Source organism: Akebia trifoliata, chromosome 8, assembly GCF_017979445.1.
Source record: "Akebia trifoliata isolate Shusen 1 chromosome 8, ASM1797944v1, whole genome shotgun sequence".
Lineage (NCBI taxonomy): Eukaryota > Viridiplantae > Streptophyta > Magnoliopsida > Ranunculales > Lardizabalaceae > Akebia > Akebia trifoliata.
Genome location: NC_141382.1, coordinates 2,512,781 through 2,637,446, shown reverse-complemented (window position 1 = coordinate 2,637,446; position 124,666 = coordinate 2,512,781). Strand labels below are relative to the sequence as shown.

Below are 124,666 nucleotides of genomic sequence, written 5' to 3'. Positions count from 1 at the left end.
TCATTGGATTTAAACCCTTTTTCAAGAGTTTAGATATAATGGATACAATTATCAAACACTATGATTTTTTGTATGTAAGTTCATCAAGAGATGGACCACATATCCATATGGTCAATGAGTCTCCCCAAAAAATCATGTGGCATTAAATGGGGTGCCACATAACCCTGATTAGGAAAGAGACACTTCTCAATCCCTACTCATACTTTAAACTGAATAGAAGTATTTAATAACGTTATTATGAGATGTTGAGTTATTATGTGATATAAAGATAGTGAAATTCTTTCCTTACTAACACATGTTAGTAAGATTTTGAGTCTGACTGAGGGTCATTTTGCTCAAATGATTACCACATCAAAATTCAACACTTTTTAAGTTTCATTGAAAAAGTTTAATTAAAAAAATAAAAATCCAAGATTTGGAAAATTTTCACATAACTCTCAAACTTAAAAAATAAAATTCAATGGTAAAAATAACTTCTTTTTTTCAAAATTTGTAGAATTTCATCTTTTACGGCCTTGAAGCATCGGCTTGTGTTTTTGGATGCCCAGAGATGAGCCCAAGGATCCCTTGGTAAGAGTGAAATTCATATTAACTTAGAAAGACTAGAGGGGAATTAAAGATATTGCTAAAGTTGGACATAGACTGAGACAACTTAAAAAATAAAAAACTTCAATGTGGGGGATCATGACAATGATTTTTTAGGAATTTTCCTTGGTGCCATGGACTGAGGTGCCTAACCATGACAAAAGCCAACCATTGACTCTAGACTAAATAATAATATCAGTTCATGTTCCAGTAAACATTTGAGATATTCCCGGCATTTCTAATTTAAATTAATGACATACTAATACGGTTTTGAAATTTGTTTTGATATCTCATTCATGAACAAGACCGAGTCATCTCCGACAAAAAAATCTGATTTATTTGAGTTATCTCGAACAAGATTTTAAAAATGCCTTAGAATTAGAACAAATCATATCTTTGAGACTACGTGTCAACTCATCTCATTATTGGATCAGATTTAAAACCATACCAATGCCACTCTTGACTGTGGTCTTTGGATTTAAACTGATAAAAATGACCTTTCCAAATCCCCTGCTAGAACACCTTGATTATGAACCATCCAAAAACCCATCATCTTCAACCTTACGTTTTTGTTGAGATGATCACCCATGATTAATTGATTCTCTCTACCCATTTGTCTTCTTACTTCATGAGAAGAAAATAAATGAAAATTTTATCTAAAAATTATTTTGACAAAAAAACCAAGTGTTGGAAAAGATGAAAAATCATTTTTTTAGGGAGGGAGAGTGACAAAATCAAAGTTTTTATCAAGAGGTTGAAGGCAATAATTTTCTTTTTTAAACTTTATTTTATTTTATTTTTCTCAAAGGAGAGGTTTTGGCATGGTGTTGATGAAAAGATATTTCGGTCATTTTCCATTAGATTTTAAAAGAAGACCACGGTCAAAGAGGAAAGTCATCAATTTAAACTTTAAAAATACAGGGGGATATGTAGAATATTAATCAAAGCCCAAGGTGTGTCTCGAAACTATCCAAACTTATAAAATAGAGTGTTGAAAGTGATTTGGTTGACTAGTCGTATCTGCCGGCTTTTGTACGTTGCGTTGTTTGTACACACACACACTCTCCATCTCCAAGTCCGAAGTGGTTTGTGGTTTGGTTATCGAAGGAAATGAGGTGTGATCTCTCAAACTCTGTTACTGTTAGTAGAGAAGTGAAGGCAGAAGAAGAAGAAGATGAGGAGAAACACAGCTTCGATCGTTCTTCGTCAGCCCAACTTCACCATCACAAGCCTCTAGACGCTGGTGCTCTCTTCGTTCTCAAATCCAGAGGTAACGATTCTATACGATATTTCATTTGTGAGAGAGAGAGAGAGAGACAGAGAGAGAGACAGAGAGAGAGAGAGAGACAGAGGACTCGTATTCCTCTTCTTTTTATCAATATTAGAGATGCCCCCATGTTTTTGTTAAAAAAATATACTTTAGGTTTCCCTCGTATGTGGATAATACTTGGGCTTTTACAAGGCGTTGATTTGATCTTCAAAAGGATTTTTGATGGACAAAATGCCTGATAAGTGCTCTCTAAACATGTTCCAAAAAGGGCCGTACTAGTTGCACATCACATAGTACCAGTTGCACTCCATCACTTAAACAAAAAACCACTTGTATATGAGATTGCACTCTAAAAGTAAAAAAGTTGCACTGTTTTTCTTCATCTTGAAAAATCATAGAGCAACCACAACATCAAAGCTTCATAAACTATAGATTCAATTTTCAAAGCTTCATGATCTACTAGTAGAATAAAAATCTGCAAGAACTCCTGCTAATGATGGATTATTTATTATTTTATATTAGAGTGCAATTGGTTATAGGTCATGTGCAACTAGTTGGTCTCCATATACAGCCTAATAAATCATGATTAGCGGAAAATTGAAATGGATTAGTTGCGTGACTTAATGTGCAGGGTCATGGCTACATTGTGGGTATCATCTAACGACATCAATTGTAGCTCCAGCTCTTCTGAGTCTACCATTCGCGTTCGCATTGTTGGGTTGGGTGGGTGGAGTGTTTTGCCTAATCGTTGGAGCCTTGGTGACGTTTTACTCCTACAACCTTCTCTCCTTGGTCTTGGAACACCATGCAGAACTTGGGCAGCGCCAACTTCGTTTTAGGGACATGGCCCATGACATTCTTGGTACATAACTACTAAATCCATATCTCATAATCCTGAGAGTATTGTTATTAAAATAATTTTAGATCAACTTTTCATATGGTTAGTAATGTTGAAATACAATAAGATGTGACGATGACGAACAACTCATCCTATAATAGATTCACTTAAAATCATATACATTTGATTCTCATAGGGGAAGTACAGAATAAGGGTAAAGATCACTCCCAATCATCTCATTTGTACCCATTCACATTTTGGTAATTAAAATGAATAGTGAGCCGGAATCATAAATTAGTTAAAAGTTGATCATGTTTTCGTAAATATCTCTTTCTATTTTTTATATAAATCCTATCAGGGTTCTTGTAATTGATCATCAAAAAATAAATCATATTTTCTAATCTTTCACAATTTATGCTCTTCTTTCTTTAGGACCAAGATGGGGTCGATATTATATGGGCCCACTACAATTCTCCATATGCTATGGTGCAGTTATTGCTTGTATTCTAGTTGCAGGACAGAGCCTTAAGGTTAGTAAGTAATATTAAAATTATAGATAATTTTTCAAAACATGGAGTCATATATGTGTAATTGGCTAACTGGTAAAGAATTATATATTTTTCAGTTCATTTACTTGCTTTTAAGCCCATCTGGAACCATGAAGCTTTATGAATTTGTAGCATTTATTGGAGTCATGATGTTGGTTTTGGCACAAATTCCATCTTTTCACTCCTTGAGGCACATCAATCTTGTTTCTTTACTCCTTTGTCTTGCTTACAGTGCATGTTCTACAGCAGCCTCCATCTATATAGGTAATTATAATTACGGATCAATTAGAAGAAAATAAATTAAATAGATTTGCTTTTGTTTACTAAATTAAACAAATTTATCGTCGTGGGTGATGTGGTTCAGGAAATTCTAATAAGGCGCCACCCAAGGATTATTCTGTGGATACAAATAGAGCAAATCGTATTTTCGGTGTTTATAATGCTATTTCCATCATCGCTACCACGTATGGGAATGGAATCATTCCGGAAATTCAGGTATATGCCATCATCATTCACAACGTGAAAAAAACCCATATTTGATGAATCAAGGCGTCTTATTGGCGTCAATTTTTTTTTCGATGGCTCGAAACTGTCAAATTAATAGAGGATGGGAGAAATTTGACGGGTTCTAAGCCATTGAATCTAGGGAACATAAAAATTTTCCATGGCCTTGAGCCGTCGAAAATTGATGTTTAAAATTCATGGGCGGCCTGTCAAATTTTCCAATTTTCACGTTGTGATTGGCACACTATCTCTAAATGTTGAGCATGGCTATATAAATCTTGTTAATCTTTATATAATTCTTTGAACATAAAATGAGCATAACAGATATGAGAACACTGAGAATGCCACAACGGGTGATTAAATGGAGAATAAACCTTTATTAATTTCAATAAACTTAAATGTAAAATCTGTATTTGATCAAATCTCATAAACTTCTCATAGATCACAAGAAAATATGTAAATAAAATTGTTTTGAAGGAAAATTGCTACTTTTGAATCTATAACGGCTGAAACAAGAGGTTCTGATTGACACTAAAATAAATAATTAAGAGGCATAAGGATTGAAGAGGGTGTCTCTATGATCATCCATCCTATACACTATATTTAATTTAAATGCGATCTGTATGACAATAAAATGAGAGATTCTGTTAACAAACCAGCTTTTACTTATAGCACACCAATTCACTCCTAGTTGCTCATTTAATTTCTGCAATGATTGGTGTGCTAGAAGTAAATGCTGGTGTGGCAGTATAATTATTGTTATTTTTATATAGTTTTTAATAGTTATTTGATATGATTTGGTTGATGATGCATGGCATTGTTAACACAATCCTCCTTTTCTTTTCCAGGCAACCATAGCACCTCCAGTGAAGGGTAAAATGTTTAAAGGACTATGCTTGTGTTACGCAGTGGTAATTGCAACATTCTTTAGTGTCGCCATCTCGGGTTATTGGGCGTTTGGCAACAAAGCTGCCGGAACCATTCTCAGTAACTTCATGGTTGATGGGAAGCCTTTGGTGCCTAAATGGTTTCTTTTGATGACCAATTTCTTCACTCTCTTTCAAGGATCGGCCGTGGGATTGGTACGTATTATAGAGCTAGCTAGAAGTCTAGAGCAGCATATTATTTTCATAATCAAAGAGATATTATATTTCCACACCAACTTCTTCTTATAACACACCTAATGCTGAACTAACTTAAAGAGAGGAAAGGTGGGTGGGGAGTAGGAAGAGAGTGAATTAGAGAGGAACAGAGGTAAAAGACTTAATTGGTGTGTCGATATCGTTCTCTGATGTATTAAATATATATATGTGAGTTCATTGGTTGATGTTTTACAATAAAATGTTGGTGTGGTAATATAAAATATCTTGCTAAACACTTCTAACTAGGTAAACTTCCTAACTTGTCAATGGTTCTCAACATCTAATGCACTTCAAATCATGGAACTGCAGGTATACTTGCAGCTAACAAACGAGGTGCTCGAGCGTAATCTAGCTGATCCTAAGAGTGAACAGTTCTCTCTCCGCAATGTGGTGCCAAGATTGGTTTCACGATCATTGTCAGTGGTAATAGCGACTGTTATTGCTGCAATGTTTCCATTCTTTGGAGACATAAACTCGGTGATTGGAGCTTTTGGATGCATTCCTTTAGACTTTGTTTTGCCGATGATTTTTTATAACGTAACATTTAGGCCTTCTAGACGAAGTTTAATTTTCTGGGGAAATACTATCATCGCTGTGATCTTTTCGGTTTTAGGGGCCTTAGGGGCAATTGCTTCAGTACGACAAATAATTCTGGATGCCAAGGCCTATCGATTGTTTGCTAATATATGAACTCTTTGTTTGAAATAGTTATCGAAATTAGTTACCATTTCATCATTTATGCTTTTGTATTGAAGTATGCATGGTTATTTGAGACCTATGTACGTGAGAACTAATCATTAGTGTTACAAGAATGATAAAGGTATAAAGTCGAAGTCTTGAGACAATGTCTCAACTCAAAAAAAAATTGAGATTGTCTTAATCGAAACATTTCAAAATATTCTAAGAAAATTCGAAATGTTTGCAAAACATTTTGTTTTAATCTCAACATGAATCAGAGTGCCTTTGAAATAATATTCTGAAGAGTTGGGGTTCATAACAGTGTCCGGTTCGTAACCAAGCTTATGTGGCACCTCATTTATGCCACATGGCAATTTCGGTGACCCACTGACCAATAATTTATTTGTTAGTATTTTAGATAACAATATCCATCTAATAATATTTAAAAGATTTTTTATTTAATGCCGTACATGTGTCAGGTCTGGTGGGATGACACGTATGGCCCTACAAAGAAAAAAAAAAATCATCTAATAATGTCAATTTACAAGTGCTGAACTAAAAATCAAAAGTGATCTAAGCTAAGGAATAAGTCTTTGATAATTTTACAATAAAAATGACTTTGTGTAACATGTTGATTGCTTTGGTGGTCCCTGCACACAAACACGTGAGAACGGGTCACCTTCGATTCCACAAATAACTAGAATTGAAATCTAAATAATTTGTTCTTGGAGTCAAAGTTGACCCTACAAATACCCAATTACTGATGGTAAGATAAACAATTATTTTTTAATAGAAAAACAAACCTTTTAATTGATTCGTTTCTTAATAAGAGAGGACTTGCACCTACTCCCTATTTGTGTGGTGCTTGTGAGATATATATATATATATATATATATTTTGAAAGGTGATCCATATGGATTTTGTAGATGCAAAAAACTTGTATTATTTTAGGATCAACAATGATTTCAACGATCTTGATTTCTAGTGCTTCTAGCACTATATGAAAATTGAAAATTTTGACAAGAAAATTGAGGCCAAAATCCACAAATTTTAGAAAGTGAATTTTGACGGTCTATGATTGTTGAAATTTTTTATAACTCCAATCCAACGGTTTAGAGCTATCAAATTTCTCTCACCCTCCATTAATTTAACGGTTTCGGTCCGTCAAAAAAAAAATTGACACTAAAAAATTTGATGTCTTAGTCCATCAAATTTTATGTAATTCAACTGTCTTGGACCGTTAAATATAGGTTTTTTTCATGTTGTGTGAGTGTGCCTACAACAACACCTCTCTAATGTTCAAGTCAGATTGAAGTACAAAAATAATAGAACAATCGATCAAAGAGGAGAAAAAAATACCTTTTGGTGTCTTTGTCTATGTATTTATAGAAGTGAAACTCTAGAATCTTTGAAGATATCTTTCATACTTATTTACCAATTTCGTCTTGATTCTCCTTCGTAGTTGACTTTATTTTGGAATGTATCTAATCTAGATTCCACTTCTATTCCCTTGCTTTCCTTTTAGGTATTGTTCGTCATCTTTATCCTTGATGATAAGTTCCCTAACTTTGGAGGATCTTAGCTGATCTTCTGCTCCTGGATCTCTAATTATTCTGTATCTAGACTTAATTACCTGATTCATCTTTCCTAAGTAGAATAGGTTCAATCATTGCTTGAGGAATAATAGATTTATTCTCAAATTAAACTATAAGAGATCAATTCTGAAATCGAGATTTAGTGTGAATGACCGTAAATTCATATCTCGAAATGACATGTGTCAGATTATGGCTAATCAACAAAAAATGGCATCCACAAATATCAAATGGGACAAACCTACTATAGAGAGAAGTCATGCTCAACACACCGTTTAAATGTATATTTCAAAAAATTTAAATTCAAATCAAATTATATATATGCACCCATACGCTCCCTGATGTGGCATGTGTTAGAATTATAATTTTTCTCGGGATACACAATTGCACATATTTATGAAGATGTACAATTATGTATCGTGAAGAAATTCTATGATTCTAAGTCATGCCACATTAGGGAGCATATGTTAGAGGGGTCGTCAGAAAATCAGGATTGCATTAAAAATGACAACCATATAAGTCTTACAAGCGAAGACCGTGAGTGTCGCTAAAGCGACCAAGGTTCATAGCCCGTCTTCACATACTATTACTAATCACTAATCCAGTTGCCCATAAAAAATAAAAGTCCATATGAATAGAGAACGAAGACCAGACATGGTATTACTTCTATCATAATGAGTCATTTTTGCAAAGAGTCACACTAGGGTGACACAAAATTTCCTGTGATTCTCACAATTCTGAGATGGAGATGCGTATATAACCGTAGATGGTTTTTATTCGTATTGCGAAACAACACATCTATGGTTATGTGCACACCCCACGTCAAAATTGTGAGAATCACAGTAAATACGTTGTGTCACCTTAGCATTAGTGTTCTAGAAAAAATAATTTGTTGAAAATAATTCTATATTAGTTTTTCAAGAAAAAAATATGTTAAACAATGTTGACTTACATTCAAGGTTTTAAATCTCTTCTTGAGACAAGGACTTGGTCTAGAGAAAAATTGAGACAATCTTAGTCAAAGAATTTCAAAATATTCCCAGATATTGGAAATGTTTGCAGAATTAACATTCAATATTTTATTTTGACCTTGACCCAATAATATAGACAATTCTTTTTAAATAAATAAATTACTAATTAACCTTGAATTAATTTCTCTCTTACTGGTTGATTCACATATAATAATAGATTTCTCAAGTAAATCAAACTTTAAATAATAAAGTCTAAAAAAATTAAGGTCTTGAGTCTTTATCAAAAGTTGAGATTGAGAAGCAATGCCAAATATAATTATATATCTCTTTGATTTGGTATTTCCAAATTACGTGGTGTATATCTTTCTAAAAAGATACATCTTTCTAAGATACACTAAGTGAATTGGTCAAGATTCCTGAACAATTCTGAGGATATATATATATATGTATCGGGTAACCTGTACCCATTGACACCCTTAATTTATCTTTCTACAAAGATATTTGTGGGGCTCACAAATAATATACAGACTCGAATAACTTTAAATAAAAGAAAAAAAAAAATCTTATATGCTGGTAATGATGATTATGTTTTTGGGTTTTTTTTAGTGTCACGGGCTCTTAATTTTCATAAGTTAGGATTTGGAGCCCCATCTCTCTTAGATTGGCATTTTGCCTTCAAAGATTGTTACATCAAGAAAGAAAAGAAAAAGTGATTTTTAATACCCACAAAAAGCAACACAGATAATGTTGACTTGAGCATTTTTTTGCTAGAAAAACTAACATAAAACTGTAATCGCATCTCTGAGGTTTGAACTGAGATCAGAAGAAAAATGAAAATGTAAATTTAGACATAGAAGATGTAAAATTAATTTTTGAAAATGAGAACGAGCCTATTGTGTGTCTTTAAAGAATTGCATTTCTTATATACTGTAGTGTAATTTATTAGTAAAGAAGAGCAATATGTTATGAATTTTTCAAATTGTAATTCGACCCCCCTTAAATTTGAGTCAACATATGATAATCATGCTTATCAATCTTGATCAAGGGAAATAATATTGATATTAACCTTTGAATTTTCCATTAAATTGTAATTAATATTAATTTGCAATTAATTGGAGGAAGTTAAAGAAGTTACCAATTATTACTGATACACATTACCCATTACCTTATCACGTCGGTTAAAAAAATCAAAATTAATATAATTATTTCTCATTTGCTCATCTTGGTGGTTCTCTTTTCGCCTGAATTTATAGCCTTTTTTTATGTTGGTAAGCTTTGATTAAAATACACACTAAATGTTATTACCATGAGTTCTTTGGAGAAGCTATACTTTAAATAAGTTCAAACAAATACATAGAAATAATTCAAAATAATACAACGTGTAAACATAATCCTACGTAGGCGCCACATGGTGATAAAAACAGACAACGCTTTGAAAGCTAGTTTCTATTTTTTTTCTGATTAACTTATCAAATATAATCTATAAGAAATAATATTCACAAATGTTTTACCATATAAAAAAGGTTCATAAATATTTTCAAACATAAGAAATATATCGAAATAAAATCACACAATCTACATCTGTTTGGTTCAGCTAGGTCCTTCTTCATCAGCTGCATCTATGGACTCATTGTCCACCACACATGCACTCTTATCGTAAACAAGAATGTCATGCAACCTTCATATGTAAATTTATCAAAAACAAACCCAATCATTTAATTACCGTGTTAAAAAATTAAATCCGAACTTGACACATTTATTAAATAGTTAACTTGACCTGACCCATGTAACCTATTCAAAAAAATTATAATCTTAATTAAAAAAAAAAAAAAAAGTTTCATTTCCACCACCAAAATAAAATATCATTAATAAAAATAAAGTCGCACCATCATAAATAAAAAATGTATCACAACCAATTAAAGGGATGAAAAAATAAGAAAATGAAAATGAGTAATTATTTGAAAAATAAATAACTTCTATATTTTATAGAATGTAAAAAATGTATTATGAAAAAGTTCTCTAAAATTCTAGCAAAAAAATAGATAATTTAAAAACCCTTAAATAATTATTGACATTTGAGATACTTCTTATATTTCATGATTTAAAACGACACGTTGATGACAAAATAATTAAACTAATCAAAACGGGTTAAGGGGGTTGATATCCCCAACCCTAACCTGACCCATTTAATAATCATGTTAGACGGGTTGACACTAATATGATCCAAAATCAATTAGGCTTGATCCAAACCCACTAATTTCGTGTTGTTTTCGAGTCATGTTAAGATTGTCACCCCTTAATGGGGGATGAGCATGGATGCAAAATAAATCAAAGATTTAACCAAGAGTTTGAATAATGATATTTTGTTTTTTATTTTTTTCAAAGAGAGGATTTTTGGCAAGGGTTGAAGAAAAGGTGGGGCGCACAAACAATGTCGTTGGGTAGGGATGCGATTCAACAAGCTCGGGCAAACAATGCCGTCCGGCCCTACTGGATTAGGAATGCGAAGGCCTTTCCTTCAAAAGGAGACTTGCGAAAGAAAGACCTATGCCATTGACCGGCCTTTTTGTAGTGACTTCGAATCAATAGGCCTCCTTTTCTCAGGACTGCCTATATGCGGCTAGGAAGCGCACATTCTCACTTGACTTAACACATAAGCGCGAGAGGCTCAGCCTCCAGTGTTCGGGTACACCACTCAGTGCTTCAGCTGCCTCGACTGATGTGGATCTCAAAGCTCGCGTACGGAGTGACGTTCGATTTTGCGAAATGAGTGGCGATACTTTGCTTAACACATCCATTCCATTCTACACGACACCACGATGTGTGAACTCTCGTCTCTCAACACCGGTTTGACATGTGTTCCTGCTGACGTAAGTAATAAGAGAGAAATTTCTTCTCTCCTCCCCGTACATCCAATGCGTAGAAATCTTAATTTTTAGATATCAATCTTAAAAAGAATACTGGGATCTAGGTTATCATATTGGCAATTAAACAACCCCAGTCTTCTAGATTTTATTAAAAAACTCATGGTCAAAAAAAAACATGAAAGTTGTTGCTTGATGGAAGGTGTTGAAAATTGACTAGTCGTAATTGTTGGCCCTGGTACGTGGCTTTGTTTGTCCACATTCTCTTACTCTATATATATATATAATTCTACCATCTCTTGTCTGAAGAGTGATTTGGTTTGTAGTTTTGCACTTTTTTTGTGCCACCAAATTAAAAGAAAATGGTGACTGATATCTCAAATTGTGTTACTGTTAATGGACTGAAAGAAGAAGACGAGGAGAAACGACACAGCTTTGATCACAAGGCCCTCGATGCTGGTGCTCTCTTCGTTCTTAAGTCCAAAGGTAAATTAATATTGTTCTATATATATTAGATTTCATTTGAGAGAGAGAGAGAGAGAGAGAGAGAGAGGTTTTTGGGATAGCTTTCAGGATTAATCTTTCGATGTGTAAGCAATCAAAGCTCTTTGATGAGTGATCAAAGATCTTTTATTCCACTCCTCTAATTTAAGCTTTTAGCACAATTGATTATTGAGTCGTGCTGGGGTGACACAAACAGAGACACAAAGGTGACAAAAGGATGTGGTGTCGCATTACCGTAGATACTTTTCCGTAAGATACGAGTAAAAAGCATCTATGGTTACGTGCGTGCCACCAAATCATTTTTGTCACCTTTGTGTTTCTGTTTGTGTCATTCCAGCATTTTCCTTGATTATTTGGCACAATATTTTTAGGAAGTGTTCGTTTTTTAGAATATTTTTGAGAGCTTCTATTGCCACACCATTGTTTATGAAGAGCACCTCAGATATGATCTAATTCTTTGGTCATTTCATATGAGTTGGGTTGCTCTTATGTCGATGGGAACTTGGATGCTCTTGACCTCGCGAAGTGGATCCCCAAAGTTCAATGAATCAACTGAATCACAAAAGGACTTTTGTTCTTTGGCCACGGGCACACTTATCGAGTGAGAGAAGTACATGGCTTCATCAAGTGCAGAAGCTGATTCCATATGCTTATTTATTCTTTCTGAATTATATGGCAATAGGTTTGGTTGTTGCCTTAACTGATTTGGAAAAGGTGGAAAATACGTAAACAATGGGGCCTTGGGAGAATTTAGTGGTGTCAATGGATTAATTCTAATTCGATTCCTAATAAAATTAGAACCATAACTACTATATTTTTTTGATTTCAAGTCTGATTCTAAAATAAGTGAAATTGGAACCAAAACCACAAAGAATCACAGGTGTCTATTTCAGTTCTCAAGAATCAAATGTTTTTTTTTAATCATTATAAAAATAATTCTTCAAAAAAATAACATATTATCTACAAAGTATCTAGTTAATAAGATTTTAATGATTTTTTTCTTCAAAAGTTAAAATTCATCTTATTTTAGTAATAAACTTTAAGAAGAGATGACCCATTATAAACTCCAATATTTAATTTATATGAAAAATTGAAGAATTTTATATAATATATATTAATTTTAATATATAGATAGAAAAAAAATTTGTATAATGTAAAAACAAAATGACAAAATAAATCAATTCTCTGTATAGGTGGCAATGGGTTAGGTCGTGCCATATTGAGGTAAGACCATTATAAAAATTTACCAAACTCAAACCCGACCCATTTAATTATCGTGTCAAAAACTTAAACTCCAACCCAACCCATTTGTAAATAGGTGTACCTGACCCAACTCAAATATAACTTGTTTAATAAAATTCTAATCTTTATTGGAAAAAAAAAATTACATTTCCACCACTAATAACAAAGTCACGCAACTTGTAAACTAAGTTCAACGGTAAAAAGTAACTTTCTTTATAAATGTTTTTTTCAAAGTTAATAGAATTTTATCCTTTACAACCATGTTGCATCCGATCATGTTTTAGATACCATAAGATGATATGGTCAGAGAACTTTCCTTCTTCTTCTTCTTCTTCTTCTTCTTCTTCTCATTATTGGCTAAGCAAAGTATATTTCATTATCACATGAGACATGCTAAGTTCCTTAATAAGATCTTAAATCTTACTAAAGGTCGTTTTGCCTACATGGATCACCATATAAAGAATCATACACTACATGTAGATTTCAATAAATATAATATAAATATAAATAAATAAATAACTTAATAAGTTTAACTATTAATTATTTGAAAATATCTTAAAACACCCTTTATATTTTATAAAATTTGAAAAAAAAAATGTATTATGAAAAAATTCTAGGAAATTGTAGCAAAAAAATAGGTAATCTAAAAAATTTCTAAAATAAGTGATGATATATTTAAAACTGCATGTTAATGACAGAATAACTAAATATGTCAAAATGGGTTAAGTGGGTTGATGTCTTTAACCTAGACCCAACCCATTTAATAATCGCGTTAGATTGGTTGACACTATTATGACCCAAACCCAATTAGGCTTGACTCAAAATCAGTAATATCATGTTGTTTTCGAGTCATGTTAAGATTGCCACCCCTAGTGTCAAGTACCAATCAGATAGAACCTAATGGTTTCGGATCCTGTCGGTTGGGTTCCATATTAGACCCAGCTTTAACTGGTTCCAATAAAAAGTGGATCAAAATCGGGGTTTTCGATTTGGGTAAATGGGTACCCATTGACACCCAAGCGTGATCCCGATCTCCCTCAATGGAATTCTGCCCCAATGCGATGCTAATGTTGCCCAAAGCAATTCCATCACAATGTGATGCCCCCCCATCGGATGCTAATCTCGCTCAACGCAATTCTGCTCCAATTCAATTTAACCTTCGAGCGATCCCATGCTAGTGCGATTTCGCCTCCAGGCAATATCACCACAGTGCAATGCCAATGTTACTCAACTCGATTTCGCCTCAATGATTTTGCCTTTGGGTGCTATTGCCCCTAGTACTAATGTACGACTACACCTCAAGGTGCTAACCACCCTAATGCAATGCTGCTTGCTTTTTCAATTGCTAATGTTTGTATCATTTACTTGTGCGCCGCTATGATTTGCATCAAGGATTACCCACATAGAAGTTGTCATAACTTCTACGCCACGCAGGGGGAATAAATGTAGATGGATGAGGAGAGGGCATTTAAGTCATTACATTCTCCTTTTTGCCAATAAACAATAAATTAGGTCAATGTTGTTATTTTTAGCAAATTACATTCTCCTTTTTGCCAATAAACAATAAATTAAATTAGGTCAATGTTGTTATTTCTAGCAAATTACATTCTCCTTTTCGCCAATAAACAATAAATTAGGTCAATGTTGTTATTTTTAGCAATGTAATTTTCTATGAACTGTCGAAGAAGAGCTAGAGGATCGAAAACTGCTCAACTTGGAGTCCGATGTGTTCTAAACACCTATCAAAAGGTGCCACGTAGACACCGTTCCTATCATGTATGAACGGAACACCGTTCTCGATCCTAGTTCATATTCAATGGGGTGGGTTATTCTCATGCTTACATCAAATTAATTTAGTAAAAAAAGTCGAAACTGGTTCAGACTTCAGAGTTGCTTTATGTTGAAAGGGCTTCCTAGAACACGATCCAAAATCCAACCTAACAAATTGTAATTAATGGAAAATTGATGTGGATTGGTTGTTTGACTTTGCAGGGTCATGGCTACATTGTGGGTATCATTTAACGACCTCAATCGTAGCTCCAGCTCTTTTGAGTCTACCCTTTGCATTCTCATTGTTGGGTTGGGTGGGAGGAGTGTTTTGCCTCATTGTCGGAGCCTTGGTGACGTTTTATTCCTACAACCTTCTCTCCTTGGTCTTGGAACACCAAGCTGAGCTTGGGCAGCGCCAACTTCGTTTTAGGGACATGGCCAATGATATTCTTGGTGGGTAACTAATAAATCTATATCCCATTATCCTCAGAGCTAGTATTGATTTTCTGTTAACGTGATTATACTATTAGCGAATGGCAATATAATTTTTAGATCCACGCTTATACATGGTTTCAAAACTTGTCCGAGAATGAGACGTATTGTCCAAGTCATTTCGGTATCAGGCATGGACGAGACAGACAGACAAGTCAACTTTTCGGATGAGATTTAAAACCTCCCGTTCATTTTTCAAATTTTTGAATGAGATATTAGAAAACTTGTCCAAGATGACTAGGTGGTATCTAGAATGGACTGGACGAGAAAATGGTTAGTAATGTTGTTGTTATTTTTAAAAGCATGCTTTCATATGGTTAGAAATGTTGTTGTTGTTATTTATTTTTTATTTTTTTTATATTTTTAAAATTATTTTTGAAAGGTATAGTTAGTAATGTTGGAATAAGGTAAGTTGTGGGGATGATGAATTTCATCACTCTGATCTATGGATTAAGGCACTACTGAACCATGATATATCTCTTTATATTCTATATGTGTTTTGTATATTTTTTATTTTTTCCAAACAAACGAAAAACACACGTTCTTATGTTTTAAACGTGTTTTTTTAACGTTTTAAATATATATTTTAAAATAATAAAATCCCATTTTTTGTAGGCCTATGATTTATTTCTCTAGCCTTATGGTTGTTTGTGATTTGAATCATAAATATTATTTAATATAGGATTTGATGATAATGTGTCTTGATGTTATGATTTTTTAATTTTCTTTCAATAATGTCTTATTCTGCTCAAAAGATTTGTTGATGTTAAACTTTTTTTAACATTATAGAATGTATAATTATGTGTGAAAACATATTATTCTGCATTGATATTCAATAGTGGTATTTTTTTTCCCTAAAATTATATTGAACATTAAGAATAAATGTCTAATGTATCATATATATTACATATTTTTTTTTAAATAATTTTTAATATATAGTTTATTATTTTTAATATTTATCGTTTTTCCCATTTTAAACCCATATTCCAACTTAGTGATTATGATTATGATTATGATTATTTTATTTTCTATATAAACCTCATTGGGATTCTTGGAATCGATCATCAAAGAATTAATCTTATTTTCTAATGTTTCATAATTTATGCCCTCTGTTTTTCAGGACTGAGATGGGGTCGATATTATGTGGGCCCACTTCAACTCTCCAAATGTTATGGTGGAACTATTGCTTGTATTCTAGTTGCAGGGCAGAGCCTTAAGGTAAGTAATATTAAAATTATAGATAATTTATCTCTATCTTATTTCATATGTAATTGGCTAACTGGTAAAGAATTATTTTGTAGTTCATTTACTTGCTCTTAAGCCCATCTGGATCCATGAAGCTTTACGAATTTGTAGCAATTATTGGAACTATGGTGTTGGTTTTGGCACAAATACCATCTTTTCACTCCCTTAGGCACATCAATCTTGTTTCTTTACTCCTTTGTCTTTCTTTTAGTGCATGTTCTACAGCAGCCTCCATCTATATAGGTAATTTTAATTACAAGCTGATTAAAGAAAATTGGGTTAATTTGCTTTTCTTTACTTACTAAAACAAACTTATGGTGGGTAATTTTTTACAGGAAATTCGGATAAGGCACCACCCAAGGAGTATTCTGTGAATACGAATAGAACAAATCATATTTTTGGTATTTATAACGCTATTTCGATCATCGCCATCACATATGGGAGTGGAATCATTCCTGAAATTCAGGTATAAGTCATGATCATTGGTACACTGTATATATATCTCTCTAAATGTTGAGTACGGCCCTATAAATCTTGTTAATCTTTCAATAGTTCTTTGCATATAGAATGAGCATAATAGACATGAGAATATGAGAAAGATAAGTAGAACAAATAGGATAAACTGCGAAAATGAAAAGAAATAGCAAAGACGACAAAAACACATAAAACTTAAGGATTTACGTGGTTTGACAGTGTGAACACATCCGTGCAGTCACTGTTTACTCTTTAAATTTTACAGTCCTAAAGATTTCTGTTTATAAAAGTGGGAGTTGGTCAAATGCATTTATTTCACAAAAATAAGAGAGTTTATAGTGCCACACCAATTATAAAAATTATTTATAACACACCAAATAAGAGACATAAAGTTGGTGTAATTTAATAACTATTTGATATGATTTAGTTGATGGTGCACAATACTTTTCTTTTCCAGGCAACCATAGCACCTCCAGTGAAGGGGAAGATGTTTAAAGGACTATGCTTGTGTTACGCCGTGGTAATTGCAACATTCTTTAGTGTCGCCATCTCTGGTTATTGGGCATTTGGCAACAAAGCTGCTGGAACTATTCTCATTAATTTCATGGCCGATGGGAAGCCTTTGATGCCTAAATGGTTTCTTTTGATGACCAACGTCTTTACTCTCTTGCAAGGATCGTTCGTTGGATTGGTACGTATGATAGAGCTAGAAGCCTAGAACAAAATGATATTCATAATGAAAAATTAATTTATATCTCTTGTTAACATCTCTTGTTAAAGTTAAACATTACTAACTAAATTAACTTCCTGACTTAACTCGCATCCTTGTCGAACTGCAGGTATACCTGCAGCTAATAAACGAGGTGCTCGAGCGTAATCTAGTAGATCCTAACCGTGAACAGTTCTCTCTCCGCAACGTGGTGCCAAGATTTGTTTCGCGGTCATTAGCAGTGGTATTAGCGACCGTTGTTGCTGCAATGTTTCCATTCTTTGGAGATATGAACGCGGTGATTGGAGCTTTTGGAGTCATTCCCTTAGACTTTATCTTGCCGATGATTTTTTATAACGTGGCATTTAAGCCTTCAAGACGAAGTTTAATTTTCTGGGGAAATACTACCATTGTGGTGATCTTTTCAATTTTCGGGGTGTTAGGGGCAATTGCTTCAGTACGACAAATAATTCTGGATGCCAAGGCCTATCGACTATTTGCTAATATATGAACTTTTTGTTAATTAATTCCTCTCTTAATAGTTGATTCAAATAATGGTAAATCAAACTTTTTTTGATAATAAAGCCTTAAAAAATTAAGATATGGAGTGTTTGTCTGAAGTTGAGATTGAGAAGCAATGTAAAATATTTGGCCGTTTTAGTACATTAATTTATAGTTATCTCATTGATTAATATTTATTATTTAAACTACTTACTACTTAGTGTCCTTATAAATAATTAAATTAATCTAAAATAAATCCACTATCGGATCCTAATATGGTTATTGAGAATCGAATGGAAAAATAATTGGATCCATGATAATAGACTCAAAACTCACGAATGGTTGAATGGTTTCTGATCATATATCGGACAATTAGGTACTCATTTCACCCTTAACATACCCTTCTACAAATATTAAATAAGGGTTGGGATCCGATGACTCCTAAAAATGTCTCATGAAGAAAACACATGATCCCAATTCTTTAAATACAAAATCCAATAATTAAGATTTATGAATATCTTGATAACACAAATCTCAAATATATTTATTCCGAAGATAAATATCAATCATTGAATTTTGCATTTAAGGGATTGGGATTATGTGTCATCTTTGACAACATCCGGATATATGTTGTTCAGTGAACCATCTCGACCTAATACGACCTGAGCCGTGCCTATGAAAGCAAGGAGGATTCGATCAGTGCTTCTGCCCGCGAGACCACACTCCGCAATTGGGGGATTCCGGAATCTCACTTTGATCCTTTGGAGATCCAGCCAAAGCATAAGGCAATATCACTATTATCCTGATCTCTCTCCCAATGAAATATATGGACTAGAATTAAAAATAAATAAAAAAATCTTACCTGCTAGCAAAGATGACCATATTTTTGGAATCTTTCTTGGTCTGGACTGTGGGAAGTCAACAACGGATCACGTATAACCATGACAAAAACTAGTCTAAATCAGTCACCACTCCAAGTCTTTGAGAATATTTGGAATATCCCCTTCATTTCTAAATTGATGACATACCTATGACGCCTTGACTTTGGTACTCAAATTTAGATTAATAAAATAATCAAAATACCTTTTATCTTTAATTTCTTGTCAAAAAAAACTCTTAATACGAATTATTTGTTACTCCAAAAATCAACTTTTTGAAAATTGGGTTTTGTTGACAAGATGATCAATAATTTATTAATTTTTCTCTATTATTTGATCTTCTGAATCAATGAGAAGAAAATAAATAAAATCACTTATCAAAAATGTTTAGCTTTTTAGGAAAAAAAATGAAATCAAGATTTGTTCTCTCTTTAGGATGGACGTCGAATAAACCAAAGGTTTTACCAAGAGTTTGAATAATAATATTTTTGTTTTTTTTCAAAAGAGAAAGGGTATTTTGATAATTCACTATTAGTTTCTCAAGGAAGACCACAGTCAAAGGGATTGTCAGCATTCAGTTATAAAACACAGTTTGGGATGGACGTGGGGTATCTCAAATATTCAACAAAGGCCAATGGTGTATCTCTAAATTATCCAAACTTAAAAGTAGAGTGTTGAAGATGAATGGGTTGACTAGTCGTAATTTTCGGCCATGGTATGTGGCTTAGTTTGTCCAGTCTATTACTCTATATATTTAATTCTACCATCTCTTGTCTAAACTTTAAAGAGTGATTTCGTTTTTAAAATTTAAAAATAAAAATAAAAATGGGGACTGATATGTCAAACTCTATTACTGTTAATGGAGTGAAAGAAGAAGAGGAGGAGAAACACAGCTTCGATCATAAGCCCCTCGATGCTGGTGCTCTCTTTGTTCTCAAGTCCAAAGGTGAGTTATTCTTCGATGTATATGAGATTTCATTTGAGAGAGAGAGAGAGAGAGAGAGAGAGAGAGAGAGAGATCAATCTTTGATGTGTAATCAATCAAAGCTCTTTGATGAGTGATTCCATCCCTCTACATGTCTTTGTTTTGTTTATGTTTTAGGTCTTAATTTAGTTATTTATCCATGGAAACACACTTCTAATGTAAGTTTTTTGAACAAAAATGGACAACTCATATGAATTGGGTTGCTCAAGAGCACCCCCAAGACATGTGCTAATTCTTTGGTCATTTCATACGAATTGGGTTGATCTTAGCAAAAGTTGGTGTGGCAATAGAATCTCTCTATATATTTTTTTTTATCATATTGAAAGTTACACCAATAATTTTAATTAAATTTTTGTCACTGACTTTGTGTCACACACTCACACTAAAATATTTTAGTTATGGATTTGGGATATTGTGACTGATGAGAACACATGATTCTCTCTTCTTGTTTAAAATCCAAAGGTCGTATCCCAATGATACATATCACTTATCTCGAGGATAAACACAGTAAGAATCATGTGTTTTTTCAATAAGTCATTTTTTACGAGTCATCGGAGATCTGGGAAAATCTAGATCCTAAATACAGGTTGTGACAACAATTCAAAAAAAAAAAAAAAAAAAAATTTGTAAATTTAATCTCCCTTCGATTTTTGCAAGATAATTACAGTATTTGTCCATTTTTGACATCCATCTTCAGTGAGAAGTACTTCTCAGACCTTATCATAAATTAATTTGAACTTGAAAAGTATTTTTGAGGAACAAATGCACGAGGAACTCCAACCAAACACATTCCTTAATGCAACCTAATAAATCATATATAATTAATGTGGATTAATTATGACACTTTGCAGGGTCATGGCTACACTGTGGGTATCATCTAACGACATCAATTGTTGGTCCAGCCCTTCTGAGTCTACCCTTTGCATTCGCTTTGTTGGGTTGGGTAGGTGGAGTTATTTGCCTGATCATCGGTGCCTTGGTGACATTTTATTCCTACAACCTTCTCTCCTTGGTCTTGGAACACTATGCACAACTTGGGAAGCGTCAACTTCGATTTAGGGACATGGCTCGTGATATTCTTGGTACGTAACTACTAAATCCGCATACCATAATCCCTAATATATTTTTCTTTGATTATCAGTATTATATTATATTATATTAATCAACTTTTTGTATGATTCGAAATGTTGGAATAGATTGAATTGTGACAATAATGAATTTTATTGTAAGACAACTTATCCTATAACACGATGGCTTAGAATATTTCCATGAACTCAATAAAAGGGAACTTTAATGATAGATCGATGCATTAAATATGGTAAGTGATTGTTTGCAACTGAGCAGGAAAAAACTCGACTAAAGACAGTCAGATCACTCTTACAGAATGCTTGAGCTATGTATATGTCTTATTCCTCTTATTTTAGTTGTCAGAATTTCTTCTTAAAGACACCAAAACAACATCTCTATATAACTAAAATTGGTAAATATTGATTGTAACGTTATTGAGTTTAGTCTCACATTAGACACTCATTGCCTTGTCTCTCTCCTTATAAGCTCTTGGGCCTCTCCACTCATTGCTAATTGGTTTTGAGTTGGACTCCCAAACTTTGTCATGGTATCAAAACGGGCCTTTCTCTCCTCCACGTCACCCAGCTCATATCTCCACGTGGTTCGGCTCACACTTGCGGGGGCATGTTGAGTTTAATCCCACATTGGACACTCATTGCCTTGCCTCTCTCCTTATAAGCTCCTGAGCCTCTCAACTCATTGTCAGGTCTTGAGTTAGACCCCCAAACTTATGAACCTTGACCATCATTGAAACCCCTCATTAGATTCAATAAATTTCTCCTTGAAATTAAATTAATACCTTAATTAGGCAAGTTGAGGAGTAGACCGGATTCAATGAATTTTTTTAAAAAAATTTGGTAGTTTCAGATCATAATATCCCAATTATTTCAGCTTAATTTGTTTGATCTCCTATCATCATATTAAAATAATTTACTTCATCCTACACCAGACACTTTTTCATCGCTGGATTTCAATTTTCAAATTGAGAGGTCAAGATCCATCCATTTTGAAAGTCAAGATTTGTTTTTTTTTTTTTTTAATTGTTTATTCAAGTCTGATCTAAACTATCATTTGGACTAGCTTGACAGTCCACATGGTACAAAGGAGGATCTTGGTCAAGGCTCTACATGGTCAGAGAGAGGAATTTATTTTTGCTCTGCATTTTTTCAGGACCGAGATGGGGTCGTTATTACATGAGCCCACTTCAATTCTCCATATGTTATGGTGCAGTTGTTTCTTGTATTCTGCTTGGAGGCCAAAGCCTAAAGGTTAGTATGTATCACAGATTACAAAGATTCAAGTAATTTCTGCTCAAATTTTAGCATTCTTTCTAAAATCTAAACTAACTATGTATTTTTTTATTTTTTTATTTTTAATTTCTCACTCAAATATAACCATCCCCTGTTAGAAGTCAACATATGATGCTATTTTATTTACAATAATTTATAAATTAAAATGTAAACTTATTTTATTCCAATCAATCTTATTAGTCAGATGTTGCTCATTCCATCATTTTTAAATAAATTATTTTATTTTTTTTCAAATTATTTTCATTTAGAATAAGGCCTTAGAAAGTTCTCTTTACAATAAATTTAACCAAGTATACAATTCATATTACTTGTTATCTATCAATACATTGTAACATTAATAATTATTTAAAAGTTACCTTAAATTAATAATTAAAACGGATAATTCAAAATATTCAAATTCATTTCAAGTTTTAGTGAAGTAAAAGATCATTTTGTACCACATGGTTTGTCACATCAGTCCAAATGACACCTCAGTCCTTTAGGGTTCATGGTTTATATTAGATTTATAAGTGGATTAGATCAACATCTGAGTGAGTCAAGTGATTGAGTTTTTTAAATATTAATTAATATAACCGATTGATAAGTTTGGGGGTCTAACTCAAAACCAATTGGAAATGAGTGGAGAGGCCTAGGATCTTATAAGAAGAGAGACAATGCAATTTGTGTCCGATATGGGACTAAACTCAACAGGCCCCCGCACATGTGGACCGGACTGGACTAAAGCACGTGAAGATTTTAACTGGGTGACGAGGAGGAGAGGAAGGCCCACTCTAATACCATGATAAGTTTGGGGGTCCAACTCGAAATCAATTGGAAATTAGTGGAGAGGCCTAGGATCTTATAAGGAGAGAGACAAGGCAATTTGTGTTCGATATGGAACTAAACTCAACGCTGATTAACTGTTAAAGATTTTTTTTTTGCAGTTCATTTACTTGTTATGGAGCCCATCGGGAACCATGAAGCTTTACGAATTCATAGTATTTGTTGGAGTTCTGATGTTGTTTTTGGCACAAATTCCATCTTTTCACTCCTTAAGGCATATCAATCTTGTTTCATTACTCCTTTGTCTTGCTTACAGCGCATGTTGCACAGCGGGTTCCATTTATACAGGTAAGTATAATTACGGGTAGATTAGATGTAATTAAGCACATTTTTTTGCACTTAAGAAAAATCAAACTTATCGCAAGTTATGTATTTGTTACAGGATATTCCCATAAGGCACCACCCAAGGATTATTCGTTGAATGCTGATCGAACAAATCGTATTTTTGGTGTTTATAGTGCTATTTCTATCATCGCCACCACGTATGGGAATGGGATCATTCCGGAAATTCAGGTTTATATCATCATCATATCATTTGTTTGTTATCCAAATTTTTTTTAATGTAACCTTGCAAATGTTGTAAAATCATTTGATTTTATGCAGAGCCACTATACATAATTCTTTTAAAATAGGATAAGTGGGACAGACGAAATCCATTAAACAAAATTTAAGTACCATCACGATATGCATGTGATTAGAGTAGATAGATAATTTTCTATATAAACTTAAATGTACATGATTTAATTTGATCAAAGTCTTGTTGAGTTTAGTCCCGCATCGGACACTCAGTGTCCCGTTTCTCTCCTTATAAGCTCTTGGGCCTCCACTCATTGGCAATAGATTTTGAGTTGGACCCCCAAATTCATCATGATGTGAGAGTGGGTGTTTCTCTCCTCCACATCATCCAATTCATATCAAGTTTAGTCCCACATCGGACATTCATTGCCTTATCTCTATCCTTATAAACTCCTGGGCCTCTCCACTCATTGTCAACAATTGATTTTGAGTTAACCCCCAAATTTATCAAGTACCATACCCTTCTCAAGAAAAATTGGGATTTTGATTGACATTTAATATATAAGGGCTTATATTATATACCACACCAACTTTTTATATCTCACACCAATTAGTGATCTGTGTAGTTTATGCCACTTGGCATTGTCACCACCCTTTTATTTTTTTCAGGCAACCATAGCACCTCCAGTAAAGGGGAAGATGTTCAAAGGACTATGCTTGTGTTATGCTGTAATAATTGCAACTTTCTTTAGCGTCGCCATCTCGGGTTATTGGGCGTTCAGCAAACATTCCGCGGGAATTGTTCTCAGCAATTTCATGGTTGATGGGAAGGCTTTGGTGCCCAAATGGTTTCTTTTGATTACCAATGTCTTCACTCTCCTACAAGGATCGGCTGTGGCAGTGGTAAGTACGCGAGAGCTAGAATAGAATGATATTAGTAATCATATAAATCTTCTATTACCACATCAACTTCTGCTCATAGCACGACGTACAAAAAGAGTTTCTATTAACACCATTTTACATAGAAACATGAGATATTTCCCAAAATGTGCACAACTTATGTCAAAATTCTGGTTTTGATACTCTGTTCATTTTAATTCTGAGAAAATGTTTTTCTAGTGAATTCATCACTTTTATAATCAACGAATTCATTGATTATAAAAGTGGTGAATTCACTAGAAAAACATGTTTTGAAAAATAAAATGAACAGTGTACCGGACTTGGAATTTTGTCATATTCAGCGCACGAAATGGAGATTCACCCTATAAACAACTGGTTAATTTCAAAAGGGTTGGTATGTTATAAGTAAAAGTTTGTGTGCCAATAGAATCTCTATATATTGAACTTCCTAAGAAGTGGTTCTCATCATCTTTTGCGACTTGAATCAATGAACTACAGGTGTACTTGCAGCTAACAAATGAGGTACTTGAGCGTAAGTTGGCAGATCCTAAGAGCGAACAATTCTCTATACGGAACGTCGTGCCAAGGTTGATTTCTCGATCATTGACAATAATTATAGCGACCTTCATTGCTGCAATGTTTCCATTCTTCGGAGACATAATGGCGGTATTTGGAGCTTTTGGTTGCATTCCCTTAGACTTTATTTTGCCAATGATTTTCTATAATGTGACATTTAGGCCTTCACGACGAAGTTTAATTTTCTGGGGAAATACTATCATCGCTACGATCTTTTCAGTGTTTGCAGTGTTAGGGGCAATTGCTGCAGTTCGACAAATAATTCTTGACATCAAGGCCTACCGATTATTCGCCAATTTATGAATATTTTGTTAGAATTATAACTATGTGGGTTGTCATTTTCGTCATCTATGACTTGATATTGAAGCAGGGGAATTGAGTCTTAAATATTAGAACTCGTGATCGATGTACTTTCTACTTATCATTTAAATCAATGTATAATCCAATAATTTAGGATTAATAGAACGTGTCGTGTTCTTTCATTCCTTTGGGAACATGTTTGGAGAGAAATTTTGGCACTCTAAAGAAGTTGAGTCGTGATAATCTGACTTACCCACGTGGCATACTCAATCGACACCCTTTACGTGACAGGTTAGGGAACCGTAGATCTGCTCTCCTCAAGATACAAACCTGCACCTTTTTATGGGGAACCGTAGTTCTGTATCCCAAAGAGAGCAGATCTACGATTCCCAAACCTGTCACGTCAGGGGTGTCGATTGAGTATGCCATGTGGGTAAGTCAGATTAAAATGATTCAAAGAAGTTTTCCAATTCAAATTATCATTTAACATGAGACGCACTTCACGATTTAAAATTTTTGAGTCAGAATATTGTGACTCTTATGTTAATTGTAAAAGAAATGAGATCAACTTAAATACATTGATTGTTGAGATTCTTTTATTTTATAAAATCTGTTTTTTTATTATTTATTATTATTTTTTTAATTCTTTGAATATGTACCACTGGTTGGTTATTTATGGAAAGTAGTGTCTTTTTTATTTTCATGAATGGGAATTTCTTTTGTAAGGATATCAATTGAGTCCATAGGCCTGCTACCTCGGCCCAGCCCACTTGAGAAAACAATGGTTAGTGCCTTATAGTGCCCAACCCACTACTAAATTTTATATAAATTTACATAATATATTTAATTAAATAAATATTTTTTTTTAAATAAAAGTAAAATGTATTGTCTACTTTCAATTTAACTACCTTTTATAAACTTTTTTTTTGGCTAATATGACATTAATTTCCAATTCGATTGGGTAATCTTCAAATATACAAATAAAAAAACTATTTGAAAAATACATTTTTTTATTAAAATTTTTGGATTTTAGTCATTTTATTTGATCCAAACAGGGCCAAAATCCGTTAGGGTCGAACTAGGGCGTAGACAACTTAGGCCTGGCCCAAACCTGCCCATTGACACCTCTATTATTTTGTTTCATTAGTGATACATCTTTCGGATTTCCATCAAAGGATACATCTTCTGATAGACACATGCATTGACTTTTCATGAATCAGACACATTTATTTGTTCAAATGTCTTTTCGAAGAGACATTTAAAAATGACTTTGCTCTGTATAAATAGGATTTACAAGTTTGACTAAATAACTTATGTTTTTCGAGATTTTCAAAATTTATATAAAGTATTCTAATTTTCTTAAACTATTACACCAAACTAAGAATTCATACTATTTTGTAATAGAATTCTCAGGGTGGTTGTTTAAAAATTCTCAAATTTATCGTTAACCCACCAACAAACTCTTAGTGCGGAAAATATGAAAAAGTCTACCGTAACTAACTCAGTAAAATTTTAAATCTTCCTAAGGGTAATTGACCCATACATTACATGTGGGCCTTGTTAGCAATTCAGAATACAATAAAATTTTAATACATGAAAAATATGCAACATATAAGTTATACGTGAATTATCCATTTCATTTTAAAATTCAATAATATGATAATAATAGTGATATTATTTGTTTCATTTTAAAATTTAGTAATATGATATTGATGGTGAGGATAATAATAATGGTGGTGGGCATTAACTACCAGGTAGGTGGGTGAGTGATAAGACTTCGGGTCAAGAGGTTTGCTCCTTATGCGATTTCAAATTCTAATCTCATCGATTACTAATATCAGTGACCACGGACTGCAAGGTTAAAAATCATGTTCAATAAATCTTATTTGAAGAGAAGGAAATAGTCCGTGTGTGCAAATTGGTCCGGATACCCTTGTATAAAATATAAATAAATAAATAAGACAATGATGGGCTTTGAGGTTATTAAAAAAACCAAAATTTGGGAGATAAATCATTAATTTAAAACATTAAAAGAAGAAAAATATTATACCTTATAACATACGTCATATTACAATAGAAATTTTATAAAAATTTGTAAAACAAAAAATTAGTATATAAAAAAAAAATGTATTTTTTATACTTAAAATATATGAATTTTAAGGTGATTTTTTCTCAAATAAAAGGGGAGATTGTTAATTAGAGTTGTGGGTATTTTATTTATTTATTAATTATCACGTTAACAATCCAACACCACAATCCTTTAGAATTCGTGGAAAAAATAACGATGCAACTTAATTCGATTCAAATCGAGAATCGAACCAAATCGATGACTTTGGAGTGATTTGATTCGATTTGAAATAAATTACAATTTAATTCTGAATTACAAAAATAAAGAATTAATCAATGTAATTCGATTCTTGAATCAAACTTGTATAAAAAATCAAATCAAGAATCGATATCCTACGAAATAAATAAATAGATATATGTATATAATAATTTTTATAAATTATTTTAAGAGTTAGGACACATATCAATCATTTTTTATGAATACACTAATGATTTTTTATAGATAAATTAGTGATTTATTATATGAAATTTTATATTTATTTTTATATTATAAATTATTATTCGGAACCGACCCAAACCAAACAGACTTTAATTCAATTTGGGATAGTTTGGCTCCAATGAAATCAATTTGGGATAGTTTGGCTCCAATGAAATTTGATTTTGTTCTGATTCTTATTTAGTGATCAAATCAAACCCAACCAAATTGCACCTTTAGGAAAAAATCATATTAAAAAAATTAAAATTCTGTTTTAATGGCAAGGTGTTGAAAGTGTTGAAAATAGAGTAGACACTGCCACCTAAGACCAAACACCCAAATTTAAAATGAAAAGTCGTTTTCGAGTTGTTGAGCTTCTTTTTTCGTACTTACTTCAAATTTATTTATTAGTCCTCATAAAATATGAATGGTGAAAAATCACTCCCCCACCAAAAATATATTAAATAAATATTTTTAAATTTTTTTAACCCAATCTTTGCATTCATCTTTCCAAACATCACACGGGACATACAACATAGAAATCCAAATTCAAGAACTGAACTTAGTTTTTATTTTCTAAATAAAAAAGCCCTAAAGAGGAGGTCGAATCTCAACCCTAGCCACCCCAACTTTATCCTCAACAACCTTAGCAACTTTAGCAACTTCAGCAACTCCAACAACTAACCCTCCTACCTCACTATCTTCACCCTTCACAATCCTCTCTTCTTCTTCCTCATCTACATAATTTGGATCTCTCTCATCTATCGCTGCTGGTGCAGCTTCTAGTTCGCTCTCTGCAGGGTCACCTGGACCTTCCCACGTGTACTTCCCACCGCGTCCAGATTTTGGTTGATGGACGAGTCCCAGTCCATCGACAGGGTGACGTTCCATCCGTGCCACGCCCTTGTCGACCAGTTTCCTCTCTATGTACTTCAGGGTTTCTGGTTTGTGCACGTGGACCTCCGCCTTTTCGATTTTCTTTTTCCCTTCCTCGTCTCTGCTTATGGCCTTGATAATCCTCGTGTCCTCCTTCTCCCCCATTTGACTTGATTCTCGAGATTCGTGGCCAAGATATGTGATATCTAAGAAACGGAGGAGATACATATCTATATATAGAAGGAGAGAGAGAGAGAGAGATTAGTAGAAGAAAGTAGAGATGTAGATGGGACTAGAAGGTTCTGGCATGATGAGAGGTAATTTCTCTAGAAATGACAGGTGTCTTTGTTCTAGTAAAGATGAGAAAGAGGAGGAACTTTTCTCGACTTCTGGCTTCTTCTATTCTAGCTTTTTCATTCTGTGAAGCTTTTCGATTAGAACCAGGCTAACCTGACTAACTAAGTAAGATTTTCTATTGAGTCCAAGAGGAAGTAAGAATAATGTTGAACCTCAAGATTGGACCTCGCATCGCGCAAACCCTGATGTTTTTCCTCGAGATGGAGGAAAACATCTATGATTCTCTTACACTTTCACGGCAAGATGTGCTATAAGAGATCCATCTCGAGGTCACTGCAACACGACTTTAAGAATAATTAAGCATGCGTGGTGTATGGTTCCACTAAATCATTAAAGCGTAAAAGAAGACCAAAGTGGTCAAATGATCACAAAGACAACTATAACATTCTTTTGTACGGCAGTAAAAATAATCTACTGAAATAGTTGACATTCAGATTCGATACATGGGCTCTCAATGGGTCAGATTTGGATCAAATTTGATTTGAATCCCATCTGGTAATAATCAGATTGGGCCTGGGTTTGATGATAAATTACCTAATCGGATCTCTAACTGCATACTCTTATGGCACCCAAAAAGACGATTGAAAAACACTTTTTTTCACTATTCTACTTTTGAATTTAATTTTGAGATTTCAATGATAGATCATTTTTAAAGTCTTTAATCAGGTAAAATATAAAAATTAACCTACTCTAGACCAAAAATTCTAGAGGGCTAAGGTGTCATTTGGGTCAACATGGTAATTGTAACCCAAATGATGACCTCGATCCTCAATCTACATGGTCTTGTAGTTCATGTAATCTTTTTCCGTATATATAATAAAATTATTTAACATAAATATTATAGATCAATCTATATATACTTACTCGTTATTATTAATCCCTATTTGTTAGGTCCACATGAAAATAATGTTGCTCCATCCGACTGTTTAATAAATTGTCTATATCTTAGGATATCATACTCTGGCGAATTTAATTCATTTTGACTTTTATGACTTATAAATGACAAAGTAGCTTGAAATTGAAAATTTTGAAATGTTCATTTAAGACTATGTACCTCAGTAGGTTCAAAATATTTCATTTTAAAACTATTTAAATCCATCTTTCATGTTGAAGATATATATATGATTTTAAAGATAAAAAAAATTAAGGGTTGAAGATGGGTTAAGTTGGAGAAATTAAAAAAATCAAGGTTTTTTTTAATATAGGTAATTTAATATATTATTCAAATCTAAATAAAATATTATCAGATATTTGATAAGTTAATCAGACTCGAATCCCAATACCAATTTTTTATTCGGTTAGCATCCATTGACAAGTCTATAATAGAATAAGAACATGTATACGTTTCTGTAAATTTCTACAGATCATGAACCTTAAGATTATCTATTTGAAACATTTGTTGTGAGAGTACTTCTAGTGGATATTTAATGGTGTTGAATGTCTATGAGAATACTTATGTTGAATGTTTTATATCCAAATCACTGGACACTATAATTATCTTTTTTACTTACTAACTTGATAAAGATTTTAAGTCTTACTAAGGGTCCTTTTGCCCAATTGGATTATCACATTAGCAATCCAATACTATACAAATCTTTAAATTCCATCGAAAAACTTAGATCCAAAAAGTAATAATTTAAAAAACAATGTTTTGGGGCCTTGTTCTAAAGTTTTGAAAATGGACGACTATTGAAACAATTCCAAAACTTAAAATTTCAATTCAATAGTGAAAAATATATATATATATATATTTTCAAAATTCATAGAATTTTATCATCTACAACCTTGAAGCATCAAATCATGTTTTTAGATTCTCAAGGACCCTTATGTTGTGTTTGGATTGAGAGAAATGGAGAGAAAAGAAGAGAAAATAAATAAATTTCTCTCTATTTCTCTTGTTTGGATTGTTAAGTAGGAAGAGAAGGGAAAAGAATTAGAGAGAAGATGAGACAAAAAAAAATAATAAAAAGTGGGTTTTCTTTCACTCCAAAAGTGGAGAGAAAACCTTTTAAAATATTTTATAATACCATCTCTACCCTTAGATACATTTTAAAATTTCAAAGTTGTCTCAAGTTCTCTCTTGTCCAATCAAACATGGCGGAGAGAAAATGATTTTCTCTTCACTTCTCTTAATGAGTTTCTCTTCTCTCTACTTCTTTCAATCCAAACACATCCTTGTAAGGGTGAAATCTGTACTAACTTAGCAAGGCTAATTTGATTCGAAATCCTGATTTAGTATCCTCTCATCGTGAAAAACAAAGTAGTCCAATGGAAGCTCATACTTTAGCATTAATCCAAATCAGTCAACTTGGCTTAGTTTTCCAAGAAAAAGAGTCAATTAGTGGGACTCATTCGAGTTTTAAAACCATAGCTTAAACCCTCCATAAAAAGTTAACGATTTCTTGTTTTCTTGGGCATTCCGGGGCGGTTAGGTAGAATAGTGATAAACGTAATCGAATTTCCAAACAAATATCCATCAGGTGGTTAGGTAGAACATTGATAAACGTAATCGAATTTCCAAAAAAATATCCATCAATGATCAAATAAAACAAACAGGAAGTTTGAAAACGGTGCGAAAGACAAAAGACAAAGTGAGACAAAGTCATTACAGACTCTAAATTATATTTATTGGACTAAACAATAGATCATTTTGTGGTTAAGTGAAATCTCCAATGTTTAGCCTTCACTATGAATTCACAATAATATTCCATAATATGCGAGAGAATAAACCGAATCCCTCCAATGCCAAGGCCACTAGAAATTTGATTTCAAATCCAAGTTGACTCATCCGAGTCATCCCATCTTGTACTATTCATACGTTTTAAACTGATTTAATTAAGACTATTTATTAATATACATTTATGTTTAAAAATTATTATCTTTTTTATTATAAAGTGGGCAAATAGATATTTAGTCACAAAATCTTATTTTATATAGATGATTCTAAGGTAAATATACTTGGGTTCACTCCTCTTGAGTTCGTTTCTGAGAGAAAGGCGTGACTCTAATCGATTATAGTTGGCAATGGGCCAAATAATATTTGTTTGCATGACTCTAACCATGGTCTTATTTTATATAGATGATTCTGAGATAAATATACTTAGGTTCACTCTTCTTGAGTTCGTTTTTGAGAGAAAAGCATGACTCTAATCGATTATAGTTAAAAATTTATTATTATTATTAACGAGATATCTTGTAGACAGGGGACCGATCCCATATATGCGATTTGCCCAATTCATAAACCATGGTTAATCTAAGTTTAGATCTTAAACGAGGCCAACCCTGATTAGGTTTCAAAATCCTAGTCTAAATTAAGTAGTGACAAAGAGTACATGATCTGTCAAACCTACTACTTGACATAAGATTGCGCTTGTGCACGAATTCATAAGGGTTAACCTCCTAAACGACCGACTCTCATTGACAATATGTAAATATGAGATTGTTGTAAAGAACTAAACAATCAGGCAACAATGTGATATGACCAACATGAACAATAATATAGGAATAAACCTAAAACTTGGGGATATTAGGGATTCTGAAGAAATATGTATATCTAGAACGAAATATATATATTAAGCCTTAGAAGATTGAAATTGATAACTAAAAAATCTACATTTTTTCTCAAATTCTAACGATCATATTGATAGAAAACCTCAACCGAAGGCAAAAGTTGATTATAAAAGTTCAACTAACAACTAACTTAATCGGGAGAGGAGAGGGGAGACATTTAAATCATTAAAAAGAAATTAATTATTTTATATCATAAAAGCACAAAAACCTAGTTGACTCGCCTGAGTCATCTCGGTATCCAACAAGTTCTAACTTCTAGAACCATGATTTGAGAAGACAACACCACTACCTCGGTCTGTCCGTATTCCGCGCCATTTTGTCTCGTGCCCTTCTGTCCTCATCGTCTGTCCGTCTCGGCCGCGGCTATTTGACGCCGGGTGTGCCTATATCTCCGCCTAACTTGATCTCCTTTACTTCCATCGACATTGCTGAGTTACCACTCAACCTTCCGAGTCACTGTAAACCTTTTCTCCTTCTCCTCCTCATTAAACTCTCATTTTCTTGAAAGATTGTATCGGCTAGGTTCGTTGGAAAGAAATCGGTGTTGTTGCGGAACGATTTGTAATTCAGAAGATCGCTTATCATTCTACGATTTCAGTTCCATCGACATAGCTGAGTCATCACTGCAGCTTACGAGTTACTTTCTTAGTAAGCCTTTTCTTATATTCTTCCTCCTTAAACTCTCATTTTCTTGAGAGATTCGATCTGTTAGGTTCGTTGGAGAGAAATCGGTGTTGTTGCAGAACGATTTGTAAATCGGAACAGAGCAAACGACGGTTTCAGTTCTATCGACATTGCTGACTCATCTCTGCAACTTACGAGTTACTTTCTTAGTAAGCCTTTTCTTCTCTTTTTCCTCATTAAACTCTCATTTTCTTCCAGTATCGGATCGGTTAGGGGCATTAAAGAGGAATCGATGTTGTTGAACTTGAAGAACGATTCGTAACTCGGAAGATCGTAAATCGTTTTTTTTACTATGATTTAAGTTCCGTCGCATGGCTGAGTCATCACTGCAGTTTACGAGTTAATTCCTTTGTAAAAAAAATTCTCCTTCTCCTTAAACTCGCATTTTCTCTGAAGATTGGATCGGTTAGATTCGTTGGAGAGAAATCAGTTCTGCTGCAAAACGATTTGTAACTCGTTAGTTCACAAATCGTTCTCTTCAGTCCTCCCTACGATTTTGAGTTCCGTCGACATGGCTGAGTTACCACTGCAGCTTACGAGTTGCTTCCTTTGTAGACTCTCATTTTCTTGGAATATCGGATCGGTTAGATTTGTTGAACAGAAATCGGTGATGTGCCAGAACAATTTCTAACTCGATTATCTACAGAATTGGTGAGTTCTAATGGTTGGTTTTGCGTTGGTTCTTTACACTGATGCTAAGATTGATAGACGATTCTGGCGTTAGATCTACGGATTGGATTTGTTTGTTTTTCAAGATAATTATCGTGAAAATCTCTCCCAGTGAATTTGATTGTTTAGTTTAGGGACAGAAAACAAGAGCATTGTGCGGAGAACTAGGGTTACGGCTCACCTCAACTTCAATGCTCGTTCTCCAAATTTTATTTTCTAGGACAGCTTTTCAGGAGGAGAATTTGATGCTAAATTAGTTATTTCTAATCCTATGTGTTATTGCATAAATAATTGATGATACTTGGTTGCATTCTAGTTGATTAAACCCTTTTGATTGTTATTTATTTATTTTTATTTTTTAATGCAGAATCGCAAGATCGGTGGGTTTTAATTCGAAGTAGAGTTTATTTCTACTATTTTTAGTTTGTTTTTTTGGGGGAATAAAGATGATTACTGAATCATGGTTTGGTAGTCTGTGGAGGATTCCACGGAAGAATGCCTCGGAGCCAGAGAAATTAGCAATTGGAGTGTTGGCATTTGAAGTTGCAAGCTTGATGTCAAAGTTGGTTCATCTATGGCAGTCTCTGAGCGATAAGGACATTGTTAGGTCAAGGGAAGAGATCATGAATTCGGATGGTGTTAGGAGGCTTGTTTCAGATGACGATGATTTCCTTGTAGGATTGGTGTGTGCAGAAATAATTGAGAACCTCAGCCTAGTTTCAAGATCTGTAGCCAGGCTTGGGAAGAAGTGCACGGACCCCACTTTACAGCGGTTCGAATATGTGTTCGATGATCTGATCCAGAGTAATGCAGATCCCTATGGATGGGAATATGCATTGAAGAAGATGGAGAAAAAAGTCAAGAAAATGGGTAGATTTATTACGGGTAGTGCAAATTTGTATCAAGAGCTGGAAGTTCTTGCGGAGCTTGAACAGAATCTGAGGAGGATGAAGGGAAGCAATGTCCCAAGTCGAGGGACTTTGCGTGAGTTCCACCAGAAGGTTATCTGGCAACGACAAGAGGTGAAGAATCTGCAAGAGATTTCTCTTTGGAACAGAAATTATGATTACACCGTTCGCCTTCTGGCAAGATCAGTGTTCACTATATTTGGTCGAATCAAACATGTCTTTGGAATTAATCAAATGGAAACTGTTGTTGGAATCAATGATTCAAAAACTATAAATTATCCTGATTATCTTCCTCGCAGCCAGTCGATTCCTGCATTGACGCAATCTTCTGTTTATCCATCTGAGATTAACCTCGCTAGGTTTTCTTCAGGACCCATTGAGAGGCCAATTACAAAATCAGGTCCAATTTCTGTCTCAAATAAAACGCAGACTCATGATCACTCATCTATAAGCCTTCGTGTGAAACGCCAACATTCAAAAACCAAACGATTGGCTCATGGAGTGTCTTTCAAGGGATGCATCGTGGGTGGAAGCGATTCTCCTGTTCCACATAGTTGCATATCGATAAGCCGTGGTTATCCAAGCTCAAATGGTGTTCTCTCAGGAGCTCTGGATGCAGACCCACTTGCCCATGTTGACATACTTCGTTCTAATCTATCCCTCTTCAGTTCCAAGCATAGGTTATTGAACGCTCCTGCATCAACTCTTGGTGCTGCTGCTTTAGCTCTCCACTATGCAAATGTTATTATCGTTATTGAGAAGCTAGTTGTATCTCCTCACTTGATCGGTCCTGACACAAGAGATGATCTATACAATATGTTACCGACAAGTTTAAGAGTCGCCTTGAGAGCAAGGCTGAAGTCATATGTGAAGAATTCGGGTTCATCTGTTTATGAAACTGATCTCGGGGCAGAGTGGAGTGAAGCATTGGCGAAGATATTAGAATGGTTGTCTCCACTTGCACATAGCATGATAAAGTGGCAATCTGAACGGAATCTCGAGCAACAGCCCTTGATTTCCAGGACAAATGTGCTTCTTGTACAAACCCTTTACTTTGCAGATCAGGTAAAGACTGAAACTGCAATCACAGAGCTTCTCGTGGGTCTAAATTATCTCTGGAGATTGGGGAGAGAACTTAATGCAAAAGCTTTACTAGAGTGCACTAGTGGCAGAGTATTTGACGATTATTTGGATTTAAGGAGATAACAGATTGCCAACAAGATTCCTCACTAGCCTCATAAAGACAACAATCATCGAGTTCAGGAGCTCTATATGGGTAAAGAACTATTGCCCATTACTGTTGATCAAAATCATGAGGCGTCTCTATGTTTCTTACACGGTTTGGTGAACACAAGTTGTTTGCTTCGTCAATTAAGCAGTGCAATTCCTTCTCCTCTTGGATTCATTATTACTAAAGAAAGCATATTCAGGCCGTTAAGGTACAGTTTTGGCATCCCATCTTTCTTTTCTATTTTCTGTCTAAGATGAACTGTATGTGTTGTCTCTTTGGCCATAGAAATTTGCTTTCACAGCCATTTGCTTACAAAGCATATATTAAAGTGTACCATTTCTCTCTCCATGGTCTTCTGAAAGGTGTAAATTGATAGAAACACTCATTGGCATATATGTATATTTACCATATAGGACCCTTTTTTTGATGAAATTTCAAGACAAAAAATTCTTATTGGTGATTGTCTTAACTTTGTGTTGCATGGTTTCCCAATTGGGATTATTTCATTTTAGTTGTCTTAGTGTAATATAGATATGTCATTATAGGGTCCGTATTTGACCAGTGTACTATAGGTTGATTGCTATAATGTTATTTATGTCCATGCATCAAACTTGTATGGCCAAGGAACACGAGATTTTTTTTTTTTTTTTTCATATTTGACAAGTATAATTTATTGAATAAGATGAGGTCGAAAACCACCTAATTACATATCTAAAAGTCAGAAATTAAATTGGAGCAAAGCACATGAGGTCCCATTTTCACATAAAGTCCTCAAAGAACATCCCTTTACATTCCTAAAAATTCTTACATCAGAAAAATGGCAAGCCCAGAGTGCTAATAAGAGTAAGGCAACTATATTAACAAATCAGAATTTAGTTGATACGTAAAATGGTAGGTATTGTCATTACTGATCAAAATGATGCATTCCATCACATCATCCATGCCTTACTCTAATTATTTGGCTCAATTATATTGAATGCCAAGTTGGTTGTCTGTGAATGTCGATAACACAACCTGGGTTCCAAACACCTTTACCTATTAATTACTGTTGTGTATGCAGGGCGGAGGTGAAGGGGGCTCTGCCCCTGCCCAAATTTGTAAAAGGGGTGCAAAAAGGGCAATCGAATAATATTTTCTTAAGGATTTTCTGTTTTTGGAGGTTTCTGTTTTGAGGAGTTTCACAAGATTTGGTAACTCAGTTATATAAATAAAGATCTCTAAGGGTGTAAAACGTATGAGAAAATAGTTATTGTTCTTGTTCTGTTACATTCCGTTGATGTAGTACTATAAAAATTTAATCATAAGAAGAAAAAAAATATATATATATATATATATATATGGGAAATGTTCAGCACCCTAAGTTTTACCACACACTTTAACAAACGTTTTTTGTCCTACATGGGTTAGAAGTTTTGGAATGGGCTGATTTTTGGTGAGGATGATCTCTATGATTAGAAGATCATCCTCCCCAAAAATCAGCCCATTCTGAAACTTCTAACCCCATGTTTACAAGTTGAAAAATCGTGGACCATCCATTTTTTGTAAATCATTTTTGATGGGGTTAGAAGTTTTGGAATGAGTTGATTTTTGGTGAGGATGATCTCCTCACCATAGAGATCATCCTCACCAAAAATCAGCCCATTCTGAAACTTCTAACCCATGTAGGACAAAACGCGTTTGTTAAAGTGTGTGGTAAAACTTAGGGTGCCGAACGGGACCCTATATATATATATATATATATATATATATATATATAGGTCCTGTTCAGCAACAAACATTTTGGCAAAACATTTTTCAAAATATGGGTTAGAGGTTATGGAATGGGCTGATTTTTGGTGATGATGATCTCTACGGTGAGGAGATCATCCTCACCAAAAATCAGCCCATTCCAAAACTTCTAGCCCCAGTTTACAAGTTGAAAAATCGTGGACCATCCATTTTTTGTAAATCATTTTTGATGGGGTTAGAGGTTTTGAAATGGGCTGATTTTTGGTGATGATGATGTCCTCACCGTAGAGATTATCCTCACCAAAAATCAGCCCATTCCAAAACCTCTAACCCATGTTTTGAAAAATGTTTTGCCAAAATGTTTGTTGCTGAACATTTCCCTATATATATATATATAGGGTCCCGATCAGCACCCTAAGCTTTACCACACACTTTAACAAACGTGTTTTGTCTTACATGGGTTAGAAGTTTTGGAATGAGCTGATTTTTGGTGAGGATGATCTCTATGGTGAGGAGATCATCCTCATCAAAAATCAGCTCATTCCAAAACTTCTAACCCTATCAAAAATGGTTTTCAAAAAATGGACGGTCCACGATTTTTCAACGTGGAGATCATCCTCACCAAAAATCAGCTCATTCCAAAACTTCTAACCCTATCAAAAACGGTTTTTAAAAAATGGACGGTCCACGATTTTTCAACATGTAAACATGGGGCTAAACATTTCAGAATGGGCTGATTTTTGGGGAGGATGATCTTCTAATCATAGAGATCATCCTCACCAAAAATCAGCCCATTCCAAAACTTCTAACCCATGTAGGACAAAAAACATTTGTTAAAGTGTGTGGTAAAACTTAGGGTGCTGAACATTTCCCATATATATATGTTCTTAGTTTAAAATGGAATATGTGTAAAGGTACCCAAATGTTATTGATTTGTAATAAGGCTTAAGCGTTTGACATACATGCCTAAAAATATCATACGTTCTTAATTTTTCAAAGATGAAGAGTACTAATGGTGATTTTGAAAAATAAGATATAAAAATAATAAATCTTAAAAAGATAGGGTAGTTTTCTAAATAGTTGAATATGAGAACTATAAAAAATTTAATACGTATACACACAAATTTTTAAAAATATTTTAGAGTATTGAAATCGAATTAAACCCAAACCATTCTTATATCACATTTTTGCCATTTTTCAAATTTTGACCAAATTTTTAAGCCAAGTACTAAAGTATATTCCAAATCGTATTTGAATTAATCCGATAACAATTTTTTTTTCTTTTTTTGACATACACCAAATTGCTAATTATGCTGTGGACTTTGGCCAATGGAGAGTGAAGCCATAAAGCACACGATACCATCGCTTGATTTCAAGACAAGCTTCTCAAATAGCGATAACCAACATTTAAAAATATTGCTCCGATACAACATTTTGATTTTGAGAAAAATCCCAATTGTAACATTATGATATATTATGAAATAATAATTTTAAAAAGTCAATGTACTATTTGGTCAAAGTGGAAATTGCAATATACCGTCAAAACATTTCAATATGGTATCAATTAGGTGAGGGGATTCACATCCATTCCAAGTCAAAAGATCATGAACTGTCTTTGAGTGTTGGAGGAATGGAATCACAAATACCAAGCAAAGTAAAGATTTGAAGAAGGTGAGTTGAACTTTACCCTTGGCACCATGAACCTCAAGAAGAAAGGTTGTTGCCTCAAATTCTCACATAGGAATCCAGGTCATGGTTTTAAAACAAAAATCTGTTTTGACGTATAAGCTCGTCGATTACTAAGTCATCTCGGACAAGTTTTCTGAACGTTTAAATCGTCTCGTTCAACAATGAGAAAAATGATCCGTGGTCTTAAATCTAGTCCGACATGTTCGACTTACCTATCCATCTCGTTGGTGCATGATACCGAGACATATTGGACGAGTCGTCTTGGTCTCAGATGAGATTTAAAACCATGATCCAGGTATGAACCTGTATGACAATATTATCATTGTTCACATGCCAATTGGGTCACTTCTGCCTCAAGGAGTGAGGTAGTTGAAAGAAAATATGCCTCACGTTCTCACTTCAAGATGCGTTCAAAGGAGAGTGTGAGTATTCATTTACAAGGGGAAGGCGGATTTACTAATCTCCATTTAAGATTTGTTTGAATGCAACAGTTCAGGCTACTACTGTCGACAGAGAAAGAAAGACAAATACAGACTGTTACAAAGTATGGAAAATTAATAAATTATATATGAAGACATTAACTTAAAAAGGGTCACAAAAAGAAAGATACAACACATCCCTTGAAGAGGAAAAAAGAAAAAGACACAAAACAATCCCTTTAGGAAACATAGAAGAGGCTTCAGCGCATGGGATCCTGACTGTTTTCAAGAAAGTGAGAAACTACATACTTCTGAGCTATAACTATCTATAAGCCAGAAACATATAAAGAAGCACTAAAAATATAGAGAAATGCTTTCCTTCAAAGGAATTGACACTCCTAACCGACACAATGTTTGTTTCAGAGTGTAAGAACCTTCACCATGTTTCTTTTAGCTGGATGATGCAACTGGTTTTGCAATGGACTTCTTGACAGCTTCTGCATATGTCCTGTGCTGATACGTAAGGGTCGATTCCAGTAAATCCCAGAGTGATGTCTTTGGGTTCCAACCTGCATCAACACCACCACCACCCATAATTTTTTAATTACATTGTCCTTTTAAACTCTTTATATAATGCACTCATCCATGGTAGAAATAACAGGGGAAATACCAAGTTGTCTATTGATTATGGTCATGTCTGGAATTCTCTTGTCACTATCATCGTAACCTTCACCGTAAAACTCTTTAGAGCTCACATCGACGGTGGGTACCTCCAAAGCACGTTCTCCGCTTACCTTCGAGTAAACCTGGAGAATTCAAGAAGAAAAATACATTTTTTTTTTAATCTTATAATGAAATAAAATAAAATGAGAGTAGAATAAAAGGATTGTTTGTTCACGTACCTCTGTCATCATTTCTGCTAGTTGCTTCACTGTAACTTCATTGTTAGGATTGCCCACGTTGAAAATATGACCATTAGCTCTGGCTGGATTTTCCTGAGAAATCACTACTAATCAGCTGTTTTGTTTTAAGATATTAAAGAAGATTCATACATTTTAAAAAAAATTAATTAAAGAAACAAGGGTTGTTCACATACGATCATTAACAGAACAGCTTCAATTGCATCCTTGATATAGACAAAGGTTCTCTGGGATTGCCCACCATCCACAAGCTTTAGTGGCTCACCACGAAGAAGATTCTGTACAGAATAATTATTCAGAATGAAGCACAATATGTAAATTTGAATCTTGCATCAACAAGAGAAATTTAACTTACATTACTGAAGCATGCCAACACTCTAGGAACACCCTCACTTGGGCCATCAATGCCCGGGATGAAATCCATCCTTGGACCAATCCAGTTGAAAGGTCTCACGATGGTGAACTCAAGGCCATTTTCAGCACCCTCCGCTGTAATCGGGTTCAACAATTAGAGAAATGCTTGGGGAGCATCGACAGCCATTAAAATATGATAAAGATAAGCTCAATGGACTTGCCAACTCACCATAAACCAACCTTTCAATCAGTTGTTTTGCACATGCATAGGACCACCTCTGCTTCTCAATTGGCCCAAAAATGCAAGGGGAGGCATCTTCTTTAAGGACATAGTATTCAGGATCCTGTTTCATGATGGCAAACAACAATGCCAAACTATCAAACAAATTTATATCTCTAGGTTTCATATCATTCTCCCTTCACTGGTTAATCATGTGAGGAGAAGCAAATAATTTATAGAGCACAATAAATAAACACAATCCAAGAATATAAGGCCCATGAGAAACAACACAACAATATAGATTAGTAGTTTCAAGATACAAGTACACATTACGTGATTTGCAACATCGTGTAGATATATGAGATACTCACATTCCAAAAATGGAACATGTTCATACACAAGATTGTGATGTACAGAACCAAGGTCATTTCCAATTAGTATATGAGAAGGCCCGGTCTAGAGGCAATGTCATCAACAAAAAAATTGAAGCGGGGGGGTGGGTATTGGAGGGAGGTAAGGGTGTGGGGGCAAATGGGGGAGAGGGGTGAGGGAGTGGGGACAAATGGGGAATGTAATTAGTTGAAAATATAGGGGTGTCTCAAAGTTCTGTGGGGGCAATTGCCCCCACCAGCTCCTTACTAGCTCCACCCCTGAATACAAAACCTATGTTATAGAAAAAGAAAAGTAAATAACATAAGACAATTTGTACTGACTCAAATCCTTGTCATCACTTTACTATGTTCCTACAGTAGTACTCCCACACATGAATTTTATGATTTTATGGATGTTGGTCTTCTACCCTAAACCTAGTCAAATTCTCTACTGGTAGGTGTAGATAGAACTCCTAGAAATAAAATTTCCTCTTGCCAAATCTGAAGAAACTGTTGATATTCAAATGGGAAATGAGATCCTACTAAGTCAAATGACCAACGATCTGCAAGAGATCAAGATCCAAAATTTATCATTGAAAGCCCATTTCAACATCCTCTTTCTCTAGTACTCGTAAAAGAAATTGTATTCAGTTCATCCAACATCTCTCCATTAACATATATCACCTTCTGAATTCAGTAATGGTTGAGTGGTGGCCGATGATGCTCTTCTAACAAGCTCATACGTAGGATGTGTAATATCACAATTTTTTAACAAACAGAATCTTCCAAGGTAATCTCCTAGCATCACTGCTCTTCCCCCATTGAAAGTTGTCGTCCCTATTTTATTTTATTTTTAAATAATCATCAAGGATTTAATATACTCTATTAAATTACAAAACATTGATTTCCCAAATTACTATAACATCACACAAAAAAAAAAGTGGTAATTGTATCAAACACTTGGCTAATATCATAACCAATCCATAAAATATTCATTGCTTCCACAACAACCGTGTTTCTTTTGGTCACAAAATCCCAGAACCTCACATTGCCAGTATTTGGGCATAAACATTAAACATTATTTTGACAGAGAAATGCTAGCAAGCAAAGCCTTCACGGTGTTGAAAACATTCAACCTCGCAAGCATCGATAAAGATATATTAAATTTTAATCCGATATGTTTCCCTCTAAGTGGTTCTTGAAACAAAATAATACTTGTTCTTGTCTTTTCCGGGGACAAATGTGTTCAAGGCCTCTACGATATTTTGACCCATTACTCTGACCTAAAGATTAAGCCCAATTGAAATTGAAAAGTCCCATAAAAGGGCAGTACAACACAAGAACTAGAAAGCACATCAGATCTACAGATTCAAGGCTCCCAAAACAAACAAAAAAACTTTCTTCATTTGATGTACGAACCAACTCCCACTATCCAACATTAAAAAATAAAATAAATAAAATAATACCTGACGCAGGGGATGATCATTGGGAAGAAAGCTTCCGATCGTTTTCCCATAAACTTCACAAGTAGAGAAGTGAATCAGACGTTTATTGTTCTCAGAGCAATACTTAACCTGAAAAATCCCCCATTCACATTCGCATTCAAATTCAAGAACCAGAAATTTAAAAAATAAAATAAAATAAAAATCTATATTTAGATTTGATTCTTCGAAAGCTTACCACCGGTAAGGCATCGATGAAATTGCTGTAAATTGTGTCGAGAGGACGAGTATTATAATCCGCAGGAGTACATATAGCCGCAAGATTCACCGTCTGCAACACAACACAAAAAACACCATATTAACAAGATTCTTTTTTTCCAAATTTACAAGATCGAAAGGAAAAAAAAAACATAAGAAAAGATAAAAAATGATGAATCAAATACCAGATCTGCCATCTTGATCAATCCTTCGAGTCTTGAATCATGCTTGATGTTGATCCGATGAAACTGGATCCTATCGGCCCATTCTCGAGTATCAGATTCCAACAAATGCTTGATCTTATCGCTATAAACATCAACGGCTAAGATCTTGTGAGGTGTCTCCGCCAAAATTTTCTCGCAGAGATGAGATCCAATGAATCCTCCTGCACCAATCATGCAGATCGTTATACGTTTTATCGGATTTCCATCCAGATCTACTCTTACAGACGACGCCATTGAAGGAGCTTAGCTTAGGCTTTTGTCTAACGTGCGCCGGGGTGGTATAGAATACTAAGGAAACAGAGAAGAAGAAGGTTTGATTACGAGAAGAAGGTCTAAGAGGCTATTTAAAGATGGAAGAAGATCCAATTATGGACCACTGACCACCGCCACTCTTATTAGGGAAAACGAGTTTAATGCGAGATCACCGTATAGGAAAATATGTACGAAGGGCGTAGAAGGAGACACGTCATCATAGTGATCCAATCAAAATTTTCATACTAAACAGGGTTTGATTGGACCCGCTAACCCTCTTAGAACAATAAAAATCAGTAAAACCATTCTATTTGACTAAAAATGATTAATCAAAGTGTTCTCATAGAGTGTCATGGATAACCCATCTAATTGAAAAATTAATTGAATCAAAAATCGTAGTTTTCGATCTTTTTTTTTTTTTTTCTAATATTTGATTGAAGCTGGGTTTAAAAAGAATTGAATCGATAGGAATTGAAACCAATTTGATTTTTTTCCATGATATTTAATTCCTAACATCAGTACTCATGCATCTTTGAAATTGACGTTTTAAAATTTTGCATTTTTCAACATTTTTCAAGAAAGAATTTTCTCTCTGATTATAATTATCTATGTTAATTTAGTTAAATAAGACTATGAAAGGTAGAAAGACCGATCAATTTCTTTCTACTATGTTTAGATTAACAGAAGAAAACTTGGGACAATTTTGAAATTTTAAAATATCTTAAAAGAGATTTAGGGGCAGAGTTGGAATTATAAAATAATTTAAAAGGATTTCACTCCAATTCTTTTCCCTTCTCTTCTCTCTATTTATCTCAATCCAAACACAACATTAGTATTCTTAGAAAATGATTAATAAGAAAATAAATAATATTTTAAGAAACTCTCAAAATTGAGATTTTTAAGCAGAAAAAATGTTTTGGCATGTGGATTTTATGATTGTTAAAATCTCTTTCTCAATCAAAAATAATGATGGAGAATATTGTAGAATCACAATCGATAGATACTTGTCATTATTGTTGGTTTTAATTCCAATTCTTCTTATTTTTAGAATCACAATTAAAATTAACAATAATCAAAATCGAAAAAATGTAATGGTCCATAATTATAGGTCCCTCAAGAATCAAACAATAACCAATCCATTGGCACCCTCTAGAGGATTAGTGGGTCCAAAGATATTGACTTGACACACCTACACTTGATTAATGGGTGTCCTAAGGTATTAATTTAATATTTTAAATTCAAAATTGAAAAATGCTAAAGTGACTGAAGTGCAAACAACACTCGAAGTAGCACTCGAGTGTATAGAAAACCATAGATTTTTTTTTTCTAAAGGAACCAGTGTTATACATTTGAGGACAATCCATGGTTATCTACAACACTTAAGTGCTACTTAGAGTGTTATTTCGTGTCGAGGCTCTTCAAAATTTTATGTTCTATTAGCGATTTGTTAACGTGTTAAAGTGCAATAAATACACTTTGAAAATTGGAATTTATGTTCAAAATACATTTATTGCACTTTAACAAGTGCCCTAACAAGACCCATAGTTTAACTAATTATGTGGCTTAGGGTTTGTGGGCCCAAAAAGTGTTCACATGACATTACAATTCAGGAATTTTGTGTATCACTGAATACAGCAAATCCGTGACTCGATGTGTTTCGATTTAATTGCATATCTTCTAAGGCGAGCGAGCGAGCGAGCGTTCCCACTTGTATTATTTGCATGTGTAACATTTATGTCATCCTGAGGAACAACGTCTTCCTTATTTATTAACCGTTCGATGATCCATACAAGGTTCATCATTGGCGGTTAACCTAAGGATGACAAGATCCTCAGGCTGACAAAGAAACTTTTCTCGAAATAAAACCATGTGTGTGGCTGGACGTAATGAGCTGTTCCGCCTCGTCGTCACGTGGATTTATTTACATAAACTCAATTTATTTTCTTTAACCACGAGAATTAAGTTATTTACGTCTCTGCCACTGAAATTGAAGTGTGTTGGATAATTCTATAAGGAAAATTGGTTGTTTATTGGATTGAGGCAAGGCTGGCCAAGGACCAAGGTGGACCACGGTTCGTAAGCAAAATTGATACCGACATCTGCACCAAAAAAACTTAATAAAATACAAACTATTGAACCTTAGGAGCTCTAATAAATAATATTTATTTTTAATAATAAAATTTATGGATGATATTTTTTTACTAGAGTTTGCCCTTGACAACATGAGCATCTTTAACGTGTTAAGGGGTAGAAGAGGAAAGTCAATAATGTTATTGGGGTCTTATTGAAAAATTGAGAAAAGTAGAAGTAATATATAAAATTTGAGGGGTATTCTTAAAAAAGAGATATATTAAGAATAAATTATAAAGTTGAAAAAGTATTATTAAAAAATAAGAGAAGAAAAAGACATTTAAATATAATCCTTGAGATTCGTAGCAAGATTAAATCTTAAACTCTCTTTAGAGGAAATGAAGATAATGGGGTTAATTATTGTGTTTTATTATATAAATTTTTTTAATACTTATTTTTAATTAAATAAATATTATTTTTAAAAGATTATAAAGCAATGATGTGATTTTAAAAGTTGATATATTTTATAGGTTGTGATGTTAACACACCATTATGCAATGAATAAACAGTATGGGAAATGTTCAGCACCCTATGTTTTACCACACACTTTAACAAACGTTTTTTGTCCTACATGGGTTAGAAGTTTTGGAATGAGCTGATTTTTGGTGAGGATGATCTCTATGATTAGAAGATCATCCTCCCCAAAAATCAGCCCATTCCAAAATGTTTAGCCCCATGTTTACACGTTGAAAAATTGTGGACCGTCCATTTTTTGTAAATCAATTTTGATGGGGTTAGAAGTTTTGGAATGAGCTGATTTTTGGTGAGGATGATCTCCTCACCATAGAGATCATCCTCACCAAAAATCAGCTCATTCCGAAACTTCTAACCCATGTAAGACAAAACGCGTTTGTTAAAGTGTGTGGTAAAACTAAGGGTGGCGAACGGGACCCTAAACAGTATATGCATTTTAACTATTGTGTATGCGAAAAATATGTCTTGATTGTATCAAAAATTTGTTGATGCTCACTGTTCCAAAATTCTTGGGTATTCCTGCCACTACGAACTCTCCAACGCCTAAATCAATAAGAGAACACTTCTTAAGGGTTTTAGGGATAGAGAATGTATATCTTCAGGTGCAACTAGTGGCCTATTGATAGAAAGCTAGTGGAGATTTTTCCCTCATTTACTTTCCTGATTTGTTATTATATTTTTATAGAAGTTTCTTATCATTTAGAAGTTTTTCTTTTAATTGGATATTTCTCCTTGATTTAGCTCAATGGTCCCCTATCCAAAATAAAATCTTTTTCTTAATGTATTCCTTATCTTTTATTTTGTAGAATTTGGCAGGATCATGATCTCTATTGTCGATCTATGTAATTCCCTGACCTTTTGACCCTTTTTTTCCCGGAGCAATCCTAAGGAGACTGGTCTCCAATCTTACAACCACATGAATTTTCCTCTGACTTAGCGATAATAGTTGTTAAGTGCAGATCCCCAGGTGATACGCGTTGACCTATGGGAGTACGATGATTTTATCTTCTACAATTATAAAATCACATTAGATAATAAAATCACTAATAGTGTTTATTCATAAGATAATGATATGGTAACATCATTTTTCCCTATTTTTTATAGATCATTTATAAAGGCATCAAATTTTTTTTTTTTTTTTAAATTTCAAAAGGGTTGGTGTATCATAAGTAAAAGTTGGTGTGCCAATAGAATCTTTCTTTTCCACACAAAAAAAAAATTTCATGGCCTTAAATTTTTGGGTGATTTAGGCATGCCCTTCCTTATTTTGGTGAATATTTGAGATGTTCCTATATCTTGATCTTTAGTACTTTCGAATTTGGTAGGTTTTTTTTTTTTTTTTTTTTTTTTTTTTCATTTTTTTGATGACTTTCGATTGCATTTTGATGATCAAGTCAATATCAAGTTTGGTAGTGCAAGAGGGTAGAATTGAAGAAAATTACATGCATTTATCTTAAAATAAATTTTTATTTGTATATTTCAAAGTAACTAGTGAACCAAAAAAGATCCAATAAATATCATATTTGAGAAATGCTTACATGTGTTCAATGTGGCACATGTGGGCATTGCATAAAATCCAAGGCATCTGAGTGACATATTCATATGTCAACATGTCATGACATATGCCTAAGCAAATCAATTATCCATTATCTAACATCGGGGTGGTGATGTTATCAATTAATATGCACTCGTTTGGGAAAATCAACCACCCTATGTCACAGTGATGCTTACTTTATTTATTGGCAAGTTTGCCTAGTCGTTCTCTCGCAACAAGACCCTCCCCTACTTTGGTTAATTTATTAGTACTAAATACTCATGATGAATATCTTAAACTCGAAGAACTTGATTCTAAATCGAAAAAATTATGCTCGAACGGTAGTGTACTCAAAGTAAGGTATGACTTCTCTCTTCTTCCACAACCTGGTTAGTCTGTCCAAACATTCTCTAACAATGAGACCCTCCCCTACTTTAGTTATTTTCTTAGCACTAGAGACTCGTGATGAATCTTTCAAACTAGAGGAACTTGATTTCGAGCGAAAAAAATTTATACTTAGACATTAGTATACTCAAATTAGGGTATGACTTTTACCTACTCCTATGATCTCGATCTTATCTAATAGACTAATAAAATTTATCTAAATGATCTTATCTACAACATGTAGCCAAAACTAATCAACTTCAATATTTGATTAAATTTGGCCCCTCTCATATTTGACCTTAATATCCTATTTTCTACAAGAGACAAAAACGAGGTTGGAAATGATAAATTGAAAGTTAGGTTGAATAAAGTAAAAATAACTTACTGTTGAAGTTGAGAGAGAGGAGTATGTCATTTGTTCAAAAACATAGGAGTATCTCAAATATTTACCTAAACGTGGAAATATATATCTCTTATTGATCATTAAGTTGGGTCAAGGGACCCACACCCTTGATGGAGATATATATATCTAAATCACCTTAAATTATTGAAAACTACTAGTCTCGACTCACGTTGAGACTCTTCATCAAACATACAATTGAGATGTCAAGGATATCAATATGTATATATGTAGGAAAATGGTAATGTCCAAGACCTAATGGAGACGTTGACATTCTCCACTACATTTATTTTTCAATAATATTCTCACCCATTTAATCTTTTAGTAAAAAGGACAAAGGTATATTGATCTTTTATATAATAATTTTTTATTAAAAAATAAATAATAAGGGCATTTTAGTCTTTGGATTTATTTGTTTGGTTTATAGTACATGTTAAAGACATTTATTATGTAAACATGTATTTATTATATAAAAGACCAACATATCCTTATTTTTTTAACTAAAAGGCAAAATGGATAGGAATATTATTGGAAAGTGAATGTAATGGAGAATGTTGACATCCCCATAAGGTTTTAAACGTTACCATATATATGGGTACCATTTAACACTCAACGTTTTGTCTTATATGGGTTAGAAATTTCTAATTGGGTAGATTTTTTGTGATGATGATCTCTATTATGAAGAGATAATCCTCACAATAAATAAGCCTAATAAAAAACATCTAACCCATATAAGATAAAGTGTTGGCTCTATGTTGATTATTGAATGAGACACTATGTATGTAGAGTGAGAAAATGAGAATTTTCGCATCCTTATCAAGACATGCATTCTCTTTAGGGTTAAAGGGGTAGAAGGGGAATGACAATAAAGTTGGAGGGTATTATTGAAAAGAGAGAAAATAGAAAAATGATATATAATGTATATTTTTGAATCAAGGTATCTGGGCCTAAAGCACCCAACAACTTTTTGAGACACGTGCAATCCCCTTCCCCCACATGCACCAGGTATTTTCTAGGATAAATCCCCGAAGGTGGCTCTTAAGGGGGAATTCGAACTCCAAGCCTCCACTTTCTAAGGTGTGGTCTTGGCCATTTCACGTGCCCTTAAATGATTGACAATATATAAAATTGATAAACATATATATATATATATATAAGAAATAGAAATAGAAAGGGTATTCTCGAAAAATGGAAGAAAAGAAAATGCAAAATCTTAATCCTTCTTACGGGATGATAGAGACTGAGAAAAAGAGGGAGACAAGATCTTATTTATTATCATTATTAAATATAAATATAAAGAGGGCCAAGAGACAATGTCTTTTATTATTATTATTATTATTATTAAATATAAATAAAAAGAGGGTTAGGTGACAAAAGATCATGCTTTATTATTATTATTATAATATATAATTATATTAATTCACAATTAAAAAAAAAAAAATTGGTTTCCCTCCCATCTCCACCATTTGTTTGAGGGAGACCCTCAAACATGGATTGAGACAAGAAAAGTCTCAAATCATGTGGACAATTCTTCTTGTATGCAGTAAAAAAAACTTAATTAATAATTTAATTAGATTTTGAGTATTTTGTGGATGGTCTTATGTGATGTTACACACGAATCCAAAGAGATGATAATATCGACATGGACCTTTGAGTAGGAAAGAGATGATAATATCGACATGGACCTTTGAGTAGGAAAGGGTAATTTAGTCATTTGACTTTTGTAAAACGTCATTGTGTGACACGAACCACTGGAACCTGATGAACAACGCCGTGGACTGGAATGAATGAATGTGAGTGAATTCTTTGATTTGATAGGCGAAGCCGTAGATGATAGTGGCACCGACACATCCCATACTTATTATTTTAGGGTTTTACCATGAGTCGTGATATTCTAACTTCCCCTCTAATATCTCTCCTGACGTGGCATAAGTTTATAATCATAGATTTTCTTAAGATACAAAATTACACATCTCTTAGAAACACATCTAATAAGAAATAATATATGGTTCTAACACATATCACATCAAGAAAATGACATCTCGATCGAGAGCAAATATTACTTCGAGTCGTGATAATCAGACTCCCTCATGTGGCACATTCAAAATACTCTTTTAATGTGACATGTGTTAGAATCATAGATTTTATGCCTCAGGATACATAACTACATAAAAATCTATGATTCTGGTACATCTCACGCCAGAAAAGCATTTTGAGTATATTACGTGGGAGTGATGTCAAATCAAATTATTGTTGCTCATATTATCTCAATATGGAATATTTTTAAAGAATTACTATTGACACCCCCCTAATTTCTTCGATTATTTATCACACCCCAATTAATGATTAAAACACACTCTTCAACCATTAACAAGATTTGGCTAAATTATAATTTCAATATTACAAAACATTATTAAACTTGTTCAAATAATTTTAGTAGTTGTTTACAATTATGATCATAGCTCTCATATAAAATATTAAACCTAAAAAAATAGAAATCTATGAGAAAAATGAGAGAGCTTCTATTAGCATCCCAACTTCAACTTATTCTCAACTATTCCACTTATTTTCATTGTTTTAATTTGGATGTAATAAGTAAAAGTTGGAGTTCCAATAACAGCTCTCTATTTGTAAATAGATACCCCCCTGTACTTTAATATATCTTTGTGACTATTAGTTGTCCCCCACCAAATTTAAGAAATGGCCAAATGTCAATGACGCTGACTGAAAACGATTTAATGGTGAATTTTTTTATTCAAAATCCTCTCCAAATTTTATTACTACCGGTTTGACTAACCTTACTAAGTTATTAAGGATTTCACCCTTACTAAGAGTTCTTGGTTATCTTGTGCCATTTAAAAATATGATTTGATGCTTCAGGATTGTAAAGAATAAAATTCTATGAACTTAAAAAAAAAAAAAAAAAATTTATCATTAAATTTTAATTTTAAATTAAGAGTTATGTAATTATCCATTTTCAAAACCTTGGATAAAGTCTGTTTGTTTTTATTTTTTATTTTTTTATTTAAATTTTTCCATGAAATCTAGAGGGTTGTGATGTTGGATTGTTAATATGGTTATCCATCTTAGCAAAACGACCTTTAGTAAGACTTATAAATTTATTAAGGAAAGTGTTTTTTTTATTACTAAAAGATCAACTCTTATTATTATTTTAGAATAGCTAATTCAAGACAAATTTACTAAATAAAAAATGAAAATCAAAAGATGTAGACTCATATCTCTTTATCATCCTAATCTAAATATTAATTTCTATTTAAAACCACACAGTGACAGACTTTCAAACCAAAGAATCACAATTCCTTACCAGATTTTGGGCCTTTGAACTAAAATGTCTAGATGTGGGACAAAGCTAATGTGTGATTAATTCTAATACCTTCTTTAGTGTTGCCCACTCACTCAATGCCTTTCAGTTGGTTACCCCCATACCCCCATAAACTACAAAGAACAAAAAAGAGGGAAAAAAAATCTAGATTGCTTTTGAAAAGTTGGGGAACAATGACCACCCCAAAGTACATAAGTTCAAAGTGGAATGAAATATTAGTGTGCAATTTTCTAAGTATTAGAAGAATGATAGTAGCCTACGCATGTTTAGACACAAACAGATTCATCGCGGACGCTATCTCGAGAAAACACATTTTATATTAAAATATATACTTCTACGAATTTAATTCATTAATGTATTTATATTCCAAGTATTTGCATTAAATATCAAAGAAAATTCTAATCTTTGCTAAGATAATCCAATATGTAAATATATTATTGCAAAGTAATCAATCTTTATATTCATTAATCTTATAGGTGAATATTCAGTAGCAAAAGTTTAGGAGTAATCATTTTAATGATTATTTGCTCAATTGTAGTAGGAGTAGGGACTAGTGTGCATACTACGTAGGACTGGCAATGATCCGGAATATACCCGATGTTCGAATCAATCCGAATTTTAGATCGGATTCGGATTTACCCCAATCCGCTCCGAAAAATCCAATCCTAATATAGTTTAATAATTTTTTTTATTCTTAATTTGTATAAATACATATAGATAAAATATTTTGGTCTTTTTGGTTTCCCCCTATATTTGTAGTTGAAAATTTTATATTTTTAAAATTTTTGAACATTGAGGATCGGATCAATTTGGATTAAGAATAAAAAGAAACAGATCGGATTTGGTTCACATATTCATTAATCGGATTGGATCGGGTACATGTTTAAAATAAATTTGGATCGGTATTGGAGTGGCACTGATCCAGTACCAAACCGATCCGTTGCCAGTCCTAATAATTCAAACATGTGACAATTAGATTAGGGGTGTCAATGGGTGGGCGGCCCAACCCTCAGTGGACCCGATTTATGCCCGACACATTTTTGGTGTCGGGTGGTGTGGAACTGCTAAATTAGAGGGCCACGCTTAGATTTGGGCTTAGGTCCACCATGTTGCCCAGCCCACATCCACTCTCTCTCTCAACCAACATGGAAATTATCTCGAATGAAGTCGGGCTGGGCTAGAGACTGACTAGCTATGGATTTATGATATTTCTAAAAGCTGGCCCATGAAACTTGTAGTGAAACGTTATTGTTTCGATGACATCGTAGAGTTAATTCCTAACCGATAACTAGTAATTGAAGGATAAACATGAGTTTAGAAGGATTAAAAGGGAAATTCAATAAATAAGGTACGTAATCTTTCATACTCTTACTACTAAACCGTTGTTGACTTGATCGTCAAAGTATTTTTACAGGAAGCTCATGGGAGTATAGATTGGAAGATTTTCAATGAAAGATTGAGAGACAACGAGAATTTTACCACCACACAACCTATCTAAAGTTTCAATAATTTGTCAAATTTTCATACCAATTCAGCTCAAACTAACTTGATCGAGTTTTGGGATCAAGTCATTGCAAAACCCAAACGAGGTAAGTCAATGTTTCATCTTTCTTCATGTCAATGGAATCCAACCCTTCTGCATGAGCTTATGACCATTCGTTCGTTGAGATAATCGTAGTATTACGGTGATGTTTGGATACAAAGTAGAAAGTAGGTTTAGGAGACAATATTTTTTAGAAGAATCATGATAATCTGACTCGAAAAATCATACTTGGTCTGTACTCGATTGGTGTGGCAAGTGCACAGAACAATATATTTTTTTCTTTGGGATACACAAGAAAAAAAAGTCTACAATTCTATGCACTTGCCACGTCAACCGAGTACAGATCGCTTATGCATTTTTGAGTAATTTTACCATTAATCTTTTTAGAAAATTAAAAGTAGTTTCTTTCTCTCTTTAAAAAAATTTAGATTTATACTTTTTGACAGTTATTCATTAAAGTTAATCCAAATAAGTTTTTAACTTTTAAAAGTAAACAAAATTACATTTTAAAGTGTATGTATCCTAATGGGTCTACATGAGTTGTAATCTGTTTTTCATCTTAAAGCACATTGAACTTGATTATCACTTTATTTGTGAAAGAAGTCTTATTGTTGCAAGATCAATTCATGCTCAACTTGATCTAAGGCAACCGAGTGATCTGTGTAGTTTCTAGATAAAGTAATGTGCACACCTCCACGTTAGAAATGTAAAAACCGTAGTAAATCCAATGTCACCCCAACATGACTCAATTATTTATTAAGAAAAAGTTAATTATTTACCCATTTTAGTTTTTTTTTTTTTTTTTTTAAATACCAAAATTGGTATGCTAATGATTTTCTGACTCAAAATTTTGCTCACAAAGCAACACCCATTAGAGAAAATTTCTCTCTTCCTACCCATGGAGAAAAAAACAATTTTTTTTTTTAATTTATATTATTAGATCACCTTGTGGCATTCAAAAACATGACCTAACAACTCAGTGTTGTAGAGGACGAAATTCTATGAATTTTAAAAAAACTATATTATTTTTCATTGTGGAATTTTAAAAAAAAATTTGGGTGCTTAGTAGCCATCTATTTTCAACACCTTGGATCAAGCTTGAAAAATTTTGTTTTTTGAAAAAAAAAAAAAAAAAGAAATTGACCATGAGTTTTTCTTAATGAAATCTAGAAGGCTGTGGTGTTTGATTGTTAGTATGATAATCCATGTGGGCTCTACGACCCTTTTTAAAATTTTGAAATCTTAAAATTAAAAGGATGTGTGTGTAGGAGAGAGAATTTTTCTTTCTATTACATATGTCATATGCGCTTTATGTCAATCGGGTGTTGGGCTGTGAGCTAAAATCACTCATTGAGCGATATGTCCACTAAATGTGATTTGTCTCGATGATGTCAACAATAGTCTCACATCGCTAGGGTATTGAGACCTTGGGCTATATATAAATCCTCACCTTACTAGCCGGTGTTGTAAGGATGAATTAGACCCATGGGCTTAGACATGGTATTAGAGCAGGTGACCATAAGGATGTAAGAGACACGGTACACGTAAAGGGGAGTGTGAGTGATAGTCCCACATCGTCTAGGTATCAAGACCTTGGGCTATCTATAAATAAACCTTGGGCAATCCTCACCTTACAAGTAGGTTTTATGAGGATGAGGTAGGTCCATGGGCTTCTTCAAATGACTCAACAGATATTTGAGTTGACTTGACAAGATTTTGAAAACTCCTAGAAACTAAATCTTAAATCCACTTCAAGATCGAGCTAGACTTAAACAAATCGAGACGACTCATTTGGGGTCATAATTCTAGATTCGGAAAAGTACCAATTCTGTCATGTATGAGGCTCAAATTATTGGCCCTGTAAATACCAAAATGGGTATATAGCCCTTATAACAAAAATTAGAAAAGGGGACTGTATAACTAATTTGGACAAAATACTTGACTGCTTTGGTGAAACATCCCTCTCGGTTCACACGTACATAGTACAAAATGCTTGTATCCACCCTTAATTTGTCCCCTCGAAGATATATCCCATGTGGAAGTACAATCTAACTCCTTATAATGATGTGATTGATCTATCAATTTTTGATGTTACATATAGATCTCATGTACAATATCAAAAGATGACAAGGCAGTCATCTTAGTCTTGGAGACAATCGAGCAAGAGATTTAAAATCTCAGTTGATTGCTCAAATGATTTTAGGAAAATCCGGGGCGGGGGGGGGGGTGCACATTTGATTATGTGCGCACCTCCATGTCAGAAATGTGAGAATCACAATAAATCCCAATGTCACCCTAGCATTACTCATGATTTTAATAGGATTGGGATCCGTGGACTCATGAGAAAACACATTATCCCAACCGTTTAGATACAATATCCAACAATTGAGGGTTATGCGTATCTTGATAATACATATCTGAAAGATACTTATCCCAAGGATAAATTTCAACAGTTAGATATTGTATCTAAACAGTTAGGATCATGTGTTTTTTTTTCCATTAGTCATTCTTTATGAGTCAAGGGATTCTGACCTTTTTTAATATAAGAATCATGATAACTTGACTTACGCACATGGCATATTTAATCAACACCCCTAACGTGACATGTTTAGAAACCGTAGATATGTTCTCCTTGGGACATAGAACTACGGTTTCCCATTAAAAGATGTTGGTTTGTATCCCGAGGAGAGTAGATCTATGATTGTTGAGTCTGTCATGTCAGGGGTGTCGATCGAGTATGCCACATGCCTAAGTCATATTATCACGACTCTTAATATATGTATTACTTCTAAGAATTAAGAGCTTGTTTAAATATTATTTTGTAGTTAATATAAATTAGAAACTAAATTTTAAAATCCACTTTAAAATATTATTAACATAGAAAGATTTTTAACTTTACTAAGGGTTGTTTTGCTGAAATGGATTACACATCAGAAATGCAACACCACAATCCTCTAAGTTTCATTGAAAATCTCAAATTAAAAAAAAAATCTTTTGAACTAGATTCAAGGTTTTTGAAATGGACAATTATTGAACTTCCACGTAACTCTCAAACATAAAAATGAAATTCAAAATAGAAAATATTTTTTTTTTATTTCAAAATTCATAAAATTCCATCCCCTATCACCCTAGAGTATCAGATCACGTTTCCGGATGTCAAGGGGTGAGTCTAAGGGCCCTTACTAAAGGTGAAATTCTTACTAACTTATTAAGTTTAGAGGGACTCTTATCCATAGTCTATAAAGTATACTATTAACCTGTATCAATGCCCATTGGATACAAATGTACCTGATTCAAGATTTTACAAATCCGTATAGAGGATTCGTGTCCAAGTCCCAACTTGACAGCTAGTTGAACCCAAAAACTCATCTTGAGCTGATTACAAGCTATCCAGAAGCCCAAGGAAAATTCTTAACTAATTAAAAAGAAACACGTAGCATTAGTATGGATTTGCCTCCATAGAGTTGCTTCCATGGGATCCTTTAATACCCAACCCAATCCAAATCCGACCCATTAATTTTTTCTCAGCTAAACCTCCGCTGCTCCACTTCTGCGCATTAGCCATCTCTACTGAACCAGAAAGGAACAAAATGGGAATAATTTTGTACCCACTCCAACCTAGAAAACTGTGCCAATAAACACTTTTTCCAATTAGGCCTTCCATCACCCTCAAGACTTGGATATCTGTGTTCCTCGAACTGTGTGTTGTCCCGATGATTGAGGGCACCACTTGACCAATTTGGATTCTTTCACTATCTTTGTCTCTAGTGGCTTGGGAGAAGTCCAAGGGAAATTGTCAAATTATAAACTGCCACGTATGGTATCCACAAAATGTTATCAAGCTATCAGTACCAAGGAATCATTACTATAGGAACCGCTGTAACAGTTTTTTGTCCGGGACAAAGGGAAGAAAACGAGAGGTGTAAAAGGTACAAAGCAGGATCGCGAGGCATGGCATACCACGTGAGGACACGTTTTTAAAGTTTTTTTAACTTACCTCCCTTAAGAATACAGCATTTGTAGTTACCGCCCAAAATAGCAAAATATTATTATTATTATTATTATTATTATTTTACTTGCCTCCCTCAGTCAAGAAATTGTTTTTAACCCATTTTCACTTTCATTTGTAATGGATTCTATACTTCCCTTGGGAAATTCTATTAGAAATGATGGAAGATTCATCTTGAAGGTATAGTTGACTACAAGGGTATTGTCACTATAGACTATGGAGAAAAAGAACATTTTTTTTATACTAATGATGAATGCACATTGTAACTCATACGTGGTTTGCACGTCGCTGATGTGCAAGGGAACAAAACTGCATATATTTTTTTCTTGTGTATCCCGAAGAAAAAGATCTATGGTCCTGTGCCATTCTCTTGTCAACCATGTATGATTTATCGTGTGCATTCATCATGAGTCTTTTTTGTTTTTTGATAACTTAGTATCCCTATAGACAGAGGATCGGTTTGTATCCATAGACCATAGTCTTGTCCAAGGAAGTGAGGGTGCGCCCTCGTGGGTGTCTCCTGAGAAATTAATACTCATATTGGATATCAAACTCTGACCTATGAGCATTAATTGCTTATCGATCCGAAATTTCCATTGAGCAAATCCTTGGGGTTAAAAAAAAAAAATACTACATTTTAACAATAAAATGAAAATGAGAGTATCAAGGACATCTTAAAAGATAAATCAAAATCGTTGGGTACAATTAAATTACTAGTTGTCCAGGTGTAGTATGGGTGTCAATTGGCTCTGCTAGCCCATTATGCTAATATGACTATATCGAATAAATTTAAGAGTTTAGTGTCTTGATATCAGGCAAGCAAGTGTTTGGCAAAGTTCAATCCATCAAATTTGAACTGAATTAGGGTTAATTAGTATCGAGCTCAATCCGCTAATATATAGTTAGATGCATGCTTTTAAATCAAAACTTCACTAAAATGAAAGATACAAGTGAGGACTGGGAACATAAAGTCTTTTTAATTTTAAAGAAAGGGATCAACACTCTTTATAGCAAGGCTAAATAAGAACATACAACCATCGTGGGCATGTCAAATATACATCCAAATATGAGATACTATAAAAATTATCTGTTTGATAATCTTGATATGTCCTTTCACTTTTGATAAAAAATTATAACTATTTTCTTGTGTTTTTAAATTGTTGATAAGCTCATTGACTTTGGTCTTTCATGAGAGGATTTGAAAATGAACAAAATGTCCTTTATCAACCTCTTGTCAAATATTATGAACTAGAGTATGCTCGTGCATATTGAAAAATGAGTAAAGGCAATAAAATTGTATAGGTATTATTGAAAAATGAGTAGAAGAGTAAAGGCCATGAAGTTAGAGGGGGTGGGGTATTCTTGAAAAAAGGGGGAGAAAAAAATAAATAAATAAAATTGAAGAGTATTATTGGAAAGGAATAGAAGAGAAGATGCAATATACTTCAAGGGGTGTTCTTGAAAAATTAAATTAAAAATTTTCATCAAGTTTCATCGAGATACATGCAAAATTGAAAACATTTGGGGAAGACTAGTAAAGAAAATGTAGTATATAAAGTTAGAGGGATATTTTCAAAGATAGGGTAGAAGAGGAAAGAAAATAAAGTTTGAAGGATGTTCTTGCCTTTTTCAAAAAGAAGATAAGAGAAAAAATAATAAAGGTAAAAAATTTCCCGAGATCTGTAATGAGATTAAATCTCAACCTCTCTTTATGTGGGAGATAAAGAGATGAAATTCATCGTTGTGTTCTATTATATAAATTTTCCTTTAAAATTTTGTTGTTTTCAATCCTATGATAGAAAATTTTAACATTTCTTCAATTTTAGGTTCAATCTCATTTTATATGCAAACCATCTCAACAAAATAAGATTTTTTTTTTAAATATATATTTTACTTTAAGAAGTAATTTACTAAGTTAGTTAAAGTTTGTGAATGTTGATAATTGATACTACGACCTAACACTACAGTAAAATAAGGCTATAGCGACGGTCGTGACCGTCGCTATAGGGACAAATACCGTAGCAAAAAACATGTAGCGACGGCTATAGGGTATCGTTTTAAAAAAATTAATTAACTCTTTAGCTACGCTTTTGGCCGTCGCTGTAAAGGTTTTTGAAGAAAAAAAAATTTTATTTTACACCAGCCCCCTCATATATTGCAGAATATTGGAGAGACCCCTATGTTTTGAAATTGATGACCATGACCCCAATTACCTATATGAAAAGACTCAAATGCCCCTCTACTAGAATTCATTGTGTTTCTATTACCAGATTATGATACATAAGTAGTCTGTTTTTATTCCATGGTCGGCTATAGGGGGAAAAAAAGGATTCACTGGGGCTGATCTATGGTTTTACAATACTATGTCATTTACATGCTTTGGAATGTGTCACAACATATGTTGGGCCCTACCGACTTGATCATTCATGCCAAATGATCAACCTTAACATATGATTTCGATCATCCGATTGTTTCATATCCGATGTGTTCTACTGTTGGCCAGCTGATGTTGCTATGAGGCTACAGATACCATATCTCGCTTTTCACTCCACCTGTTTGTTCGCTCTCTCTATGATGCTAGCCATCAAAACTTACGTCCCTCATGAGAAGGTGAAATCTGATTCGGAGGTCTTTGTGGTTCCTGGTCTTCCTGATCCGATCACCATTACCAGATCCCAGTTACCCGATTACAGTAGGGAACCGAATGAGTACGGAAGATTCTTGGATCGAATGAGAGATGCAGAGTTGAAAAGTTATGGATCGTTGGTGTTGGAACCAGCTTACAAACATCATTACGACTCATTGGGAACCAAATCATTTCATCTTGGCCCTGTCACACTTGTTCTAAGAGATGCGAAGATAAAGCTGCTAGAAACAATATACAACAATTATGTAGTATTGTACGGATTTGAAAAGGTCATGCACAAAGAGTAATACAAACCTTGAGCTAAGAAATCACTCTGAACATCTCCATCATAGTTCTTGCATGCCCAAACATATCCCCCTTCACTCTTAACTGCGTAGGCAACCATATCATCGATGAGCCGATGTTCATACCTGCCAAGTGAATCACATAGGCTCAGTTAAACCACAAGCATTTGAAACAACAAAGACACACCAACACCCGGGAGAGGGGGAGGGGGGATAACTCACCATATTCCTGCAGCCTCATACTTGAGATAGCCTCTCAAATAAAGAAGCTGAAGTTGATTTAAGCCTTTGTGGAGTCGAGCTTGCTGCGTCACTTGCTTTTAGTGTCCGTTGGAAGAGCAACAATAAAGTGGATGAATTAGACAACCAATAGGATAATACGCCATTATCATCCTTGCCCTTCAATGAGGTAGAAATAGAAGAAAAAAAAATCACATAATGGCATGTTGTGATTAGAAAATAATCACCAAGTAGTTGACACCAATGGAAGTTTGGTGGAAAGACCAATGTAATTTAATAATCAATCCTGTATATTTGAAGTATTATATATCTGATGATTGTAATCATAATTTACCGATTAGGATAAAGATCTTAAAATTATGAGATACCTTTATAGCTAAGCCAATTGTCTTAATGATATGGTCAAACACACTAGTTTTTTCAACTGAAAATGATCTCCAGTGAAGAAGGCATTTGTATATGATACAAGCAGCAATGGGTACGCCAGTTGCCGAGAATCCCAGGTCATGTGAAATGCACTTTATCAGTAAGTCCTGGTTTTCATGTATAAACAAAGCAGAATGAAAAAAATAGATTACTAAAAGGAAGTAACCCTCAAACGTTCGAAATTTAAATACAAAATGGAATAAGGTGCAGAGAGCATGTGACGAAGGATAAGCAATATGTCCCAAGTGTTTCATGCATACCTGCTGCTTCTCCTTAAGCGATTTCTGTGGCTTTTGCACAATTTTAGGCTCACGTGGATTTGATGCAACAAGATTCAAATCCTAAGACACAATAAATTTTTATTAATTTAACTCCTCAATATGAACACGAAATGCAGCACAAATCTCAAAAGTAATAGGATATTCTTACCGACATCATCTTTGTTTCCCCACTTAGAATATTACCATTCTCTAGTCCTTGTTGATTAAGTACTTGATTCTCTGAATCGATATTGGACAGTTTCTTTTCAGGCCTATATCATAGAAACAGATGTCAACTTCAAAAAGATTCAACCATTTTCACAAAAAGTTTCCATTCATGTTCTAAATCCTATAACAGGGTTTTCTTTTTTTGAACTAATTTGGTGACAGTATGATGCTAAGTAATATTTTCATATAAATCAAATCATAATGTCAGAAGGGGAAAGAAAATGATTGGTTTCAAGTTTCAACCACACGACACATTGTGCTCCTAATAGATGCAAATGCTAGCATTATCGAACCTTGAATGAGAAAATGCAAAATTCAAGAACTTAATAACTCCTGCTTCATACTCAGGGGTATCTCTAGGCAACTGAATCCAACTTTTATCTATCGGCATATCCGCTTCACAGCAATGTCACCTTTAAACCAAAAACACATGGTAAGTAAAACTTACCAACTTGGATGAGTGCAACTGCATAGATTAGTCTACATCCCAAAAGATGTAGGATACCCCCACCTTATTAAAAAAACAATCACAAAGGTCATGGTACGAGACGTAAGATTGTTGCGGTCAAGATCCTATCTAGGACAATCGACCGAATAGGAAAATGTCACCTTAAATGGGGTCCAAGTACCCTAAATATCAATGAAAAGTATATGATGGGATGTTATGAACCTGGGACTAATAAAATAATTTCACCAAGAAGGAAACATCACAAATTCGCTATCAAACCCAATTATCTCCCTTTAAAAGGGATGGGGAAAGGCATATATCTGATTGAAAAGGTTGACAAGTGACTCAACCTGCAATTATTAAAGGTCTTCCAAAAATTGAAATCCTAAACTGATTTTAGTTATTAATTTTTATCAGTTCCTATCGATGGATCAGGTTTCAAGAGCCCCAACCATGAATGAATTTAGTTAAATTCATTCATGTCATCAATTTGAAAAAGCATGGTATCTAACTCGCAACAAATTGAAAGGGTATTTCAAAATAACCCAAACCAAATTTAAGTGACATCTAATAAAACGCTGTCTGAAGAATTCATAATAACAAAAATCTACGATTTAAAAAAAAAAAAAAAGTATGATTAAATCATGATTTTAATAGTTATTGAATAAATCACATTTTTTTATAGCATTTTTAAGTGTTATTTATAATTTAATATATAAATACATATTATTTTTTTATAGTTTAAAAAATATTTTTACTTTTTAATTTATTCAATGTTTTCCTGATTTTCTTGGCTTTTGCCAATTTTTTCCTTGCTAAATTATTCTCAAACTCAGCTTGGTCACTATGGAATAATTATAATATCATTCTACTTATACATATACCTCACAATTTTCAAATGGCAGGTTTGTTATTTGTGTTACAAATAAAAGAAGTTGTCTGAAAAGTTAGGAAAAATATTTGAAAATTGGGAAACTAGGGGTGTGTTAATGGCCAGACTTAGGACAGACATGTCTAATGCTAGCCAGGCATACATGCAGCTGAGGCTAAGCTTAATCCAACTTGTAATGGGTTCATGGATGATTTCTAGCCAACATATCAAAGCTGATTTTGGTGTGTATGGTCGTAAACAAGTGTGCAAACACATTCACATGGTCAGTGGGCCCAAAACTGTTTTGCTTTCGAAGGCCCAAGGGAGAATTTGCACTCTGTTTGGCGTTTTGCGACATCATCTTGACACAGAGTTTAAAGAAAATTGGAGTAGCACCATTCACCATAATAACAAAATTCTCCAAATTTCATGAATGAATTTACCCAAAACAACGCATGAGATTTGTACAATATTACATCATGAAGATCATTCCAAACAGATTCATCATACGTGCAAGAAGCTTATATTAAAAAGTCAGGAAATCGCAAAAATCAAAGAAGAGGAATTGAAAATCAAAATTCGAAACTATCAATATAAGTAAATTATGCAACTTACAAAGTAATTAAGCAAAGAAATCTAATTACATGATTCAAAAGAAATGAAAGACAGATGATTAATGTAACTAAGATAATATACAAGAAATTAACAAAGAAGAACATATGACTTAATTGGAAACCTCGAAAATACTGAGAAGAAGAATAGAAGATATTATGAGTTCAAATAAGATCGTGTGCCTCCTCGAACAATAGTATTTGGACATGGGCTAGGGATTTTCGAGCTCTGAATGCTTCACAAATTATGATATGATATTCCGTTTCCAGAGAATTTGATGGGTATAGAGAGAGTTTGAGAGCTTTTAAGGCTTATTGGTTGTCCCTAGGAAGTTCAAGAATGTCATACTAACAGATTTTAGGATACAATAAGAATAGGAAAATTGTGTGAGGTGGCATGGTTGATTCTATCAAAAAACTTAAGATTTATGATGCATAATCTACGATGGACCCAGATTTAATTTACCAAGGAGTGTGTCAAAGACTCCAAGAACAAGATTTAGCCTCACCTAAAAATTTCTCTAAAATCTTAGAATACAGCCAACCACTAGCATGTGGTTCTGGTTCTAGTAGAGAGGCTAGGTAATCTCTTCGACTCCTAATGAAATCGTAAATATTAAGGACCATATAATGTCTTAAACCTACAAAATTAGCACAAAAATCTTTTACAAAATGAAACTTACTTCAAATTTATTCCCTCCACCCATTACATACAAGCTTAGTTAATCTGAACTTAAAGCAAATAAAAAAATTAATACAGATCTGAGAGTAAACTTGATAATCTGAGTGAGTTCTCAGATTTGATAAGTAGAATTGGGGAGTGACGGTCTCCTGAAATCTGATTTTGTTCAATTGAATATTAGTTAGCTATAAAAATGAGAAATTAGTGTCTTGACTTGAAATTAAACCAAAAATTGAATTAAAATCATAGAAATTGGGATTTTGGTTTGAAATCAAACCAAAATTTAAATCAACCATATAGAAATTAAGATTATACAGAAAAATCAACAAAATATGCAGGAAAACAAAATATGCAGAAAAATCTAGGGTTTAGGGATCGACTGAAGAAAAAAATTAACAAAATATGTATAAAAACATACCTAAATTTTCGAGGTCGAAATCAGATCGGATCTGTTTAGTTGAACCCTCACGCATTTGAGAGATCAAGAGAGCGAGAGATCGATAGAGAAGTAGAGAGGCAGAGAGGCAGAGAGAGATCGACAGAGACAGATCTGTCGAGTATGAGATGAGAGAGAAACAGATGCTTCGTTTTCTATTTGCAGACGAGAGAAAGTGAGGCTTCGTTTTCGATTTGCAGACAAGAGAGAGTGAGGCTTCGTTTTCGATTTGCAGACGAGAGAGAGAGAGAGTGAGATTCGTTTGAGACGAGAGACAGAGAAAACGAAGAGTGAGTGAGTGAGTACAGCGAGAGTGAGTGAGTGAGTTAATAGAGTTAGTGATTTTGAGCGAAATAAATCTTATATAACGACGGTCAAACTTTGACCGTCACAAAAAGTGGTTGTATTAGCTAATTTTTCTTGTAGTGTAAGTTCAAAATTCACATTCTCCTACTAATTACTCATCACTAATTTCACATACCTAATAAGAAAAAAAGGATAATATTTTTAGGAGAAAAATCATGGATTTTTTAGAAGATTTTTCTCCTAAAAAAGTATGTAGGTGAGGCCGGTTAGGTTAAAAATAATAACCATGGGGTATGTTTGGTTGCATATGTAAAATGGGTGAGAAAATGTATTTTCTTGAAAAATGAGATTTTTAGACGGTTGATTATGTATCTTTATTGGAATTCATCATTTTATTTGAAACATAAAAGTGAGTTTCTACCGCGGAAGGAAAATGGATACCAATCCCATTCACTAGGAAAATTATTTTTCCACCTCCTAATATTATTCACTCAGGAATATCTCTACCCTCAAACCTAAAATATTATATAGTTTTAAAACTCAACTCAAAGTCTAACGAGATGAATTAACGTGGCAACTTGTGAGTCAATTCGAGTGAGTCAAATCAAATAAGTAAAATTTATAAATATTTAAATAATAAATTTTAATATTTTAAATTCTATTATATTTATTATTTGTTGCTACTAACATAGTAATAAAATTCAGATTTAGTTATTATTTGACAAGAGGTCAGTTCAGTTGATTCAGGTACTTTTAAAAAGAAAAAACATGGAAAAAATTTCAATTACTATAAAAATAATATATTTTAGTGTGTTCTAAAATAAGTGTATTTTTCATATACACTACAATTAAATCCAGATTAATGTATCATAATAATAAAAACAAATTTCCAATTGATGGACTGGTAGGTGTTTGATCGTAAGAGTTAAATTTTTTAATATATACTCAATTAAATGATTCATTTCAACTATTTAAATCAAGTGTAATGATTTTGTAGCTCAACCTGACAGGTTAACTCAAAAACTCACCTAACGTGTATCTTTCTAGAACAATAGATTTTTTCCATTGGAATGCACAATTGCATATCCCCATAAAACATGTGCAATTGTGTATCTCAAGGGAAAAAATCTCCGGTTCTTTCACCTGTTGCATCAATGAGTTTTTGAGTTATTCTATCAGGTTGAGTCACAAAATCAGCACTTTGCATGTTTTATGGCCTAAGGGGAAATTAAGATAGAAAAGTGATGGAATATTATAAAATAAAGATATTTATAGGGTGAGGAGATTAATTTTTATTATTTAAGGGCTCAGAAAATCACGACTCTTGTGACTATGGCCACTAAAACATTATATAAAGTCAATCGAGCTGACACTATAATTTGCCAAGTTTACTTTTGTAAGCTGGTTCCATCAAATTTTGGGATCATGTCACCTTGAAATCCAATCCAATCCAATCGAGTTGACCTGGTCGAGATTTTAATTATATTACAAATAATTTTTTAGGTGCAATTAAATGGTGGAATATTTTTTTCAATGAAATTCCTTTTCTCATGTTCATTTTCTTAAGAATTTGTATTCCCTTGAAAATAAATTCCGTAACATCAAGCCTACAAGGACTTTGGAAGATAAGGGCATTTTGATTATTTTCATTGGTCTCTTCTAGAAGGCCGAAGTCAAGGGGGCATGTCATCATTTTGAAAGTTCAGGAGGGTAGCTAAAAAATTACCCACACCAACCTTTTTTATTCCGAAGTTGACACCTCGTGTCGAGCCATGGGGAGTGATGCCAGTCCAAAAGGTCTGCATGGTGGAGAGCAGAAAGACCTTTTGACGAGAGTGTCCTTCATGGTTTTAGTTCTGTCCTTTGGTTTCATCGAAAACATTTCTCAAAAATGCTCGTTTTCATAATGGCACCCATACTGCCAATTTTGTTCTTCACCACGTGTTCTTGAGTAACGGCTACTAACAACACTATAAGACTCCACGCCTCTTCTCCCAAGTTTTTAGCTTCTCTTCTTAGATTATGAGCTCAAATTTTAACTGGGTATGGCTTCAATTCTTCGGTTTCGTAAGCTTTGTTATGTTGAGCCTGTAAAGTGTTCTTCTTTGGGTTTTGATTCCTTTAAAACACCCAAACCTACAAAGAAAGACGAGTGTGGCAATGTTGCTTCTGTTTTTGAAGCTTTATCAATAGAGAACAACGACAACAATAAGAAGAAGGACAGAAAGGAGAGGAAACAATCTAAAACGTGGAGATGTGTGGATGGGTGTTGTTCGATTATTGGGTACATGTCTACAACATGGTGGGTTCTTTTGGTTCTCTTCCACTCTCTACCTACAACTCTGCCTGGCTTTCGAGTGCCCGAATCGGCAGGAGCTAAGCTCAAGAGAGAAGGATTAACAGCTCTTCATCCAGTTGTTTTGGTTCCGGGAATTGTTACTGGTGGATTGGAGTTATGGGAGGGGAGACCCTGTGCAGAGGGTCTCTTTCGAAAGCGGGTTTGGGGTGGTAGTTTCGTCGAACTCTTCAAGAGGTTTGGATTCCAATTTTCAGTTTTCAAGTTGGGAAATTTCTGTATTTCTATTCTAATTTGTTTGGGTTTATAAAATTTTGATCTCAATTGTGAAATTTATCTTCAAATTCAGGCCTTTATGTTGGTTAGAACACATGTCTCTAGACAATGAAACAGGGCTTGACCCACCCGGGATTCGTGTTCGAGCCGTTCCCGGGTTGGTTGCGGCGGACTATTTCGCTCCCGGGTACTTTGTTTGGGCAGTTTTGATTGAGAACTTAGCGCAAATTGGGTACGAGGGGAAGAATTTGCACATGGCTGCTTATGATTGGAGGCTCTCATTTCAGAATACTGAAGTAAATTAAGCTTCTTTAACCCAATTTATGGCTTTGGTTCATAATTGTTGGGTACTTTTTAACTTTGTTCTGTAAATCAGTATTTTAAGCCATCTAATTGATAATGTAGGTACTTAATTGCTTTATTGTTCTCCAGTTGTTATGTTTAATTATAATCGCGTTTATTGGAATTTTTATTTGTACGAACAGGTTCGTGATCAGGCCCTCAGTAGATTAAAGAGTAAAATTGAACTTATGTTTGTAACTAATGGGTATAAGAAGGTGGTGGTGGTGCCACATTCAATGGGTGTGATTTATTTCCTCCATTTTCTTAAATGGGTCGAAGTGGACCCTCCTTTGGGAGGTGGTGGTGGACCAGGGTGGTGCGCCAAGCACATCAAAGCAATCATGAACATTGGGCCAGCATTCCTTGGTGTCCCCAGGGCAGTAAGTAGCATACTTTCTGGGGAGGGCAAAGATATTGCTTTTGCCAGGTTAGTCTTTCTCATCTTTCCCTACATTAACAGATTCCCAAACCTTAGGTGGTTCAAGTTGCATTTGATGAATGTGGAGAGAATGACGTGATTCAATACAGTTGAATGGAGATTGTTTAGTTGTGCTTTGAAGGTTTGCTTTCAACCCCGGTTAGATGTTAGAACGCATATACAAGTTGAAGGTTCTAAAAAGGGTGAGAGGATGTTAAGTGTGTATTTTTCCTCCACTCTCGGGTGCGTCATACCCCAGCTAAGCCCCGTGAACCTCTTATATTCATAGTTCTCCCCTTCTCCAACATATTGGTCTTTTGGAGTAGTTGGTTGGTTATGGTATTAGAGTGTTAGGTTCATATAGGTCACGGGTTCAATTCTTTCCACCCGTATGGGTGAGGGGGTGTGTTGAGTGCATATTTTCCTCCACTCTCTAGTGTGTCATACCCTAGTTAAGACATGTGACTTATATTCATAGTTCTCCCCCTCTCCGACATATCAGTCTTTTGAAGTAGTTGGTTGGTTAGCAGAGGAAGACAAAAAGGAACGTGGATTGAGATAGTGAGATTGGATATGGACACATAAGAATTGACAAAAGACAATACTTTAGAAAATTGAATGGAGGAAGATTTTTTGAGCCATAAGGCTATGATGATGAATTTCGTTCATCTGCACCTTACAAACCTATGTATCGTGTGCTTTAAAGAATACAACTTAAGATGTTTTATAGTTAGCATTATGCACTTAAGTGAACTGGTTTTATATATTTGGTATGTTTTGCAGGGCTATGGCTCCTGGAGTTTTCGATTCTGATATTCTCGGGCTTCAAACTATAGCGCACATGATGCGGGTATCTCGCACTTGGGACTCTGTCGTATCCTTGGTGCCAAAAGGAGGAGAGGCGATTTGGGGTAACTTCGATTGGTCTCCTGAAGAAGGTTACAAATGTGACCCATCAAAGAAAAAATATTTGCAGGCCTCTTTAGTCAATCAATCCCAATCAACTAATACAAGTGATGGAAAGCTAGGTTTCGATGTAGAGGACCCTGTACGATACGGAAGGATAATATCTTTTGGGAAGGCGGCATCACAGTTACCATCTTCTGAGCTTAAGGTGTTCGATTCCAAGGTATTTGCTTTTCATTCATAGCTGTTGTTTTATACGAGTGATTATGCTACTAGTGCTGGTAAATCAGCGTTACAACTTACAGTGCTTATGATAATTAATTGTAGGAACTAATTAATGGTTGGAAGAGTTATGTGTGTGGCTCATTGTTTAGGTGTAAAATAAAAAAGTTGGACAGTTCAAGACGATAATTCCCTGGACAACTAGTACATCCAATGAACCTAAACCAAGTAAAGGTTCAAGTTGAAAGGCACCTTTACCCATGCACTACTTCTCTAATTGTACACCATTAGTTATTTTATTTATGTGGAGGATTGTTTGCTAAATTTCATTTTTTTGTTTTTAAATTAGTTTTCTCGTGGGTCTGTTTGGATCCACTTTTAATGAGGTGTGGGACTGCCACTGGGGAAAAACATTATTGAATGGTGTTATTCTCCATGTAGTTTATCAATTCATGTATATAGTTTTGAATATAACTTAGATTGAACAATAATATTTTGCTCTAAAGTAGCTACTTGCACATTTTGTGTTTCATGGTACTTTCCCCCTTTTTGGATAATCCCACATTGCTCAAGTTTAGAGAGATCTTTGAAATTATAAATGTCATCTTCACCATCTTTGGGTAGAGATAAGATAAGGACAATGAAAACTATGCACGCCTGTTGGGCCGGTCTTAGGCTCAGGTTTAGGCATCGTGGCATGGGACACAAGACGCTGGTCTTGGGCCCATACGTGTGCTTTGTGTAGTTTTTTTTTTTTTTTGTGCCATGCAGGCAAGGTGGTTAGCTGTCAACGTGAAAGTTGGTTCAATGGGATTTCCCTTGTTTGTTCAGTTATCATTAAGAGTCATGTTTCTAGAAAATTGATCCAGTTTTTATAAAGAGTCATGCCCCTAGGAAATGGGTTTTGTTTGTTGAACTCAATTAAAGGAGTGCACCCCTAGTTTTTTATTTTTTATTTTTATTTATAGAAGAAGGCACACCTCTAGGTGTTTGTAGCATTTCAAATTCAATAAATTGTCGTTCCCTTGTCTGTTAAATCACTGGAAACACAATAAAACAGTCCCACTTGATTGAGAGGTACATCATTGAATCCTGGGAAATGATTGCCAATATCCCTAGGGCATAGATTCTAGAAGTAATGAGGGTGAATCTCACCTCAAGGACGAGCAAAGCTTGTGCCTTGATCTGAAATTGTAGCATATTAGTCAATCTCTCTTTTATTTTTATTACAGAATTTCGTCAGTCATCTACGTGCTTGATCGTACATAGATTGATTGAAAGAATTCAAAATCAAGGGATCTTTCTAAAGGTAAATCTAAATTAGATTTAATTTATTCACCTTTGAGTATAAATCTGATTTTAGATCTATTACACAAACAATATTGACCACTTTAAAGGGTCGTCACTTTATCTTTTATAGAAAGGTATAAATTGTTTAGGTTGTCTCGCAGACCTCGACTTCTTGTTCTTCTACAAAAAAGAATACTGTTTTGACTGGTTTCTTTTAACTAGGAACTCCATTTCTTTAAGTAGAAATGTTGACAGTTTAACAATGGTTTTATCGGGCCTTTTTGAGAATTTAATTATCTGGGTAATACGAAGCATTACATTTTCCTACGACATGCTTTAAAATGAATTTTGATTTGAAAATAACGGTAATAAAAGTGGTAATTTTTAACCTTTTTTTTTTTTCGAAACATCATTTCATTATTTGTAACGGCCTTTATTTTATTTGTATCAGTTAAATGCCTATATATATCACCACGTTATAATGTGGAAAACAGAACGAGTCCTAAACTGTTTATCAGCTCTTTAACATATATTGAGATATCGTTAAGGACATCTGAAATAGAAAGAACTGGCTTTTAGAAAGGTAAAGCTCAACCATCAAAACGAAGACCAAATTACATTCTACAATTCTGCCCTTTTAAAGATATTTATTTCTAGGAAATTGATATAGATTATGTATTATTGTTTCTTCAAGTAAGATCTATTTTACAGTAGATAGAAACCTTTCTTTCAAATTTCATCTGAATTACAAACAGGTAAAGAGTGTATCCATGCCCTTAACTAGTAAAAAAAAATGCAAGGTTGTAACGACATGGGCTTTGATGAGATAATGAGAATTCCTAGCACACACCCGATGTTGGAGAATTGTCCTGAATTCAATCCGGATTCTTGATGATTGCTGAAAATTTGGACCCATTTGGTTTGGGTTTTGATTTAACCTGTTTTCTGCTCTTTATAACCCTAAGTATATAAAGGGTATTTTTAGGGTTCATTCTTAATGATTAAGAGAGAGGTGCCAGGGAGAGAGAGTGATAATAGGTGTAATAGGCGACTGGGATTTCTGATGAACTTTGTAAAATCTCGTTGAAGATAGTGGATTGATCATCGCTGCCCGTGGACGTAGGTATCTTGCTGAACCACATAAATCATGTCTTCTCATTTATGTTTTTTTCTCTATTTCGTTTGCATTTAATTTCTTGTTTGTTATTCGTTTTATTTGTTGCACGCTTTCACACAACACCTGACTTTTTAAATGACTTCTACGATTTAGATTCATGTCTTCAATGTTACATACGGTCTACGTTACCAGCTTAATTTAGTCAGTATGGTTCTTGTTTCTTTCTTTTCTCCATTGGGTTGGCTAATCAGACTTCAACAGGGACTTTCCCGGGGTCATTCCAAGTCCAACCCTAAGCCTAACTCATCTTGTGGAGGTTTGTGGACTGAATATGATGAGATGAGCAAGGAAAGCATTCAGGCGATTGCAGAAAACAAAGCTTACACATCTACAACCCTTATTGATTTACTCCGCTTTGTAGCCCCGAAGTTGATGAATCGTGCCGAGGGCCAGTTCTCCCATGGTATAGCCGAAAATCTGGATGATCCGAAGTACTCCCATTACAAGTACTGGTCTAATCCACTGGAGACGAAGTAAGGAAAAACATTCCTTTACATTACAATAAACACAAAATAAATTCTATGGCGAAATCTAACGCACCCATTAAATGAGTCCCATATGGTATATATCTTGCACGAATCAGCTCAATCCAATGATCCTAGCCATCTAATTGTTTGAATTGCTTTTGACAGTCAAAAGAAAAAGAGCTGCCTTTGGCGCACCCCACTAAAAAATAAAGAGAATAAGTGAATGGTTGAGAATAAGTAGAAGCTGGGGTGCCAAGAGAAGCTCTCTCATCTATTTTTATTTTTATTTTTTTGCTATATTTCTATTTTTTGGGTTTGGAACTTTATTTGAACCTAATCGTACTGGTAAACAACTACTGAAATTGTTTGAACGGGTGTTGTAATGTTTGTTATTATAATTTGAGCCAAACCTTTATGATGTTTGAAGAGTGTTTTAATCTTCAATTGGGGTGTGATAAAATAATTTTAGAGATTGAGGTGAAATAAGTAAAAGTTGGGGTGCTAATTGCAGCTCTCAAAGAAAATGGCAGTTCTATATGGTTGATGGTTATGATCATCAAATTGGATCATTTACTTAGTGTCGTTCCTTAGGTTTCCTCTTTTTTTCTTTTTTCTACAAAAAAAACTAGTTTTATCAATCTCATTGTGAGATGCATGCAGGTTACCTGATGCCCCAGACATGGAGATTTACTGTATGTATGGAGTTGGTATCCCCACTGAAAGATCGTATTTATACAAGCTGTCACCTTCTGATAGGTGCAAGAGTATTCCTTTCAGGATCGACAGCTCAGAAAGTGATGGTGGGTGCTTGATAAGCGGTGTGCACTTTGCGGACGGAGATGAAAGTGTTCCCGTTCTAAGCGCGGGTTTCATGTGTGCCAAAGGTTGGCGGGGTAGGACCCGGTTCAACCCTTCGGGCATTTCCACTTACATACATGAGTACCACCACAAACCACCAGCCAGTTTCCTCGAGGGTCGTGGTTTGGAAAGTGGGGCTCATGTGGATATCTTGGGGAATGTTGCTTTGATCGAGGACATAATGCGTGTCGCTGCGGGTGCCATGGGTGTAGAGCTGGGTGGCGACAGAATTCACTCCGACATCCTTAGAATGTCTAAGCGGATAAATCTACAATTATGATACTCATTCCATGACAATCTTCACTGTTTATTTATATCAACATGACGCAGAATAGAGAACAAGACATCACAAGAGTACTATGAAGCCAAGAATGGAATGAAATGTTGGAACGCATGTGGTCTTCGTTGCAGAAAAAAAAAATCTGTCGGCATGGATGATGGGTACATGGTTTGCTTGTCACAGAGTTGACACTATCCAAGTTTTGAATGTACACACAGTTCATGTGGGGTTCTGGCATTAAAGACACTAAGAGAGAACATTGCTTGGCCATTTGCTTTTATCTTCTCAATGAGTTATTCCACTTGTTTAGTATCTAACTGACTTGAACCAATAAATCTAAATTGTACATCGCTTTGGTTAATTAATAACATGGTTGGGAGCGTTGTATCATCTTGGAATGTCTGATATCAGAACTGTGATGATTACAGATCTCTAGATCTAATGATGTATGTAAAGAACAATTAAGGGGAGCGTTCAGAGGCCCTTAAAAGAGAATCAAACATTTTTCAATATATGGGTTAGAAGTTTCGGAAGAGATCATCCTCACAAAAAATCTGCCCATTATGAAACTTTTAACCCATAAATTGAAAAAAAATTGGCACAATTTTTGACTCTCTTTAGAGCCTCCCAACGCTTCCCATTAAGTAAACAATAAAGAAATATGAGGCTTCCATGGTTCCTTAGATCTACTAATGATCGTCAAGAAACACAAAATTCACTTGGTTTGACTAAGCCTACGTCTACGATAAGAGATGAGAAAGTTTCTTCATTTTTAAAAGGGTGGGGATCCGTACACTAATGGAAAATGAACACATATGTTCGCTCAAAATGTTATGGATTCTCGAGATACTTATCTTCTCTCAACCACTGGATTTCATATTTATACGGTTAGGATTATGAGTGAATATATGAGTTCCCCTTCCATGAGTCTATCTATCCCAACCCTTTTTTAAAATGATGATAGTCCTAACTTATAAAGGTATAGAATTTTTTATTTGAAATGATTTCTCACAAAATCTAAAATTTCATGTTCACCTTTCGTCAGATATCCCAATGTCAAGTAACCCAATCAAAGTTTCACTAGGTCAAGGGGTCTTGGCTCGTCCTGTAACCATCGATAGGGGAAAACACCATAGCCCTTAGGCCCCTCTAGGTTGGGCCGAGCCCCTCTAAATTAGGGGCAAGGCCCACCTTGCAACCCATTGATAGGGGGCACCTCCATGTTAGCACCCCCTCTACGTTGGGTATTAGATGAATTAATCCAAGATGCGAAACCCAACAAGAGCAAATAAGATTTTGAACTTTGATGGATACCACTTTACACGTCTTGTGAATGTTTTGGGATTTTTTTGACTTCTTTTTTCACTTGATTTACAAAATTTGTGCCTTCAAATTTTTACCACAAAGTTGCTTGTGGTGGTGGGAAGAGATACTTCTAAAACGTGATGCACTAGCGCACAAGGACAAATGCCTTACCATCCAATGTGACCTCTCAATGATGTCTTTTGGATCCAAAAAGAAAAACAAAACAAAACAGAAAAGTTTGGTTTTTGGACCATTACTCCGTTTATTCACTAGAATACAACTTTTAGGTCATGGGTTTATGATTAGTTTACCTATAAAAAGAAATGAACCATAATCGAACTTTACGTCGTCTATTGTATAAGTACACAGTATTTTATGCTGTTTATTATCAAATATAATTCACATTTTTATGTAACATAGGTTATGTAATTAAATTATTTATCATAGAATATAATACTTGTTAAAATTCATGATTTATTATCTATATTGATCATTTTTGAAAAATAAGATCCATCTTAATGTATTTTCTCAAATTATTGCCAATAGGTCTTAAATTTAAGATTCTGTTCTCAATGTTTTCCCAAATATAATCGCATAATTATTAACATTTTTGTAAGTTTAATAAACAAAATATACTGACCATGTTAACTAGTTGGACCGATCTTAGGATCCATTTGCAAATTGAGCAGAGAAGTTCAATTAAACATTGGTTATGGTCCCTTATAATCATCATTATCACCGTTATATTAAGTAAAATACACATTTTTTGCAAATAATTTTGAAACTAAAAATTAAAATGTCATTATAAAGTTGTTTATATTTTCAAGAAACATCAGAATAACAAATTTTAAAATATAAAAAACCATTATTTTTTAAAATATTAATCAAAGTTTGGAAACTCAGTATAATGGTCGTGAAAATATTAAAATAATAATTTTTAAAATGTTATTTGTGAAAATTATTATGAAATAAAATAATATTTGCAAAAATGCATTTTTAGGAACAAAATTAACTTTTAAGGGAGTGCATTTTATAACATAACTGGTTAGGATGTTATTGTACATTATTTATAACATGTTATAAATTACATTATGAACGTTATTAATCCTGAGGGGGTGACTCAATGGCAATTTCGAATCCAATAAATGGTGAGAGTGTGTAGGTTGTGTGTTCAATACCCAATACGAGCCATATTTCCTCGGGACCACCCATGAGGGTGTTCCCTCACTTACCTGATGTGTGTGATGTGTGGGGCGTTGCACGTGCCCAGGGGAGAGTCCCATATGCCTTGGCTCCGGCCCTAGCTCATCAAGTCCCCCTAGTTGGATGTAAGTCCGGACAACCCCCGTTATCCCAAAAAAAAAAAAAAAAAAATTACATTATTTCTAGATCTTACAAATAGCCCTATAGCAATTGAGTCATATAGAAGACCTAAAATTTAATATTTAGAAGAAGACGACCACAAAAAATATGGCCTAAAGCCATTTCACACTCTTCATCTATGGATTCAATGATTAAAGCTTGTTAAAAAATGTCAAATTTTAAGGGTCACCTTAAAGGTTATTTCTTGACTGATTTGATTTCAATATTTAATTAGTTTTATTTTAATATGCAATGCACATTATATATTTAAAATTTGGATCATTATTTGTGTAACCTAGAATTCGAAACCCAGAAGGAGTGGTTCAATGGCAATTTCAAATCCAATAAACAGTGAAGTTGTGTGTTCGATACCCAATATGAGCAATATTTCCTCGGGACCACCCGCGAGGGCGTTCCCTCACTTACCTAGTGTGTGTGATGTGCGGGTGATGCATGTGCCCGGGGGAGGGTCCCATATGCCTTGGTTCCGACCCTAGCTCAGCCAGTCCCCTAGTCAGACGTAAGTTCGAACACCCCCATTATTAAAAAAAAAAACAAACTTGGAATTAGTGAACCAAATTAGATTTTAATCTTTGATTGATTGAGCATCCTTTGAGATGAATTTTGAATGTTTTGGGACTTTTTTTCTTGATCAATAAGTTTGTTTTAGTGGTCTTCAATTCATGATGGAACATTGAGGAGAAATACCTAGACTCAAGACAAAGTGATAGTGAAGTTTCTGTACTCACACATAAAGTTTGTAAAGGCATGGCTTAGCGACCAATATGACTTAATAAGAATTCTTCTAGATTTTTTTTTTTTTTTGACAAAAAAGGGCTTAGGCCCATAGTTTAGTTGGTTGATATTCAATAATGGAACTTTGAGTTTGTGGGTTGAAATCTAGTTTATCATCAATAAATAAATAAAATTAACGTTACATCAATAATATATAACATTGGTTCTATCGTTTAATATTATAAGGTTGGGATTAGGTGATTCATGGAAAAATGCATGATTTTGACCCTTAAAACATGAATCTTGTGATCGGGATTTATATTTATTATGTAGTATAGTATAGGTTACATCATTTATTGAATAATATAACACACCAAACTCCTATCTATTTTGGGATTTGCCAAGACATGTTCTTGAATGAAAAAACTTTGAAGCAGACAGGCCGCTAGCAAATTTTGAAGGAACCCTCTCCATTGCATTACAGTGGCATTTCCAAGGAGGTATTCCCAATTTTGGTGGAAATGTAGGAGTGTGAAATAAATTTTAAAAGTCATGTGTTTTGCAATGAAGAGGGTTTCTTCAAAATTTTGAAGCGGCCTGCCTGCTTCGAAGTTGGAATCGTATTTGAATGTAGGGGTAATTTTGTCTTCATAAAAGATTGTAGTGTGAGAACCATTTTAGATTATTCTATGATTAGGATTGACCCAATGTTTTGGACTTTGATGCACAAATTTACTGGAAAAAAAAGTCCAAAATGTCCTCAATTCCAAGAAAGTTTTTCTAATAAACAATTATTTTTAAATAAAAGCACTCAATCAGATATTCAACAAATGAACACAAAAATAATAGAGACCTAAGAATAAAGGGCATGAAGATTTGTTGACAGAGGTTTGTCATCAAATCCAATGTTTACTTCTTAGGCTCTAAAGGGCCAACCGATTCCTAAAAGTATGAGTCGTGTTGGAGTGACTTCAAGATTGTACCTCATATCACACATCTTGACATGAAAGTGTGTAGGAATCATAGATGTTTTTGACTTATATTTTGATAAAATATCTATTGTTCCTATACACTTTCACGTTTCAATGTGCGAAATAAAGTACAATCTTGAGGTCAATTCGGCATTATTCTAAAAGTATTATAATATCTTCTCATTCTGCCTAAAATGACTGAGGATCAGGTCGTTAGATTTTCCTTTAGATTTGCAAAACTATATCTAAATATGTTATCCAATGGTCTAGACCTTAGGCCGACTGCAAGGGTGGATAATAATATCAAATTTCCCATGTCCTAAATCCTAAATTCATATATTTTTTTTCCCAATTGGTTGCATTAAATATGCTGGTGGAACTTCAAATTTCAAACCACACCATTAATGGTAGCTTGGGCCCACAAGTGTCTCACCTAATACACAAATCAAGCTAAACGTTGGGCCCATAATGACAATCAAGTGGGTGAAGATGAAGTTACCTAGCTTGTCGGTTCACTCAATTTAACTTTGGATTCAAAGATCGCGATTTAACACTCAAAAATGAACATGAATTGTAGGGTATAGAAAGAGAGTTTGTTTTTCGATCCTCTTAAGCTCTCTTCCGTAAAATAAGAATGTGATCAAGTTATAAGTTACGTGTGTCTAGTGTATATACAGACACGTGTGTCTAGAAAGATATCACATTTAAAAATCTATGTCTTGTCAATTTAAGTGTTGTATTAATTTATTTAACAATCAAGTATGCTTGTAGCCAGTCATGTTAGTTCCACATGAGAGTCTTTTTTTCAAAAGCTAAAAAGGCACTCACCAGTCAGCTCGCCCCTTTTCCTTTTTTAATTTAGCTTTGCCACCTATCTTATTAAGAGAATAGGATATAGGTCCCGTTCAATTCAAGCTATTGGCCTTTTTTTCATCTATACCAGTTGCCACGCACAACTTAATAGGAACGATTTCTGCACCCCTCTCTAGATAAGAAGCAGAACGCATCATCACCTACAATCCTTTCCTTTGCCAGGGACTTCCATGAAATGAAAAGTGGCAGCATCGCTCGTATGCTCAACATTTGTACATTTAAAAAAAAATAAAAATAAAGTGGCAATAAGATAAATCAATTACATGGGTTAGAAGTTTTGAAAAAGATGATCTTCACAAAAAATCAATTCATTCTAAAACTTTTAGCCCATATATTGAAAAATGTTTGGCACAATTTTTTACTCTCTTTAGAGCCTCCAAACACTTCCCATTAAGTAAATAATAAAGAAATGTGAGGCTTACATGGTTCCTTAGATCTACTAATGATCATCACTCAAGAAACACAAGATTCACTTGATTTGACTAAGCCTACGTCTAGGATAAGAGATGAGAAAGTTTCTTCATTTTTAAAAGGGTGGAGATCCGTAGACTAATGGAAAATGAGCTCTTATGTTCACTCATAATGTTATGGATTCTTGAGATACTTATCTTGTCTCAACAATTGGATTTCATGTTTATACAGTTAAGATTATGAGTTCCCCTTCCATGAGTCTATCAATCCCAACTCTTTCTTAAAATAAGGATAGTCCTAACTTATAAAGGTATAGGATTTTTTATTTGAAATGATTTCTCACAAAATCTAAAATTTCATATTTGGCCTTTCGTCCAATATCCCAATGTCAACTAACCCAATTAGAGTTTCACTAGGTCAAGGAGCCTTGGCTCTCCCTGCAACCCATCGATGGGGGAAACTGCCATGGCCCTTAGGCCCCCTCTAGGTTGGGCTGAGCCCCTCTAAGTTAGGAGCAAGGCCCACCTTTAACCCATAGATAGGAGGCACCTCCATGTTAGTACCCCTTCAACGTTGGGTATTTGATGAAATAGCCCACCTTGTAACCCATAGATAGGGGCACCTCCATGTTAGCACCACCCCTACGTTGGGTATTTGATGAAATAATCCAAGATGGGAAACCAGCAAGAGTGACTAAGATTTTGAACTTTGATGAATACCACTTTACACACCTTGTGAATGTTTTGGGATTTTTTTTTTTTTTTTGTGCTATTTTCTCACTTGATTTAGAAAAACGTGATGCACATGTATGGTGCACAAAGACAAATGACTTACCATCCAATGTGACCTCTCATGATGTCTTTTGAATAAAAAAAGATAACAAAACAAAACAGAAAAGTTTGGTTTGGACCCTTTACTCCGTTTATACATTAGAATACATCTAATAGGTCATGGATTTATGATTAATTTACCGATTAAAAGAAATGAACCATAAACAAACTTTACGTGGTTTACCGCATAATCACGTAGTATTTTATGCCATTTATTATCAAATATAACTCACATTTTTTATGTAACATAGGTTATGTAATTAAATTATTTATCATAGAATATAATACATGCAAAATTCATAATTTACTATCTATATTGATCATTTTTGAAAAATAAGATCCATCTTAATGTATTTTCTCAAATTATTGCGAATAGGTCTTAAATTTAAGATTTTGTTCTCAATGTTTTCCTAAATATAACGGCACAATTATTAATATTTTTGTAAGTTTAATAAACAAAATATACTGACCATGTTAACTAGTTGGACCGATCTTGGGATCCATTTGCAAATTGAGCAGAGAAGTTCAATTAAAAATTGATTATGGTCCCTTATAATCATCATTATCACCGTTGTATTAAGTAAAATACACATTTTTTGCCAATAATTTTGAAACTAAAAATTTAAAATGTCATTACAATGTTGTTTATATTTTCAAGAAACATCATAATAACAAATTTTAAAATATAAAAAACCATTATTTTTTAAAATATTAATCAAAGTTTGGAAACTCAGTATAATGGCCGTAAAAATGTTAAAATAATAAATTTTAAAATGTTATTTGTGAAAATTATTATGAAATAAAATAATATTTGCAAAAATGCATTTTAAGCAACAAAATTAACTTTTAAGGAGTGCATTTTATAAGATAACTGGTTAGAGTCTTATTGTACATTATTTATAACATGTTATAAATTACATTATGAACATTATTAATCTTGAGGGAGTGACTCAAAGACAATTTTGAATCCAACAAGTAGTGAGAATCTGTAGGTTGTGTGTTCAATACTCAATATGAGCAATATTTCCTTGGGGTCACCCATGAGGGTGTTCCCTCACTTACCTGATACGTGTGATGTGCGGGGTGTTGCACGTGCTAGGGAGAGAGTCTCATATGCCTTGGTTCCAGCCCTGATTCATTTGATCCCCTTTGTCGGATGTAAGTCTGGATAATTATTCGTGTAACCTAGAATTCGAAATACCGATGGGGTGTCTCAATGGCAATTTCAAATCCAATAAACAGTGAAGTTGTGTGTTCGATACCAATATCAGCAATATTTCCTCAGGCCACCTGCGAGGGTGTCCCCTCACTTACCTGGTGCTTGTAATGTGTAGGCGTTGCATATGCCGGGGGGAGGGTCCCATATGCATTGGTTCCGACCCTAGCTCATCCAGTCCCCTAGTCAGACATAAGTCCAAACACCCCTGTTATTAAAAAAACATTTAGATACCAATTATCACGGTCGTATTCTTTCGAAGTGAGGTCGTACGGTGTAAGGGGTGTCAATCCACTTGCAAGTTTGTAAAAATGATCATACACCACAAACTTAGCTAGCAAATAAGTAAACGAAACAACACGAGGTAATACCCGGAGGCAACTTTATTGATATAATATTTGATTACACGGAGTAACACGTTATAAAAATAATAAAGTGTGTTACAAGCAATAAATAATCTTATGACACGCGGGACTTTCCACGTAGCTTAACTCGAGGGCTTTAGTTAACGTGGGTGTAGGCATTAGAGAACCAAATTAGATTTTAAACTTTGATTGATTGAGCACCCTTTGAGATGAGTCTTGAATGTTTTGGGACTTTGTTCTTGATCGATAAGTTTGCTTTAATGATCTTTAATTCATGATGGAACATTTCAAAGCGATAGAGAAGTTTTTGTACTCACGTACAAAGTTTGTAAAGGCATGGCTTACCAACCAATATGGCTTACTAAGATTTCTTCTAGATTTTTTTTGACAAAAAGGGGCTTAGGCCCATAGTTTAGTTGGTTGATATTCAATAATGGAACTTTGGGTTTGTGGGTTGAAATCTAGTCTATCATCAATAAATAAATAAAATTAACGTTACATCAATAATATATAACATTGGTTCTATCGTTTATTATTATAAGGTTGGGATTAGGTGACTCATGGAAAAATACATGATTTTGACTCTTAAAACATGAATCTTGTGCTCGGGATTTATATTTATCATGTAGTATAGTGTAGGTTACATCATTTATTAAATAATATAACACACCAAACTCCTATCTATTTTGGGATTTGCCAAGACATTTTCTTGAATGAAAAAACTTTGAAGCGAACAGGCCGCTAGCAAATTTTGAAGGAACCCTCTCCATTGCATTATAGTGGCATTTCCAAGGAGGTATTCACAATTTTGGTGGAAATGTAAAGGTGTGAAATAAATTTTAAAAGTCATGTGTTTTGTAATGAAGAGGGTTTCTTCAAAATTTTGAAGCGGCTTGCCTGCTTCAAAGTCGGACTCAATTCCTAGAAAGTTTTTCTAATAAACAATTATTTTAAAATAAAAGCACTCAATCACATATTAAACAAATGCACACAAAAATAATAGAGACCTAAGAATAAAGGGCATGAAAATTTGTTGACGTGGGTTGTCATCAAAGCCGATGTCTACTTTTTAAGGCTCTAAAGGGCCAATCCGTTCTTAAAAGTATGAGTCGTATTGGAGTGACCTCAAGATTGTATATCATATCGCACATCTTGACATGAAAGTGTGTAGGAATCATAGATGTTTTTAACTCATATCTCGATAAAGCATCTATTGTTCGCATACACTTTCATGTTTGATGTCACTTCAGCATTATTCTAAAAGTATTATAATATCTTCTCATTCTGCCCAAAATGACTTTGAGGACTTTAGCTTCCTTTCATCACCTCCATCCATCAAGGAAAATAACTTTTTTTTTTGGGTCTTCCAGTCAAGTGGAGTTGATTTGATTGGTCAACTATACCATGTGAGCATATTTGTATGATTGGCCTTGAGATATGTGTTGACCCACCATCCATATATTTTATTAAAAACCTTCTCAATGAGACTCTAAAATGTGAACCCTATATTTGTCAAAAAAAACAAAAAATGTGAACCCTGTAAAGTTGCCAAATAAGTTCAGACTATAATCGACCTTGACAGAACCCAATTTTTGGATTCTCAAACGGATCCAAAATAAAATCAATAAATACCAAGAAGGGTTCAGATCAGATCGTTAGATTTTCCTTGAGATTTGCAATTCTATATCTAAATATGTTATCCAATGGTCTAGTGTCAAGACCTTACGCCGACTGCAAGGGTGGGTAATAATATCAAATTTCCCATGTCATAAATCCTAAATTCAATTTTTTTTTCTTTCAATTTGGTTGCATTAAATATGATGGTGGAACTTCAAATTTCAAACCACCCTATTAATGGTAGCTTGGGCCCACAAGTGTCTCACCTAATGCACAAATCAAGCTAAACGTTGGGCCCATAATGACAATCAAGTGGGTGAAGATGAAGTTACCTAGTTTGTCGGTTCAATCGATTTAACTTTGGATTCAAAGATCACGATTTAACACTCAAAAATGAACATGAATTGTAGGGTATAGAAAGAGAGTTTGTTTTTCGATCATCTTAAGCTCTCTTCCTTAAAACAAAGAATGTGAGCAAGTTATACATTACGTGTGTATGTGTATATACAGACACGTGTGTCTAGAAAGATATCACATTTAAAATTCTTTGTCTTGTCAATTTTAAATGCCGTATTAATTTATTTAACAGTCAAGTATACTTGTAGCCAATCATATTAGCTACACATGGGAGCCTTTTTCTAAAGGCTAAAAAGGCACTCATCAGTTAGCTCGCCCCCTTTCTTTTTCTATTTAGCTTTGTTGCGCTATCTTATTAAGTGTTGTAGTATGTGGCTCATATTGAGTGGAACACGTATATAGAAAAAACAGACAGATGGGGTGAAGTGGAGTGTTTTGAGTGGAACGACGACATTTGACTTTTGGGATGTAATTTATTATTTTATTATTAGAGATGATTAATAGGTTGGGGGTGCGGGGCGATGCCCTCGCAGTACGGTACATGGGTATTATTGAAATTTTGTAATACCTATTGTATGGCTAGGGTTTACTATAAATTCATATGATGCAACTCTAATTTGATATATAGTGAAAATTCAGTTCCAAGCTCTTGTGGATGTAGGCACACCGCCGGATCACGTTAAATCTGTGTATTCTTATTTCTTTCTTGTTTTTCTCTTTTCGTACTATTCATTATAATTGCCGCATATAACACAACATTAAAAAATAGGTAATAAGTCTCATTTAATTCAAGCAGCCCGTCTTTTTTCATCTATACCAACTGCCACGCACGACCCAATAGGAACAATTTTTGCGCCCCTCTCTAGATAAGAAGCCGAATGCACCATCACCTACAACCCTTTCCTCTGTCGAGGACTTTCACGAAATGAAAACGAGCTGCATCGTCCTATCCTCGACATTTGTAAATTTAAAAAAATAAAAATAAAATGGCAATAAGATAAATCAATTAAACTATTCATTAATGTGGAAGGTAAAGTTTGGAGAGATCAAATATGTCTTTTAAAGAAAATAAAAATGCATTCGATAAAATATCTCTTTAGTTTATTTTACATATACAAAAAAATGCGAAGTCGTGCAAACAAATACATTAAATCTGTACCTTTTGGTTATGCAAGAGTTATATTGAGTTCATCAAACCTAATGAAAAATCAAGTGAACCACAATGATTGGCAAATTTGTTATTATATGATTCATTGGAATCGACAAAGCCAGAACAAATTGTGCTACGAACTAGCATGTGGTACAGTATACGAGGAACATACCTAATACTTTAGATATAAACTTGAATGTATTTTTGGTGACATTGGTCTTATATTGTATTTATGGATCTCATCATCATCATAAATTTAAGTTTTTTTTTTTTTTTTACCAACAAGGGATTGGCTCAAAGGCAATTGCGGATCGAAAAGTGATTAAAGCCCATAGGTCGTGAGTTTGAAACCCAGTGCAAGCATTAATTCCTTAAGGGCCACCCGAGAAGGCGCACCCTCACTTACTTGGAACATGTCATACACAGGCGTTGCACATGCCTTGAGACTAGTCCTTAGACAAGATCATAGTCTATGGACTGGGTAAATGGCAAATATGGGCTCGATCCACTGTCTACAAGATATCTGATTAATAAAAAATAAAAATTATTTCTCAAGTGCATTTGTTTTTAATTTAATATTTTTTAATCTTTTCATTCATCCATCTTGACATACTTGTATACAATGCTCATTAATCTTCATAAAATTATTGTGAGCTATATTCACATCACAACCTTTTTAATTCCCATTTGAGAGGCATTTTTCACCTTGCACTTAAAAGAAGAAGAAGAAAGATGCCTTGGACGAAATGACATCTTTATCATACTTTTGATAAAGAAGTCTAAATCATGGTCCAACTTAGGGCCCATCCATCAATGCACTTTAAAATTTTGGACCATCAAGAAGAATGATACAAGAAATAAGTGGTGAGATAATGATTAACACCATAAAAATGGAATTGGAGTGATGGGTATTTGCAATCCTAGAATAAACTCAGAATATTTTGGATACTCAAGCTGTACCCTTCGAAATATTGGTGAATATTTGATATACTCTCGTGCTTTAAATTGACGAAATACCTCTTGAGTGTTGATTAAGACCCATATATCCTCATCTTCAATCTCTTGTAAAAAATTCTTGTTTAAAATAATAATAATAATAATTGTCCTGCACTTCTTTAACCTTGAATTTTGTTGAAGATCGTCATTTATTTTTTCATGATGTGGTTAATTATTTAATTTTATCTATTATCATTTTTTAATAAAAAAATATAAATATTTATATAATAAAACACAACTGTGGATCTTAATGAGGTATAAATATCTCATCCAATAATAATAGAGCAGGATCTACATTATCTAACTCCATTTTTTTGTCTTTTCTCTCATTCTCCTATCTATTTTTTAATAATATCCTTCCAAATTTATTGTCTTTTATCTTTTACCCCCATTTTCAATAATAACTCTCAAATTCTTAAATCAAGTTTAGAAATGTAATCAAACAGGATTTAGATTCTAAAAGATAATTTTTTAAAATCCAAAATTTGAATATAAAATCAAAATCTTAGAATCTAAACCATCACCCACCCCATAAGTGGAGGAAACCCATAGGCACTAAAAGGATGGGCCAAACAACTATGAATCATAATAACCAAATTCGGGGTTCGACAATTATTCTTGGAGGATTAGTTCTACTAATTCAAAATAATCCATAGAAAATAAATAAATAATGCAAATGATGATTTTGTATTTCTTCTCAAAAATTCATTATCTTCAACCTCTCTAAAAAAAATCTATCTTATTCTTGATGAAATAAAATAAATTTATTTGTCCAATTTTGTTCATTGGAAAGCTATATTCCAAGAAGATAATACCAAGAGTAGGGAGTCAGATAATTAACTTACTCTCATTCGTATGAGATCAGCGATGCAGATCAAAATCACAAAAATACGTTCTTCAAGAAATCGAGGAATAATAAAAGAGAGATAAAGAAGAGATTCGTGAGTCATTTCTTCTGTCTATGTTCTTTCTTTCAATCTCTGACTCAGTGAGTCACAGTCTCACTCTCAAGCTTCCTTTTTTTTTTCTTTTTTCTTTTCCAAGTTCCAACTCTTCAGCTTTCATTCCTCAACATATCCGCCATTACTGAGCAGAGGATGAGGTGACACCACCACACAGAGACACACACACATACAGGGACAGGGAGAGAAAGAGAGAGATGGGGGCGTCTCTCTCGAACCTGACCGAAGGCGCGAATGGTTCGTCAATCGGTCCAGGGCTAGGTGACATACCAGAGAGCTGTGTTGCATGCGTGTTCATGTATTTGACTCCACCCGAGATTTGTAACCTAGCTCGCTTGAATCGTGCCTTTCGAGGCGCGGCTTCATCAGATTCAGTCTGGGAATCCAAATTACCACCAAATTATCAAGATCTGCTCGACTTGATGCCTCTCGAGAGGTACCAAAATCTATCTAAGAAAGAAATCTTCGCTCTCCTTTCTCGTCCCGTCCTCTTCGATGATGGCAATAAGGTTCGTATCTTTTTAATTTCTTTCTGTTTTGGGTTCATCTCTACTGTTTCTACTATTGTTAACGATGGTAAAGTTAGGGTTTTGGTTTTTATTTTTTTTTGTTGTGATTTTTGTTGACGAGGATGTTTTTCAGGAGGTTTGGCTGGACAGGGTTACGGGAAGGGTTTGCATGTCGATTTCGGCTAAAGCTATGGTGATAACTGGAATTGAAGATCGGAGATACTGGAATTGGATTCCTACTGATGAGTCTAGGTTAGTTTCCTATTCTAATTTGGACAATTTACAACCACCCTACTTCATTTATTTGAGGCATTTGCTAGGTTACGCAGAAATTTTGGATTTTTATTGTAGTACATTTTTTCTCCGAAAATTTACCCCAAATCTTTCATGTGCTTGTAATTTGATTTTTTTTATTATATAATTTTTTGCAATTTTAATTCTAAATTCTGAGCGAAAAGAAAAGATTTTTTTTTGGAAGAGGTGTTAGAAGCATGTTTTAAATCTCGTCCTATAGGTCTTGGTATTATCCACCAACGAGACGGACAGACAAGTCAAACGTATCGGTCGAGATTTAAAACCAAAGTTCATTTTTCTCATTGTTGAACTAGACGACTCAAGCGTATCAGAAAACTTGTCCAAGACGCCAAAATGAGTTTTAAAACCATGGTTAGAAGGATGTCTCACTTGGTAAAGTGGAATATATTTTTTGGCTAAGATGGGCTGATTGGTAATTCATCATTAAAGGTGCTAAAAATGAAGTTTTTCTTGATAAATGGTGAAGTATATTTTTGGACGTGGGAGATTGGGGAGTGGGAGTGAAGGATTTAAGCTATGGAGGTGAGGATGAGCCACAAAGTAGTTGTCCCATAGGGTAGTCGTTTTTTTATAGGTCCATAGGGTAGTCGTTTTTTAATGAGAAATTCAAAGATAAGAGTGAGTTTCCAATTGGGGGTGGGTAGAATTAGAGTTTGAGAAGTTGATTGGTTATTGGTATATTCATTGGATCAAATGGAAAGGTATTTTGGGACTGGGTCTTTAGGAGATATCCTCTAGGTTAGGTTGATGAGAGCATAAGGCTTTTCAGGTGGTTATAAGAGACTTTTATCTCTAAAAAGAGGTGAGGTTATAATATGGAAAGGCATGTCATCTAGCATAAATAAATTGATGAAGGTAGAAATTTGAAACTTAGAGGTAGAAACTTAGTGATGTGAAGGGAAGTAGCTAAATGCATTAAAGGTGTAGCGAAAGAAGTTTTTAGGGAATAACTAGTGAGTAGTGACAAAGGAACTGGGTGGCTTCCTAATTTACCCATTGCACGTTTGGAAATTTCTGTGGGGTTGGAGCATGCACCATGGGGGCTAGTCATACCCTACGATATTGAAAAAAAGAGGTTCTTAGGAAATCTATTAGAAAAAGTTACACATACAATGAAACTTAGTGGTGTAATAATGATTTAGACGGTCATTAGATAAAAAAAACATTTATTAAAAGCCTCAATAAATGACTAGAAACAAATAGAAGTTAAGAAAATATAAAAATACTAAAAGAAGGGTACGTGAAGTTGAACATAAGGCATATGACGATATCTATATAACATGCTGGGGAATATAAATGGTGAGAAACACGTATACAAGATGACACAAGTCAAAGAAAGAAAAACTAAGGACTTAAATTATGTTAGATGCATGTAAGACCAAGATGAAAAAGTTTGGGTAAAAGATGAAGAGATTAAAGAAAAGTGGCAGGTCATCTACAAAAAACTATAAAATTAAGATCATACAAGAGTTTTTTTTTTTTTTGTTATAAGTTTTATTTCCTTCTCAAGGCAACTTGCCTAAGTACATGACAAGACAACCAATTCTGTCTTAAGAGTACACCTAAGATCCCACCTGAACATGAAGTCCTAAAAAAAACACCTTTAATCTCATGAAATACCTTGCCCCAGAAAAACAACCCTCCTAAAATTTCAATGATCATCTCTTGAAATGTTAGTTATTTTTCTTGGAATATTCTTTTGTTTCTTTCCTTCCAGATGCCTTAGAAAATTGCAAAAGGTAAAAGTCCCAGTAATATTATCTTGATTTGAAAAAAAAAAAAAAACCTTTATTTCTCAACTTTGGAACAAAGACTTGGGGAAGACCCAATAGATTTGGAACGTGGATATGAAATGTGACTAAATCTCTCTGACAAAAGAATTGAATTAGGAAATGATTCACCAATTCCTCATTGACTTTACAAAGAAGCAAAAGAATATTAGGCTTAAATGTACTCAGATTGATCAAATGATCCAAACTTAGGATTTTATCCAATGCAACTTACTAGATGAAAAAAATAAACCTTGGATGGAATTTTGGGTCCCAAAATTGAGGAGATCGAAAACTCCAAAAAGATTGTAGGTATCGGGGATGAATGGAACGATCTCACAGAGAAGGACCTCTTTTGATTGCATGTTTGTTTCCTTTTGTCATCCTTTGCTGAATCAAAAAGGTAATTGGTAAAGTTCGTTAATTCTTGAATCTCTCAATCGCTAAACCTTTTTAATGCAAATCGCAGGTTTCTCTTGACAAAGTTGGGAGAAAATGCAAAAAAAAATAAAATAAGAAGAAAACTAGGCAGCGAAAGAAATAGAGAAATAATTGCCTACTTCAATGCAGAACCTTGGATGCACAAGGCAAGGAAAGAGAAATAGTAAGACTAATTGACATGTGGCTTATTATAGGCTGCAATGTGAACTGCATCACTTTTCGAAATCCAAAATCCTAAGATAATCCACCCCTGCCTCGAGATCACACAAGAGATTTATAACTAGGATATGCATGGGATATCAGAGAACACACATACTTCTATAGAATTATGACATCAAAAGTTAAAAAACAACCCAATAAAGATGAAGGTAAGTAGGGATTTAAAACGATATGGTATTCTAATAGAAGTATAAAATGCATAACTAAAGAAAATGTCAAGGCAATCGTTCTACTCAATCAAACGATGGATAATTTTAGAGGAAATATGATGAATATCCACATCGTTTTATTTATGGGACCGGTTTAAGAAATAAATCTATTTTTATGGGATCAACTAGTTGCAGATCACCTAGTATTGGTTGCACTCCATTACTTAAAAAATCTCCCTTGTACTCCTTACGTATGATTGCACTTTAAAAAAAAGGATTGCACTCTTTTTTAATCTTCATCTTCTTCTTGATCAACTAAAGTCTATGATAGCTTCGGCGTCGCCCTTCATCATCATTGCTTCTTAACATATAATTTGTAATTTGTCATCTTTTTTTTCTACTAATTGCACTTTATACGTGTAGTTGCGACACCATTTGTCGACAATAACAAGATAACACGAGTAAAATAGGATGAAGTGGGTTGAAGGAGATCGCAAAAACTCCTTCTGTGAGGTGCAACTAGTAGGGTTAAGATAGGAATTTTAAAAAAATGAGTATTTTTTGGTTGGCACACGATAAGAAACTTGTTATCTGCAAGTAGTTGGTTCATTTTTATTATTTTTAAAATTCATATCTTAGTCCTATTAGTTGCACTCATTGGAGGAGTCTTTGCGATCTACTTCAATCCACTTTATCCTTATTTGGTCTTATTTCAAGGTTTTGTCGCCAATCATAGTCACAAGTTCTATCTCTCAATGTTAGAATCATATGTATGAGTGAAATTGGTAGAAAAGTAGATGATGAAGTGCAATATTCTTTTTTGGAGTGATACTGATTAAGAAAAATGGTGGAGTCCCAAGCAATCATAGACTTTGGGCAATCAAGAGAAAGAAAAGATGAAGTACAATCATTTTTTTTCCGAGTACAATCATACGTATGGAGTGCAAGGAGGATTTTTTAAGCGATAAAAGTGCAATTGGCACTAGGTGATCTGCAACTAGTAAGTTTGTTACTAATATAGGAAAAAAAAAGTATGAAAAAGTATTTTGGAAAGTTATTATTTAAGGGATATTTGAAAAGAAAAGATTACCAAGTGGATATATTGACTTAATTAATGGCAATGTATGAAAGAGCCACAAATAGTGTAAGAACAAATTGTGAGGAGATAACTTAGTTTGCAATTACAAGTAGCTTATACATCAAGGATCCGTATATGCTTGTTTTAGTTATAGATGAAGTAATTGTTCATGTTCAAGAGAAATTCCCTTGGTTTATGTCATTAGTAGATGATACAAGGTTAGTTGATGAGATTAGAGATGGGAATCAATGCAAAATTAGAACTCTAAAGAATTACTTTGGAATCCAAGGACTTCAAAATAAGTAGAACCAAGAGTGTGGAGTGCAACTTTAGTAATCACATCTACTGTGAGGAAGGGCTAGTAAACATTGATGGTTAGGAAATGCCCTAAAGCGTCGATTGTCATAACCTTGGTTCTATTATCCATAATGATGGAGAGATTGAAGAATATGTTATCCATTGAATTAGAGTTGGATGGTTAGGAAATACCCTGAAACGCCGATTTTCATTACCTTGGTTCTATTATCCATAATGATGGAGAGATTGAAGAATATTGTATACATTGAATTAAAACTGGATGGTCAAGTGGATGAGTACTTAGGTCGAGGAGACCAACCAAATATACAATAAGAGGGTACAACATGACTATTCCATTGCAATGTAACAAACCCAATCCCAATGATCAAAAATGTCTTCAAAGAAGTCTTCCTTAAACTCCTTAAAAGCTTTACACCAAATGACCCAGCAAGTGGCAAAGGGGCTAAATTCCTAAGAACTCTTTTGGCAGCTACACATGACCCTCCTAAGAACGCGTTTCTTCTAGTGTGCTATGTGACCAACATAACCCAATCAAGTTAGAAGAAAATTTGGTAAATAAATAGTAAGACTAACCATGTTTTATGGAGTTGAATGTTTCCCGATGTAGGTTTGTTTGGTGGAAAGACTCAAAATAAAACTAAGAAATGCGTAAACATGTAACGAGAGGAAGATCAAACTTTTTTCCCTTTTAGAGGGACACAATGTGTGATAGTTAGGGTTTTTATTTATTTATTTGCTTTTGTTGTTTTCTTTTGGTTGGTCATCTCGATCGCCTTTTGTATCTTTTTCTATTTCAATAAAATTATACTTATAAAAAAAAGGGGGCAGATTTGCATTTGTGTTATGCCATAAAAAATATAATTTATTAGGTCATTTATGACTTAGTGTTGTGCCATAAAAAATATAATGATTGTTAAAGATTTGTAGGGTAAGGAAATGATTAAGGGTTAAAGATTTGGAAAAGAGGAAAGGATTAAGGGTTGAGGTTCGAAGGTTTCAAGAATTAAGATTCAAGAAAAGGGTTTCAAGAATTAAGAATAAAAAAAAAATCAAGAACAAGGAACTAAATGAAAATTAAGAAAAACAAAAGAATAAAAAAGAAAAATAAAGATTAGAAGAAAATAATGTTATATTTGACTCACTCCAAAATGGCTTCACACCACACCCATTGTTGGGAAGATCAAGCTTAAGCTTTCTTTTTTATTCATCATATTCATTCATTAAAAAAAAAAAACCCTAATACAATCTATATAAAGAAAATAAATATAAGAGTCCTAATCAAACTAAAACACCAAATGAATAACCTAATTTTTGTAACTGTCTATCTCCTAATTTTTCAACTCTAATAAACTTAAATAAAAGATAAACTAAAATTACTAAACTGCCCATAAATATTATAATAAAACCATGGGCCAATAAAACATCAAAATATGTCCCAAAAACATAAAAATTAAAGCCCTAAAACATAAATCTAAATAAAATCTAAAATCTACTCTCAAGATTCGATGTCCCCATCAATTTACTTACCAATAAAATACATTTAAATATTCAATTAATTTTCTGATAATTGAAAATGTTATTTGCTTACTAATATGTTTAAAAAACAATACGTATTGAACAATAAGCATTGATCTGGTGTGATACCTTGACCATGTTTACTAATGGACTGTTGAACCGTCAATTCTGGATTGTCTGAACTCTGATGATCTGTCATCTTTCCAGGGAAGCATTATTATAAGTCATTTAATGTTTTAATTTCAATGTGATGCCTTGCTTTGTGATTGAGGACCACTTCATAGAACTTGTGTCTTGCTTTTCATTAATTCATAATTTTTCTCTTGGATGTTACAACTTACAATCTAGTCTGAACTGGGCCCCCGTTGGTAAGACTAATAGGAAATACTTAAAGTTTGTTCTTCATTAAGAGGTGTCAATGATCGCAATAGTACTTACATGGAAAAGAGTTCTATGTCATTCTAGTCTGAACTGGGCCCCTGTTGGTAAGACTAATAGGAAATACTTAAAGTTTGTTCTTCATTAAGAGGTGTCAATGATCGCAATAGTACTTACATGGAAAAGAGTTCTATGTCATTTGCTGTACATGGAGTATTGCATTCTCAAACCCGCTTCTTTTCTTTTGTATTTGTGATTATTTTTTCAATTGAGTCTAGGTAAGAAGAAAGATAAAAAATCACATTAGAAAAGTAACTTGATATTTTAAAAATGAAATTGTTAGTCTGATTGTTTAAGTTGGGGATGCATTTTTAACTTCACTCTGGTTTTGAGTAACCTCATCCATGCATCTAGGAGCTTCAACATAGTTGTGCAGCCTGAAATTGGTGCATTGCTATGTTTGATCCCTGCCCTTTGTCTCATCTTTATCGTCATGACCGTACACATTTGATCCTTTGTAATCCCAGTTGTTTCTTGTCATATATCTCTTTATTTTGTCATTTTGAGCAGCTAAGACGGCACACCTGCAGTTGTTTCTAGTCCTTCACTGTCACCTTTTAATCTGCTCAACTTTCTTGATTTCCTGGCAGATCTATTCATTGATACAATGAGCAAATTTTCTTTTTCCCCCTTTTTTTTCCAAAAACCATGGGATTTTCCTCATTTTTTCCTTGGCCACTTTTGCTAATAACAAATAATGAAATCGAAGTAGACAATGCTTGGAATTGATCTACCTAGTAGACAAGACCTGAAAGAAATGCATAATGTTTCAAGATGGAGCTTACGGGTGATATCAATTGTCCAAGCCATGAAAAGATGTAATTTGAAAATTGTATGGTTTGAAAAAATTGTGGGAGGCAATAATGGAGACAAAAGCATAGTTTTTTTTTTTTGAGCTGAAACTGGAGAGCCTGGATGAAATGAAAGAATGGTACTCTCGTCCTGTAGGTATTGGGACTTTCCCTTGTCTAGTCCCATCTTAGATGTTGAAGTATTGATGATGATTTGCTTCTTTTTAATTTTTTTTTATTTTAAACTTGAAGTTGTGAGAATCCATCAGAAAAGGAAATAGCTAATACTGACTGATACTGTTGTACAACTGACTGCATTGTCCTCTTGTATTGGCTTTGTAATTTAAGTTCTTAGTATCTGTTGCTTTTGGCTGATAGTCAATGTACTCTCCATTGTGGGTTATTGATTGTTTCACTCATACCTGTTTTATATGCCTACTATTTTCTTTCTTCTGTGGTAAACCTAATTCTCATAAACATTGACTTGATGCCACGCCTGCCATATTTTGCACATTGTTTGTAGGTTCCAAGTGGTTGCTTATCTGCAGCAAATATGGTGGTTTGAAGCAGATGGGGCTGTTAAGTTCCCTTTTCCAACCGGTGTGTACACACTATCATTCAGGCTTCACCTTGGAAGATTTTCCAGAAGACTAGGGCGACGTGTCTGTAATTTCGAGCACACCCATGGGTGGGACATAAAACCTGTACAATTCGAGCTCTCTACTTCCGATGGTCAGCAAGCATCATGCAAGTGCTGTTTGGATGATTCTGACAATGATGACGCAAATGGCACCCAGAAACGTGGGTGTTGGACAGAGTACAAGGTGGGTGAGTTTATCGTCCGTGATTCGGTACCCATGACAGAAGTTAGATTTTCATTGAAACAAATTGATTGCACACATTCGAAAGGTGGGCTTTGTGTAGACTCTGTATTCATTATCCCTAGTGATTTGGGAGAGAAAAGAAGAGAGGTTTTGAAATATAGCAACTAACATAATGGAATGTGTTACAATGATCCCTGAAACTCCTGACTTGAGTGTATTCCAGTTCATAGTTGTGGGGATTTGATGCTGAGAGGATGTAATATTATGTGATTTTGAAGTATGTATACAGGTCGTCCTCGATGGTTTTGTAGCCTTTTTAGTTCTGTGTAGTAATACATGTCTCCTTGATGGATTTGTAATATCTGTTTGAAATTCTCTTTTTTTTCACAAGTATCATTGAAGCCTTGAAGATGAAAAATGAATGTTATGTGATCAGGCTTATCATCTTGCTTTTGGTCATGGGTTCTCATTCTGTAGAACATGTTAAAATGTCTTGAGATGCATTTTCCTTCCCTGCATCTCATCAATTAGGACGTTCTCAAGATCAAACATTTGATGCTTGACCCACACTTGTCTCATGGAGTGTACCTGTCAACTAAGCCCCATCTTTACTCATCTAGGTTAATAAGAATTGGGTTTAGATAGTTCAATCATTTCAAAATGGCAGCAAACATACCTTCTCTAACCTTTTTCGACTCATACATATTTTTTTTGGGGGACTAGGTATAATTTTATGGAAGAAAAAAAGAGAGAAGTTCGCCAAAACCTACCAAACAGAAGAGAAATAAACAAGCTAATGTGAAAACAAACACATTAAGTCTGTTGAATGACACTTAGAATTGGGGAATTTTACATCTCTTGTTAAAGGGACTTAATGTGTTTGTTTTCACATTAGCTTGTTTATTTCTCTTCTGTTTGGTAGGTTTTGGCGAACTTCTCTCTTTTTTTCTTCCATAAAATTATACTTAATCCCCCCAAAAAAATATGTATGAGTCGAAAAAGGTTAGAGAAGGTATGTTTGCTGCCATTTTGAAATGATTGAACTATCTAAACCTAATTCTTAGTTGAAAAGTTACATTTAAGTCTGTTTTGGGATCCCTCCCCCCTCTTAGTGTCATTCAACAGCCTCATTAGTTTTTGTGATTTATGTCAATCATGCCGATATATTCATTTTTTGTTTTGACCTCAAAAGGGACCATGATCATGTCATGAGTGGCATTGGATTGAGGTCTCAATGAAATTCCTTAGAGATGTTCTCCTTGTGAGGTTGAAACCTCAGCCTCAACACACACACACACACACACGTGGTTTTAAAACTCGGTTTTGCGTTTCGTCTCGTCCATGCCGGGTACCAAGTCATCTCAGACAAGTTTTCTGATACGTTTGAGACATCTCTTTAAAAAACGTAGGGTTTAATATCTCGTCCGAAAAATTGACTTGTTTGTCTGTTTCGTCCTGTCCATGCCTCATACCGAGATGACTCAGGCGATAAGTCTCGGACTCGGACAAGTTTTGAAACCATGCTCACACATGGCTGCTCAAATTCAAACTTCAACATGTCCTAGTCAGTTTACCAAGCCACCGCTATGGAGTTAACCCTCCTCCCTGATGGACTAGTCCTATGGATTATGGAATAGATTCTCTCTTTCTCTCTCACCCACACACGAAGAAACTGATCCCAACTAGAACATTTCCATTGGAGGTCAAAATCCAATTGGCAGAAAGTTTGGTACAGTCCAAGAACGATGATTTCTATGTCTAGAAGTCGTAGCATGGTTTCTAAGTATATTATTTCAAGCATTAACGGGTATTTTGGTCCATTGTCGAGTTTCATGAATTTCAAAATTTTGTGGGGATGTGAAACTAAGTGTGCACAATTTCTATATTTACGAGTAGCATTGAAGGGATCAGTTAGACTTCTGATGATTTGGAGAGGGATCGGGAAATTGGTTGGCGAATTCTGGGATGGGATCGACCTGCAAAAAATTACGTAGGCGTTTGGATAGGACTCCTTGGCTACTTCTGACTCTTGCGGGGAGTTAGAAGTCGTTTGGATGCGTTTGGATAAACAACTCCTTCGAAGAGTTACTCCGCGCAAGAGCAAGAAATTACTCTTTGTGAAGAAGTCGAGAAAACCTATTTCTCAAAACTCATCTTGCGGGGAGTCAAAATTTAATGGTTCGTTTTACCAAAATACCCTTAACTTTATTAATTTTTTATGAAAATATTCCTAATTCATTTGCCCTTAAATCAAATGAAAGAAACATTTATTAATATTATTATTATTATTATTTTTTAGTATAATGGATTTAAACACATTATATTAATATTTAATATTTAAATTATTATATTAATATTTATTATATTATATTATATTAATATTTATAGTTAAACACATTATATTAATATTTAATATTTAAAATATTATATTATATTATATTAATATTTATAGTTAAAATTTAAAAAACAATATAATTTGAAGGCATATTATGATACTAAAAGACAGTCAGTCAATTTTTTTTTAAATTTTGAGTATAATGGATTTAAACACATTATATTAATATTTAATATTTAAAATATTATATTATATTATATCAATATTTATTATATTATATTATATTAATATTTATAGTTAAAATGTCAAAAACAATATAGTTTGAAGGCATATTATGACACTAAAAGACAGTCAGTCAATTTTTTTTTTAAATTTTGAGTATAATAGATTTAAACACATTATATTAATATTTAATATTTAAAATATTATATTAATATTTTAAATATTATATTAAATATAATATTTTAAATATTAATATAATATTATATTAATATTTATTATATTATATTATATTAATATTTATAGTTAAAATGCCAAAAACAGTATAGTTTGAAGGCATATTATGACACTAAAAGACAGTCTGTCAATTTTTTTTTAAATTTTGAGTATAATAGATTTAAACATATTATATTAATATTTAATATTTAAAATATTATATTATATTATATTAATATTTATTATATTATATTATATTAATATTTATAATTAAAATGTCAAAAACAGTATAGTTTGAAGGCATATTATGACATTAAAAGATAAAAAACAGTAACTAGTATAATATAAGGGTATTCTGGTCTTTTTTCTAGAAGTCATAAGAAATCAGTATGGTTCCCAAACAAACTTCCAGCACAAAAGTACTTCTGCCAGTACTTCACAGAGTTGATTGCCAAACGCCCTTTCTGCACAGAATTACTTTTCCAGCTCCTCCATAGAGTACTTCAACTCCTGTTCTTTGGAAGAGTAGTTCTGCTCCTGGTATCCAAACAGGCCCACATTTTTGTGAATGGATACTCTTCAAAAATTCTAAACACACCTAGGTGGACTGAGCCAATTTGGTGACTGAATCAGCTATACACTGAGTCAACTCGGCACCAGATTCAACTCAGTCTATGCGTCAACTCTGATATTGAGTTGAATCGTTTGATCGAGTCGAGCATGTGGCTTGAGTTGACTCGCTAAAGTGAGTCAACTTGGCGTTTAGCTGATTCATTGACTGAGTTGACTATGTGGAATCGCACTCTACTTTCTCATGACCATAAGATCATATTCCAAACCAATCATAGAAAAGCTCAAATCCAAAGGCTTTAATGATCCACAATAAACCTGTCGTAGTCCTCAGGTGTACCCTAATACAGATCACAAAATAAACGGGGCTTGTGCAACAATCATAACTAATTCAAGAACAGGGGCAATTTCGTCAAATCAAAGCCCAATACGAGGATTTTAGTCCGTGGTCTCCCTCCCTCTTCGTCGTCTTCGCTCGCCAACTCACCCACAAAAAAATCACAGAGTAGTTGAGATTAGGTTTCTCTCTTCAACCTCTCGGGTGTTCACTTAAAGTGGCAGAACATGTGCTGCATCCAGACTGATCACGACCCTCTAAATTGAATACTACCAAAGAAACCTCATCCAACTAAAAAAAGAAAACACTATATACAGAAAAATAGTGCCAACCCATCTAAAATTCAACCAACTTCACACACACACACACGTGCACATGGTTTGCTGTAAAAAAAAAAATATCATTAATTGCTATGTATGTTTTACTACAGTAAAGAAGTCGATCTCATAACACAACCCCCCAACACACGACAATAAGAACTTTCTATGGTGCCACCATATGTGCCAGTCAGTTCCAAGGCACAATCGAAGGTGAAGTGACTACAAGGGGTGAAGTAGAGAACTTCAAAAATGCCTGAGCTGCAACTTGATTTTCTATCTTCAAATAAATATTTCTCTGGAGTGTCTGAGCCTTTCAGATCTCCCATGTTCTTCCTCCGCAATCTCATAACATACAAAGAATGTGTTTTAGAATTCACAAACATAAAAAAAATCAACGGTTTTGAAGGCCCTCAATAGCTTTTTTCCATTGCAAAGCTCTTTGTTTTGTATCCTCAAATGACATGACCTTCTTTGGCTGAATATTCCAAGAAATATAATTCAGAGAAAAGAAACTAAAATACATGGGAACAATATAGTAATGGAAGAAGCATACCGTGCAAATCTTGAAATGTGAAGAACTTGACACTTGGATGCTGAGGTCATTGGGGTTGTTGGACCAGATTATGTTTCCTTTAAGCATCAGCTTTGCAGGGTCCACGCAGATCAACTTGGGCTTGTCAGTGAGAATAAGCTGCACCTTCTTGTTTGTTAGTTTCTGTATTTTCTTCAGGTTTGAGATCATAACAATAGTTTCCCCAGGATCCAGGAATTGTTGCCTATTAATATAACAAACATATGAAACATCCACGGCTGGCAACCAAATACAGATAATAAAGGATAGACTACACCACCGTATTCCCAGTTGGGCTTCGACCCATGGCTCAGTTGGTTTGACACATTGCAAAACTAACTTGAGGTCATGCGTTCATGTCCGGCTTACCCATCGAAAAATAGAAAAAAGAAAACTACTTTTCCTGTTGTAAAGAACTGACATGAAAGGATACATGCAATGGATCATGATATCTGTTGTGTAAGATCTGTATTTGACGGACTTTGATCCACCTCTTGTAAAAAGTCTCAACTACTTTTTACTAACTTAGAAGTCAAGGTTAAGACTACGCAAATAGGACCTCAGAAAGTTTCCATGTAAGAAGTCTACTTGGTAAGCATGGAACATCCTACTTGTTCAGCTGCGTAGTCATAGTCTCTACTTGTTCAGTTCAAGTAGTAAGTCCAGTCTACTTGCCTACTTGATTGAGTCAGCGAAGTCTAGTGGACCTTTATGCAATTTTCTAAAAGAAAGCAAACGACTAATGCAAAGCATGAAGGTGTTAGCAAATACCATCTTGAATCAAAAGAGTCTATAGAAGCAAGCCTAGTTATATGACCATATGCTTCAGAAGATGATGTGGCACCACCACTCCCATCGTTGTATCTGATAGAAGCATCTCCAACGTGTGAAAGATTCCACCCAGAATCCTGAACATCATCAGCCTCCCTTGACTGAAACCAAAATGAAAAAAGACGTGCAATTTAAATCCTCAGTTTAGGATCCTCATTAAAGAACTGCTAGGCTCCCTAAGGTCAATAAAGGAAACATTGTATTTAAAATAAAATTCAAGAAGCAAAATCGTACATTGGGATCCAAAGCAAGTTTAGGAGGAGAGAGTGATCTTAAATTTTTCCAGTCGACTCCCTTAAAGAAGGGATGCTTCTTGAGTGCCGCATAACCATCAGGCCCAGCACCTGGTCTTTTGCTGGGATCTGTATCCTGCATTGAAGTTGCATGACAGATTATAGGACACAGTTATGATCCCAATTTAAACAAAAGGCAATTCCATCTTGAAATTTTCTTCGAAAAAATCATGACTAACTTGCAACTTTCAATTAGTTCACAAAGTTTTGAAAAAATCACGAACTTCGCGAATTAATCGTGAAGTTTGAAATTGGTCAATATTATGATTTGCACATTTGATCAAATGGAGTATTAGGAAGATTGTCCTTCGTTCTCACCTAAGATGCCCTCATACAGGTACAAATACTAAAACTGGTATGGGAAATGGTGATATGACTCATTCACAAAATCCAAGACATAGCTATCCTACTTAAATTCTTAATACCATGCATTAGATTTTTTCTTTCTTTCTTATGCATCATTTGTTCTTTTCTATTTTTAAATCACCCATAATGTAAATGAAACTTATATTATTTCAAGGGTTTTTAAATGGGACTTGTTCACACATTTTGGTTAACACACAATCGGCACTAATCTTGGATTACTGACGTAGAGGAAGTGTGTGAATCATAGATTCAATGGAGCACACAAAATCAATAGATTCAATTGATAAACAAACATTAGCTTGAAAGAAAATAAAACATAAAGCTAAAAAGTAATTAAAAAAGAAAAGATAATTGAATTGAAGTTTCCAATTCATTGAATTTCGTTTATGGAGCTCCTTATATAGATAACTCTATCATAACAACTTAGAAACGTTCTAAAATACCAAAAAGTTACTTTCCTAACCTATTTATAATATAGTAGCAACTATCTAAATTTACTAAAACTCAATTTGGACACTTCTAAAAAGTTCTAATTATAGCCTAAAAAATAAAAACGAATTTAAACAAAAAATAGTATTCCTAAAGTAACTATAAAAATAGAAATAAATCCTATTAGAATTAGAAAACTACTTAGAATTGTAGATGTCCTTCATTAGTTATTGTGTTCCACTATGCATATTGAAGTATCCAAGTATTTTAATTATTCCCAGGAGGTAGAGGTGGATTTTCTCTTCTTTTTCTCCATTTTTAATAAAGAAACTGTTGATTTAGAAAAAGAAAGGGGCAATATAAAAAAAAATATGAAGCAAATATTACAATTTTTGATCGGCAGCATATATTACAAAATTAAGTTCACAAGAACACTAAGGAAGCACCATACATTGCAGCCGATGTAATTTGAATCGCACACATATTTTCACATCTTTGTACAAAGAATTATAAAGACTAGCTAGAGTCAAGATCACATATTTTTTGCAGAGACAGTGAAACTTGCATCAAATTACACAACATGAAAAAAGACAATTGAGCCCATAATAAAATAATCATCAATGCCCATTTGTATTTCAGGGAATTATATATTCGGAGACATGCTAGAGGACATGTACACCAATACATTTAGAAAGCTAGAACAGGAACAAGAAATACTAAGAGAATAATGATGAATGAAAGTTGTTATTTAAAAAAAACACTAAGGATTCCTGGACTTGGCATTCTACTTTAAATAATTGGAACAAATTAATTAAAAGGATAACAATTAAACCCCGAGGGTTGGTGAGATAGCCAAGACCACGCCTCAAGAAGCAGAGGTCTTGATTTTGAATCCTCCCCTTAGGGGCTGCCTCAAGGACATATCCCAGAATTACCTGTTGAATGTGGGGGGAGGGAACTGCATGTGCCCTGAGGATTGATCAGGTGCCCTAATAGGCCTGGATACCTTGGTTCCACAAAAAAAAAAGGATAACAATTGATGATGTGATCTGATATCTTATGATATGCATCACATACCTATGGATAAGATAATGCACATACATATTTAATGTTATATTTGCTACCCCACCCCCCAACCCTCTGAAAAAAGTAAAGTGAAGACCTCATATTCTATGAAAAATGCTACTCGGTATCTTTCTTGTAATAAAGAAAGAAACCAAATGGAAGTATTGCCCTATTGTGTGAAGTGTCCAAATCAGACATGTGTCTAACATGGTTACTTCAGTCTCCAAGAAGATTCCATAAAACTAACTTCTGCAATTAAGTTAAGGTTTTAAACATATTCAGGCGGAGGATGGAGGGTCTCATGGCAATAGGCTTTCTGCAAAAATAAGGTCAAGGTTCAGTTTTTGGAAAGCATACTTTGTGGTTATACTGAAATTAAGGCTAAACATGACCTGCAGGTTGCTTACCAATAAGCTATCTATAAGGTCTCTAGCTTCTTCTGAAAAGTAGTCAGGGAATCTGAGATCCCTGGCAATGATTCTTTGGAAAATGAGCCATTCACTTGCATCTTTAAAAGGAGAAGATCCCGAAAGCATCTGATATAAAGTGCAGCCCAGTGCCCAAAGGTCATTTCTGCTCCAAATATAACCGAAAGAAAATGAGTTTTCACACAAGACAATACTCAATAAAGAAACTAGAAAGGAAAGACATGCAATATATATAGTAGAGTTTACCCGTGCCACAGGCATCCTCTTTGGGATTAAGGGGGTATAAAAGAGGAAAAATACTAAAGTTGGAGGGGTATTATTAAAAAAACTTTGGGGTTAAGGGGGTAAAAGAGGAAAACTAATAAAGTTGGAAAGGTATCATTAAGAAAGGGGGGAGAAGAGGAAAGACAATAAAGTCAGAAGGGTAATATTGGAAAAGAGTAGAAGAAGAAAGAGAATAAAGTTAGGGGTATTTTTGGGAAGAGGAAGAAGAGAAAAGGTAAAACCTGTCCTCAAGATACGTTGTTTATGGGGTATAAATCTTGAGACAAAGAGTGGGACCCACCGTTATGTTTATTTTATATATATATATATATATATCATACAATAGTAATATCTAAATTTTTATTTTTCAAGCAAAAACCTACAAATATTAAATGGAGAAAATAGCCTAAGTTCGGGTTTAATACTCTTCGTCACATTCTAACATGTCTAATACTAGTGTCCAATGCTTTTCAGAACTAAATTTTCCCTTACCCCAAAGTCGGTGGTGAAGAATTAAGGACTTCGGGAGGTACATACGCAGCTGTTCCCACAAAGGTGCAAGATTTGTCATCTGTATAGTACATCAAAATAAATAATAAGATTTCACCCAACCATCCAAGTCAATGGTTTCCTAATAATAGAATGATAACCTTACCTGATGCTAGAGATGGAAGGAATGCGATTCGACTGTCCTTCATAGGTTTGACACTACCAAAATCAGCAATTTTAATATGTCCTTCTGCTGTAAGTAACAAGTTCTCTGGCTGCCATTGAAAAAAACTGTTAGAAAGCTTAAGGCCGTTGAAAGACAATCACATATACCTAGATATACCTTAATATCCCGATGTATTAATCCAACACCGTGTATATACTCAAGAGCGTTAACAACTTCTGCTCCATAGAAGCGAGCTTCATCCTCCAACAAACGGCCTTTCTGCACCCATGCAAACAAGTTGAATAATATAAAATGACCGAGTTGGCTGCCACCACATGACCGTAGGATCCAAAAAGCAAAAGAACAAACATAACAGAGCATCTTTGCATAGCCTTCGATATACTTTGGAGAATTTGAAATCAACTTACCCTGGTTATTTGGTCGAAAAGTTCTCCACCTTCACAAGATTCAAGTGCCATGTCTTCAAGGAATAATAAACAGAACCATGTCAGATAATGAACCCAATTGGGTAAACTAAGCAACTATAACAAAGTAAAAAAAAAGTATGGGTTCTATGCGAAACTATGGCAATGATACACAAATATAACAGAATACATGATGATGACTAAAACCAGAATACCTACACAGAGAAAAGGTGTCTTGAAATGTGAAAAATAGCCTAACAATGCCGGGATGATCCAACTGATCAAGTACAACGCGTTCCAACTTCACATATGATGTTTTGTTTTCTTTGGTGATGAACTTTTTGTCCATAATCTTCAAAGCATACACTTTTCCCGTATCCTTCTTCTTTGCCCTCACAACCTGATGAAGAAATTTCATATAAAGAAAATACTAATAATATAATGCAGACAAACCAAAAATGAAAAGTAAATACTATGCTCCATGATCTAAACTGCTGCCAATAGTGCAACATTCAACCATGCTAAAAATCTAACAATAATTCAGACCTGGACCTATAACATGAACCAAAACTAGTTTATTATTGCCTACCCATCCTCCAACATCACAACAGTTATAAAACCATTAAAGTCCCCAGAATGTGAGAGGGAGAAATAGATGTGAGGAAAAGAGGTACTCAGATGTTCAGTACACAAATTAAGGGAGAGATACTTCTCTGTCACAATATACATAACAAGTATTTCTGATGCATGTATTGGTCATAAAATAGGAAGCACAAACTCATTGTCTATTTATCCATCTTCCAGTAAATTCATAAGAAAACATCCCAATCTTGGAAAATCTTTCTGCCCTAAAACAAAACACGATTCAATTTTAAGTTTTAATCACACAAGGTGTATGAACACCAACCCGAAGTGTTGAGATGAGGTTCTGAAAGACTTGACGAAACATAAGATTAAATAGTTTCTCAAAGGCCTTGATGATGATGATTGATTCCTCATCCATTCAAAAAAAATTCTTGTTAGACTTTGGACAAGAGCCACATTTCTGTAAGGGTCGTTAATTGAAGCTATCAATAGAAAAATATTTTCTCATTGTATTTTATTTGTGAAGGGAAAACCTACTCCATGCAAATTGGGGTGGGGGGAATGGATTTCCTATTACAAATTACTCGTACGAAACCACACGGCCCTTGAATAACCAAAATTTCTATCCTTCATCATTGCAACAAACCATTTCTCCATCTTATCATTTACATTTATATAAGAACAAGAAAGCAAGTTTCTCAACAACAGTTAAACATCTCCATGGAATTAGTTAAATTCAATATGTGCTACCTTTGAATTAAGACATGAGTTGAAGACCAATAACACAAACAAGCCATTCAAAATCTGTTATATTTATAAAAGCCTATCCAATCATGATAAGTAAGCTTTTCCTACCATAAGCAGCCTAGATAAAAATATATATATCATCCATAAATATGAAGTTCTAGTCCCCACAAGATTAGAACATTACAAGTTGATTTTCCCAGGAAAAAAAAAAGACATTGAGGAGACAAAAAGCTCTTTTCACTCAACATTCTCAAATACCCATTGAAGTCCTCAGCTAAAGGGAATAACTGTTGTTCCCAGATCAGTTTGTCATAATTGGATAGATCATTTTAAGGATCTGTGTATCATATCTAATTTGCTTTCGTTCAATGTTTTCTACAACTCATCCACCTATGGTTCCTAATTCAGTCCACATTCCTCCCTTCACCTTCCCACCACTCAAAGATCTCACCTTTGAATCAAACCAAACACCCATTTTCACAACCTAACGAATTTATCATAATTTCAGGATCCAATAGATTGTAACTTAATCAGCAACAACTGAAAACCCAAATTCACTAATAAAAAAACCAATTTGAGGGATAAATAAATAAAATAATTTCATCAGCATCAGATCAAGATCAAACCTTGGAATAGGAACCGACGCCATAGATCTTTCCCAATTGGAAGTCGTGGATGGTGAAATTCTCTTGTGGGGCTCTGAAAGCGAAGCTCTTGGATCGCTGGACGGATTGATTAGGGTTCTGAAGACGAAGCTTGGAATCGAAATCTTTCTCCATTTCTGTTGCTGCACCTTCACCACCAACCAACGCCAACATCTCTCGATTTCCCTCTCTCAATCTTTTGGAGGGAAATTAGTTTCACGGCCTCCAAAGAAGGAAGACTGGTCAACGAAACCGCTAAAGAAACACACCACTAGATTCCCTGATTTGCGATTTCTGATAAAGCGAAGGTTCCATCTGCCAATTTCTCAGCCTTATTCCTTCGTCTCCAAACCCCAGTTTTGAGAGAGAGAGAGAGAGAGAGTTTACGAAAGAAAAGAAAGCGAGAGCGATTGGTTTCTGAAATCGAGAGACAGAGAGAACAAATTAACAAAAGAGAGAGAGAGAGAGTCTCAGCCATACGTTGGACGACGTGCGTCAAACGAAGTAGAGGATTAGACCCAAATATTAAGGGCTTTCAGACCGGGCCGGTCGGCCGAAAATTCCGGTTTTCTTATCAATATTTCTATGTAAATGACGTTTTTGACCTTCTTAATCAATTATGATCCACTACTACACGCTATAACGATGTTTTACCAACTTCGTACTAGCAGAAAGGGTTGTTGACTGTGGACCCCACTTGGGGTATGTACATATATATAGATCATCTATTTGATCCATTGGTTAGAATCAAATGTTATATAAGCTTATAACTAAGCTACATATCGTGGATGGATCTTCATCAAGTGGGGCCATAGTCCCTAAAAAACACCATTGTTGATTATGTATACCTCATCGATTTCTCGTGATGAGAAGAAAGATAAATGAGTGATTGATTGATTGTGGATCGAATTAATGGTTTAGATCATCCAAGTTGATACAACTGTTTTGGTTTGTGGGACATCCAAGAGGTTTTGTATACATCAACTTTAGTGCCATAAACATCCACTACACATTAAAAAAACATATCTTTGTTTGGATAAATTCAAATATAGTGGCAAACACGATAAAGACTCTCTAACAGATAAGAGAGATAAGAGAATGTTTTACATCCCATCCTTGAATAAAAATTTCTTGAGTAGTGCTGTGGTGACACAAAGGTAACAAAAACTTGTTGTGGCGTGCAGTTTATCACCGTAGATGCTTTTCTGTTAGATATGAGTAAAAAGCATCTATGATTATGTGCGCGCCACCACATCATTTTTGTCAACTTTGTGTCTCCATTTATGTCAGTTCAGCATTTTTTCAAATTTTCTATTGTCCAACCCACTCAATCCCACGTTTTGTTGGATATTTGAGGGAATAATTACTTACCGTGTGGGAGGGGTTTCTTTTTAATAATCCCTAAATTTTTTAGAAAATTTTAATAGTCCATTTAATAAATTTTTTATTTCTAAATGATCCATCAACCTCATCTCTACTAATAATATTTTTTTGAGTATCCAAATTATCATTTTCTCATTTTCTTCACGTACTTGGGTTTTCAATGGTGATTGATTTTCAACAATTTTTAACGGTGAATGATGAATGGAGAATTATATACTTGTAATATATTTTGATTTATTTTAACGACTAATAACAAAAAATTACAAACAGAAGTGTAATTCTAAAATTTGAAGTATTTGTTGTAACGTTTGACTTGAATATCCGTTTCGCAATGATAATATATGCATTTGGAGTATTTGGTGAAAATTTATCCAATATCAAAGTCAAAAAATAAAAAATCTTAACCATACTTACAATATCAAGTTCAGCACTTGTTATTATTGAGTTCAACATTTTTATTGTTGAGATCCACAATTTTATAATTGAGTTTAACATATATTTTTTTTTTAACTGTTGAGATCTAACATTTTTATTGTTGATGATAAGTTTGTCAAACTTAACAATAAAAATAGTGTTCTCAACAATTAAAAAAATGTTAGATCTCGGCAATTAAAATGTTGAGTTTGATAATGTAAAAATTTTTTGATTGCGATAATAAAAATATTGGATTCAACAATTAAAAAAAAATATTGAATTTGACATTAAAATTGTTGATTTCAACAATCCAAATATTGAATTTGATAGTAAAAAAAAATTTAATTCAATACTAAAATTAGTGTTGAACTCGACACTAAAATTGTTGATCTCCACGATAAAATTTTGAACCCGCCAATAAAAGTGTTGACTTGATACTGAAAGAAAAAATATGAATTCAACACTAAAATTGTTGATCTCCACAATAAAAATTTTGAGCTTGACACTGAAAATATGATTAAGATTTTTCGTTTTTCGACCTCCATAGTAAATAATCTTCCCCAAATATCAAAAATCCATATATTATAAGAATAATGATTTCCAACGTCCACTCATTTGCCTCAAGATTCACATAATCATAAGTATTTTCTTGTGTATCCCGAGGCAAATGATTAAGGTTTTGTGATGGGGGCGTACGTCAGAGGGAGGCGTTAGATTATCACGTCTCATATTATAATTGTGAAATTGACATTTGAATCAAACATTACAATGAAATTAAAAAATAATAATAATAATAGAATCGTAATTTTGTTTATCATTTTTTGTTACAAATTGTTGAAATAGATTTAATATATATATACATCTAAATGTGCAAAATTAAGAATTTATCATTCTCCATTCGCATTAAAAATCATCGAAAATAATTACAATCGCCATTAAAAAATCTAAGTACATGAAGAATATTAAAATAAAATAAAAAGGAGTTTGGAAACTCGAAAAGGGAGATGAGGTGAGGGACTGTCTATATAATAAAACACAATAGTGAGTCTCATTCTCGATACCCCCCCCCCCCCCCCCCCCCCCCAATTTTAGATGTATAAAGTTTACTAAATGACTAAAATGCACTTATCTTCAAGTTATAACTAAAATCCCCAGATTATTTTTTTTCTCCCAAAAACAGTCATCTTCAAACTGTAAAAATTAAAAATTAAAAATTCCCTACATCTTCAACTTTAAAATTCCACTTTACTTCATCCTTCAAACATGAAGAACTAGATATAATTTTTGAAGAAGTAGAAGACGATGAAATTTTATGTAGAAAAATCAAATATTTTCTAGTGGGAATGAAACAGAGTTGAATAGATTAAAAATATGGGTATTTTAGTAAATATACTCAAGCAAAATGCTAACCAAAAGTTCACCTATTACCCACCTCAAATCTTCTACCAAAACTAAGAACAACAAAATCCAAACTTTGGGGGAAAAAGAAAGCTCACCCATCTCCAATTTTCCATCAAACATGAAGAACAACAAAACCCAAATCTCAAATTAAAAACTTAATAGTCTAACTGCTCATCTTCTCGAGGAGAATCCCTTTTCTTTTTATAATTTGAGATATGGGTTTTGTTGAAAAAATCTAAATGTTCATCTTCTGGAGGAGAATCCATTTCTTATGGCAAAAAATTTTTGTTATCTGTCAGACAACCGAACGACCATCTCAACCCACCAAGGCGAGCTGAGAACGATCCTCTACAGACATGGTCCAAGATTTTGAATCATTGGACCATTAGCCGTTAATCACGCTCTGATCGCACGGTTTTGATTCATCCACCAGACTTTGATTCCTGTCTCCTTAGAACTCAAGGATACAGAGGCACGAGCCTATAGAACAGATCCTGTTCAAGTAAGGTCGTGTCCATTAATCTTGTTTCTTGGTTATAACAACTAAAAGCATCTTTTGTAGCTGATCGATGTGGGACTAAAAGCTTTTATGTTTTTAATATTCAATTATGTTGACCTTTCGAGAAACAAAACGGATAAGAAATGGGAACACCAGGTTTCGATCCCACGACCTTTGGGTTGTGACTCACCAGATTTGCTAGAAAAGAGGATTCGATTATTTTGAGTCGTGCTGAGTAACATCAAAATGTACATTGATTCTCATATTGCTGATGTTGCGGTGCACACATAACCGTAGATACTTTACACTCGTATCTCGTAGAAAGCATATCTATGGTTTCATACATAAATCCACATCACCAATGTGAGAATCGATGTACATTTTAATGTTACTTCAGTATTTTCCTTGTTTGATTAATACCATAGATGTGAGCGAAAAAACCACAAATCCATCACTTTAAAACAGTAAAAAAAAAAAAAATTGTATATAGATACCTAATTATGATAATGGTCTCTTGATCGGACCGTGGTGATCGTCCATTGATACATCAAATCAGAAGTTGGTCAGTTGATCGAATGGACTGAAACAGAACGAGGTACACTGTTCCATGGAAGAATTGAGTCTCAATGCTTTCATATCTTCAAATGTGGAAAAATCGATTTTTAATTTTTAAGAAATTTAATATTTTATGGATCAATTTGCAAAGCATTTAGGGTGTAATAAGTAAAAGTTGGGGTGCCAATAACAGCTATTTTTTTTATTGTGATGTCTGCTAATCCGGGCTTAGAACCAAAAGAAGAAAAAAAAAATTACATAAATGTATATTTATTAAATTCATTTGAACCATTTAGATCCAATGGTTTAAAAATTACAGATGTTTGATCCAACCAATTCGCTGGATTCAATCCCACGCTTTGTTGGATATTTGAGGGGATAATTACTTACTAGACCTTGTGAGAGAGGTTTTTTAAAATAGTTCTTAGATTTTATTTTAAAATATCATAATAGTCTATTAATAAATCTTTTATCTCTAAATGATCCCTCAACCGTATCTCCTCTAATAATATTTTTTGGAGTATCCAAATTATCATTTTCTCATCTTCTTCACGTACTTGGGTTTTGAATGGCAAATAAAATCATTTTCAACGATTTTTAACGGTGAAAGATGTCTGGAGAAATATATACTCATAATATTGAACATTTGGATGTATATTTTGATTTATTTTAAAGACAGATAATAAAAAATGACGAACGGAATTGTAATTCTAAATTTTCGAAGATTTTGTTGTAACGTTTGACTCGAATGTCCATTTCACAACTATAATATATGCATTGGGGATTTGGAGAAAATTTATCCAATATCAAAGTAGGAAAAAAAGAAAATTTGAATCATATTTACAATGTCAAGTTCAACAATTTTAGAATTGAGTTTAACATTTTTTTTTATCGAAGTGTTCAACAATTTTATTGTCTAGATCAAGCATTTTTTATTGTTGAGATCAATATTTTTATTATCAATGATAAAATTGTTAAATTTGACAATAAAAATGTTGAGTTCGATAATAAAAAAAATATTGATCTCAACAATAAAAATATTAAACTGTGAGAGTAAGTATTTTTTGAATTCAATACTAAAATGATGAACTCGACACTAAAATTGTTGATCTCCACAATAAAATTATGAACTCGACAATCGACACTGGAAAAAACAAATTGAATTTAACACTAAAATTGTTGATCTCCACCATAAAATTTTGAACTCAACACTACAAATATGATTTACATTCTACCAAAAACTAAGAACAACAAATTCCATAGTTGGGGGAAGTAAAAAAGAAAAGCTCACCCATGACCCATCTCTAATTTTCAAAATAAATATATATTTTTGTCTAAAAGGTTTAGAAGTCTGTCAGACAACCGTACGACCATCTCAGCCCACCAAGGCGAGCTAAGAACGATCCTCTACAGAGATGATCCAAGAATTGAATCAGTGAATCATCTTAGCCGTTAATCACGCTCTGATCGTACGGTCATAATTCATCCACCAGACTTAGGTTCCTGTCTCCTTAGAACTCAAGGATACAGAGGTACGAGCCTATAGAACAGATCCTGTTCAAGTAAGGTCGTGTCCATTACTCTTGTTTCTTGTTTATAAGGAATGAAAGTGTCTTCTATCTCTGATCGATGTGGGACTAAAATCTAACGTTTTTAACTTTTAATAATATTGAACTTCTGTAAAGACAAAAGGGTTAAGAAAGGGAGAAGTGGGAGCCAGGTTTCGAACGCACGACCTTTAGGTTGTGACTCAATGGATTTGCTAGAAAACAGGATTCGATTATTTTATAAGTGCTGCTATTGCCACACCAATTCCTATGCAGATCACCAAAGAATTGCACAGTTGGTGTGGCGTTAATAAAAGTTGGTGTGGCAATACTAACATGTGTGAGACAAAATCACAAAATCCATCACTTTAATACAGTAAAAAAATTGTATATAGATATTGATTTATGATAATGGTCTCTTGATCGACGGTGGCGATCGTCCATTGATACATCGAATCAAAAGGTTGGTCAGTTGATCGAATGGACTGCAACAGAACAAGGTTCACTATTCTATGGAAGAACTGACAACTGAGTCCCAATGCTTCATATCTTTGAATGTGGGAAAATCAAATTTTCATTTTTAAGAAATTAAATTTTCGTGGCCTATTTTGCAAAGCATTTGGAATGTAATAAGTAAAAGTTGGGGTGTCAATAGCAGCTCTCTTTTTTTATTGTGATATCTACTAAACCGGGTTTAGAACCAAAAGAATTTTTTATTTTTTTTTACATAAAATGTATCTTTATTAAATCCATTTGAACCATTGGTTAAAAAATTACAGATGTTTGATCCAATGGCTAGAATCAAATGTTATAGCTAAGCTACATATCATTGATTTCTCAGTGAAGGATTGAGAAAAATTCTACTTAATTCGACCTTCAAATCACTTTGATAGAAAAAGAGTAAAACTCCCTTCAAATATTAGCTGAAATCCCCGGATTTTTTCTTCCCAACAGCATTTACGATTCTACTTAATTCAATCTTCAAATTTCAAGAACAAGATTCAAGTTTTGTAGAATTAGGATAGAAAGAAAAGTGTTTTCTACGGGGGATTAAGATGATAGATTTCAGATATAGTTGAATAGATTAAAAATAAGGTTGCAAAATGCACGATTAGGTTTACTCTTGACCGAAAATCTACATCCTTTATTTTGATGAATTAATGGTGAAATTCTCATTTTATTTAAAATACCTTGTTTAAATTACTAAATCAAAATTTCACCATTAATTCATAAATAAATAAAGGACAACTAAGGTGGTAAATCTAATCTTGGATTTTTAATAGGGAAAATAACTTAAAAGACCCTCACGAAAAGGTTTCTTTTTAAATAATTTCTAAATTTTTTATGATAGCTTAACAAGACATTTAGTATACTTTTTCTTTCTAAATGATCCTTAGACCTCATTTCCTACATTTCTTACTAGTGAATGACCTAACCATTTGAACTCATCATTATCATCCAAAAATTGGATTTTTGCCAACTTAATTGAATTTCGGATACTCTATTTCATCGAAAATGATTTAAGAAAGAAGAAGTCATTTCAAATGTATTCATTTTTTTTTTTTTTGTCCATAGTGAGTGATTCTTTTGAGTTGAAACCATCTAAACAAATTGTTATCTCAAATTTTTAATTGATTTTTCATGTATTTTAATTGATGGATTTTACCAATATCAAGTTCAACAATAAATAAAAAGTGATGATCTCAACAATAAAAATTATAAACTCAACACTACGTAAAAAAAAAAAAAAAAAAAATCAAGTTCAACAGTAGTAAAATGTGGTGACCTCAGCATTAAATAAAAAGCGGGTAAGTTTGCCAATAACAAGGGACCATTTAGAAAGAATTTTTTTTTTTACTAAATAAAAACTTAGAGACTATTTAAAAAGAAACCCTTCCCCAGGGGTCCTTTTAAGTAATTTTCCCTTCTTAATATCACCGATTTCACATGAGAAGATTAAATTTGGGCTTGGACCATAGCTTAATACGTTCGACACATAGCAAAAGAAACCTTGAGGTCGTGGGTTCAAGGCCAACTTACCCATAAAAAACAAAAAAAAAACTTTGAACCACAGATCCAGTTCACCCATACTCGAACAAAGCATCTTGTGACCAAATTCACCAACATCACATTATGGATCTTGAGTCGAAAAGGGGAATTGATAATTCTTCGTTAGAATGATCCCTGTTTGGGGTGGGTAGGGGGGAAACAATTTAGGGCCAAATGCTACGTAGAAGAATTGATAGTGGCCAGCTTGGTGGGTCTAATACTACTAGGTTGAGGATCTTTTACTGACTTTGAAGCTCCATCAATGGCTATGTTCCCTACACCCATCTCCATTGCTTCCCTCTCATCCTTCTCCCTCCTCTTTATCTCAGAAGTAAGACCATCTGTAGACTGGGTTTCGATGGCAGGCACAGAAGGTTGAAGAAGACGAGAACCCGCACTGATCCATGGATGTATAAGACACTGGGCAGCAGTTGGCCGCTTCTCAGGGACAAAATCAAGTATGGGGACCAGGAAGTCGACCATGTCATTTGCATCTGCTTCGGAGAAGTCATACTTCTCTACGAGAACCTTCTTAAGAGGCCAGAAACGTAATCGACGGATGTGCCTCAAATCACCGTATCTGTTGAAGAAGTCTCGCGAATACCGACCACCTAATGCAATCTGAAAATTTTGATGACCAAATGAAAATTAAAATAAGAATCTAATACTTTCAAGTACACAAGATGCAAGAGACAATAAGAGTACCTTGCGTGGCATCATCCCAAGAAGCTCCATCATCAGTGCCAAGTGGTCCTATTAAAAAAAAAAAAACATTACAACTATTATTGGACTTTGAAAAGAGCACTTGAATTAAGCTTCAACAAGAATATGGTGCATAATATAGGAATTATAACAAACCAAAGATTTGGAGATTTCAAGACCTACAAAAAAAAAGGCCTTTGAGAACACACCCATAACTTACATCAATAAAGGAAACCTGACTCAGCAATACATGCAATATACCTTTCAAGAATTCTAACACTGCACTTTTGTTTAGGGAAAGGAAAATCAAATCAACTATATAGAAGGCAATTAAACAAGGGATTTAACAAACTCAAATCTTAGATCAATGAAAGAAAAATGATTAAACAATGTAGATGGAACAGTCCACAATTTTGTGCCATGTGAAGCAAGTAGCTATAAGTGCGCCCAATCATACTGCAAGACTTCTACATAAGCTGATGGATGGACTGATTGGGTCAAGTCAAACGATTCAACACTTCCTCTAGAAAGGAGACCCATTATGTGTACCCTAAAATGTTGTGGGGCCCGCTCCACTACCAACAAGGGTTTCTATGTTAGTTCACCTGTAGGAAATGAGCTAATGATGTGTTAAATTAAGTGGCTAGGTTGGCATACTTGCCACAAATACTAAGTCAAAATACATGTTAGTGCTGATGAGGTTAGTCACATCATCCCAAACTTCTACAAATAGGACCCCAAGGATCTTTTAAAAGGGACAGAATTCAGATAACCAGAGTTCTACTAGGATCTTTTCTGATACTAACATCACTTCCTTTTCTTCGGCTCCTCTCTTTTTACACTACTCATTCTTCATACCTCATTGATGCAACAGTTTCTGAATTGTTGTGAACTAGGTTTGGACAAGAACTAGAGTCACCTCATTTGGCTGCTCAATCTTGTTATGTACATTGGCATGACTGATGACCGACGTGTGCGAACACATGCTTAAGACTTTATTCACACTTTTACAATGCGAACATACAAGTTGCTGCTATTCATAGACTTCAAAGATAAACTAGGGATGGAAAAACATGAAGACTCAGACAGGATTGCAAAGTTCAAATAATTTCCGCAGAGAATATCCAAATAGAAGTTGACCAACAATAATTTGACATTGGATGAAAAAACTAGAAATCAAGAGAAAACAATATTGAGATGGTTCGAGCACGTGCAAAGAAGACAATTAATGCACAGCCAGGAATGTGTTTTGAGCAAGCTAAGTGTTCTACAAGAGTGAGAGAAAAGGTAAAAAGTGAAGTAGACTAAGGAAGTGAGAAAAGACCTGAAGACGTGCTTTGACAGAAGATATAGATTTTAATGAAAGGATCAATTAGTTCTGAAGGATAATTTAGTCGACAACTGACAGTCCTCTAAGCATCTTCCAACTGTCGTCACAAATTTAGGGAATATTGGATTTTGTCTCTCCTGTGAAAATGTAGGTGTCATTATGATTCAACAAAATTGTGCCTCCAATTGTACTTGTGCATACATTATAGGAAAATCAAGAAGTTATCAAGATTTAAGACTCCAGAGGTTTGATTCATGGTGGTCAAGTGGCAGAGAAATATTATTTTTACATAATACGGGAACAAATTGTGCCCTTCTGGAGTAATTCCCATGTGGAAACAAATATGGTCATTTCTCTCTAAAAGTCCTGTTGCTTACCACTTATCCTAAAAGAAATCATTAAAATGGAGAGCGTGAAACCAAGGCAAAGAGAAAGGTAGGATTTATATGCCATGGAAGCTCTTGGCAAGAAAATATAGGAGGACTTGCTTGAAAGATCAATCATAAGAGCTTCGCCAAAAAAGTACTTATAGTCTGACGCAAGTAAATTAGTCCATTAGAAAAATCCATGGTTAATCAAACTGAGAAATGATGTACCATATATGAACAAATAAGTCAGGCTCCGCTTGGTTCGTCTAGTCCTAAATACAAAATCCATTCTCACATCAGAACCTGACTATGAGGGCCTAATACAAAGATAAAAAATATTTCCATTTAAATATCGCCTAGAAAGTCACATTTACCCCATTAATGGCTCAATAAGTCTCAGTTTCTCTACAAAAATATATTAAATAAGAATATCTATCGTTGGTAATTGAATCTGCTTTCCACATGAAAATAGAAAAGTGAGAAGGATGTGATAATTCCTACTTAGCCTCCTCAATCCTATGCCAAAATAAGTCAACTTCCATACATTTCAAGCTTCTAAAGGATGGATATGCTAAGATCCTATTTCTCGTCATCATGCTCCCCTGATGAACACAATTTCTAAGAATCTCTCATTTCAATACAATTTTCTTGCAAGTCAGTAATACAAACATCTATTCTACTTCAACACTTGGGCGAAATTGCAATTGAACGAGATAATGATTGCTAGATTTTGAGCTTCACTAACTTTGGATAAAGGAAAAAAAATTAACTATTACAATACCACAAGAGAAATCTTGTCTAAGGTGGATCTCAACAAAGAAACCACCTTTGACGGAGTTCTTAATCTCCATATGATGGATGTCAATAGATCAACAGAGTTCCAGGAGGCAAAGGAATGTAAAATGATCTGAATGAGAATGATGCCTCCTCTTCAACACCCAAATGTCTTCTTCAGTCCAAAATATTGGGGTGTCAGATTTGTGACTATTACGGCTAGTTAAAGAGTTAATCTCCCACTCATTAAAGTTCAACCTGAAGCCAAAGTCCCATGAAATATTGCCACCAAACTGATCTATGAAATTGCAAATTGGTAAAGTTTTTGTTTGTTGTTTCATTAAATGAGATTTAAAGGAAGCGTCACCTCAACAACAATCTTCCTAGAAACAAACCATATCAACTTTGTGTACCCTAAAAGCTACCCTTTTCCGGCACTTAAGCAAAACATTTTGGATAACACTCCACACACCATACCCACATGACCATCTCATATTTCTACTCTCCCAACCATAATTACTAGCCCCATAATTCCCTAAATAACAATCCTCCACGGGCTATTCTAGTCAATCCAAATCTCCACAACTACTTACTAAGCAACACAATATTCACGTCCTCGATAAAATAAAAGGTAATTATAAAATAAATAAATAAATCAGATTGAACATTATTTATCACAAAAGTACAAAGTTTTTTTCAATTTACAAAAAAGAACCTAAACCGGCACTTTAAACGTTGTTTTTCTTTTAATAATAAAATATAAAAAACCGACACTTACAGTGCCGCACATTTGTCTTTTATATATATATATATATATATATATATATATATATATATATATATATATATATATATATATATAGGGTCAAGTTCAAGGGCCATATGAGAAAACATATGAGAAAACTTTCGTTTTTCAAAATAAGGGTTAGAGGTTTTGGATTGAGCTGATTTTTTGCAAGGATGGTCACTATGATGAGAAGATCATCCTCACAAAAAATCAGCTCAATCAAAAACTTCTAAATCCATCAAAAGTGATTTACAAATTAGTGATAAAAATTGGTAAAAAATCGACGGTCCACATTCTAAATCACTTTTAATGGGGTTAGAAGTTTCAGATTGGGCTGATTTTTTTTTTTTGGATGATCTTCCCATCATAGAGATCATCCTCACAAAAAATCAGCTCAATCCAAAATTTCTAACCCATATTTTAAAATTTTATTTACCGTCGAAAGTTTTCTCATATGTTTTCTCATATGGCCCTTGAACCTGACCCATATATATATATATATATATATATAATAAAATAGGTGAGGGAAGAGGAAGTTTCACTTGGTGAGTTGGAAAAAAGTATGTCAGCCAAAAGCGCAAGGGGGGCTTGAGCATAAGGACGTTGAAGGTTATGAACCGAGCTTTGCTTGGTAAATGACTGTGGCGATTTGGGGAGGAAATTAATAGCCTATGGAGGAAGGTGATTGTTGCGAAGTTTGGAGAGATGTCGTTCGGATGGGAAAATAGGGGCTCGAGGCTCTCGTTTGGGTGTGGTGTGTGGAAAGGGATTCTCAAAGTCCTACCGGAGTTTCGGAAGTATATCAAGTTTGTTCTAGGATCTGGGAGAAGAGTGCGCTTTTGGGAAAACACTTGGTATGGCGAGTCCTCTCTTAATTTGAGGTTTCCCCTTTTGGCCTAATTATCAAATAAGAAAGGGTTACCTGTGAGGTCTTTCCTTAGTTATGAAGGGGGGGATGGAGGTTGGGACATGGGTTTTAGAAGGAACATTAATAATTGGGAATTGGAAGGGGTGGCTCTATTACTACATGTTCTTGAGGGGGTGAGACTTGTAGCGGAGGTGGCTGATGGTCTGTGTTGAAGAGCTAGTAGGATGGGGATTTTCTCAGTTTCTTCTTTTTATAAGGCGATGGAGACTACTGAGTTTGTATTCCCAACGAATGAGGTGTGAGATCAAAAAGTCCCGACCAAGGTTGCTTTCTTTATGTGGTGTGTTGTGTTGAGAAAGATTTTGACTATGGACCAGCTTATGAGAAGAGGAGTGTTTGGGCCGAATGTTAGTGTACTTTGTCTAAGAGATGAGGAGTACATTGACCACATCCTCATCCACTGCGCGTTCTCGTGTAAGATTTGGAGCGGTTGGGTGCATTCCATCTTCTGTGTTGGGTTTACTCCAGTGCTGGAAAGAGTGGGGTAGTTCCTGCCGAGGCGTGAAGAGAGTTTTGTGGGGCCTCTTGCCTTGCCATTTGTTGGGTCTTGTGGAAGGAGAGGAACAATATATGCTTTGAAAATAAAGGGCTGCAAGCCCTGGAGGTGGTGTTGTTAGTTCTTTCGTGTTTTTTCTTTTGGTCCAAAGTGCATATGGAATTTAGGGGGGTTTTCTTCTCAGATTTTGTTACTCGCTAGGATTGGGTCTGTGGTAGTAATAATATAAGTTCTTAGTCCTTGATAACCTCTCTAGTTGGTCTTCTTGACCACTTTCTCAATAAATTTCGTTAATTATCAACAACAACAAAAATGCCGCAATTTAATTTATTTATTTTTTTAATATTTCCGGCACTTCAAGTGCCGAAAATTTGACTTCCCCCTCGACAAAACCTCATCCCTTCTCCTGGTTCCTTCTTCTTTTTCTTCCTCCTCCACCTTCCTTCCTCCTTCAAGTGTCGAGGTAACTTTACCGTACTCTTTTTAAAATACCTTTACAAACTCTTGTTCGAGATCGATTGTCAAGATCGATGATCAAGATCTCGTCCTCATTGAATTACGGATATTTTTTTCATCAAGATCTGTCGAGGGGGAAGTCAAATTTTCGGCACTTACTAGTATCGGAAATATTTAAAAAAATTAAATTAAAATTGTGGCACTTGAAGTGCCGGATATTTATTTTTTTTTAAATTAATATTTTTTTGCGGCACTTGAAGTGTCGATTTTATTATTATTATTATAAATAATAATAAAAAAAGACAAATATGCGGCACTTTAAGTGCAGTTTTTTTTAATAATAAAGTTCCAGTTTTTTATATTTTATTATAAAAAAAAAACAGCACTTAAAGTGCCAATTTAGGTTCGTTTTGATAAATTTAAAAAACTTTGTACTTTTTTAATAAATAATGTTTCAATCTGGTTCGTTTTTTATAATTACCTCATAAAATAACAATACTCCCCTCTTAAGAGATTAGATTGTGTTCCAATCAACTATATGGCATTTGTGGAACTCAGTGTTGTTCTTCCACAAAAAATCAAGAATTTATTTATTGATTTCCTTCTAAATGAACTTGGGAATGGAGAACAGATAAAGAAAAACATGAGGGTGCTATTAATTAGAATTAACTCTCCATCTTTAGATAAAAATCTAGACTTCTAAGTCCATAACCTTAATAATACTGCATCAGACGTTACTTGAACTGGCCCTTGGAATCCAACAAAATAGCAACAAATATTGTTATGCACCACCAAGTAAGAAGGACCAGTTCTGAAGTGCTTACAATATTTGAATTCATTGCACACCATCAAAAACAATTGTTCATATAGGATTATAAAATGAGAAAATTGAGTACTCCAAATATTCAGTTATGTAGCGAGAAATATGGAAAACCCCGCTATAGTGTAGAAAACAGTTTGTTGAAGAAAACGTGGAAAGTAGGAACATAAACAGGGTTAAAAGCAATTACGGGTTTGAGAAAAAGGCAATGCATCCATACCTCATCCCTGTCGAAGTTGTCGCCACTGTGAGGATCAAAGAGAACATCCCCAGTTGCAAGCTCAAAACAAATGCAAGCAAAAGACCACATATCAGCTGAGGTAGAGTATTTAGATCCAAGGAGAACCTCTGGACACCTATACTGCCTTGTCTGAATGTCACTTGTGAATTGCTTATACGTCCAGCAAGCATTCCCAAAATCAACTAATTTGCATCTGAGATCAATGGATTGCAACAGCTTCTCCCTCGTGGAGCGACTCCCTCTCCTATGACCCTGATTTTCTTGCCGATCATCCTTTACCCCATCAGCGTCAGACGAGTTACCTTTGCTCATAGAACGTTTGGGCTGGTCTTCCACGTCATCTGCATTCGAATCCTGTTCAGTTTCATCGCAAGCTTCCTTCCCAGCACAACCCTGAGCTGCTCGTTTTGCCTTTCTTCGGATTTTTTTCTTTTGGTTCTTCGTCAAATCCCCATTTGAACTCTTAACATCTTTCTGGACACCAGACTCAAACATAGATTTGTCCTTGCTATTGGGAAGAATGAGTGGAGTTCCCAACTTTCCAGGATCTTTAGATGGGTCAATCATGGCCAAAAGCAAGATATTCTCTGGCTTCAAATCAGTGTGAATGATGGAGAGCTGGCGATGCAAGTAATCCAAACCCACTAGAATATGAAAACAAATTTCCTTAACCATATGGAGTGGTATCCCGCGGTAATCGCTATACTTAATAAGAGTAAGAAGATTATCACCCAAGTACTCAAAAACCATACAAACATGCTGCCCATTTGGCCCCAAGTGCTTGAAATGATCCAAGAGCTTCACAACACACTTTTTATCATCTGGGTCTCCCTCTGCGACCTGTCTAAGTATGGTTATTTCATCCATTGCTGCCTCAGTGTAGTGCTGAGCACTCTTTTGGACTTTTAGAGCTACATAACGCTACAGGCGGGTTCACGTGAAAGCAATTAAAAACAAGGAATTTCAATATGGGTAAGAATCTTGACAAAATCACATTACAGAAAAGGGATATAAAAAAAAAGGACATTTTGCATAAACTACAGATAAACAGGAGCAAACAAGTGGAAAAAATAACCATATCAACAACAACAAGAAGTGCTGAGTGCTCTTTTCGACTTCTAGGTTTATGTTAAAGGAATTAAAAACATAGAATTTCAATATGGGTTTGAATCATTAACAAAACCCCATTAAAGAAAAAGTATAAAAAGAGGATATTACGCATAAATTACAGATACCCCGAAGTGAACAACAAGAAGTGCTGCACGTGCTTTTCAGCATTCAGGTTTATGTTCTTTTCAGCATTCAGGTTTATGTGAAAGCAATTAAAAACAACGAATTTCAATATGGATTCGAATCATTAACAAAACCTCATTACAGAAAAAGTATAAAAAGATGACATTTCTTAATTTACAGATACCGAGAAGTGAACAGCAATAACAAGTGCTGATCGCTTTTTTGGACTTTCAGAGCTGCAACACTACAGGATTTATGTGAAAGCAATTAAAAACAAAGAATTTCAATATGGATTCGAATCATTAACAAAATCCCATTCCATATTAAGCACAAAAGGAGAATATTTCGTTCAAATTACAGATACCCACAAGTGAACGAGTAAAAAAAAAAAAAAAAGAACCACATCAACAACAAGAGGAGGAAGAAGAAGGGCGTACAGAGTTTTGAGTGTCCCAAGCGAGCCAAACAGTAGAGAAATGGCCCCAACCGAGTTTGCTCTGGACAACATAGCTTCCTCCCTTAAAGGTATCACCGATTCGAACAGCGTGATAACCTCCTCTCCTGTAATCCTCCGTTCCTTCATCTTCCGAAGTGTAATCACTGCTATTGGTTTGATCCTCTATCTGATTATCCTCCATTGAAGAACGAACAAAGATGATTCAACAAATTGCGTCGATCGATCTGTTCTTCTTCTTCTCCAAGGCAGAATGTTGAAAGCGATCAATCGATCGAACTCTCTTATTGTTAGATCGAGAGATTTTGCTTAAAACTAGGGTTTCACAAGTCTCTCTCTCTCTCTCTCTCTCTCTCTCTCTCTCTCTCTCTGTTAGTTTGTGACTTTGTGTGAGAAAAATAAGAAACGGTATAAAAATTAGGTTTTTAAGGATTTTGGAGTAAATTAGAGGAACTCTCTCCTCTTTTTTCCCGAATGGGGTTTGCCTTGTTTGGAAATCAAAGAAAGAAACTGAGGAGAAAAAGACAGCTCTACCGCCATAGAGAAAAGAGAGAACTGTAGGACCCTTTTCTCTCCTCTCTTCTTCTCATTCTACTTAGTTGATCATAATTGTTTTATTTATCTCACAAATATCTTATAATTAACAATTAATTTAACTTTAAAATTAAATGACTAACAAACAATTAATTTAAAAATGTAAAACATATTCAGTCAAAAGTTGCTGTTAACAACAAAAAAAAATGCAAATCTGTTAAATGGATATTATAATGACACATGTATCTCGACAAATACTATTTCTCTCAGCCTATTAAATTTATCAAAATCAATTAGGAATAATTTTGTGACAAGAGATCATGGACTAGTTTGAGGTGGGCAGATGTTGAGTGTATATTTGCCTCCACTCTCAGATGTGTCATACCCTTGTTAAGTCCCTTACTCTCTTATATTTATAGTATTCCTTTTTTTTCAACAGATCGATTTTTTAGAGTAATTGGTTGTTTTTTTTTTTTGATTAATATAACTTTCATTAAAGGAGAAGAAGAAGAAGATTGGTGGCTGAGGAAGCCCCCATACAAGCTAACAAGAAAAGCAACAAAAACGAAAAACAAAAAAACCGACAAATACAAATAAAAAGCACAGATAATGAATTGTAGAAGAACAAGCTCGATCTACAAGAAGCTAAGGATCTCCGATGTTGTCCCAATTAAAAGCCAAATCTCGAAAGCGCACCCCCTCAAAGTCCTTACTCATCTTTGACCAAAGAAAAAGTATCCCCAAAATTTCAAAAATCACTTTGTTAGATGAACTCTCCTTGCTGTGGAACACCCTGTTGTTGCGCTCTCTCCAGATACCCCAAGCAATAGCGGCTGGAAGGATAGTCCAAAGATACCCCTTCTTCGAAGAGAAGATATTGAAACTCCACCCTTTTAAAAGAGCCAGCCAAGAAAAAGGAAGAACCCAATCCATTTGAAATCGAGATAAAAAGAACACCCAAATAGCCCGAGCAAAAGAACAATGAATAAGGATGTGATTGACAGACTCCCCATCCTTAGAACAAAGACAACAAAAATTTGGTGTAATCCACCCCCGAGAAATCAAGTTATCCAAGGTAAGAATTCTACCCATC

At 34.2% G+C, this 124,666-nt stretch overlaps 11 protein-coding genes and 2 non-coding genes across 16 annotated transcripts; 6 read left to right on the top strand and 7 right to left on the bottom strand.

The window, feature by feature from the left end:
- The first annotated feature begins 1,627 nt into the window (after positions 1 to 1,627).
- LOC147395433 (GABA transporter 1-like) lies at positions 1,628 to 5,646 on the top strand. Its single transcript, XM_086452539.1, has 7 exons — positions 1,628 to 1,855; positions 2,487 to 2,717; positions 3,126 to 3,223; positions 3,319 to 3,505; positions 3,606 to 3,736; positions 4,594 to 4,827; positions 5,197 to 5,646. The coding sequence occupies exons 1-7, from the start codon at positions 1,696 to 1,698 to the stop codon at positions 5,575 to 5,577; spliced, it is 1,422 nt and encodes a 473-aa protein (XP_086308665.1). The 5' UTR covers positions 1,628 to 1,695; the 3' UTR covers positions 5,578 to 5,646.
- A 5,665-nt stretch (positions 5,647 to 11,311) lies between these two features.
- LOC147395432 (GABA transporter 1-like) lies at positions 11,312 to 18,029 on the top strand. The gene is made up of 7 exons (XM_086450946.1): positions 11,312 to 11,478; positions 14,731 to 14,961; positions 16,121 to 16,218; positions 16,302 to 16,488; positions 16,581 to 16,711; positions 17,177 to 17,410; positions 17,559 to 18,029. The coding sequence occupies exons 1-7, from the start codon at positions 11,355 to 11,357 to the stop codon at positions 17,937 to 17,939; spliced, it is 1,386 nt and encodes a 461-aa protein (XP_086307072.1). The 5' UTR covers positions 11,312 to 11,354; the 3' UTR covers positions 17,940 to 18,029.
- Positions 18,030 to 19,581: 1,552 nt separating this feature from the next.
- LOC147395431 (GABA transporter 1-like) lies at positions 19,582 to 25,462 on the top strand. The gene is made up of 7 exons (XM_086451696.1): positions 19,582 to 19,753; positions 20,644 to 20,874; positions 22,031 to 22,128; positions 23,094 to 23,280; positions 23,375 to 23,505; positions 24,178 to 24,411; positions 24,907 to 25,462. The coding sequence occupies exons 1-7, from the start codon at positions 19,633 to 19,635 to the stop codon at positions 25,285 to 25,287; spliced, it is 1,383 nt and encodes a 460-aa protein (XP_086307822.1). The 5' UTR covers positions 19,582 to 19,632; the 3' UTR covers positions 25,288 to 25,462.
- Positions 25,463 to 28,295: 2,833 nt separating this feature from the next.
- On the bottom strand, positions 28,296 to 28,923 carry LOC147395430 (plant/protein). The gene has a single exon (XM_086449743.1). It carries the CDS (start codon positions 28,865 to 28,867, stop codon positions 28,418 to 28,420), a length of 450 nt encoding a protein of 149 aa, XP_086305869.1. The 5' UTR covers positions 28,868 to 28,923; the 3' UTR covers positions 28,296 to 28,417.
- Positions 28,924 to 32,824: 3,901 nt separating this feature from the next.
- LOC147395429 (protein PSK SIMULATOR 1-like) lies at positions 32,825 to 37,357 on the top strand. 2 transcript variants are annotated; one of them, XR_015180851.1, is made up of 3 exons: positions 32,825 to 33,964; positions 34,350 to 36,329; positions 37,182 to 37,357. XR_015180851.1 is itself a non-coding variant. In XM_086451503.1 (2 exons), the coding sequence occupies exon 2, from the start codon at positions 34,429 to 34,431 to the stop codon at positions 36,094 to 36,096; it is 1,668 nt and encodes a 555-aa protein (XP_086307629.1). In that variant the 5' UTR covers positions 32,825 to 33,462; positions 34,350 to 34,428; the 3' UTR covers positions 36,097 to 36,590. The 2 variants fall into 2 exon arrangements, 1 of the variants encoding a protein (XP_086307629.1); XM_086451503.1 differs by lacking the exon at positions 37,182 to 37,357 and having other exon boundaries at positions 32,825 to 33,462; positions 34,350 to 36,590.
- Positions 37,358 to 40,083: 2,726 nt separating this feature from the next.
- On the bottom strand, positions 40,084 to 44,079 carry LOC147395428 (UDP-D-apiose/UDP-D-xylose synthase 2). Its single transcript, XM_086450843.1, has 9 exons — positions 43,708 to 44,079; positions 43,503 to 43,595; positions 43,289 to 43,396; positions 41,461 to 41,575; positions 41,233 to 41,366; positions 41,054 to 41,155; positions 40,860 to 40,952; positions 40,628 to 40,763; positions 40,084 to 40,526 (listed from the first exon to the last, which is right to left on the bottom strand). Exons 1-9 carry the CDS (start codon positions 43,978 to 43,980, stop codon positions 40,408 to 40,410), a joined length of 1,173 nt encoding a protein of 390 aa, XP_086306969.1. The 5' UTR covers positions 43,981 to 44,079; the 3' UTR covers positions 40,084 to 40,407.
- A 16,625-nt stretch (positions 44,080 to 60,704) lies between these two features.
- LOC147395427 (myosin-17-like) lies at positions 60,705 to 62,102 on the bottom strand. Of its 3 annotated transcripts, none has more exons than XM_086452526.1 (5): positions 61,877 to 61,971; positions 61,673 to 61,753; positions 61,355 to 61,519; positions 60,969 to 61,145; positions 60,705 to 60,872 (listed from the first exon to the last, which is right to left on the bottom strand). In XM_086452526.1, exons 1-4 carry the CDS (start codon positions 61,877 to 61,879, stop codon positions 60,984 to 60,986), a joined length of 411 nt encoding a protein of 136 aa, XP_086308652.1. In that variant the 5' UTR covers positions 61,880 to 61,971; the 3' UTR covers positions 60,705 to 60,872; positions 60,969 to 60,983. The 3 variants fall into 3 exon arrangements, with proteins under 3 accessions (XP_086308652.1, XP_086308651.1, XP_086308653.1); XM_086452525.1 differs by having other exon boundaries at positions 60,706 to 60,872; positions 61,842 to 61,981; XM_086452527.1 differs by lacking the exons at positions 60,705 to 60,872; positions 60,969 to 61,145 and adding an exon at positions 61,166 to 61,272 and having other exon boundaries at positions 61,842 to 62,102.
- A 4,968-nt stretch (positions 62,103 to 67,070) lies between these two features.
- Positions 67,071 to 74,203, top strand: LOC147395426 (Lecithin:cholesterol acyltransferase family protein). The gene is made up of 6 exons (XM_086451678.1): positions 67,071 to 67,787; positions 67,900 to 68,122; positions 68,312 to 68,595; positions 69,370 to 69,715; positions 72,383 to 72,654; positions 73,309 to 74,203. The coding sequence occupies exons 1-6, from the start codon at positions 67,300 to 67,302 to the stop codon at positions 73,784 to 73,786; spliced, it is 2,091 nt and encodes a 696-aa protein (XP_086307804.1). The 5' UTR covers positions 67,071 to 67,299; the 3' UTR covers positions 73,787 to 74,203.
- Positions 74,204 to 86,929: 12,726 nt separating this feature from the next.
- Positions 86,930 to 95,755, top strand: PP2-A15 (phloem protein 2-A15). Its single transcript, XM_086450164.1, has 3 exons — positions 86,930 to 87,445; positions 87,579 to 87,697; positions 95,002 to 95,755. The coding sequence occupies exons 1-3, from the start codon at positions 87,134 to 87,136 to the stop codon at positions 95,468 to 95,470; spliced, it is 900 nt and encodes a 299-aa protein (XP_086306290.1). The 5' UTR covers positions 86,930 to 87,133; the 3' UTR covers positions 95,471 to 95,755.
- Positions 95,756 to 99,367: 3,612 nt separating this feature from the next.
- Positions 99,368 to 107,059, bottom strand: LOC147395424 (3-phosphoinositide-dependent protein kinase 2-like). The gene is made up of 11 exons (XM_086450436.1): positions 106,585 to 107,059; positions 104,846 to 105,026; positions 104,630 to 104,682; positions 104,379 to 104,480; positions 104,202 to 104,310; positions 104,039 to 104,117; positions 103,262 to 103,427; positions 100,936 to 101,070; positions 100,642 to 100,802; positions 99,853 to 100,075; positions 99,368 to 99,774 (listed from the first exon to the last, which is right to left on the bottom strand). Exons 1-11 carry the CDS (start codon positions 106,774 to 106,776, stop codon positions 99,691 to 99,693), a joined length of 1,485 nt encoding a protein of 494 aa, XP_086306562.1. The 5' UTR covers positions 106,777 to 107,059; the 3' UTR covers positions 99,368 to 99,690.
- A 3,030-nt stretch (positions 107,060 to 110,089) lies between these two features.
- Positions 110,090 to 110,312, bottom strand: LOC147395423 (small nucleolar RNA U3). Its single transcript, XR_015181241.1, has one exon. It is a non-coding gene; the product is annotated as a small nucleolar RNA U3 (small nucleolar RNA).
- Positions 110,313 to 112,202: 1,890 nt separating this feature from the next.
- LOC147395422 (small nucleolar RNA U3) lies at positions 112,203 to 112,426 on the bottom strand. Its single transcript, XR_015181240.1, has one exon. It is a non-coding gene; the product is annotated as a small nucleolar RNA U3 (small nucleolar RNA).
- A 1,972-nt stretch (positions 112,427 to 114,398) lies between these two features.
- On the bottom strand, positions 114,399 to 123,624 carry LOC147395421 (uncharacterized). Its single transcript, XM_086449160.1, has 4 exons — positions 123,023 to 123,624; positions 121,332 to 122,273; positions 115,156 to 115,203; positions 114,399 to 115,071 (listed from the first exon to the last, which is right to left on the bottom strand). The coding sequence occupies exons 1-4, from the start codon at positions 123,221 to 123,223 to the stop codon at positions 114,628 to 114,630; spliced, it is 1,635 nt and encodes a 544-aa protein (XP_086305286.1). The 5' UTR covers positions 123,224 to 123,624; the 3' UTR covers positions 114,399 to 114,627.
- Between the last annotated feature and the right edge of the window lie 1,042 nt (positions 123,625 to 124,666).

What these genes read in the sequence shown, in the direction of transcription:
- PP2-A15 (XM_086450164.1), top strand. Translation starts at nt 87,134, where the DNA reads ATGGGGGCGTCTCTCTCGAACCTGACCGAAGGCGCGAATGGTTCGTCA. An exon ending in TCTTCGATGATGGCAATAAG is followed by an intron (nt 87,446 to 87,578) that starts GTTCGTATCTTT and finishes GATGTTTTTCAG; the next exon opens with GAGGTTTGGCTGGACAGGGT. An exon ending in ATTCCTACTGATGAGTCTAG is followed by an intron (nt 87,698 to 95,001) that starts GTTAGTTTCCTA and finishes CATTGTTTGTAG; the next exon opens with GTTCCAAGTGGTTGCTTATC.
- LOC147395429 (XM_086451503.1), top strand. Translation starts at nt 34,429, where the DNA reads ATGATTACTGAATCATGGTTTGGTAGTCTGTGGAGGATTCCACGGAAG.
- LOC147395431 (XM_086451696.1), top strand. Translation starts at nt 19,633, where the DNA reads ATGGGGACTGATATGTCAAACTCTATTACTGTTAATGGAGTGAAAGAA. An exon ending in CATGGCTCGTGATATTCTTG is followed by an intron (nt 20,875 to 22,030) that starts GTACGTAACTAC and finishes GCATTTTTTCAG; the next exon opens with GACCGAGATGGGGTCGTTAT. An exon ending in TTGGAGGCCAAAGCCTAAAG is followed by an intron (nt 22,129 to 23,093) that starts GTTAGTATGTAT and finishes TTTTTTTTGCAG; the next exon opens with TTCATTTACTTGTTATGGAG.
- LOC147395428 (XM_086450843.1), bottom strand. Translation starts at nt 43,980, where the DNA reads ATGGCGTCGTCTGTAAGAGTAGATCTGGATGGAAATCCGATAAAACGT. An exon ending in ATGATCATCCCCTGCGTCAG is followed by an intron (nt 41,576 to 43,288) that starts GTATTATTTTAT and finishes ATCATGAAACAG; the next exon opens with GATCCTGAATACTATGTCCT. An exon ending in CATAATCAATAGACAACTTG is followed by an intron (nt 40,527 to 40,627) that starts GTATTTCCCCTG and finishes GTGTTGATGCAG; the next exon opens with GTTGGAACCCAAAGACATCA.
- LOC147395424 (XM_086450436.1), bottom strand. Translation starts at nt 106,776, where the DNA reads ATGTTGGCGTTGGTTGGTGGTGAAGGTGCAGCAACAGAAATGGAGAAA. An exon ending in ACCTTATAGATAGCTTATTG is followed by an intron (nt 101,071 to 103,261) that starts GTAAGCAACCTG and finishes ACTTCAATGCAG; the next exon opens with GATACAGATCCCAGCAAAAG. An exon ending in GACTCTTTTGATTCAAGATG is followed by an intron (nt 100,076 to 100,641) that starts GTATTTGCTAAC and finishes TTATATTAATAG; the next exon opens with GCAACAATTCCTGGATCCTG.
- LOC147395427 (XM_086452525.1), bottom strand. An exon ending in CGCTTAAGGAGAAGCAGCAG is followed by an intron (nt 61,520 to 61,672) that starts GTATGCATGAAA and finishes CATGAAAACCAG; the next exon opens with GACTTACTGATAAAGTGCAT. An exon ending in CAATTGGCTTAGCTATAAAG is followed by an intron (nt 61,146 to 61,354) that starts GTATCTCATAAT and finishes ACCTCATTGAAG; the next exon opens with GGCAAGGATGATAATGGCGT.
- LOC147395430 (XM_086449743.1), bottom strand. Translation starts at nt 28,867, where the DNA reads ATGGGGGAGAAGGAGGACACGAGGATTATCAAGGCCATAAGCAGAGAC.
- LOC147395432 (XM_086450946.1), top strand. Translation starts at nt 11,355, where the DNA reads ATGGTGACTGATATCTCAAATTGTGTTACTGTTAATGGACTGAAAGAA. An exon ending in TTGCAGGGCAGAGCCTTAAG is followed by an intron (nt 16,219 to 16,301) that starts GTAAGTAATATT and finishes ATTATTTTGTAG; the next exon opens with TTCATTTACTTGCTCTTAAG. An exon ending in GAATCATTCCTGAAATTCAG is followed by an intron (nt 16,712 to 17,176) that starts GTATAAGTCATG and finishes TTTCTTTTCCAG; the next exon opens with GCAACCATAGCACCTCCAGT.
- LOC147395433 (XM_086452539.1), top strand. Translation starts at nt 1,696, where the DNA reads ATGAGGTGTGATCTCTCAAACTCTGTTACTGTTAGTAGAGAAGTGAAG. An exon ending in CTTCGTTCTCAAATCCAGAG is followed by an intron (nt 1,856 to 2,486) that starts GTAACGATTCTA and finishes CTTAATGTGCAG; the next exon opens with GGTCATGGCTACATTGTGGG. An exon ending in GAATCATTCCGGAAATTCAG is followed by an intron (nt 3,737 to 4,593) that starts GTATATGCCATC and finishes TTTCTTTTCCAG; the next exon opens with GCAACCATAGCACCTCCAGT.
- LOC147395426 (XM_086451678.1), top strand. Translation starts at nt 67,300, where the DNA reads ATGGCTTCAATTCTTCGGTTTCGTAAGCTTTGTTATGTTGAGCCTGTA. An exon ending in TTCGTCGAACTCTTCAAGAG is followed by an intron (nt 67,788 to 67,899) that starts GTTTGGATTCCA and finishes CTTCAAATTCAG; the next exon opens with GCCTTTATGTTGGTTAGAAC. An exon ending in TTAAGGTGTTCGATTCCAAG is followed by an intron (nt 69,716 to 72,382) that starts GTATTTGCTTTT and finishes AGACTTCAACAG; the next exon opens with GGACTTTCCCGGGGTCATTC.
- LOC147395421 (XM_086449160.1), bottom strand. Translation starts at nt 123,223, where the DNA reads ATGGAGGATAATCAGATAGAGGATCAAACCAATAGCAGTGATTACACT. An exon ending in ACAACTTCGACAGGGATGAG is followed by an intron (nt 115,204 to 121,331) that starts GTATGGATGCAT and finishes TTTTTTTAATAG; the next exon opens with GACCACTTGGCACTGATGAT. An exon ending in TTGGGATGATGCCACGCAAG is followed by an intron (nt 115,072 to 115,155) that starts GTACTCTTATTG and finishes CAAAATTTTCAG; the next exon opens with ATTGCATTAGGTGGTCGGTA.